At 39.4% G+C, this 143,719-nt stretch overlaps 11 protein-coding genes across 18 annotated transcripts in view; 6 read left to right on the top strand and 5 right to left on the bottom strand.

Moving 5' to 3' along the window:
* Positions 1-1,328, top strand: part of nxph4 (neurexophilin 4) — a 36,731-nt gene extending 35,403 nt beyond the window's left edge. The window contains exon 2 of the mRNA XM_079460814.1: positions 1-1,328. This exon is cut by the window's left edge and continues 960 nt beyond it. The gene's annotated coding sequence lies outside the window, so the exon portion shown is untranslated.
* A 1,356-nt stretch (positions 1,329-2,684) lies between these two features.
* shmt2 (serine hydroxymethyltransferase 2 (mitochondrial)) lies at positions 2,685-21,060 on the top strand. Of its 2 annotated transcripts, XM_079460812.1 has the most exons (12): positions 2,685-3,007; positions 9,184-9,378; positions 11,581-11,660; positions 12,499-12,699; positions 12,798-12,879; positions 14,540-14,662; positions 17,504-17,643; positions 17,804-17,966; positions 18,156-18,255; positions 19,612-19,767; positions 19,852-19,959; positions 20,147-21,060. In XM_079460812.1, the coding sequence occupies exons 1-12, from the start codon at positions 2,975-2,977 to the stop codon at positions 20,272-20,274; spliced, it is 1,509 nt and encodes a 502-aa protein (XP_079316938.1). In that variant the 5' UTR covers positions 2,685-2,974; the 3' UTR covers positions 20,275-21,060. The 2 variants fall into 2 exon arrangements, with proteins under 2 accessions (XP_079316938.1, XP_079316939.1); XM_079460813.1 differs by lacking the exons at positions 2,685-3,007; positions 9,184-9,378 and adding an exon at positions 11,263-11,465.
* A 3,129-nt stretch (positions 21,061-24,189) lies between these two features.
* Positions 24,190-31,947, bottom strand: LOC306895954 (cytochrome c oxidase subunit NDUFA4). Its single transcript, XM_079459553.1, has 4 exons — positions 31,844-31,947; positions 29,081-29,166; positions 27,853-27,913; positions 24,190-25,018 (listed from the first exon to the last, which is right to left on the bottom strand). The coding sequence occupies exons 1-4, from the start codon at positions 31,883-31,885 to the stop codon at positions 24,962-24,964; spliced, it is 246 nt and encodes an 81-aa protein (XP_079315679.1). The 5' UTR covers positions 31,886-31,947; the 3' UTR covers positions 24,190-24,961.
* Positions 31,948-41,290: 9,343 nt separating this feature from the next.
* Positions 41,291-46,270, bottom strand: fam210b (family with sequence similarity 210 member B). Its single transcript, XM_079460106.1, has 3 exons — positions 45,557-46,270; positions 42,257-42,423; positions 41,291-42,149 (listed from the first exon to the last, which is right to left on the bottom strand). The coding sequence occupies exons 1-3, from the start codon at positions 45,929-45,931 to the stop codon at positions 41,933-41,935; spliced, it is 759 nt and encodes a 252-aa protein (XP_079316232.1). The 5' UTR covers positions 45,932-46,270; the 3' UTR covers positions 41,291-41,932.
* A 2,604-nt stretch (positions 46,271-48,874) lies between these two features.
* Positions 48,875-73,152, bottom strand: ppp1r16b (protein phosphatase 1, regulatory subunit 16B). Of its 3 annotated transcripts, none has more exons than XM_079460103.1 (11): positions 72,958-73,152; positions 62,287-62,665; positions 54,763-54,833; positions 53,940-54,085; positions 53,634-53,737; positions 53,019-53,143; positions 52,305-52,430; positions 52,029-52,104; positions 51,781-51,910; positions 51,361-51,487; positions 48,875-51,207 (listed from the first exon to the last, which is right to left on the bottom strand). In XM_079460103.1, exons 2-11 carry the CDS (start codon positions 62,546-62,548, stop codon positions 50,791-50,793), a joined length of 1,584 nt encoding a protein of 527 aa, XP_079316229.1. In that variant the 5' UTR covers positions 62,549-62,665; positions 72,958-73,152; the 3' UTR covers positions 48,875-50,790. The 3 variants fall into 3 exon arrangements, with proteins under 3 accessions (XP_079316229.1, XP_079316230.1, XP_079316231.1); XM_079460104.1 differs by having other exon boundaries at positions 72,701-73,041; XM_079460105.1 differs by having other exon boundaries at positions 72,843-73,007.
* Positions 73,153-82,118: 8,966 nt separating this feature from the next.
* LOC306896788 (stonustoxin subunit beta-like) lies at positions 82,119-88,531 on the top strand (the record flags this gene model as incomplete). Its single annotated transcript, XM_079461059.1, is given in 5 exon segments — positions 82,119-82,209; positions 84,320-84,628; positions 85,874-86,475; positions 86,479-87,067; positions 87,184-88,531. Coding segments are annotated over 5 exon segments (2,133 nt in total). The 3' UTR covers positions 87,726-88,531.
* Positions 88,532-90,345: 1,814 nt separating this feature from the next.
* On the top strand, positions 90,346-105,525 carry arhgap40 (Rho GTPase activating protein 40). Of its 4 annotated transcripts, none has more exons than XM_079461375.1 (15): positions 90,346-90,532; positions 97,829-98,034; positions 98,121-98,341; positions 98,643-98,709; positions 99,540-99,691; positions 100,799-100,964; positions 101,046-101,137; positions 101,301-101,378; positions 101,486-101,645; positions 101,730-101,812; positions 101,960-102,169; positions 103,000-103,143; positions 103,621-103,766; positions 103,853-103,908; positions 104,081-105,525. In XM_079461375.1, exons 2-15 carry the CDS (start codon positions 97,848-97,850, stop codon positions 104,182-104,184), a joined length of 1,866 nt encoding a protein of 621 aa, XP_079317501.1. In that variant the 5' UTR covers positions 90,346-90,532; positions 97,829-97,847; the 3' UTR covers positions 104,185-105,525. The 4 variants fall into 4 exon arrangements, with proteins under 4 accessions (XP_079317501.1, XP_079317498.1, XP_079317500.1 ...); XM_079461372.1 differs by lacking the exon at positions 90,346-90,532 and adding an exon at positions 93,390-93,868; XM_079461374.1 differs by lacking the exon at positions 90,346-90,532 and adding an exon at positions 96,138-96,566.
* A 12,872-nt stretch (positions 105,526-118,397) lies between these two features.
* On the top strand, positions 118,398-124,059 carry slc32a1 (solute carrier family 32 member 1). The gene is made up of 2 exons (XM_079461219.1): positions 118,398-119,344; positions 121,657-124,059. Exons 1-2 carry the CDS (start codon positions 118,940-118,942, stop codon positions 122,842-122,844), a joined length of 1,593 nt encoding a protein of 530 aa, XP_079317345.1. The 5' UTR covers positions 118,398-118,939; the 3' UTR covers positions 122,845-124,059.
* A 1,460-nt stretch (positions 124,060-125,519) lies between these two features.
* Positions 125,520-128,626, bottom strand: aurka (aurora kinase A). The gene is made up of 9 exons (XM_079459673.1): positions 128,389-128,626; positions 128,210-128,278; positions 127,529-127,826; positions 127,401-127,434; positions 127,059-127,250; positions 126,764-126,902; positions 126,521-126,669; positions 126,255-126,429; positions 125,520-125,910 (listed from the first exon to the last, which is right to left on the bottom strand). The coding sequence occupies exons 2-9, from the start codon at positions 128,273-128,275 to the stop codon at positions 125,743-125,745; spliced, it is 1,221 nt and encodes a 406-aa protein (XP_079315799.1). The 5' UTR covers positions 128,276-128,278; positions 128,389-128,626; the 3' UTR covers positions 125,520-125,742.
* Positions 128,627-129,757: 1,131 nt separating this feature from the next.
* prelid3b (PRELI domain containing 3) lies at positions 129,758-135,643 on the bottom strand. Its single transcript, XM_079460149.1, has 6 exons — positions 135,436-135,643; positions 133,770-133,938; positions 132,404-132,493; positions 132,038-132,108; positions 131,754-131,856; positions 129,758-131,558 (listed from the first exon to the last, which is right to left on the bottom strand). Exons 1-6 carry the CDS (start codon positions 135,465-135,467, stop codon positions 131,442-131,444), a joined length of 582 nt encoding a protein of 193 aa, XP_079316275.1. The 5' UTR covers positions 135,468-135,643; the 3' UTR covers positions 129,758-131,441.
* A 6,552-nt stretch (positions 135,644-142,195) lies between these two features.
* Positions 142,196-143,719, top strand: part of pmepa1 (prostate transmembrane protein, androgen induced 1) — a 15,844-nt gene continuing 14,320 nt past the window's right edge. The window contains exon 1 of one of the 2 annotated variants that reach the window (XM_079460630.1): positions 142,196-142,603. In XM_079460630.1, the coding sequence (XP_079316756.1) occupies positions 142,498-142,603 (106 nt within the window). In that variant the 5' untranslated portion in view covers positions 142,196-142,497. The remainder of the gene's footprint in view (positions 142,604-143,719) is intronic. The other variant, XM_079460631.1, reaches the window with a different exon arrangement.

The following is a 143,719-nucleotide window of genomic DNA, read 5'->3' as shown; positions in this document are numbered from 1 at the left end:
CCCGAAAATGACTTCGGCCAAACATAAAAATTCTGTATCAGCATCATGCCATTTAAAGTCTCTGTGCTGAAAGATAGAAAGAGAAAAATCGTATATACAGTGCTAAAGCGCATCATGAAGTCGATTAAAACATCTTTGTGAGGCACACAGAACAGATTCTGTAGAATATAACAGTTTACAGGTTTAAGTTAAACATGATGCAAGCAAGAATCTTTATTTTTGGGTGAAATATACTTTAACTATCGATTTATTGCTTTGGTCCGTTAGGTGTCGTTTTTTCTACTGTTCACCCTCATGAACTCTGAAATACAGGAACTGTTTCTGACATTATCGACGATATAACGGAAAGATGCACTGAAAATACCGCCAGACCAGCTCAGTTGGTACTGAATCCAGATTTACTTTTCTATCACTTTATTCTCCAATATTTGTTTTTATGCCAAAATGCGTATAATAAACCTGATCAGGGCTTATATTCACATTTGCATATTGTTGTGAAGAATATGAAGCCCACTAGTTAACAGCCAGTGTTTTGAAGACATATCGACATACATGGAAGTACAGACCCAGCTGTTTGAACTGTTTGTGCGGCTGTTGCTGATGTTTGAGTCATTTTGAGGTAACCAAACCTTCAAAGCAGACGAGTAGCAAAAATCTTTTCCTTTTTTATCCTTAAACCTTAAACAAAAAATGTTCTTGACTTTTCTTTAAGAAATCTTCAAAAACCGATTTAAAGTTAAAAATCCCCGAAATACTATTTAGGAACTATATACATGTGAGGTTGACCTCTATGTTGGCATATCTATATTTCTTATTAAGAGAATAACAAATAGATCAAAATGAATGTTTTAAACAGAATGTTATTCATTGATATGAATAACCTTTATTTATAATGAAATTAAAGCTATTTACTCTAAAACTAAAGGGACACAAAGAGAACACGGATGTGTTTCTGACACAGAGATAATGATTTGCTTATATCCCATTCATATATCTTTACTTTACCTGTCTCGCTTTAAGTCTTTATTTTTGGAGCAGCATCTGTGAATGAGACAGAAGTATATTGTGTGATGAAGAAATCCTGTTCCAGTGGTTCTGTGAATAAAGTATTGCTTGATAATGTGTATAGTAAATATCGGGGCAAAATAATGTGTGTAAATAATGTATCACAAATAAATAATGAAATCTAACCCGTTGACCTACTGTTATTTACAAAGATGCAAGGCACCTTATATTCTGTACCGGTGCAGGTAAGTTTCTATTAAATCATGAGGTTTCTGTTTGACATGTCAGTCTGTTAACCCATTAAATTCAGATTATTCCCAGTTAAGTGAACTTGTGTTTTATTCCTGTTTATGTAAGTGGTGAGAAATCTCGGGGACAAAAAATATCAAGAAGAACCAATAAAATTCACTCTACACATATGGATTTGTATGTGCATTTCGTTTGCTTCATTTAATGTAATTCAAATCTACTATGATGATATTTCGTCAGTTTTCATCCTTACATGTGTACGTACAACTTTATTATAATAGCTTTCATAGCAATAACAGTGTATGGAAACATTAATTTTATTGTAAAATTTCGTTTCAGTTTATGGGGCACACTGTGTGGCACAAGGAGTTTGAATCCGACGGCACATACATGGGCTACTGATATATAACTTTAATTTAAATGCGTCAATTTAATTTAAACGCGCCACCTTGCTGTGGTGCTATATAAGATATCATTCAAATTTATTTAAATAACTTTTCCAATTTGTGGTCCTATATCAGTAAAGAAAACCGCTGATATATTTGGGGCCTGCTCAAATACCTGTGTCCGAAATAGCCCCCTATACCCTAACATGTGCACTATTTCAGGGGAAATCCATTTTGTAGCGGTGTCCGAAATTATAGTGGACATTGTTGAGTGAACTCATTCAATCCCATAATGCACCGCAATAACGAGTGTACAACCGATGTACACTCAACGGTTAGACCATACCCATAATGCACCTTGAGGCACGCGCTATTTTCCACCGTCATTAAAACGCAAGAGTAGGCTACTAAACTAAACGCATCATCAGAACAAAATGGCGGTTGCGTAATCATAAGATAATAATAAATAACTTAATTCGTTTCCGTGAGAGATTACATGTATGCATTTTTTACAAAAATAAAAAAAATGGTACAACATCTATTTTGGTTGTTAACACAAATAAATTATTTGTTATTTACACAAAACAATATCTGTTTATTTACACAATACAATATTTGTTGTGTGTCCATTACTTACACATAAAAATGACTGTTATATACGTAAAGAATGCTAAATAGTCTACTATATGTTGAAGAAGTGAACGAAAATGAGCGAACGATTTCGGACACTGACGTCATATCACATACGTATTCTTTCGCGGACATTCGTCATTAACGCTTATATTGATCCCCGCGTGGTTTAATGGATTGTTAATAAAATGCTTAAAAAAGTACATTTTTACTTTATTTGTCACGTTTTGTATTAGTTTTTAATAAAGAGAACAAAAAAACTGTTGCCACGTTTATTTTATTACATTTATTACGTTTAATAAAATGATTTAATATTTAAAATAATATTCCTTGAATCTGTTTATTCTAGAAAAACTGTCAACGAGAACAAAGTATAAACGTGTCATAACCTGATATCTGTCAGACGGTTGATTCGCGCTGTATCATGGGAAATAATGAGTGAAAAGTAGAAATCGAATGAAGGTAAACGAGTCGTTTACTCCGAATTACGGACAAAATGACGGACACGTGATATGGTGCACTATATAGGCGATAGGGAGAGACAACTTATATTTAGAGTTTAAAAATGAGACTTCGTTTCCCATGAGCGCTTTCGCGCGCGACTCGAACTTCATTTCCCATAACCACTCGCGCGACTCTTAAATCAGTTTCTGTCATCAGAGCGACGAAAACCTGCTGGAACCGGAGAATTACATCGTTATATCATGTTTACGCTGATGTTAAGACAGCTCGTTACGGTAAGTGAAAAAATGCATTACGCATTATAGCTCACAGTAAAGAGAACGATAACGGACAGTTTGTGATCGGTTGTGTTATTTGTGTAAACACGAGTTTTAAACGCTGTGTGGTCGCCACAATCCAACGTTGTGACGAAAACGGACAGAAAGAATAATAGATATGCATGCATAGATGAAAATCCCATAGAGATTGTGATGCATATATCATATAGGATGTGTACATGATGTGTAGTTTCATTGACGTGTGTCGCTGTCGCACACGTGGCATGTGTGTCAGGTCTATGTAAGGTTTCATTTCGGTTTTAGATCATGTATGCATGCAGTGCCAAGACTTTGCATGTCCTGTTAGCTAATGCCACATGGGATTTTAATGCAATTCAGTTAGTTTTGTTTTTGATAAGATGTTGGATAAGTAAACGGTTGCTATAGCTTTACTTGGTTTGAGACGTGATATGCACTGGTGGTTATAGATAATATGTAAACAACAAGTTCACTAGTCTGGTCGCATGAGATGATGCAACCACCCACGGTGTGTTTCAACTCGATCTCTGTTTAACAGTTGTGTCAGCACAAAACATTCATAGATCAATGTTTTTTTTCTGTCGAAATGTGACCCTTCGTGTGTTTTAGAGGTGAGCTGTCTGTGCAACATCTGTATACTGAGTTTAATCATCTAATAATATTGAATCACTGAATGAGGTCCAGCAAGTGTCAAAGAAATTGTAAATTCACACAATCCCTTATGGTTTGGTTTTATTATAGTCAGAGTGTAGCAAACACGTTTTGGTAGATTTACTCTTGTATAACTATAATACATTCCAGAGTTAAACTATTGTCACTGTGGTGCGAATAAAGTACATTTGGTTTTATTACTAATAAAACCCCAAAACTTTGGTTACTTTTTTGTAGCCTGAACATGTTACACTGACAGTTTGTTTAGTAATATAATAGCATTTTATACCTTTTCATAATGAGTAAAATCTTTGAATAAACGCACGGTTCTGTCTCTCTCGTTATGGCGTTTGTATGCTTTTCCTGTGTTTTTGACCTTAAAAACTTTCTTTCAACGTCTTGGTCATCTGCTTATTAACCCGAAGGATTTTTGCAGCTGCGCTTTTAAGTGTAGCATCGGTTGTCCAGTGAATACCGGCTGCGGGAGAGTTATTTCACATGACCCTGAGTTAGTATCTTTATAAACTTCCTTTATTCCATCATCATCAACATTTGCTAAAATATTCAGTCCACTTGTTCTAGTCAAATCTAAATGTTTGTTTGTTTTTGTTAAACATCAAGCTATTTTTACAATGTGTCAAATGAAACGATAATCTAGCTTGTTTTCAACCAAACACATTATTGATAGCCGACAGAATGTTTAAAGAAACCAATTATTTGGAGACGCTCCCCGGGCATCTCACTTTCAGTTTGAAGTTTTACTCTTGACCGGGTCTATCTTATCTGTAGTCTTTCATAACCAGACAGCGAACAAATAATTAACTTGTTTTTAATTTTTTATACTGTGAGTTTCAAAGATGCCAAAGCTCAAATTCTGAACAGCCAATCAGATTTGAGGTGCGTCTCACACCTCTTAGGTGGTGTTTACATGAAAACAGCGTTTAAAAACAAAAACAGCAGTTTCCACATGCGTTTTAGAAAAAAAACACTAGACTGCCGAAATCTTAATGGCTCACATGACAGGGGCTTCAGAAATCAGAGAAGCAAACGCAATATCTGTGATGTTCTGTTAGAAACACATCATCTTTTGTGATCTGCAGAATTGCATTTTGAAGGTTAACTACTCCTTTAATCCTGACACATATTAGCATTTCTCTGTGCACATAAAAGAAGGAATGTTTTCAGCCTGTGCTGCTATTAGCAGAACACGTCCTGCTTTTTCACCTCCTTGAACTCCGGTGCGTCCCATCATGCATTGGTGAACTCGTAGCGCGCTCCCGGACCGCTCCCCGTGGCCTCACTCTATCTCCCTGGATTAACACGATAATATCGCAGGCCTCAGTGGAAAATTGTCTTTCCACACTTCTGATTGTTCCGTGTCACTCCCTTCGGTCCGGCGGGGAAAAGAAGCAGACCTTCTCCTCACTCTCTCTCTCTCTTTCTCTCGGCCGCCCGTGTCATTCTCCAACGAATCTGCTGGTAATTTGTAACGGCCGCTCGCCCATTAATGGCTGACAGGTCCGAGTGTCATCCTGAGCGATCTTCCTGACACCTCTCCTCCGACCCATCCCTCCTTCCTGACTCTTTCCCTCTCTCACCCGCGTTACATGCTGATTGTCGTCTAGCCTGGCCGTGATGGACGGCAGTGATCTGTAAAATTGACTCGTTCCTCAGAAGAGAGGTATATAACAAAAATAATAAGTAAAATGAAATGTTTTTCTGTAGTTTTATTTCTGAAGCGCAGGAACAGATGTGAGCAGGCGACGCCTAAAATGACAAAACAACGCATCTGTCATGGTCATTCAGGTGTGTGTGCGCGGGAGAGAGAGACTTGCATAGCTTTGGTTTGGGGACACTGAATCTGACCGAAGCATTACTTTCGGGTCATCATCAGATGGGAATTGGTATCATAAATAAAGCAAGTAATATCTATGTCCTGCATAACGCATGTTATATTTGTGAGATCTGTAATCTCTTATTCTTTTATTTTTGTTCCCAGAATTATGCTGTGACAGATCAAGCCCCTGTGTTTAATCTCTTGTGGTTTTATCATCATCATCTCTCTCAGTATTATAATAATTATCTGCTAAATGTTTCCTCCGATCATGTGACATGCTGTAATTTTGATGATGGTCACAGACGGCAGAGATTAAATGCTGTTAAAATGAAATCGAGTGAACACATTATAAATAGATGTTCGCTTGCGATGAGTTAAACCCGGCTTGTGTCCACCTCAGTGAATTACAGGAGTTGCTTTTGTTATTGTTAAAGGGATGTTTCACCCAAAAGTGAAAATTCTGTAATTTACTCGTCATTTCGAACCTGTGTGTGATTTACTGTACTTTCTAACGCAAAACACGAACAAAGATATTTTGAAGAATGTCGGTAAGCGAGTAACGGTGGTGGTACCCATTCATTTCTATAGTATGAACACATCAAAACCAATGCCAAGTCAATGGAAAGCCTACTGCCGTTGGTCGGTTACAAACATTCTTTACAATTTTCCTTGGAAGAAAGAAACGAATAAAGGTTTGAAATGACAACAGCGTGAGTAAATAATAACAGAAGTTTCACCTTCAAGGCAGGTTATGTCCTTTGTTTACATTTATGTATTGAGAAATGTTTTTCTCAATTTCATTTTGTATTGTCCAATGTTGCTGCAGAAGTAATTCGAATCAGTAATGCAAATAAGTAATTTATATACACGGTTGAATATTTAATAAGTAATTAATTACTTTTTGAAGTAAACTTACCCAACACTAGTTGAGAGCACCCTTGAAGTTAACCAGAAAATGGGTACGTAGCCTTCCTTTAATAATTAAGAAGATTAATTTGCACAATGAAGTTAGTAAAAATAACATATTTCAACGATCAATTTGGGACATTTTTTCATTCACACAATGAACAGTCTAATGATGTGAGACTTGACCCCAACGGCGACTCCTGAAGCTCTACAGTGCTCCATAACTCGCTTAAATATTTATAGTTTGTGCCATTCAGGTTAGATGTTCAGAGATTTGTTTGAGACACCGAGCAGCATGTAATCTAGATATAAACAAGTATGTTTCATATATACGTTTATTTATATATATATATATATATATATATATATATATATAGAGAGAGATTATATATTTCACTTTTCTGTATACGGTCTTTGAGATATCAGCACTTATGTCCAACCCAGCGGCTTGTCATGCTGTTATTTCACTACGTTTTCACACGGTTCTTTTAATATATTAAAATCTGTTTCAGATAAAAACAAACCAAACTGTAAGCTTTGACACAAACCTCCATTTCTCTCTGAACTCGAGGGACACGTACGGTTGTACACACACAAACCTCACGGCGTCTCCGTGTCCCTGTAGAGCCGACAGCAAAGGACGCGCCCCCTCAAAGTGTAACGACCCATGTGATGTGGTGTGTGTGTGTTTATGTGGCCCTCAAGAGACGGGCGTCTGGTCTCAGCGTGCGATCTGACATCCGCGAGGGCTCCGGGTGTTAACTCTGACACAGCACTGGTGGACCCGTGCCACTCCACTGTCTGTCAGTGTGCCAGTGACCCACCCAGACCCCCTACTGGCACGGACGAAATTGGGTTGAAATGTAACAGCCTGGTACCGCATGTACATTTTTAACTACATGTTGGTACTACATATTTCAATTAAAAGCTTCATGTACGATTAAAATAGCTGATGGGTGCAGTCAGACATCCCTCCATTTGCATTGTTATCCAGAACGACTTTCAGGACAGTGAATCTAAGGGATATTTTATCACATACTGATAAAATAAACCTTATTATTTTATCAGTATGTGTTCGCTGGGAATCGAACCTGTGACCTTTGCACAGCTAATGCAAATATAAAAAAAATCAAGCAAATTTTCACCAAGATTAAAAAACTAATAATGCACACAAAACATGTGCAAATACACCAAACATTGCAATGAAAGATGCTCTATTTATCTTCACGCTGTAGCTGCTGGATGCAAGTTGATGGTTTCAAGGTGTACGTGTGTAATGAAGCGACACACACGAGTCCGTGTCGGTGAGCTAATTGTTTTTTAATAACAGATTTTAAATGGAGGGATACATCAGACTGCCGGACCCCCGTCGAGCTGAGCGCGTTAGTGATGGGGGGCACTTTTATATTTAATAGGGGTAATTATGGAGCTTTTTGGTGCATATTAAATCCTGTTTTATGTTTTTGGTGGGGAAACGTAATATTTGAATAGGGGTGTAACGATACGCTCAGCCCACGATTCAATACGATAATGGGATTTACGATTACGATTGCATCACGATATTAGTAAAAAACAAAAAAACTGAAAACTAAAAAAAATGTTGCATAAAGATTGCATATCTTAATAGCGCTACGATAATAATAGTAATGTTTTGTATTACGGTATATGATATTTAAATATATTGTTTCACCCTTATATTTTTACATAGTCAAATATGTGTGCGTGTCATTTCTGTATACGAGTTGGTGTGTGTCTGTTGTGTGTTTCATTTGTGCTTTGTGTGGGTGTGAATGAGTGTGTGTGTGTTTTTTCTATGTCAGTGTGTGTCTTGTGCATGGGGTGTGTGCGTGTGCGAGATTAGATAAGCAGTTATGCTGAATTTTCACTCGGCCTGCTGTAAAGTTTCAGCTGAGAACTGCTGATGGGAGCAGAATTCAACAGTCATGGTGATTATTGTATCTCGGCCGCCTCTCGTTCTCTCTTCAGCTGATCTTGAGAAGTCACACATTCCACCGGATGATTTACATGAACATCCTTGTGATGTTTAATTAAAAAATTATGTTTATGTGTCAGAGCAATGGCCGTGTCATCGATGCCTCTCCAGATATGTAGTGCAACAGTATTTCAGCCGACTTGAGTCCAAGTCCAGGCTTGTGGCCCTCCCCATCGATTCCTGTCTCCATCTACCATCCTTATAAAAAAAAGTCTATAACGCTTGATTTGATAAATCCACAGTTTAATGTTGACTAGGACTAGTGAGTTCTTGTCTAGATGCTCGTGCGGTATACAGAGTGTCTTTCATCGACCGCCGTGTGTCTCGACGGGAATGGGATGTTATTGCTGTGTAGTTTTAATCACGATGCTGTTTTCTGATTTGTAGGAGTCTGTGTGTAATCTCAGTAATGCTAACCTCACGACAGTAGAGATGTAATTGTATTGGCTCGTCACTCAAGGGGTTGCGTCCCCATATTTATTTTGTACTGATTTTCATCCGTTTATTTGTTTAATGAGTGTAACACAAACAGTTTGGTTTTAGGATGCATGAGCAATATACTACTGTCATAGGACTGAAAGAAGCTGTTTGTCTTCTTTAAACTAAAATAAGAGATGTAATAAGAGCAAAAGAAATTGAGACTGAACCCTCGGGGTCACCTGATGATGTCAGTCTGTGTTGGATGTATCCATTTGACCGAATAAATTGTGTTTGCAGATGTTAGTGGCACATTACTAACACACATTGTTCATTTTGTTTGTGTTGCAGCCGCTGTGTCAGCGCAGTCCGTCAGCCGCTCTCGCAGCCATGCGGTTTCAGCATTCTGCAGCGGCGCAGTATACAGACGAAGAGCGTCCGTGGACGGGTCAGGACAGCTTGGCGCAGGATGACCCGGAGATGTGGGACCTTCTGCAGAAAGAGAAGGACAGACAGTGTCGAGGACTGGAGCTCATCGCTTCAGAGGTGAAACTTTAACATACTCAAATTCGGGGAAAAGTATCGCCCATGTTGTCACCATGTCTTTATCTGTAAGTTTTGGTGTGGACTCTCAGAGCCATTTTTAAGCATTATCTGCCTTTAGAGAGAGTTTCTTTTGCATTTGAACCAATTTTCTTTATTGTCAATTAACCTTCAGTTACTTTGACTTTTTTACTTGGACCCTCGTTTAGGAGAAAATGTGCCTTAAAAGGTTTTAAAATGCATTTTACTGTTGTTCTAATTACGAGCATAATGACATTAACATAATAATCACAATGTTTGTTGACATGAGCTGCATTTGAAAGTGTTTCCTGCTAAAGTAAGAATATCACTTTTCTTAGCGATATAATAATTGATGCAACAACAAAAATATAGCTATAGAATTATTAATTTGTTTAGTTATATCATTCATAAATCGGACATTTATAAGAAAACTAACCGCAGGTATTCTTAAAAAGATTGATCGATTAACTTTATTAATCCCAATGGGGAAATTCACGTCACAGCAGAACTCGCCACACAATAATAAATTAAATAGGCTTGAGATAAAGGTGCTTACAGGTATAAATGACCCGCTTTTTAATCTTCCTTTTTTCAAAACAATTTTTACCAACAGTGGATTGTAAATAACACAATTTTGGTAAAAGTCATGACTTGGAGACTTTGATATTTTATTAGAAAATAAATTGTACCTGTGACGGATCTAGTGTTGATGATGTGTTTTGTCTGACAGCACATGGTCACGGCGTGCCTTCAGCCTACAGAACAGAACATTCAGATAAACTTTACTTTGTTCCTCAGAAGAACAAGTAACATGAGTTTGAAACGACACCATGACAGTTTCACTTTTTTAGTTTTGAGTGATGTAGCTTTGTAAAAAAGCTTCATAACAATGTTAAGGAAAGTGTGAGGAAGAGTTTAACAAGTCCATCATTCTCTTTAATCTGCATAGTGTCCCAACACTCGCTAATCTACAGACAAAAACACACTGAACACTGATGAACATCCGTGCGCACACTGATAAACATACACACAAGCACTGATAAACACTCACTAATCTACACACACTCACAGTGATCATCACGCACACGAACACTGATGAACACACACTCATTAACACACAAACACTGATGAACACACACACACACACACACACACACACTCATCAACACACGAACACCGATGAATAATCAATCTACAAACATACACTGATTAACATACAAACTGATAACGCACACACACACACTGATCAGCACACAAACCGAGCAAACATAACAGGTGCACACACGCACTGATCAACACACTCACACATTGAACAACATGCATGCATACAAGCACACATTGGTAAATACACATACAAGCGCATGCACACAAACACTGAAAGGCAAACGCAACAGACTGTTCAACACAAACAGATAAACACCTACCAACATTGATAAACAATTACACAGAACTGTGTAGACATTGCAAACCGTAGGTTTGAACATTTATCTGTGATTCTGGCATTGTAGTTGACTTTTAAATCGCATGCGTTAGGAAGTTTTCTTTGCATCTCACACACACACTGTTGTGTAAAAGCATACTATCACACTACTGAAGAACTGTACTAGTACATTTCTGTATGCATGGAATACTTGGATATCCCACAATGCATTGCACCTTTTACCTCATTCTGCTGTTTTAAAGGTTACTTGTTGCTTGATAGGTGAAGATACTATAAAGTGTTATCTGTGCAGTCTCTCTCTCTCTCTCTCTCTCTCTCTCTCTCTCTCTATGTGTGTTTAATCTGGTGACAGAGACAGCTGATATCTCACATGTTTCATCTGTTCCTCGGGTCTCTTTAAATCTCGATTTGTTTGTGAATTCCCCATTTCTCTCCACGTGTCAGCACGTCTGCGCGCAGAACTCCTCTATTGCATTTACAATTCTAATGCGCGTGTGTTTTATCAGCATGGCTGGCGTGTAGTAGAGCTGTTATCTGAACTCTGATCTGAGGTCAGGCATTAGCATAACGCCGTGCGAGCGGTCGACGGACAGACAGACGAGAGGGAGTCTGGATGGAGGTGTCCGCTGTCAGTCTGCTGGCGCTTGCTAGCTACTTTTCTCTCGACAAGACTGATCTACTCCTGTGCAAAATATGCTGCGGATTTTCACCCACTGTGTGTGTTTGTTTGTTTACTTTCACAGAATTTCTGCAGTCGAGCTGCTCTTGAGGCTCAGGGCTCTTGTCTCAATAACAAGTATTCAGAAGGCTACCCTGGAAAAAGGTGCGTGTGTGTGATATTACCGCTATACGGTCATTAATAGATTCAATTATTGCAAATAACAGTCTTTGCAGGTCCTTAATGTTCATAATTCACTGTTGTTAAAGGAACCGTTCACATTAATAAAAATGATCTCAGCATTTACTTACCCCAGATGTAAATGACTGAACACACCTTTTTTGGGGAATCAGGACAGGATAAGGCAGACTAGGACACAAGGTAGAAGTCAAAACGAAACAGCACAGGACTGAAAACAAAAGGGTCTTAAATGGTGAATACTAACAAGGGATAATCACACTGGGCGGGGCTAAGACAGGCGACAGGAGAGCAAAGCAACAACAAAGGCCATGTGCTTCCACACAGAACACAACAGGCACAAAAGACATGAGGCTGTCGCAATCCCATCCACTCAACTAGAAAGCTCTTGACAAGGAGGACAGGATCATAACAGACCTGTTCCACACTGGAACACACAACTGTTTATTTAATGCAATGAATGTACAATATAATACGAATTAAATATATAAATTGTTATACTACTAGCCGCTAGCCAAACCGATAAACAGACACAGACCGAAACTTCGGGCCATGTGCTTGCGTCCGATGAAAAAGTCCGATTAACATTTTATGTAATCTTAAAAGATTGTTTAAATAATATCGTCATTTTGCAATTTTTAAAAAACAACGAAATATTATAAAAATGTTATTAATGCACTGTTAGTGTTACGTTTGAAACATTCCGAAGAAAATGTTTCATAATTGAATGGCAATGTAGCAAAACGTTTACTTGTTAGCTGAGTAAGTCAAAAAGTTGAATTTCCAATGTGTGCATGTGTGGCAGGTATTACGGAGGCGCTGAGGTGGTAGATCAAATTGAGCTGTTGTGTCAGAAGAGAGCGCTGGAGGCTTTTGATTTGGACCCGGCGCTGTGGGGTGTTAACGTCCAGCCATACTCCGGATCTCCTGCTAACTTTGCTGCTTACACGGCCGTTCTCAGTCCTCACGAGCGCATCATGGGTCTGGATCTGCCTGATGGAGGACAGTGAGTTCCCCACATAATACAATAACAATTTACAATACAGTCACCATACGAGTCAATAATGCAGTATAGAATGAGATATTTTCAATGTCTCTCTCTAGTCTCACTCATGGCTATATGTCCGATGTCAAACGGATCTCAGCCACTTCCATCTACTTTGAGTCGATGCCTTACAAATTGAGCGTAAGTTTCCGTCACACAAACGTTTACCACCTAACCAAATTTTCCAGAGTGTGTGTATGGAGAGGTGTGTGGAAATGGTGTGCTATGTGCTGTTCATGTTTTTTAAGATAAGAGCATCAGTTTGTGTTTGTGTGATCAATGAACGTGTGTGTGTGTGTGTGTGTGTGTGATGGATGAGTGGTCAGTCCCCTCTCTATGGGAGAGATAATAGGAAATCGACAGGCGGCCCTGAGCATCACACACACACACACTGCAGTCTGACCCTCGGAATCCACATTAGTGTGATGGAGTGACCAGACAAACGGAGAGAGAGAGATTATCAACTGTCCTGTTCTCGTCTCAGGTGGAAAGAAAGAGACGCAAGAGGAGATAAGTGAGGCAAGAAGTCTGAGAAAGTGAGGCCGCGTGTGAGAGAGTGAGACAGTATGTTAAGAGAGTTAGTGTGAGAGCATGTAAGGGTAAAACGGCATTTGAGGGGGTAAGACTGTGGCGGAGAGTAAGACAGCAGATGAACAAGTGCGTCAGAGTGATATGGCATGTGAGAGTAAGACAGCACATCAGAGAATGAGATGCAAATGAGACGAGGGTGAAACGGGATGCAAGGTGTGTGGGGCAAGACAGCACTTGAGAGGAAAGCTGGATTCAGATTATAAGCGACTTTGTCGCTGCATGTCGTCAGGGGTGGCGGTTCAGGTCGCTAGTGTTAAATTGCTAACAACAAGGACTAGTCTCTCCTCCATTTTTACATCAGCTTTACCATCTTTTTATTGGCTGTCCCTTCCGAAAGTCGCTCTTCGTTTGCATAAGGTTGAAGATTTCTCAACTTTGTCGTGTCGCTGGACATGCCCCGTCCAGTCGCCAACGGTTCCGACTGCTGGTGTCACCAGCTCTCCATTGAAAGGAATGGGATCATGCCGCTTTGTCGTTTGTAATGTGAACAAGGCTTTAGCTAGCGCATGAGCAAGTCAGTGCTTAAGTGAGACCATGGGAGAGAAATGGAGGTGGCATGTGAGAGGGTGAGATAGCAAACCAGCGAGTGAGATTGTATGTGAAGGAGTGAGATGGAAAGTAAGTGAGACAGGTGGTTGTAGGTGCCGGCAGCCATAAATAACTACAGTTACACAATGTTTTGCCAGATGTGAGTACTGTGGCACGCAACAATTAATTATCTCCCATTATAATGAATGAAGCTTTCTGTCTGCGATGCAGGCGTGCGTTTGCGACAGTTTGGTGACTGGAGTGTAGTTTTCCAGCTGCTGTTAAAGCGGCGGTGTGGATATACCGCGGTATAAATGTAGTACAGCAGAATGTTTCCTGCCACACGTATCTGCTGTCACGCCGCCCCGGAGATCCACAGTGAGAGAGAGAGTTTGTGTATTACTCACGAGTCAGAAATCTCAAGGGATTGATAGCAGGACGTTCTGTACGTAAACGTCCGTGTACAAAAAACGTTCCATCTGTGCGGTTTACATGATTTGTCCTTGTATGTACGCGTGTGTTATGTGTGTTTGCTCAGGGCTTCATCTAGGTACTGTTTTTCAGACACAGGACAAAATTGTAGATTTCATTCAATTGCTATTTAATACGTTGTCAGTTGTAAAGAGATGGGCCAACCGAATGGAGCTGCTCATAACTATCTCTCTATTATTTTCTCTCTCAGCCTAAAACAGGTCTGATAGACTACGATCAATTGGAATTAACTGCCAGGCTCTTCCGACCCAAAGTCATCATCGCCGGCACCAGCGCATACGCCCGCCTCATCGATTACGCCCGTGTCAAAAAGGTGCCATACCCTTCACCTCACGCTCGCCCTCTTTGACCCATCTGTAGTAAGAGGTCTTTTCTCTCTCTTCTGGTGTTTGTGTAAAAAAAAGAGAGATTTGACTCTTTTCCAGGTTTTAAGTCAACATGCACGATAAGCAAAACAATGTATACTAGGGATGTAACGATTCACTCAGCTCATGATGCGATGCACGATACTGATCTCACGATACGATTTATTTTTACAAAATGAGACGAGACAAATTCTGCACTTGAAAAAATGCACTTATATTATTTCTTTGTAAAATAACAAATATATCTGATGTCAAATAACAAAACTAAACCGCAATTTTAAAACGAATACCAAATAAAAATGTTGTAAATGTTTTTTCAATATAAACAAACTTAAGACTTTTTACATTTTAGGAAATATCAGCATATCCACGTTTTCCAAGTTTGTAGTAAACACAGCGGCCCCTGCTGTTCAAAACATGTAATGCGATTCAAATAACATCTCAACCGGTTTGAGTCATTGATTTTCAACCGGCTCAGGGTGAATCATTACATCCCTGGTGTTAACATAGGGAAAAGGCCATGTTACTATTCAACCTGTCATATAGAGACGCTTTACCCTAACTAATCAATCAAAACAAGGTAAAAAAATTACTGTTTTGTTTCACTCGGGGATGCATCCCATAATGAAAGCAAAATGGGTTTTGAACAGAAAAGAGGAAGAAATTTCCGATTCCGAAACAATTCAGATTGTTTTTCCCCTTCAGTCGTTTCTTTGTTTTCTTGTCTTGCTCTCATGGACACGCACACACACAGTTGTGTGTATCTGTCTGTCTGTCTCTCTCTGTCTTTGACAAGTTTGTGTTTCACTGCTCATGCCTGACACCTCTGAAACTCCAAACAGATTCACTTTATTTCTTGCTTCTCACAGTCCACACACTGCATTGTTGTTGTCTTCCCTTACACATTCTCTTTCCTTACATACACACTGATAAACAATGACAAAAGTTAACAATGTGATACAATGGGTTTGGTTAACTGTCAAATACCCATAATGCAGTTCACCAGTTTATTGTATTTATTTATCCAGTTAAATCTGGTAACTCGGATAAGCGTCTCCAGTAACTCGGGTAAGACCCACGTGAGATCTGGATCTCGCTGGACAAAGGGCGTGGCGACTCTACAAAATTTCAGCCGCTATTAGATTATTAATGATAATCATAAATCAAATTTTTGTATTGTTTTGCCTTGTTGTGCGCGCACTGTCGAGCTTGTGCAGAGGCTGCAGCTTTTGCCAGAGGGGAACTGGAATCCCCTGCCTGGTTTCCCTCTGAGGTTTTTGGGTTTGCCTGGCCGGGGGGCTGCTAGACTTTTACAGTTTTATTTAATTAACACTGCATATAGGATTTTATAGTCTGTCTGATATTTGACCTGTGTTTTGGATTTGCATAACCTTTTATGTTTTTGCTCATAGTCAATGTTTTCTTGTACAGCTGCTTTGTAACAATGATAATTGTAAAAAGCGCTATATAAATAAAGCTGACTTGACTTGGCACTCGCTATAAGGTCATAGACAGTAAAACCGGATTGAGAGCAGGACTAATCTCATCTCCATCTCCTCTTGGATCCTGGAAGACTTTAAGATTTCCTTTCATCATATAGCGTGAGATGGGGCCCTGCTCCAGGGTTTCGGGGGTCTCTGTTTACCCCCGTATTCTGTTATCTGGTCCTCAGGGGGAGATTGTGTGTTTCATGTTTGTTGCTAGAATTCACTGTGGCCTGATTTAACGGCATGATAAATAAGGCCAGCAGTATTTACACACACACACACACACACACACACAGATGAAGTGTATCAGTGTGCATATAATTATCAGTGTATAATCAGCTTGAAAATGTATTTTTACCCCCTCAAACTGTGCTGTCATGCTCAGAAGGGTTTGAGAAGTGGAGAATCTGGGTCTCGTTCCCTGGAGTGGATCTCATCGGGTCATTCTCAGATGGGCTGATAACACAACGCTTTGATTGTAATATTTGCTGTGAGCGCAGCAGATTTGAGTCTCTTAAACGCTTTGATAATCTAGTGAAAAGCTCTCCATTATATCTTATTTCCCCTCACACCTCTCTTTCTGTCTTACTTTCACTCTTTCTCTCTCTGACTCAATCGTTATTTTGATCTCACTCTTTATCACTCTGTCTGTCTCGCTCTTTTTCTTGCTGGTTTTTCTCTCTTTCTGTTGGCTTTGTCTGTCTCACTCTGTCTGCCACATTTTTTTCTTGCTTTGTCTTTCTCACCCATTCTCTGCATTGTGCCTCTCTTTTGTTGTCTCCGTCTCAATTTCTGTCTTCCATACACTTTCTCTCTCTGCCTCACTCTTTCTCTGTTTGTCTAACTCATTTTCATCTCTCTCTCTGTCTCATTCTCTGTCTGTCTCAGTCTCACTCTTTCTCTCCGTTTGTCTTTCTTTCTGTTTGTCTCTCTCATTTTCTGTCTCGCTCTCTTTCTCACATTCTCCCTCTGTTGGCTTTTCCCCATCTCACTCCTGTCTGTCTCACCCCTTTTCTGTCCGTCTGCCTGGCTTTCTTTCTGTTCGTCTCTGTCTGTCTCACTTTTTCTCCTCCTGTCTACCTCTTTTTATTTTTGTATCCCACTTTGTGTCTGCGTCACTCTTTTTGTCTGTCTGTCTCACTCTTTCTCTCCCTGTCTTCCTTTCTTTCTGTTTGTCGCTTCCATTTTTTGTCTCCCTCTGTCTGCCTTACTCATTCTGTTTGTGTCCCTCTTACTCTGTCTGTCGAACACTTTTTCTCACTTACTGTCTCACTCACTATTTCTCTTTCTCTCTCTGTGCAGTTGTGTGGCGAGGTGGGTGCATATATGTTGGCCGATATGGCTCACATCAGCGGGCTGGTGGCCGGTAAAGCCATTCCTTCTCCGTTTGAACACGCTGACCTCGTCACGACCACCACACACAAATCGCTGCGAGGATCCAGGTACGCTTAAGCGCCTCAATTCCTTACTTTCAATACTAACATACTATAATGTATAAACTGCCTATCAGTTCTGAATGTTTCAAATAGCAGTGTGCTCTACCTTAAAACATTACATTGAATAATTAATTCCTCTTGTCTATTATTTTGTCTCATCCTTCAGGGCGGGGCTTATATTCTACCGTAAGGGCGTGCGCTCCGTGGATAAGAAAGGCAAGGAAGTCTTGTACAACCTGGAGGACAAGGTGAACTTCTCGGTGTTTCCTTCCCTTCAGGGCGGACCGCACAATCACGCCATCGCTGGGGTCGCTGTGGCTCTCAGACAGGTACATCTGCATCTACTTCTGACTTTAGATTTATTTTAAATCACTCCGTTTATAAACTGAAATTACACATTATCGTCTCATTTCTGCTGCATCTCTCGTTCTCTTTCATGCTCTTCTGAACAATAGCTCTGGCACTTGGGACCTCATTTATAGTGTTTAATAATGGATCATTTCTCCTCTCGACTTCAGGCCACGACACCCATGTTTCGGGAGTACATCGCTCAGGTTCTGAAGAACTCCAAGGCCATGGCAGACGCTCTGCTGAAGAAAGGTTACACGCTCGTGTCAGGTGAGTTTTCGTCTCTCGATATTAACAATGTTTCTTGTTCAGGTGCTCCGAACACGTAGGCTAGGTTCTTTATTCATGTTTGTATTTGAAACAGAGAGGTTGGCACAGGGTTTCCAGAAACCTTCACCCTTCTGGCAGTTAGATAAAGTCGGTGCTTTATATGGACCGATTTGGTAAGTTGGTGTGACACCAATATGAGGTCCCTTAACAGTGTGATTATTACAGTAGAGAGTGACGAGTACTTACAACTGTAAAAATAAAGGTTTACTAAACATTTTATGAATAATTTAATTGGTTAATAATTTTGTTTGACTTTGTGTGATCATAACATACTGACACGCAAAATAGGAAGTCTTCCATTTGAGGGTTATTATAGTTTTTTATAAGAGTAAGCTTTAATTTTGACGTTTTCATGTTAATTTTAGTTCAGTTTTGATATGTTATTTTTTAAGTCGCTACATACGTAAATCTTTTATTTATTTACAACAAATAACTTAAGTGCCTCATTTTATTTACATTTATTTAAGTTTTTTGCCTCATGCAGCATTTCTATTACGTTTTTCAAAAAATATATTTGCATTATTTTTTTACTTCAATTATTAGAAATATTTTAAAAGTTAATATAACTTAAAAAACATATTGTTGGGATTATTTCTTAAAGCTGATGAACGATAAAGCATTGTATTTGTCACAATTAGTTAGACGTTATGGCCCGTTGGTGTGGACGTTAATCCATCTATCATTGTTGTTTTTGGTGTTTCCCTATTTTTGGTTTCTATCTGTTCCTCGTTTTATTATTATAAACCGCAGACCGCTGTAAATCACTTGTTCATTAAATAAAGCTGAACAATGTTTCTACTGCCCTTGTTTGCTGGAGAGTTTAGCTTTGAAGTCCCAATGAAGTCAAATCTACCCCATTTACTTTGTTAGTGCGCATTATTAGTTTTCTGGTGTACTTTTATAGATCCAATCAGTGCGCAGTGGGGAAAATACAAGGCCTTTATGTTACTTATTCGATGTTGTGTTTCACTCCGAAAGTGGATCACGATACACAAGTAAAGTTAATTGCGACTTCGAGATCCAGACGGGGTTTAAGTGGATGTTTGTGAAATAAAACCATGAGTTTCTGCCACATGTTGCCTCGGTAACCATTCCAGGGACGACATATGCAAAACTAATTGAACGTCTGCCTGCCGCAAATCCACACGGCCGCAGATCCCACAGAACACACATGCTGTTGTTGTTTTGCCTTCATCCCGTTCAGCTGCCAAAAATCACTTTTGTAACACGTTGTGATTCCAAACACAAACTTGTTTCTTCAGACAAACTGAAGACTGGTATCACTGTTGCCTTCAGGTGGAACCGATAATCATTTGGTGCTGGTGGACCTGAGACCTCAAGGGATGGACGGGTCGCGTGCAGAACGGGTTCTGGAATTGGTTTCCATCACGGCCAACAAGAACACTTGCCCAGGAGACAAAAGTGCGCTTACACCCGGAGGTCTGAGACTGGGTTAGTAACACATTTACATTTTGTGTGGTCTCTTCACGTCAGTTCTTCATTCAGAGAGCTTGATCTGGTCCACTCGTGTCACAGGAACTCCTGCCCTCACATCTCGCCAGTTTAAGGAAGCGGATTTCGAAAAGGTGGTGGATTTCATCGATGAAGGCATCAAGATTGCGCTGAATGTCAAGACAAAGACCAGTGAGTATAGTGTGTAGAAGTCACCAGAGCGACCAGTTCGGTCTGCCATTGGACCAATGTTTTAGTAAGAAAATACAATCTTGAAATTCAAGGCTCCTGTAAATCGATGAAACGAACCGACTGTCTGTTGCGTTTTTGATCTCTCGCACATTAGACCCGTTTACTTTTCTCTTCCTGTTCTCTTTAGAAAAACTGGCAGACTTCAAGAGCTTCCTGCTTGAAGATGCAGAGACGGTGAAACAAATCTCTGATCTGCGTACCCGCGTGGAGGTTTTCGCCCGTCCGTTCCCCATGCCTGGATTCTCAGACCATTAACCTGGGATTGCCGGGTAACCAGGGATAGATCGATGATTATACCTGTGTACACATCTGTGAGATTTCCCCAGGACCACGTTGATGTACGAGGGTGTTTTTTTTATTAAAATCTGTTGATGACTTCGTAATCCAACACTACATTATTCATTATTTTCATAAAACTAACAGTCTTAAAATAACAGGAAGTGAATACACCTGTTAATGAGCGCAGCTCTGCAATATAACCGCAGGTTTGAACAAAATCTACATCGATTCACTTAAGGAAAGAAATAGCTTGGACGGTGTTTAACAGATAGATTCGTAACATCGGTTTCGCCTCTGGGTTTAGGAGGATGTTTAACAAACGATCAACATCTTTGTCATGGGAACAAAGTCGACTAATGATGCAAGCACACGTTTACAGAACATCTTCATCAGTTTCTTCTACAAACTGGAATACAATTTTTTACTCGACACTTAACACAACATGTTCTTTGTTAATTAAAGATCATTTTATTTTTAAAGCTATATACTATATGTAAAGCGAAGTCGAACACATCTTTCTAACAGTATTTGTAGTGTGGAGAATTAAAGTGTTTTTTTTCTGCCTCCCACCTCACGGACTGTACACAGATTCGTGGATATTGATAAATATTTTGAAGCCGTTTTATCACACGTCTGCATTCTCCTGGATTCTGCCCAACAAAATGCCTTCTTATCAAGGAATGATTATTTTTAAATGGACAGATCTTTACAAAGGATTTTCTAAGAGCCTCTAATCCCAATAAATGTATGTAGGAGACATGGCTTTTCAGTGGTTCTTTTCTGTGTGTGTGTTGTGGTTGAAGGTTATTGATCACTCTCCTGATCGCAGTTCTTCTGTTATCTTCAGCAGAATAATGTGCTTTAAATCAGAGGATTATTTAACTGTAGTATGGGTTTTTTGTAGTATACCTATAGCCACTCATCGGATGCACGCTTGGCCCAAAGTCAACTTCCGGGTCTGTGTTTGGTTATCAGTCCAGGCTAGTGGCCTTTAGTATTTATATTTTGTTTTATGTTAACTGTATTAAATTAAATAAATAATAAATGTTCAGAGGTCTGCCATAAGTTAAGTTTGGGCCACATAACGTTTGTTTCTGCTTAAACCATCTATACATTTATGGTCCCTTACCACAATAACCATAGTTTTATCTTGTTATTTGTTGTGAAAATATGGTTACTACACTTTTAGACACATACTACAGTATTTATAGTGAACTGGAGGAAAATGTAGTGTATGTAGTATTCTATAGTCACAATTATTTGAAACTAGAATGAAAGTTAAACTGAAGAACTCTTCGCAAAATGTAAAAACTGGTCCGGGAGCGCTTTGGCCTTGCATTTTTATTTTAGTTTTTTTTTATCTTACATAGATAATTAAATCTTTTAAGATATAACCCTAACGTTTGTATTTGGTTACAATGTTTTTTTTCATTGTATTTTCTGTCAAACATTTGTTTAGTGTTAAAGAATAAAATGGGCAGGTTTGTCTGGGCCATTGTTTTCTGAAATGGTCTATAAAAAGGTTTAAAAAACACTTATATCTATGAATTTATTGCGTTTTCTATAGAAAATACTAAAATTGTGTTTTCCTTCCTGTGAAAATGCCATCATTTATGGTTGTTTAACCGCCATTAAAACGACATGCTTATTGGTCAATTTTCGTGAGCGACGTAAAATTGAAAAACGGTATCACATGAGAATATCGATTAACAGATGGCAATTTAAAATACTTTAATTTCTCGTGTGTGTGGATTGGAAACTGTAGAAGCAAAAATACCACACAAAACCTGAAAGACAAACTTTGAGAAAGTCTCACCTGTCCAGGCCACCGACTCCAGCAGCTTCAGTCAGTCGGTTGGTTTGACATGAAGAGATTCCCGCCTTTCCTCCTCATGCAGAGACGGCCGTTAATTTGAAAATAAATCAGCGCGCGACGGATAAACGACAGCGGACGCGATTAATTGCGCTCGTTTATTTGGAGCGGCGCGACGCTGTTTGAACGCGTGTCATAATTAAAGCCCCGCAGGACCGTGACGCGAGTCGATGGGCTTAAGTGGCGCTTTCGAGTGTTATTTAAACTCCAAACGACGGTTAATGCCGCGTAATTATCTCATAATAAAGTGTAACTGTCTCTTATAGAGCAATAACATTCCCATCATAGGAGAGAGAGAGAGAGAGAGAGAGAGAGAGAGAGAGAGAGTGTGTGTGTACATCTGTATGAGGACAAAGAGAGAGACAAGGAGTAATTAAAAATGAAAGTTGTCTTTTTACAATTTGTTTATTCAAAACAATTTTATAAATAAATATTTCCCATAGCTTTTCATTTAAATGTCATGTTTTTAATTCATTAAAATTGAATGTAGACCAAAGCTGTACGTTCAAAATCAGATGGCTGTAAACTCGTCCACAGGTGAAATGACCATGTTAAGCCTTTAGTGTTTCCTTCAATGTCTGCATTTACATCTGCAAGACATCTTTTGATTGTTTTCTCGATCTTCCCCAATTCACCTCCGGGACGATTCCTTTTAGATGTCATATAGACACCTGGAAGATGTCTGAAAGATGTTTAGAATTCACAAAGTATGTAAAACTGCCTTTCTAAAACGTTTAGCAGATGTTTTTAGCCAGCAGATGTATTCCAGACCTTAAGCAGACACCTTACAGACGAACCTAACCTCTCCTATCTGGTGTAGCTTTAAACATAGTTTAGAAAGATGTCTATAAAAACATCTACAGCTTATAAAACGGTGCATTTTTGTTAAATATAAAATATTTTTACAGGCAAGTGTCTCAGTGACTTACTTGATATTTTCTCTGTACTTTTCACACGCACGCAGCACAGTCACACATTTTTTTCACATGTATCTGAGAGGCTGTACTGATTGTGTGTGTGAGAGAGAAAACACACACACATTTGTATGGTAAACATATTTTCACACTTAACTTGTGGCTGTGACCAACAGCTCGGTGTTGTTCTCACCTAAAACACACTCCAGTGATTCAGACGTTACAGTGAAGTGAGCTGCGGGGCCAAAACTGCACCATACCTACTGTACGTTTACGCTATAGCGTTTAAAACTGTAGGGAACAATGTATCCCTTGACCTTACAAGCCTTTTGATATGCGGGTGTATGCTAAAATATCTGAAATTAGTTTTGCAAACAAAACTAGAATTGTGCAAACTTTAGTCATTATAAAACGAAAATGTTAATTATTTAAATTAAATTGATGACGTACAAAACTTTTCGGGACGCTTTATGTTCTTTGTTAACATGTAAATCCCTGTGTGTGTGTACGCGCAGCCTGAAGATACACAGTGACAAAGACAAACTAAAGGGGGCAATGCATCCATGATGGGTCACCATGCCTTTCGTTTAGGTAATGTTGGCCGTGCATGCGTGTGTGTTTATGCCTGATGCGTTTCGTCAGTCTGGCTGATTGCCTGTCACAGTATGTGCTGGAACCCTTACAGAAGCTTTGCAACACGTACACGCATCCCAGGTGTGTGTGTGTGTTAGTGTGGCTGGTGTGGCGTTGTGCAAAGTCTCGGATACGTAAGATGTTTGGAATGTATCCTTTATTGATGCACTGAATGGTTTGCCGCGTGCGTGTGCGCGTGTGTGAAGATTTCTCTGCAGGTACCCAGCTGTGCAGAGGACAGTGTTGATTGCTCTCAGATAACATGCATTATTCTCGCTATGCACACGCTGGCCAGCAATTCTTCTCGCCTAATGTCCCACAAATATGGCGACAACAAACTTCGAGACGTTTCGTAAAGGGCCACGAGAATTTGGCTTTCCACAGGAGAACAAAGGCCGTGGGCTGACGCGTGTTCCCAAACTAATACATCTACTCAGACATTAAAACAGAGAGACGTATGAGAAAGACTTGAAGGCATTATTCTGAGCTTTTTGTACTCGTTTATGGGATGTGTGATACAACTTTACACAGTTAGTATAAGTCTTTCTCATGAGTTATCATGAGGCTTTAGAAAACGTGACCCTGCCTGTGAAAACCCAACTTCATTTTTCGGTGATTTGCTGTTTTCTACATAAAATCATCCTACATATAGTGCAACGAACATTCTAAAATCATTTATTTGCATAAAATAAAAACGGGAGAGACACGTTAAAATAGCAGAAAAGATTCTCTGTTGTGTTTCAGAACTCAAATACGGCAAAGAAAACAAGTTCATGTTCACTTTTAAGCAATACAACAGTTACATTTCTACATGTATTTAGGATAAGATATACATTTTTTATGATAACCTTAATTTTAATCACAGTTTTCATGCTGTCAGTCTTTCATATTGCTGTTGGATGACTTTATTTCCTAAGGTTTGAATTCAACAGACACTGGACTGGATTGAAAACTATACATCTAGAAATAATGATTACATGCTGCTCTCTTATTTATCCTCAATATATTCTATACTGTTTCTCTACCGTTTCTTATTTCTATACTGTGCTCGCACTAAAAATGTATTATCTTTGAAGCTGCTTTGCAACAATGCAAAAGTGTGAACAGTGCTGTAGAACTATACATTAATTGAATTGAAAAATTCTGTGTTGTATAAAACTTTTTCTTTCTCGCACTTTTCTTACAGCCATTAACTGATTTCATTTGTTTTCTTTGTGTGTCCCTGTAGTTCTGTTAAGGTCTTTTAAAAGTCAGGTCCTTCCTTCTTCAAACGCTTGTAGTCAGTGGTGACGGCCACCAGCTGTGTGTAGAGAGAGGGAGAGAGAGAATACATTTAAATGTAGTTAGCGTAAATTAAGATCATCAGAATCTCATAAAAATAAAACAACCTGCATACAAAAGAGAACACAAACACACACACACACAGTGTTTAATAGTTTGTGCTCCTCTGCAGGACGTGATCTGGTTTACATTCTCCATCAGTTAAATCTATTTTATATGAGAGAACGTGTAAATGTGTGACCGTGTGTTTGTTCGATATCACGTGTTAAATAGGCCTACTTGATGACGTTTCTTTAATATCCTCTTCGACCGTTCAAAACCAAAGTCACTTAATATTGTTGTCTACATACGCAGATCAAATATTTAAGTCCGTAAAAAAAATTCAGATTCAGTCAAGTAGTAATACATCCCCTACTCTTAAGAAAAGAGTCATTTCCCTGGCACGTTCCCTAACCCTGGAAAACATCCAAGGTTTTAGTGAAAAGGTCTCCCAGCGTCACGTCATAAAGATTGTGTTTCTTTCATCAGTCTTGACAGTGGACACGCTTTCCTGTCCCTGTTCGTTACTTCATTTTCATATTCTCATTGATTCTTCCATCTCTCCTTTTCTTTTCCTCTCTGTGTAATTATGATTATTGTCGAGATGCCAGTAGAACGTTGATGTTTGACCTTTGGGCTGCTGTTTAGAAATAAACATGTTGAGTCGTGACCTTTCCTGCATGAACCCTCACTTTCGACAAACCCACACACACACACGGTCGCTCTGCTCGGAGGAGTCTCTTATTCTCCCTGTCTGGCTCCGATAATACTTTCAAAACTCGTTTGAGGTGATCAAGATGTTCCGGACTCCAAGAACAAAATATTCACCCGCTGAGACATCAATTATTCCTTCTTAGATGAACAAAAGTTTGTATTTTATACGCAGTAGCTTATCTAGAAAACCTTTTCTTAAAGGAATCGTTCAGCCCAAAATCCTGTCATGTACTCTCGCTCATTCTGAACTTTAACGTTTCACAAGGACGAGATCTTTCATGTGACCTGTGCGCTGTATTCCAGTACGGTTTTTATTTGAGTCATTTTATTCAGTCTGTGTCTCACAAGCTATCGCAGAACTACAGATGATTTAGAATACAGCACACGAGTAGACTTTAAAGTCTCCATGAAATCAAATGTATAGATGGCTTTTAGAAAATAGGAAATTCATAAACCGGTGTGCTCCAAAACAGACCAAATTCACATTTTTGAGATCTAAGCAGTGTTGGGAAAGTTAGTCTAAAAAAAAGTAATGAATCACTAGTTACTTATTACATATTCAATAGTGTAATTAGATTGCTGAACAAATGACTCTCTCTAAAAGGTCCTATATCAACCTTGACAAGTTAAGTGATTCAAGGATAGACATGAAACGGCTCTTTTAATTCATTCAAATAAATAACATAAAACTATATAAAGTAGTATTATTAACTGACCAAAGTATTACAAAGGTTAGGTATGTTATTGAATTACATCAGAGGTTACTGTGATTAAATTACAGACAAATGAGAGTAATCCCTTACTTTACTTGTTCAAGGGAAAAGTAATGAAATTACAGTCATTTATTACATAGTAACTAGTTACACCCAACACTGGAAATAAGCATCCAAATTTTACAATCTCTATTCTTCCTTCAGTATAAATCAATGATGCTCAGCTTCTCATCAGATTCCAGACTATGAGGTGAACAAAACGTTGTTGGCTATTTTAAAAGAAAAGAATTGTGTTGTTAGCGTCATTTTTAAATGAAACGTAAGAATTCAGTCTAGTTTTAATGTAAATCTCGGAAATATTTTTTTACCTATGCTATCAGATATAAAGTGTATTTGATTTATGTTGATAGAAACGTACTTAAATGTTTGATCAAGACATACTCAAAGTAACTTTTTTAACTTAGTGGTTAGAGCATGGCGCTAGGAATACCAAGGTCACGGGTTCGATCTCAGGGATTGCGCATACTATATACTTAAAGATATAGTATCATGCAATGCAAGTCGCTTTGGATGAAAGTGTCTGCCAAATGCATAAATGTAAATGGTAGTACAGTCAAATTTACAATTTAGGTATACAAAATTTGGCATTTTGGTATACTTGATATGCAAAACTTATATAGTATGTTACAAATATTTTAACTGTATTGTGAACTACTGCTACCCTTAAAGTGTTCTTAAAAGTCTACTTTTATTAAGTAATAACTGGGCCAAATTAGTCCCAAGTAGTACACTGATATAGTACACGTGTACTTGTACATCGATAATATTATATTTGATACAAAAAGTATACTTAAAAATAAACTTGTCTACTTAAGAATAGTTAATGAATTGAAGTCTAATTTTTGAAGGATCAACACTGTTTCAGTGGATATAACATCAACACATTGATCTAATCTGCATGTTTCAATGCATGTCAAGGTACTTTGGGTGACTGTTGTGTTTATTTTTACAAACTTGGTCATTATAAACCAGTGGTTCTGCAGCCCAACGCTGTATAGTTACTGTATGTTAAAATGTGGAACACAACTGCTCCTTCAAAACGTTTGTAACGTTCATAGCATTTGAAAGAACATGAGCGTGAGTCAATAATGACAGAATTTGTGCTTTTGGGTAGAAACTGTTCCTTTAAATCGTCGGCCTGTCGACCATCTTTGAAATGCTCAATTTCCAGTCGTCCTCTGAATTTCTGAAAGCTTTGCACTCCAGCAGCGAGATAGAACTCTGCTGTGCCGGATGTGTGTCGGCTGATCTGGGAACAGCGGGGGTGACACGTCTGTCTGTGCTGTCAGTCTAGAGCTGATCAGAGAGCAGTCGCTGGGCTGTTTACCTTGTACTGATGGGTCGGGCCGAGTTTGTTCCATGGCTCAGGGTTATTTCTGCTGTCCCAGCTGACAGAATGAGAGTAAGACGAGACCAGAAAGAGAATCCAGAGCAGGAGAGAGAGAAAAGGTGTGATTCAAACACAGGTGGAGGGTGACAAAGGGAGCGTAAAAGAAGGGTAAAAATGGGAGGGGGGTAATGGAGGGCAGTTTATTTGGCAGTCTGATGTTCTTCATTTGTTAGTGTCAGAACTGAAATACACAACATGAACATGAACACTCCACACAGGTCTCACGGTTCTAATTCCCACTGCACACGATGAAGGAAAGAGTTTCAGTATCTGTAAGTAATTCTATAAAACTGTTGTCTACTTAAAATTTATTTTTAAAGGAATAGTTCATTTGAAAATTAATACTCTGTAATAATGGAGAGACCATTTCAAATGTTTTAGGTCATTTTAGTCCAATGTCTGTTGAATTTTAACGAAATCAAACCTTCAACAAAGTCATCTAACAGCAATGTGAAAGACTGACAGCTGTGATCAAAATCCAGGTTATCGCATCAGTTTTTTAACATTTCCTAAATACATGTAGAATATTTGTATTGCTTAAAAGTGATTATGCACTTGTTTTCTTTGCGGTATTTGAAGGCTTGAAAAAAATACAGGGCATCTCTAGTTTTAATTTTCTGCAAATAAATGCAACGTTTTTATTTGAAATATTGGAGAAACATTGTTAGTAGTCGAAGAATGAAATAAAAATGTTGATTTGACCTAAACGCATCCTATAAATAGTAAATTCAGAAAAAGTTTAATCATTTTTAAAATGGTCTCTTAATTTTTTTCATGGCTGTATGAAAATTTCTTTAATTTTTGCTTAAAAACATTCATCACTTTATGTATGGGTCCAAACTTGTTAAAGCTTAGACAAATTATACTACAGTATCTATAGTAAAAGCCATCAGAAATCCAGTCTCATTGGTTAATAAATGAAATCTCAATGGTTCCCGCAAGTGTTGTGACAAAATGTATTACATCTGGGATGGCATGAGAAAGATTTTGGGTTGAACTATTCCTTTTAAGTATATTTCCATCAGACACATCATTGGGTTAAATGGTTTAATTATTTTTTTGTGGTTCTATTATTTTTTAAGATATGCCTAGAAGTGATTTACAGTCTGACACACGTGAAGCTCATTTTCTCATGTGCTGTTGGTTCGTGTTGTTTTCAGCCCACCTGACATGAGGTCCACGAGCCAATCGGAGCAGATAGAGAGACGCTCCGCCGATGCCCAGAAACATGAAGAAGAACTGAGGAATCAGCTGAAAGATACAGAGCCAAAGATCAGTGTGAGAATTTCTGACAGGACATTGCATTAGCAACACAAAGGTCATGGGGTTGATACCAGGTAATATACAATTCACACTAAAGATTTGTAGGCCGTGTCTACCGTGTAATAGTATCCTGCAAAAACGCCCAAAACATGCATATTCAAAAAACGTTTACATGTATATGCTTTATAAACACGAATGCTCGCTTTGCTCTGTTCTGTGAGGTTGACCTTAAACCTTTACGTTGAAAAGGTCACGCTTGACGTAGGCGGATTCCAGGATACGCAAACAAAATGACCATTCTAAGCAAAAAACGGACACAAAGACAATTGAATACGTGTCATTGAACATTCAACAACTTTAGAACAGTTCTCCTCCAAAATTGTAAACTCTGACTCTGGTACTGCCAACGTCAAGCGTGACCTTTTCAATGTTATTACGTATTGCGTGAAGTCGTGAACGTGCATCGCAGAACAGAGCAAGGCGAGCATTTGTGTTAATAAAGCATATACATTTGTATTTTTTTTAGAAAATGTACGATCGTTTCGCTAGATGAGACCCTTATTCATCGTCTGGTATCGTTTAAAGCCCTTTGAAGCTGCACTGAAACTGTAATTTTGACCTCCAACCGTTTGGAGTCCATTGAAGTCCATTATATGCAGAACAATCCTGGAATGTTTTCATCAAAAACCTAAGTTTCTTTTTGACTAAAGAAAAAAATACAAAAACATCTTTGATGACAACAGGGGTGAGTAAATTATCATGAAAATGTATGTTGAAAATGAACAATTCCTTTAACTTCACACACTCTTTAAATGCGTGTGTGCGCCGATCAGAATGAGTGACAGGATCACACACATCTTACCGGGGGACCTCAGTGTGTATGCCTGCGTGTCTTAGTGTGTGTAAATGATGACAGGGATTAGAATATAAAAACATATTAAAAGAGGGAATGGTGAGGCGTCAGTTCGGGTGCCAGAATAGCCGCGTTTTTCCCTCTCTTTTGAGAAAGTGAGATATACGCAGACAGAGAATTAGTCTCAGGCTGTCTCATGGGCTGTCAAACGCTTCCTGCTGTAACGTTTATTTGCATAATCCCCTGAGGTTACGGCGTGATATTCAAATGAATTTATCAAATACGTTTGAGCATCTTTTCTAATGCAACATGTGTTGTTTTGGGTCCTGACGACCGTTCTGTGGTCATCTGAAGTTGATGTTGTTTATCGTGGATAAGTGGCTTTATCGCCTGAGAAACACAGCCGTGTGCAAACATGTCAACACGTATAATGTGGCACTTTGCTCTTTATCGTGTGTCATATTCAGTGATCGCACATTCGAGTGAGGAATCGTCAACATTTTTAAATGTTTTTTTATTTTGTTATTCACGGTAACACCTGTGCGTTGGCCATAAGGGAGAGAGAGAGAACAACTTCACCAACATCTGTTGTAACATCTGCTCCTGACCTGCGACAACTCTAAAAAGTCGACTTTATTTGGAGACTGTCTCACACGGTTTCATTTCCAATTCTTTGAGAACATTAAAGTGTCTTACTAGAAAGTGTAGTGTAGAAGTGTCTTACTAGCTGTCGGTTCGCAACAATTTAAACGTTTTCTTACAAAACACATCGTTCTCACTTGGTGAAAAATCCCCTTAGTGCTAACCGGCTGAGATTCTGGTGTAAGTACGCCATCGTCCCGTGTCCATATACCCTATTGTAGATCGTCTTTTACAAGTCACATAAGGCCATTAACAGCCATGTGTTTTACCGTCAAAATCCAACCAGGCGTCAGTGTCCTGACTCGCACTGTTTAAATCAAATTTAAGAGCCTCTTTTAAAAACATATTTTGGGAAATTAGAAATGTAATTTTTGGACTTGACACGTTCAGTCTCCATTATGACAAAGAGCTGCGAGAATCATCTGCTGAGCATCATCTTTTGTGTCAGTCAGATTAAAGTCATGCGGGTTTGGAACGACATGACGCCGACTTGATGACAGAACTGTCATTTATTTTACAGAAGCTTTTACATTTTTGGGTAAATCTGTACAAAAGCTTGAAGATGTTGCGTTTGCATGTATTTGACTGTAGATCACTGTTATGTTTTACCATAAAAAGTAATGTTCCCAAAAGGATCCTTGTTGGGCTGTAGGGTTTCATAGAAGAAGTTTTCCTTCACAGAACCTTTCTGTTGCACATAGTGTATTTTTCAATGAAAAAATTCAATGAAATAAAGTAATGGACATTTGGGGATTTTGTAGCACCTTTATTTTTAAGAGTTTATTGTCCTTTTTAACCACATTTATCCATTTTACTAACACTTTTATCCAAAGCGACTAAGAGTGCATTCAACAAAGCATTGTGCTAAAGCCCCTGGCGTTTACCGCTGCCCTGTGCCATTTACACAACAGTCATTCATGTTGATTTGGTGACCCGCCAAAAAATACAAGAATTTGGGTCAGTTCACATTGTTTGAACAAAGATCTTTTAGAAACATCATTTAAGAAAATAACACGGGAAGTCAATAAATATTCTCTGAATAAAAGATTAACTTTACATTACATGGATGTGTCTTTTTATTCAAACAGGTTGACGTTTCTTAAAGAAGCAGGGGACTCCAAAAGCAGTGAAATAAATGTTTTCTAATGACTCGAGTATAAAGGAACTCACCCCGGGATGTTTCTTTGCTTGCTGGAACATTGTTCTGATCATGTTGACTTCGAGCTCTTAAAACACGGATGGATGAGAAGTGAGATGTGAGGACTGATTGTTCTGTAGGAGGGTCCTGCCTCGTGTCCACCAATCAGCTTCAAGCTTTGGGGATGTTTGCACAGATGGATTGACAGTTAGTTACGAACATCAGCGGCTGTAAATGAAACTCTGATGACACTGAAACATTGTGATGTGATAAGCGGAGATGTAATGTCATTTAAATATGCATGTAGTACAGACTTCATTAACTCTCTCATACTGACACTTTTAATTATAGATGTTCACAACACAGGTGACTGTCTGATGATAGCACCAATGATATAATCCGTGCTGAATCATCATTTCTGATAAAATCCAAGATGCAAATTATCCACACGAATCAACACACACATACATAGAATGAATATACCAATACTTATGTTACTAAAACCCAACATCACAGTCGTGAAAGAGTAAACGTATCCTAACTCAAAATCACAATCATTTCATAGACTAATAGCTAATGTGTTCATCTGTGTGTCTCTCAAATCTCTCATCCAGGCTGGGAGGTCTGTGGGGCAGGTGGAGGTCTCTGGGCTCATGTGATGTTTCTTCAGCGTTTAACTGATGTGGCACCTTCCTCTCCTTGAGCCGTCTACCTGTGAACACAGTCAGGTTCCCAAGATGCTCGGTGTCAACAGCAAAGAGGTCAGCGGTACCCAAAGAGGACTGACAGCATTTCCAATCAGCTCGACTGTGTAGCCTTGGCATCCACGTGACCGAGATGCTGACCGGGGTAACCTTGAGATCACAGAGAAGGTGGAAATGGATTTCGAAGACATGAGAGAGAGTAAGTGATAACAAAAATCTCATTTTAGGTAGGAATTATCGCTTTAACACTCCACATATTACTACTGCATATATTATACGTGTGAAATTGAAAAATTAAAGAGGAACAACAACTGTCAGCTGAGCTCAAGGCCTGCACCACGTGCGAATAATAAAGAGAGTGTTTCCATTGAAAATAGAAATGGAAAAGAAGACCCGGGTGCTGTGATGTGGGAATGATGAGAGAATGGCATTTCTGAGGAATTGATTGTCATTTACACGAACGGTGGAAAAGAAGCAGCTGAATTTTTGCGTCTCCAGTGAAAAAGCATCTTCTTTTTTGGAGTTTTAAACTGATTCGACAGGAAAGTTTTATTTCTGTAAAGAACACTTTCAGACCAAAATTAAGAATCACAAGAATCACAATTCTCTGAAATCTCAAGTAATTCTCATAGAAATCATGATGTCAAATGTAGAGCAAATTGGAACTTCTGCTCAAGTTTGCTTATATTTCTCCTGAGGAAAGAGTAAGAAATCTCACAAATGTCTCTGTCATTAAGGTCATCAGAAGAGATGTCAGCAATGTCTCAAACTGAGCTGAGATTGGTCAAGTCTCCAATCAAAAGTCAATTTCTCATCAAATCTACCCAAATCCAGATGTTTTACCTCTACAATGTCATTTGTTTCTGTTTTTATTTCTTCTTAAGCAATTTTAGGAGAAACAGCAGAGACTTTGTTGATACTTGAATGCAGAGTCGATCTTTCCTATAGGCAGACTATGCAGGTTACGTAGGGCCCCTGCCCCACCAGGGGCCCCCTTGAGTACCGAATAAAAAATACTATTGAAAACAAGATGCTATTTTTATTACTTGCGGATTCAACTTCAGAGGAATCATTTGGAAATGTCCTTTTTAATACTTCATTTATTTAATTACTGTGACATACTCATGTAGAGATCATGCAGTTGGCGGCAGGTATGACATGCGTATGATGTGTTGATATACATATTTACGTATGACCATCTGGAGCGAAAAAAAATGTCAACAACACAAACCAAGAGAACAAGAAGGCATGTGTTTTGTACTATTAAATATTTTGCCAAATTATGCAATGCATCAGCCTACTTACAAAACAATTCTTCAGTACAGATTTGCAGATTTGTCTACTATATTTGTTTTGCCTATATGTAATTTTTAGTTTGTGAAATCACATTTAGAGAATAATTGATTAGCTTTATTTATATCATGCTTTATTTTTGTTAGTAAATCACTCATTTGGTAGTAAAAATGCAGCGTTTGCGTAGTGGTTCCACAGTAAATTTGAATTGAATTTTATACTTAATCGTTTAAGTATAAAATTAACCCCCAGTTTAATGTGTGTGTTTGGGCTATATCTATCTATCTATAAATTAAATTATTTGTACAAGGGCCCCTCAAAGGTTTGCTTTGGGCCCCCAGACGTCTATGATCGGCACTTGAATGAAACACAACTGTGAACTCCATCGAATCTCCTGAGCTACAAAAGAGCAACGCTATTTTTCAATCCTTCCTAAGATTGTGCTGTGATTTTTCAACCGATGGATATGAGGTGTGTGTTGGAACGGCGCGTCTTACAAACCGGTGTGATGTTGAACATTGCATTCGCAGGACGTTGACCTCACACAGATCACCTCCATAAATGTTACATGAGCGTCTGTGTGTTAACATTGGACTTCACACGATACCTTTATAGATGTTTGAACAGACACTGGACGAGACGCGCAAGTGTGTGGAGAGCTTGTTCAACTGATGAAACAGAGATTCATTCGTCAAGTAAGCAAGAGGAAAATGAAAAGAGACAGAAACTTTGTTCCGAACTCAGCCTGTGTGACAACATCAAACCGCAGAGCAGCTGAACTCACAGTTTTCAAGACAAACATTCACGGAACACGACATCTGATCCTATTTGCATAAAAGATGTTTCCTTAAGAATGAAGTTGTTAATGAATTGCTATAAACTCAGAGTGTGGCCAGACAGACGGAGAAGCGGATTGTGACGCAGCGGGCAGCGCCACCGCAGCTGTCAACACTTCAATGTAAAAATGAAAACCATCTGCGAGTGATCAAATGTTACACGTGCCAATCGCTCACGGTCACAAGCGCTCATTTACTTGTTTGTGAACGGAAAGAATCAACATGTTACTGAAAGCGTTTAATCACTTTCAACTGTCTACATGTGTTTGCATTTGTGTTGCGTGTAATGGATTACTAAATAACAAATTAAGTAAATTACTTTTTTGGGGTTCCTCTTTATTTTTAAGTACAGTGTTCTTGTGAGTTCTTTATATTTGATACCGAGGAACATTTGCATTGCTCAGATGTTGCTCTTTCATAGCTCAGCAGATTCGAAGATTTTGGCTGTGTTTCATTTAACTTATTTTTCAAGAAATTGCTTAGGAGAAATCAAAATTAAATGGCAACAAGTGAGACAATTGTTGATATCTATGAAGAGTATGGAGGTGTGAAATGAATGTAGATCGTAGATGTAAAAGATTTGAGTCAATTTGATGAGAAATGTTTGAGTTCATATCGAGATCTTCAATAATATTGAGATTTGATCGCAGTCTTGACAAATCTGAGCTCAGTTTGACACGTTGTTGACGTCTCTTCTACACATTCTGACATTGTTGACATCAGATTTCTGACTCTTTTTTTTTCAAGAGAAATATTTGAGACGTAGGAGACATAAGCATTTGCTCTTTAATCTCACTCATGTCCACAAAAAACAATTGAGATTTCTTACAGTATATCTTTGACTTTTCTTTCTTATAGGTATTGTTAACAGTGCTATATAAACAATATTGAAATCAAAACCTAAATTTAGGTGAATCTGCTTTAAAATGAGTTTGAAATATCATTTGTTTTCAAATAAAAATGTTATTAACTACTTTAATGGAAATGTAAAGATCAAGAATGTAAAGAATGTGAAAAATGCGTTTCTGTTGTCCACATGGTCAAGATTGACCCAGATCTATTAAACCTATTACAATTTAGAGTGATTATTCATTTAAATACAATGTAAGTAACATTTTATGAAGTAACTTACCCAACACTGCATAGAAAGACGTGTCACACATTTAAAAGCAGAAACGGCACAAACACTTTTCGAGCAAAATATTTGAAGTGGCTCCAAACATTGTTGTTGTCTACAGTTATAGATTCCCAGCGAAATAATACAGTTTGGCATGTAAAATGACGTGCGGTTGAGCAATATTCAATATTTCACCTGCGCAGAACAAGATTCAGAATCTTCAAACCTGTCAGAGAGCAATTAAAAAATCTGCCTGTTATCCTTCTGACATTTGTGACTTCTTTTCTTTTTCACACTTGTGAATTCCAGTCTAACAAAAACTTTTCAAAGGATGATGAGAAAAAGCTTGCGGTTCTGAATTCACACGGAGAACCGAAGTGACGCCGACGGTAATTCAGTTTTGAATCCTGTTCCATCACAGACGGGAAGCATGAATGAAAGATGGGAGGAGAGAGATGATCTCGGCGAGTAAAGCCGAGAAATAATGTCGCATATTACAGGATGTTATTGCTGCTCTTTACTGTCCACCGGGATAATGAATTTATCACTTTATGGCAAAATCCATAATGGAATTATCTCAAGGTGTCGTGCAGAGAATCATTACAAACTGAATTATTTTTCTTTTCCCTGCTTTTGTGTTTGTGTGTTCGCTGCAGAAAAACGGCCTGCAGGAATCATTACGATCTGTCTGAAAATTAAAAATATATCTCCGCTCATCTCCTGCACCCTCTTCTTCATTGGATTTTTAATGTTCTGCTCGTGTTTTAATCAAATCGCCTCTCTTGCCGTTGCATGAACCGAGAACTTCAGTCGGTGGGTCCGAGCCGAGATCTTTGGGTTTGTTTTGAAGGACAGCAGGTCCTTTACATGTTGCATCTGTCTAGACGGACGCAAAACTGCTTCAGGTATTTATATTCATGGTTCATCTGAAAGAAAATGCGCTGCTGTTAAATTCATGAAAGCTCACAGAGATGCTAAATGAAAGACAAAAGTGAGGCTGGGTGGAGGAACGGTGAGTCTCTCTTCCGAGGTTTTGAGGGCATGTCTGTGCAGTTTCCATCCAACGCTTTGTCTTCCAAGGCGTCAATTAATCACATTTCCGTATGTCGAGGGCCCTTAAACTAGAGAGTCCCTTTTTAATGGAACGCCCTGGCAAATTGCAGTGTTCTGCCTCTCCGTATTTTTCTTTGATAGACTTCCATATTGCAAAATCGATTCTCAGCCTCTTTCTCGCAGTAGTAAAATATATCTCTCAGGTGCGTGAATGAGAGTGGTTCTCGTGTAGGGGACTCAGTGTGGGCTATAGTCTGCCCTCCAGCGTAGTGATTTGTGCGCTAGTCTGGCTTTTATTATTTTCTGAAGTTAATGCTATTGATATTAGGTTCATCTGGAGAGGGAAGAACCTCAATGCATGACATATGTCCTTCATTTCAAGAGAGACACTCGATATTTTCTATCATTATGTAGACCTCAGGCAGAGATGTATGAGACGCTTTCTTCGATTCCTCTCCTCTCGAATTGTTTTACCTATTCTCCGCTAATCTCTTCTCATTTCATCTTTCTTATTTCGCTTATGTGATGTTTTCTTATCTGCCCTCAACTGTTCTCCTCTCCTACTTTCTCATCTCCTCTTGTCTCTTTTGCGTCTCCCCTGACCTTATCTTTCTTCATCTCCTCCCTTTTTCTTGTCTCCTCCCCATCTCTTATTTTCACTGATCTCATCTTTTCTCGTGTCTCATCTTCTCCCACCTCATATTTCTTCCTCTCCTGATTTTCCTTGTCTCCTCTTATCTCCTCTGATCTTATCTCAGTTTTTCCATCTCATCTTTTTTCATCTATTTTCTAATCTTTTCTCGTCTTATCTCTTTTCATCTCTGTTTTTTAACTCCTCTTTTCATTTTCTTTTGTCTCCTCTCATCTCCTCTCTTCTTATCTCCTCTGATCTCATTTTTCTCATCCCGGTTGGGGTTATAAACACGATGCACACCAGCTCATGGGGACTTGTCACTTTTGGTCCCCACGGGCAGAAAAGCGAAAGAATCATACAGAACGCTATTTTTGGGAAAATGCAAAAAGTTTTCTATGATCTTGAGGTTTAGGGGTAGGCCATGAAATACACAGTTTGTACAGTATAAAAATCATTACGCCTATGGACTATCCCCACAGAGATAATAAACCAGGCGCGTGTGTGTGTGTGTGTGTGTGTGTGTGTGTGTACTGACAGTGCTGAGTTTCTGGTTAGCGGTGTAAAGCTGTAGTGCTCAGCAGCTCGACCTCATTCTCACATTATTCTTCATTTACAGTGAGTCGAAGTACAGCGGTCTCACGTCTCTCACGACAAACTCAAATTTATTGAGCTGCCCGAATCCTGCTAATTGAAAGAAATTGTGTGTCTGTTTGTGTTCCAGACTGTTTGAGAAGCATGTGAGGTGGCATGTTAAAGTATGAAGCGGCCTGCGAGTAGCTCGTGAGCGCCGCCCGGAGGAAGAGGACGACGGCTGTCTGAGGTGACAGGTGAGTCATGTCATGATGGTTTACAGTAATGTTACACCGGAAATGGTCAATAATGACAGATGGGATGAAGATGTGATATGTGTGCATGCACGGCGATGGACCAGATACTCAGTCATATTAGCTTCATTCTTATTACAGACATCAAACCACTATATCATCTGTGCAATTCACGTATCTGAATGTTTTTCTAGGGCTTCTTTAAGACTTGTTGATTTCAGAACGCAGAGATTCTCTGGTGTTTCATGAGATCGTGTGGCCGCGTGAAAGGTGTTCGCCGCAGGTCTCGCACGCCGCAGCTCGCTGTCTCCATGAGACGACCATTTGTGTGCAGTGTGAAGTTTAAGACAGAAATACACAAACCCAGAGCTGTCAGGAAACATTGACACAGCAGCACATTTCTCCTCTCTCTCTCTCTTTTCCTCTGTCAGGACTGGAACACCTTGTATCTCCAGCACAGAAATCTCCCAATAATTGCCTGATTCAATATTCGCAACAGAAATCTGGAAGAAAAATATGTTGAAAAAGACCTCGTGGAAAATAATTCTGCCAAGAGTGGCGCATTCAAATGTAAAATAATGTGAGGTTTTTGTGTGTGCGTGTACCAGACGCATCCGTTGCATGTACACACAAAACTTTTGAATGATCGGAAGAGGAGAAGGAAGATGATGTGAAGATCTCCAGATCCTCAATACATCTTTTGATCTTGGAAGGGTGTAGTTTAGAAGAATCACACGCACTTTAATCCATTTAATTCCTTTCGCAGGGTCCCTCCACATTTTAACATTCTTCCGATCTCACTTACATTAAGTTCACATCACCGATCAGGTACCTGCTTCGGCTGGCTATTTCCGGTCCAGATTTACACTCTGACCATCTGCGTTAGATTCAGCGCGGTCATAGCAATCCAACAGAAGTTGTTCATGCTGTTGTTTTACTCTGCAAAACTCCCTCCATGTTGTCACATTGTGGCTCGCGAGACAGTCATTCCCACGAGGCCGTTCGCTGTTGTCGCCCGCTTCTCTGTAGGTATTGAGAAGCTCTTTCTGACAGCGGCTGGGGAGAACAGCCTCTGCGATGGCCTTTCACTGTCACCAATTTGTACATAGCCATGAGGGCCATGGAGGGGACAGACAATCAGCTCGACCCACAGAGCGATAATGAGCCTCACCGGATGCCCACCTGTCCACAAGTGCCACATTCGCCACATGTTATGTATCTACAGAGAAATGTAAACTCTGTGCGAGATATTTCAGAAAAAAAGATGTGAACTATGTAAACATACTCGAAGTACAGTAGGCCGATACTATAGCAGTATAGTGATGGTACTGTGTAGGCCCTGTTGTTTTGTATAGCATGATAATACAGATACGTTTTTGGAAGAATGTACTTAATAAATTAAGCATAGAATACATTTATGAGTGTGAACTTCAATTTTAACAAATAACTAAAAATATAGACTATTATATAACTTTACTGTATTGCCTTTATATATAATTGTTATTTAAAGATCTTAATTCTAATGTCATATTTGAGATCTTTTAAAAGCACTTTTTACACGTTCAGGATAGTTTTGAACGAACACTGACACCTGCTGGCAGCTGATGGGACTGCGAGTCAAAACCAACCAAAAGGATTTATTAGCCTAGTTAGTACATATTAGTCACATACCAAAACTCTTTATGGGCCAAAACCTACATGATTTTTATCTGAACATCTGCTCCATGAAAATATGTTAAAACGATCATGGACATAATCAAATGACTGACCTGACACGTTTTATATTTTAGTTAAATCAGAAATAAAGATAGTCGCAAATAAAACATCCCGTTTGACTTTATCTTCTGTGTTTATAACACCAAAAAAGTATCATGTGAACACAACGCAGATTGTTTTTGGGTTGGTTTTGAGTCGCAGTACCGGTAGCTGCCACCAGGTGCCATTGTTTGACTATAACGCGTCTGTGAAATAAATCCTGCAAGTGGTAGATGTGTTCTGACATTAGAAAGATTGCAGGCATTACATGACGAGCTACGAGTCCTTGCTGGGCAGTTTTCATGTTCTTTTGTGGGTTACTAGTTTCCCCAAAGACAAACTCAATTCAGAGAACTCTGCAATCACACGTAAAATATATCCAAATCAAAAAAGTTACATTGTCATATTTGTTTAAACTATTAAGGTTGGAATACAATACACGACTTTTAAAATCTGAACAGATTTTTAAACAAAACTAGACATCAGACTTTTTGAAAGTTTGCAGAGGAAAACAGGGCATCACACACTAGGTGGTAAAATCTGCCGACTAGATCAGACTTTAAGTTAGATAAAGGTTACCAAACCTGCAAACATAAACCTTCAATTCACTTTTCATCATTGCACTTTTCTATGATGTGTCTACATCAAAACATGTCAAAACATGAAAAGCTCGTTCGTGTGACCTAACAATAAAAATGTGATGTGCTTTTTGAAGCTTCAACAAAATGGGACTAACTCACGGACAGTAAGTGACGGATCATTTTAAACAGTGTAAGTATTCAAGAGGCTTTGTGATGAAGACCCTTCCCGGAAATTCTGGATCACAAAAGCTTTTCAGATGTTTATCTTGAGAAACTGCCAAGCTTATGTTGGCATGAGTTTTTTAGATACACCCCAGAATCCAATGCCAAACTCTTGTAAAAAAAATATTATTCTGTAATTCATAAGGTTCACTTTCAATAAGCAGAATATGTGCACACGAACAACAGAACATTTTACATTCAACCTGCTCCTACGGTAAATGAGCTTCAATCTAGTGGAATTTATATAAAGGTTGAGAAGACAATAGAAAGTTTTACATTTAGTTCTGCACATGAAGATATATTTTCATCACTATGGTATTGTGTTATACACACGTCAGTGTGCAGATAAACTGGTTTCAAGACTCGATGTTTTCTAATAATAAGAAACAGTAAATATAATTCTTACACAGTCAAAGCAACACCAGAATGTTTCAATGTTCATAAAAAATACAAGCCAGTTGACAGGGCACGTATTTTATTGTATAATTACATTTCAAATATAATATTGTTACAATATTTAGTATTTTATATAACAGTCAATACAATGCATTGCTGCCATCAAATATTCAGAAAGTCATGTCTTACAATAAGACAAACGCATCAAAACTCTTCATTACCGGTTTAATTTACAAAATATAACAGTTAATTGATCAAATATTTCAACTTGAAATCAATCTTGCGAGATGTGATCAATCCAGAGAAAAACAGAAAAGGCACATCTCAATATTTACTCCCACGTGGGTTCCCTGCAGCAGTTGCTCATGTAAATAGGTACACATATATATCTATATATGTATGTTTGTATGTATGTATTCACAGCTCAGAAAAAGGTTAAGCAAACACAATTGATAGATTACTATAGTGAACCACCCCCTTTCTGATCTGTATCCAAATGGTTCTTGAGAATTTGAGTTATCTGGACAGTTGACAAATGGACTGATGGAAAATAAGTATAGTGAATAAAATTATAAAACAAATCAAATATTTAAATAAATGTACACGATTTTAGCTTATGAATGTGTCATTCATTACATTGTGCATTCTCTGACCCACACGTCTCGCGAGAGAAGCTTATACGTTTCTGGAGTCTTTAGCTGTGCGTTTACGGAGCTGATGTTCGGGGCTTGAAGAGACCCGTTCTCCTGAGGTGTCGCACGATCAGAGGTACAGACACCAGAGTGATGCTGATGCGAACCGGAGCAAACAGTTTGTGGACGGCATACGCCAAAACAAACGTGCTGGTGCCTGCGGCCATCTTGGACTGAACCAGGGATTCACTGAAGCCCAGCTTACACAACACAGAGGTCATGTCTATCCCGCTGAAGAGAGACACAACAACAAAGATCTCAAGATAAAAACATAAGACATAATCAAATCACGACTATTGAACTGATGAACGTGTAGACTTCTATAGCAGAAATCTCACCTGGATACAGCACTGTAAAATATTCCCAGAGACATAAGAGAGATTCCGATGTGGAATGAGACCCCGACCGCTCCATATTCCTTAAACACTTTCCTGAGCCGTTGCGCCTTGCTGGGCTTTTCATCAGACCCAGGGTCTTGAGCACTGGACCCCAAAGAAAGACGCTCCTGTCAAGAGGGGGAAAACAAATAATAGAATTACTATATAATATAATCATACAAAATAAAACAAAGATAACATGGTGGATCTTACAACTAATTTACGAGTGTCTAAGGTAAAAAAAAGGACAAAAAGTGAAACTCGGGATCAGTAAATACTTTCATCATAAAACAGCAAATAATTCATGACAAAAGGAAACTGTGTTATTTGGGAATTCCTATATAAGAGAAAACTTTTCCTCACTGGGAGGGACTTAGCGGCACAATCTAAACCAATCACGAGCCAGCAGAGATTGGACTTGTGCTATTGTAAACCACATAAACATAAGATTTTATGTATGGAGTCACTTAAGGGTTGAACGAACTTTATGCTTTGGAACTATAAACAACTCGAATGAAATCTGTCGCTGCATTAGAAATCAGCCAATGATTTTAAATAACCACAAAGAAACCTACATAGTCAAGTTTGTACACACTTTGATGTTCACTCTTTAACAAAAAGTTCTTCACGGCGATGCCATAGAAGAACCATTCACTCAAAGAAACCATTTCCTTCCCTTTTATATTATTTGTTTATTACACTCCGAAAAATAAAGATTTTTCATAGCGATGCCACAGAAGAACCATTTTTGGTTCCACAAAGAACCATTCAGTCAAAGGTTCTTTCACAAAAACGCCTCGCAGCTAATGAACTGGGACGGATGCGTATTCGGCGTGCTGATCCAGGGCGAGGGCTCTTGATAATCCTCCCCGATGTCGGAGCACCTGCCCCTTGACCAGGAAGAGCCACGTGATCCTCCCGAACCTTGTAAATGAAACATAATTTAAAGAGCCATTTCTTTTGTACCTTTTAATAATCTGAAGGATCTTCTTTCGCCACAAATAAACTGTTGTGAAACAGAAAGGTTCTTCAGATGTTAAAGTTTCTTTTAGGAACCATTTTTAAGAGTGTAAATTAAGTTATTTCTTATTTTTTATGTTGTTTTTGAGGAATAACTGACTTTGCAATGCCGCGATTAGCCAAATTCAATTATTCAAGACCGCTGCGTAATGTCTTCTCATTGCAATCTCATGAAAAATGATGACACCCATCCGGGTCGTAAGTGTTTCGCCATATCACAATATTGATGCAAGTTTCAAACTGTGAGTTGAAAATAGCACAAAGAAGCTAAAAATTCGTTTGAAATCAAAGAATAGTAAAGTAGCTTTCTAAAGCCAACAAGTCTCAAGCCAACAAATCAAACTTGGCCTGTTTGTGATAAACATTCCGGTGTTCATTGTAGACTATAGTTCAGGTTTGCAAGAAGAAGAAAAATCTATATCTCAGCTGAATTATTCTATAAAATAAAGTAAAGTGCAATGTATAATGTATAAAACATACATACATTATCAAGTATGAGCAGAATGTAATGTAATATTCGATCAATCAATTCTGTATATTTCACAGTTTTTGTCTGTCATCATGTGATGCCAAAACACAGGAAAATTGTTTTATCCTATGAGCCTGAACACAATGCACAAACAACACAAGCTTTTCTCTCTCACAGTCAGGCATGAGGCCGGTCATGTGAGTTCAACGCTCTGTGCGTGCGTGTGTGCGCTGGAATCAATGAATGTGCCAAAATGCAAACAGACAGTAACGTGTTGTTCGAGATAAAGAGCCTGTTAGGGCACGAGACAGCAGACAGATGCACAACACATCGCAATCAACACAAACACATGTGGAGGAGAAGTGGCACATTTACAGTCGAGCCCACATGAGCAGAAGATGCTGGAATCAAAGACACTCTCTACAAAAACATCCCAAAACACAGCTGGAGTCACAAGGTCAGCGAGGTGGAGGTCAATGTCCAGAAAGATGTTTGTCCACCTCATAAAGATATTATTTAGTTTGACTTCATATTTATTCACTATCAGGTAAATGCAATTCATAAAATCTCAAAATAAACAATATTGAGGAAAAAGTGTTGTATATTTAGTCCGTGTTGTCAATAAGGACTGGTGAATTTGGGATCAAAGGTATATATATTTTTTTTTAAAGCCTCACCATATATTAAAACACCCATATTATGATAATTGTCTTAAGAATAAACCAGTCCCACTACAATACATTTCTATGCCACGTCATGTCTCTATTGTTAATACGTGCGAGTCGACATAGCAAAACTGTAGAACTAGATTTGAACTGGATAAGAATTTTGAAACTTCGATAACAGGCTTGACAAATAAACAAAATATATTCTTTTGCACGTCTTCCTGTTACGCCACTAGCATGTCACGCTGTTGCTGTTCCAAACGATACAATGTTGACACTGTTGTTGCAAAGTCAGCAAGACTCACGACTTCAAAGCTCAAATGACCTTGGGTGTGGACGGGGGGGGGGGTCGGGGGTTATTAAAACAGGATATGGGATGATGGGGCAACTGTGCTGAGCAGAGCAGATATCTCCTCAAACCCACGTCTTGACCCTTACACAGGAAACAAACAATGAGTCACAAAACCTGTGGCCTCATCTAGCAATAGAAATAGCGCTGGATTTGCAATTGTACAAATGGCAAGATAATTTAACTACAATTCATTTAAGTAAGGAACTGCTGTTAAGACGGCTTAAAGCTCAGTGCACGCGCAACCTGCATGTATGATGAGGCATGACAACACAAACAAAACAGTATCGCGGTAACGGTTTACCGTAATAACATAACCATATGTTTTGAAGTGTCACGTAAACACCACGGTGTGTTCAAGCTCATATATACATAATGTGTAAATACATTAAAGTGCATGAACTCTAGTGACATTTGCACATTAATAGTGAAAACATCACGATAACTTTTGGTAACTTTAAGGAAGATGTGAAAGAAAACATTTAAAACTGTATTTTAAGTAAAGAAAAGTATTTCAAAGCGCGCTAAAACCAATGAGAAAAACACACAGCAGTGTGTGTGTGTGTGTGTGTGTGTGTGTGTACCGTTCTGCATAATAGACACTGAACAAAGACTCGCGCGGTAATTGAACAAATAGCACGCGCGTGGTGCGTTAACCAGTATAACCAGTTGAAACCATTACGCATTGCTTTGCATCATACGCGCAGATGTTTTAGATCATAAACAAACAACATTAAACGCATGTTGCACCGACTTACCACGTCAACGCGTCCCTGCGTTTTCTCAGGCGTCGTGGACGCGCCTCGCATTTGTCGAACAGATGAAAACGGTTCGCAGACGCGCCGGTGGTCTCTGTGCGTCCAGTCACCGTACTCGCGTTTCTGCGTCGCGTTCAAAGCATATGGCGTGTCGAAAAGCGACGTGCGCGGAATCCAACCGGTGGGCGCGATGAAACCGGACCGGTACGAGACAGCGGCTTTGCAGTCAGGTAATCTCCGGTAAACAGAGGAGCGGCACACCGCGCGGTGATGACGCAGCGCCCGCGTCGTGCCGCCGGCTCCGGTCGAGTTAACGGCGAAGTTGACGCGCAACAACGACGCCGCGGAAACGCTCGAGGTCCGACAGCGAAACATCGTGGCGACGTCAAATGCAGTCACGGTGACAATTCGTGACCGCTGTTTAGCGCGCACGCTGTGATCTGATCCGAGACCAGTCCACGGGAGTCACGCCTCCGCCAATGACATTCAAGAGCTATTCAAAACAATATCATACACGTGACGCGCGGCTTTACTCTTGATATTTTCAATGCCACGCAGGATTGGTTTATATAAAACCATGAGACCATTACATAATGATGTGTCTACTACCACCCAACACATTACCAGTAGAGACCATTATAGTTTCTACTAAACCCACTGGGATTTCTAAAGAGGCACAGTGGGAACCCAAGCAGATGTTATCTGCTCTGATCTCCAAGGTTTAATTCTGATAGTCTAGCCTATGAGTGTCTCATGGAGTCAATATGTTTTGCAATATTTGCGTCTCACTATTCAGCTTGATTTAGCCAAGCACGTGCGGTGCACTGACATGTTACTTACAGGATGTGGTTAAACTTCACTATCCTCACGCTTTGCTGTTTTAAAAAAGGCCTTCACGCCCCTGACATTTCACCCACAGACGGCCGAGCCGTATCTGTGAAGCAGCCGGATGACACCGAGTCACACAAACAAGCAGCTGCAATGGATCTGCAGCACCGGGACTTGGAATTCACAGGCACTTTGAAGGGAAAGCTGGAAGGGTGCCACACCAAACAGCCTCTGACCTGCCGCAGTGTGCATGTCTTCGTGAGTTCATTAAACTCTATGAACTTTTAAACAGATGCTTGTAAATGCAAGGGGGGATGACAATGCATAATTCATTTTCTTTTGAAAGGTGAGACTTTAGAAACATGTTGCTCAGTAGTGAAGTAAATGTTCCAGGATGCATTATAATCCATACGCATCATGTGCATTTATTGCATTGAATTATTCATCTCATTTTAATCACAAAAGTAGCCGCATTAAAAACACTCAGCAAAGCTGCTTCGGTAAAACAGCAGGCAGAACCACAAACACCACAACACTTTCAGCATTCCAGCCATTAATGGTATCCTGCAGTACAATTCAAGCACTATTATTATAAATGGGATGGCAAGTCATGACAACTAGATACATTACAAAGCAAAGTGGCCTTGAAGTCGATAGTTCACCCAAAAAAGTGGATCATGTCATCCGCATGTGGTTGAAAACATGTATCTGTCTCTAGAGCACAAAAGAAGATACTTTGAGAAATGTCTCCGCGGTTTTGTGTCCATTTAATGCAAGTCAATGGGCTCCAATGTTGTTTGGTTATTGACATTCTTCAAAATATCTTCGTATGTGCTGTGCAGACGAAATAAAGTCATACAGGTTTTAGATTACATGAGGATTGAGTAAATGATTAAAGAATATTCAATTTTGGGTGAACTTTCCATCTAAAGACCACGGAAAAAACGAACCCTCTCTCTTCTCTCAGCAGGTATTGGTCTTGCTTTAGTTAAACTAGTAACTTTGTATTAGCACCTACTGTATTATTGCCGCTGAAAGACATATCGCTTATTGCTCCCTGTACTCTCTGAAAAAGCGTCTGCTAAATGACTAAATGTAAACAACAAAAAAGGAATTGAAGGATCAGCTGAGGAGTTCCTGACAGCCGCAGTCACCATTTACTTTCATTATGTGAAATAAAAAATCAGCATTTCTTGTGCTTCGTCAGACAGGCTTGGATGAACTTGAATGTGAGGATGACAGAATTTAATTTTCTGGGTTATTTAAACGGTTGTCTTTTGTTGAAGTTTAAATAGCAAGTGCACGACACACTTGAAACGTTTCTTGAAGAGATTCGTCTGTTCGGGTGGAGTTTAAAAGATTATTTCATTATCATCACAGAGATTAACTAACAGGAAACAGGCTGATGATTTTAGACCCCGTTCTTAAAGGGACAGTTCACTCATAAAAGTATATTTTTTCTTTTATTAACTTTGTTGTTCAAAACCTATGTACATTCTATTCATCTGTAAAAAAACTAAAGAAGATATTTTGAGAAATGTCTCATTGGTTTTGTGTCCACCCGAGTCAATGACTATGTGAACACACCAGATGCTAAACATATACCGTCCTCCAAAAATAATCAGATTTAATCTGTTACCACAACTGGATATTTACAGAGTCCCGTAGCGATCTGTGCCAATATAAACAGAGTTGCAGGATTAACAATCCAAACAATGAATAGTCCTGTTATGCAAGAGTTGCTCAGTTCAGGCTTTGTTTAGGGTTTTGTGCTGTAAAGTGAAGCAAAGCAGTTGGACAAACCAAATACTGAGATGTCACGTTTTGAGTCACAATTTCTTTTTCTGTGTGTTATATATTGATGTTATGCAGTAAGCGCTTGTCATTTGGTTTCTTCATTGTTTCCTGACCTGCTGAGTGCTGACTCATTGCAGTTGGATGTTTCCCAAAGACAATCATTGGGTAGATGGCTGAATACTTCCTGAAAGATCAGACTGTGGTCTATACATGCAATAATCTGACCTGAGGCAACTCTTATAAAGCAGAACTGTGCTGAAGACGTGTGGCATTTGCAGTAAATTGGAGATGGACAGCAAACACTGCAAAAATATGATTTTGTCTTGTTTTCCAAAACAATCATCTACACATCCATAAAACAAGGCATGTTTAAAATGCAAAATAGGAATTAGTTAAGTCTTGCTTTCAACAAAATGTAATAAACGTTTATGTTTTAGCTTGAAAAAATATATATACTGCAGCCAATAAAGAAAGAAAAAAATGCAATGTTTTTCTTTCGAATGTTTTACTCTATTGGCAAACTTCATGTTTCAGGCTAAAAACTGAAAGCAAGACAAACAATATTGTAAAGATGTTTACACAGTTTAGAATTTACTTTGGTGTTCTTAAATTGTGCATGTACTGTATTTATCATTTCACACGTGTGCTTGTCTGTCCAAACAGATCAAGAAACAAGACCGCTTTAGAAACTGATCAAAATATACAATTTATTGAAAATACATGAATACAGTGATCAGTGTACTCCAGTAACTATAAAATCAGTAGTTATTTTTCCTTTTATCGTGGCAGGAAAACTTCAGCTGACTGTAACACAGAAGCACGATTCTCTCTGTCTCTAGTCATATTTCTACTTCAATGTCCAAAATCACGAGCTACAAGAATACTGTATGCTACAGCTGTATGACACCGGTGCGTTTGTCTATGTTCAGTCACGGGCTCCTTCATACACGTGATGCATCAGGCCCGTTTCTGTCATACAGCATTGTGTGTTTGTAAAGCAGTTTAATGTCAGTGTTTTTGGCCTCTGATGTGAACAGTGTTAAGCATTTTCAGTCATATTGCATTTCGGCAACTTTCCATAAAAAGGAAACAAATTCCAAAGATTATTTACATAAGTGATGCATGAATGAAGTTACTGTTGATAAGAAGGCGGGACTACAAGAATATCACTGGACCTAATTGGCTGTTTCTGACATTCTGAACTTCTGGAAGACTTTGGCACCCGACATGAGAGACATATTCCAGTTTGAACGAGTTATTACTGCATTAACTAAATCATGTATGATTTACATGCACAATACGTAATTCTGTCTGGATATGTTTCTCATTCTCCTCCCGTGGTGTTCATCCCTGATGTATGCATTAAAGGGAAAGTTCACCCAAAATGAAAATTCTGTCATCATTACTCAACCTCAGGTTGTTCTAACCCTCTATAAATGTCTTCTTTTACAGAGATTTGGGACAATCTGAGCGTGAGTAAATGATAACAGAATGTACATTTTTGGGTAAACTATCCCTTTAAATGACGGCTACAATGTTCATTTTATTTTCCTCTCAGCAGCTAAACCCGTCTCACCTCTAAAGCACATGTAGAGCAGTCACAACGCTGACAGACGGGTGAATCTCACAATACACAGCCAGGTCACATTTCACCCCAAAATTCTAATGAAATAAAGAAATTAGCTTATTAATACATATGTAATAAATCTAGAATTCTGTACATAATTAAAAAAAATTCTGGGAGCATTACTTGCATTGTAGCAATTTACTGACACAGATTTTGTCCCCTCTCAAATTTACAATTTCATTAATCTTCATTAAACAAAATCCATTACAGTCCACTTATACTGTATTACTTGTGATGTTATTTTCTTTAACCACATTTCAAGTATATATAAAAAAAGTCATATTTTTGGTGGTGAGATGCAAGCTGGACGTGTCCATTTAACACTGACATACAAAAATACTGACGTATGTGGGACGTTTCTTTAATTCATCCTTTCTATAAATCGCTTCATCTCTCTGCAGTACAATAAATAAGAATCTTATAGTACAGTGGCTTCTATGCACATATATGAATAAATACTGTACACAATACTTTTGGGCCCTGTTGCCTCTCACATACAGTACAGTAGATCATCACAGGCAACAGAACGCTGCAAACGTTTCATTCTGGGCTGAATTCTAAACTGCACAACAGCTCAACAATTCCTCAGCTTGAGCATCCACAAACAGTAAACCTTTGATTTCTCTTGAAGTCAGTTTAATGAGTCGGTGTATAAATCATGAATCGGGTGACGGACGGAAGCTGTGCAACATTTTCTTCCTATCGAACAACCCGTCTTTCCTGTGCCGGGATCAGACAGAGTAAGACTGTTTTCGGATCCTCATCATCGGTTTATAGTACCACACTTAACTCTACATCTGTTTACTTTGTTTACCCCACATGCCTCTTCCTGCATTTCTTCATCAGAACACCTCCAGGTTTGGACTGGAATAAGCAGTAAAATACGGGGATCTACAAGTTGTGGACACATGCTGTTCTGTTACTAGTTAAATTTGGCCTCCATCATTGTGTCCGTTCAATCAGACACATGGGGTCCTGGAAACTATGAGACACAGCAGCAGCTGTGAGTTTTGGGGTTCTCGTCTTCTATTGGCTGCTTGAATTTCAGAAGGGGCGGGTCTCCGCTGGCCGGCGTGAAGTAAACCGCGCTGCCGTTGGACGACACCAGCGGCATACGAGGATATTCCGGATCGGATTTGGTCTCTGTGGCTAGCGTGGAGCCATTGCCCAGGTGACCGTTGAGGACGGGATGGTTGAGGAGTTTTGCTGCGGCCCGCTGCTTTTTGAGTTCTGACAGCGTCTGAGGGCATCTGGGATTAGATTCCTCGGTGGGTGGGGAAGGGGTATGGTCGTGAGGCTCGGGGCTCACCGGGTCACCGTTAGGAGCGGAGAGGCGACCGTTGTGTCTTGTTTCCTCTTTCAGTATTCCAGGAACTCGTGGTGGATCCTCAGGCTGCTTCTACAAAACAAAAAAAAAGTAACATTGCAACTTGAAATGCATGTCAGGGTGTGAAATGCATCAGACTGTGGGCATGTCTTTAAGTAATTGAGAAGCACATGTAAGAGTTTAATGTGCTCCAAATCATGTGTATTCGTGCTGGTTTCTCCGCACCGTGTTTTGGCTGTTCTCTTGCTCAGATTCTTGTTCTTCTCGTCCTCTCCACACGATGGCTTCTGTCTGATACTCTTTCCGACAGAGGTTATGTCTGTCCGACAGACTCGCCCGCCGCACCACTTTACTGCACACACATAAAACCAAAAAAATTATTATTATATAAATTCATATACACAATAAATTAAATTGCACTGTAATAGTTCTTAGATAAAGATTTTTGTGTGTAATGCATGTGAACGTCCAGCAGGTGTCAGTATTGTCTTTGTTATGCGTGTAGCATGTTATTCGTGTGAATATCTAGCAGTTGTCAGTATTGTCTTTGTGTGTAGCATATGATTCGGATGAATATCCAGCAGGTGTCAGTATTGCAAGCGTGTTTGTGCAGCCTGTAAATGTCCAGCAGGTGTCAGTTTGTACCCGCGGCTTCCTGTGCTACTGGTGCGGCGACACAGAGATGTCTTGTGCTTCAGTTGCGACTTCATGATGATGTCGTGCTTGTGCTTTAACTCCAATAGATGATTCCTGAACTCCTCATCTTCACACAGATCTGAAATCACACAGCAGTAACAAAAGCTAAGTTGTTGATTGATTGACTTGTGCTTTGAATCATGTGTTTTCTCAGCTCAGTCTGGTACATCAACAGTATATCAGAAAGGAGTCTGTACCTATGGGCGTCTCCTCCATAGAAGTCTTGGCGTTTAGATTGGCACCATGTGAGACGAGCAGCTCGGCCACATGGACCTGAAGAGGTGAAATGTGATAAAACAAATGAGCCACTATAAAATGATCCATATCAGATGACATTTAATAATTTACTGAGGACTCCACCTGCTGCATGACTTAACTTGTCAGTGCATACAAAACAACTTGTTAGCCTGTGAGTGTTCTCGTGTGTGAGTAGGTGCGTTTGTGCATAAGTATGTGTGGGTTTGAGCGTGTACCTGTCCCCAACACGCAGCAGCGTGCAGTGGTTGCCACCCATCAGAATCTCTCTTATCTGTTCTAGCTCCACCCTCTAATAGCAGTTCTGTAGCCTGCGCAAAACCGTTAGCTGCTGCGATGTGAAGCTGTAAAACACAGACACATGTCAACACTACACACAAAACAGTTTATAACTTTTTATATTTAACAATTAAAACAAGCGATCAAACTTAACATGAGGGCTGACGCTTAAAAGTTCTAACATGTTAATAAGAACACTGATAAATAATCAAAGAAGCTGTGTGTGTGAGAGAGAGAGAGAGAGAGAGAGAGTAACAGGACTTGATTTGATATATCGTAAATGTCTTGTGAACATACATATGTCTAATAAGCTGTGGATAGATAACAGCTGTTCAACAGTCTAACATCATCTCCACACACTTTGTGCTGTAACACATACTAAGTGCTGGATGAAAGCTGATCTGACAGCAGAGCTGTGGCTCTTATTACAATGTTTGTTTGGCTGGAGAAGAAAAGATCGTCACAGTTGATAGTTAGTGTACCTTGAGCTCAAATGGCAAAGCATTGCAATAGCAGTGCAAAGGTTGGTGCACCGCAAGTTGCTCTGGATAAAAATGTCTGCCAGTTGCACAAAGATAAATGTAGATGACGAGAAACCCTAATGCTATGAACTCATATAGGGCTGTTATATGCCCTAGCCTGTGTGTGTGTACCAGCGTGGCCCCCTGCGATTCTTGCTGGTTAACATCAGCTCCATCCTGCAACAGGGTCTGAATATCTCTCAGCATCCTCCTCTCCACGGCTGCTCTTGTCTCATCGATCATCTCCTGAGTGATGCCTGTCATACACACATGGATTGGATAGTACAGCCATCAATCGAATAGTAATTGGGAGGAGCAGCTTTCATTTAAATCCTGATTGGTGGTTGTAGGTGTCACGTTTGAGAGCATTTGAGAGAAATTTGCTATTAGACACTGACCGTGACCAAAACAGATAAAAAAAAGACAATTCATCCCTAGTAAATGATTTATTCAGTTAGAAGCAAAATGTTTAAAATGATCTTTGATACTATAAAAACCATGTAAGAGAGATAGCGGTCAGTGCCTGTACTTTGGTACAGTGTTGGAGACAGTTTGATTGGACAAAATGTACAACTTTAGAGTAATTAGCTAAAGAGTCTCTCTCAGGGTCAAAGTTTAATGTCTCTGAACAAACTCATAAATAAAGTAATGGCGCAACAGGAGGACATTGTTTGTCAGGGTGTGAAATACTAATAACCTTTAAGATGAAGTTGATAACAGTGAGACAGGATCTGCTGTGGGACTCACCGCGGTTTGCCATGGCAGTCTCGATGATGTCCAGAGTGGGGTCGTCTTCACAAAGGTCATAGGGCATATTACCATCAGAGTTCACAGCCAAGAGGTCAGCGCCTCTGCACAGAGACATACTGATCTATTATACTGAGCTTATACCCCCTAATTCCCCTAAACTCCACCCCAAAACACAAACAAGTGTTTCAGAATTCTGTACTTTGTATGTCTTTCTATATATGAGGATACATCTTCAAGTTGTAATACCCATGTTGTTATAAACCACATTCAAACACACACACGCGAAAAGACACACACACTCACTGTTGGATGAGGATCTTGACGAGACCCGTGTGTCCACAGGTAGCAGCAGCATGCAGTGGAGTCCACAGCTCGTTGTCCTGAGCGTTAACAGTCGCTCCATGAGCCAACAAGATCCGGACCATGTCTTCATAATTATCAATGCAACACTGAGAGAGAGATTTACATTTGTATTATGATTTAAAATGTTTCTTCTCGGTTTCACACTGTATTTCATATTCTTTTGCATCTTCAAGTATTTGCATTAGAGTTATTGTAAACTAGATCACACACATTTGACATGGCCTTGCTGCAAATTCTTTGTCAGAATAGTTTTTAAGTAAAGCCAGCCGTAACTAAAAATGAACTGAGAGAGAAACATATCTGTAAAATCTAGATGTTTTATGATCTTGTAACATGAGTTAAATGTATGACTCTGCAAATTTGTGAACAAACCCTTTAATCCAATGTTTGACTTTCTCAGATGACATGTGACAGACAAACTGCAACATCGTCACATACATGTAAAACTAGAGCAACCCATAACCACACACATTCAGACCAAACAGTTACGCAAAAGAAAATGAGTTTACAAGCAAAAAGACATTGAAGCTCTGACAAACACACACAGAGGGAGAGAAGTCATCTGTTTGTCTTGAGTTTAATCCTGTCCATCGGCCCTGGAGAAAGTGTGAGGGAGTTTGGGCGAGAGACTGAACACAAAGCCTGTCTTTCATGAGTGCTGCAGGTCTACAGCATTACTCAACACCCACACAGACAGACAGACAGACAGACAGACAGGAAGAAAGACAGACATTCAGCAGATGGACAGAGAGACCGACATTACCTGGTGCAAGGCCGTCAAACCGTCTTCATTACAAAGATCCGGAGGTATGTTGTTCTTTAGCAGATATCTCACTGTGAGGGAGAGACAGAAAGAAAAAAACATGAGCTTTCTAATAATTCTCTTTAAGTTTAGACATTCAAACACCGACTGTTTCACTACACAGTACACACAAAACATATTTTAAAAAAAATATTTTCGAAAGTTCAACATAATTTTTCCACTTTTTGCATCATTCATCAGTAAAACAATGTTGTCACTTAAATTAGATCGTTGAGGGTTTGTAAAACATTATCTGAGGTTGACACCAGTGGATAAAATCTGATTGTACACCGGTGTAAATACAGTTTCAATTCTTACCGCAGATCACATTATTGAGAAATGTCTCGAACAGTTGTACGATAGTATGATAACCGGACCAGACAAGTTATGAATTATGAAGCACAATAAGTGCTTTCAAAACCAGAACGAGACATCTTCAAGATATCTAAGACATTCTATTCAGGAGCGTTAAAAAAAACTTGACTAAAAATGATGAGCGTCATCAACACAACACTTGAACGAAATACCCTTCACTCAAAAACACCACAAACTTCATAACTAACAAGTGCTGATCATTTCCCAAACAAGCGTTAATGAATCTAATCACATCTGATCTCAGTCGGTAATACTTGTGAGGTGCAAAATGTATTTTCATAGATTAAAAAAATCTGTTTAACGGATAGAAAGTTCTGTAAATTCTGTAACCTTGTTTGACATTATTGTACTTCCTCAAGTACACTTCCTAGAAAACATTCCTCTTTTTACCAGCGTACTGTCACTTTAATCTGGCTCTCACAGACAGCTTATGCTCCTTACTATTAATGGACGTCTATATTTGACACCAAAAGACCAGAAGCTTCACATTTCCCATGAAACAGGGACAGAAGAGAGAGTGTGTCTATAACACGGTGTGTATAGATGTGTGTTGTGTGTGTGCACGTGTAAACTCTACAGCTAACAAATGTGCCCACACAGAGTGTAATACCAGTAGTTTTTGGTCCCGTGAGGAAAACAGTTTATAGATAGAATTTAATGGTGTTTATTTAAAAATGCAGAAATATACATGCTATATACAGTTTGTATAGTCTAAAAATCCTTATGTATATGGGAAATCCTCATAAAACATGAAAACCCAACATGTGTGTTTGTGAAAGAGTATTCGTGAGCGTGTCCACTCTGGCTTTGGTCCAGTCATCTTTAGTATGTCATTTTATAAAGTCTCACAAGGTCTCTTGTGGCTCAACTCATTTAACTGTGTCAGACAGCTATTTCAATTGTTCTCAAAGTTACTATTTCTATAGCTAACAGTCTATTATCATCAGATCACACCAAACACGAATGGAGAAATGGAGTCGCCGCAACAGGCTGTGTATTTATCAGAGGTTTATTATTCATTTCTATTATTTATTATTATTATTTTTCTCTGGTCATGTTACTGTTGCCGAAATGTATACACATGCCCGCCGACAGACGGCCAAACAGACAGATTCCCAACCCACTTCACTATTGTGGAAACAGAGGCAGAAGATGTGCCTGCATTCCAGCACAGGGAGGACCTGCAGATAAAACGCACAGCAATAAACAAGAGCACTGGAAGAGAAGAACCACACCCGCCTGCTGCATCTTATCAGCGCGTGGAGATGTAGCGGCGCTCGCAGCTCTGATTCGGGAGGGGGATTTGTGTCAGAAATCATGGTGAGATTAAATGAGCGAGCGAGACTTGCATATTCATGCACAAATCACACACACAAACATTCTTTATTTTTACTCATTAACGGATGTCTATACAAGCTTATACTCTATCTAGTTCCCCTAGTAGTAAAACTACAGGGCACTACCAAACCAAGCGAAAACAAAAACGTACAGTGTAGACTCAGGCCAGACGCAACATAAATATTGTTTTGCCCATTACAATAATTACAGTAATTTTCAGACTAGGCACAAAAAGCATCTGAAGGCTACAGTCCGCCGTAAAATAACAGCTTCATAATGAGCAACGTTATACAGAAGAGGTGAAATAAGTAATAAGGTAAGCAAGCACCGGCAGCCACAGGGGTTACACAACGACGTTGTCTCATCATTCTCTCATAATGTCAGATATCGACTCTGAAATACTCTCAACATTACAGATGAGATTAAAGTTTGACCCAGGCTGGCAGCCGACATGAATTAATGGATTAGTGATTAACTGTAAGGACATTAGATCTTCATATTTAGCATTGTAATAACGCTGTGACTGTGAGATTGACACGTTGGAGAGTTAATGTGTCACTCCAAACCACTGGCCTACATTCACCACAGGTCTGGTGCGTGCACATCGTGCATAGTGCCGATTTACACTCTTTAAAACACAAATAACACGCGCAATGACATACTTGAATTATCCTGCTAAACATCTCAAGAGGCTTTGCGAGTTTTCCGATTGAGTAAACGCAACGGATTAAAGGAATAAATATTCCCTGCATCGTCTGCAGCAAATTAAAATGAATGACAAACATGTTTTCTGTGTATTTGGGGTTTGGGTGGAATTCATAAAGTCTATTAAGAGCTGTAGAAGCAAGAACTTTCCCCTCTTCGCTCTCTCACTGTTCTGCTAGTAGCGGATGAATGAAATGAATGGGACACGTAGGTAAAACAGACAAATTGAGAGATATTAACTTAAATATCTTTTATGTTTACATTACTGTCATAGGCTAAATACAAATAAATATAAACATGGTTTTCAGATGACACTGTTATTTTAGGTACACATTAGGGCTGTCAAACGATCGCGATTAATTGCATCTGGAATAAAAAATTTGTGTTTACATAATATATCTGTCTGTGGACTGTGTATGTTCATTTTGTATTTTTGTATTGTACATGCTTATTTTTAAGAAACATAAAAAAATAAACGTTTGTATATCATTTAAATGATTGCTAAATATATATAAATTCATGTAAATATTTCAATATGTATACAGTATCTGTATTTTTATTCTGTATGCGATTAATCGAGATTCATCGTTTGACAGCCTCAGCTCACATAAGATCAAATGTTCTTTCAAACATTATTTACTAAAACCAATTACAAAATCTATACATATTTATTTATACATATCTAATTATAAAAAATCTTAAATACATACCGAGGCATAAAAAGAAACATCTGTGATCATGCTTTCATAACAGTGTCCGGTTGATCACATCACATAATGTGATAAACCCCAAACAAACTTACACAGCTGCCTCCTAATAAGTCTTTTATCATGTGATCTCTTCTGGCGTCTGAACTAGAGCCATTACACAACAATCCCAAACATTAAATGCCACTCCTAAAATCCACATCCCTAATCACACAAACAGACACAGGCGGAGGATGTGAGGATATTATGGGTGAGTATAGTGTTGCTGAATAGGCAACGTGTTTTTCGCTTAGCAGACTGCAAGTACCTTAAATGTACACACACACAGATCTGCAGCAAACAAAAAGCCTGAAGGCATTGAGATGTTTACAAAACCCAAAGATTTAACACCATGAAATCGTGTAAACCATCATAACCTGCTGCAATCCTCACATGAAAAGAGATTTAGTGAATTCACACCGATGTGAGCGTCTTCCGCTGTGACCTTCAGTACATCATTAGTGATGTTTGCCCCTCCACAATGATACAAACACACAGCAGTACATTTCAGTGTTTAGATGGGGGGGCTCTTTTGATGTGGGTCAGTAAGCAAACATCTAGCAAAGCCCTGGCAACTGCTTAGCAGGGGGGCGCTGCGAAGACTCATGCAGACACTTCTTTCATAAAAATTTAAAGACGAGACATGCATTATTTCTGAACTAAATTTTTAGTTGATCTCTTAAAAGTGAACGACAGCCTCTGTAATTCTCTCTGAATCAGTGTCCTATATACACCATTAAGCCTGTGCAGTAGTTCTATGCGTCACAATTCACATACTTACCATCCTAAATAATATTCAAACTTAAAATTAGTGTTTCCCAACCTGTAGTGTGTTAAATGGAGTAACTGGATGGTTCCTTCCTTTGAAAACACAAAGTGCAGATCTATGCACACTCATCTTAAGAAGCTACACGTTAACAATGGCCATGCAATCAAATGTTTACACTTTCCATTCTGTACAAAAACTGTACATCATTTTGGGGTATTCTATAAGCAGGTGAATTGGGACAAGCAACAGTCGACTGCACACTAAACCTGAGCTGATTGAAGGAACTGGTGGAGGACGGCAGTAATAAAAGCATACAGCGGGATGTTCTAGACTGCCGTGGAATGTTAATGTGGACTTCTGGGACAGACAGTGGGCCTCTGGATAACCAATGAGGAGACACACACACACAAACAGTGCTAGACTGGGAAATGATTGACAGTAAAACACTTCCTGTTTCTCATTTTTCTAAACAAACAAACAAATATCAAAAACACAAGTGACAGTCACCAAGCAAAGCACTATGATGAGCTCTATTAATTCAAATAGATCAATAAAAAGCTTGTCACCTCTTCCTGTGTATAATCAACACATTTACATCGTACGTGTCAGGTCTGAAACAGCCTGTTATAGCCAAGTCTATCACCTAGTTCACATGTTCAGAGATGGTGTGTGTTAAACGCATATGTTGGGTGGGAGGATGTTGCTCGGAACAGATAGAGAAGATCAGAAATACTGAATCTGAAACGAGCAAGACTTGTGTGGACCTGGAGAAAACAAACTCTGTCCTCCGCTGACCTTACATGAGTCACATCAGGATGAGTGAAACATCTATTTTCTTTTTAATTTGAAGTTAAAATGTTATGTATATAAAACATTATAAAACTAAATTAAATAAAACTTAAAGCAATCAGTATGACTTGTGTAATTAGGCACAAGCGAACTGAATGTATAATGCAAGCAATTTAGTTTTGTGATGTGCCGCACGCAGACACAGGCTGCACCATTATTAGGTGTTATCATAAAACAGAAAGACTCTACAAAAAGACAGCTGGACTTCCTCTTTTTACATCCATTATAACCCGTGTTCCCAAAAGTGCTCAATATATTAACCAGATAACAAAAACAGGAAGTGAGGTCAGTCAATCAGATTAGAGCTAGTCAGAGCAAGAAAGCACTTTCCAGCTTTGTGATCAATAAACATCAGGCGGTGACCGCAGGCAGCTTGTCCGAGCATGACACGTTTACCCTCAACCAGACAACACCGTCAACATACATAGCTGAAACTCGGGATATAAAACTGGCCTGATTCTGGTAAACAGGCCAAACCCCGGCTGCCTGTAACCACATCCAATTAGGTGCCATAAATAAATGTTTACTACCAGACTCAACTATGCTTTTACTAAAATCCTTTTATAAGTCAATTTCTACCTTATTAAGTTATCCAGAGATTTATTTTGATAACACAAATCAATACAAATATAAACACTGTCCATTAGCCAAAGCTTTATAATTCACAGCGTTCCCCTGATGGTGTCATTGACCTCTGTCGAGTCGTTTGTCATCGAACGCTCGTCAAACCTTGAGCCAAAGAAAAGCAATCCGTCTTCACGCAGACGCCCTGCAGTTACAGAGTTGGCCAATATAGCAACCATTATAGAAAGTGACACCGGGGGTGACCGCAGATGCAGAGTAATCGCCTCTGAGGGACAGATTCAATGTGAAAAACCAAGGCAGTAACCTACAGCACTAAACCAGAGATGGAGGACAGAAAACCAGGCCGGGTAAAACAAAACTACAGAAAAACACATGGTAAGGATCTGGTTACCTTTATGGTTAACTGCATGTAAAGATCTGCTGAACATCTTTTGTGTCCTACTGAAGAAAGACTCACAGGATTTTAACTAGTAAATGATGAAAGAATTGATGAAATGCCCCTTAAAAAATCCACAGACTACCTTGAGGTCACATTGCTGTCATGGTTCAATCAGCTGTGATTGGATGATTAAACTCGTGTTTACAGGTGTGTTTGGATGATTTAACCACAGCTCTGGTTGTGACAGAATGAGGCTTTTGCACATCCTGAACACACAACATTATTTGGGTTTTAAATATTTAAATGCATGTCTATGCCCCCAGAGCAAACGAGTTATATAAAACTGTATTTGTCTATATCGTGTATTCGTCTCGGCGGTCTATAAATAAATATGTATCTGTTCTCGGTGATATGCTGATAACGTCCTCCGCTCATTACGGTTTCATAAGACGCCTTGACCCTCTTTCATCATCATCCTCGCCCCCCGCCATCGCCTACATCCCTCTCCAGATGAGCACAATCCAGTTCTCATTTTATCTAAAGTTCATGTAATGAATTACAGCTGAATAAAAAACACTGCAGATGAATTGATGTCCTTTATAAGATCACGCTCGACCAATCACATCTGGAGGTAACGCAATAAATATTTTCCATTCAATGACTCACACTTCATTATGTTCATTAAGTTTCCAGAAAGAAAACCGTTGTAACTACTACACCAATTAAACTTCTCTCTGACTTTGATGTCACCACTTGGTCTTTATCTTGGTCTTCATATACAAATACAAGTTCAGTAAAGAAATACGACACACAACTATATGAGTCAAGAATAAAAATCCAGGGTTAGATTCATACATCTGGACCAGCCTGACACTGTAACACTGACCGCAACACACAGTATTAAAATGTATTTATCGCAAAAACAGCCTGAGCCGTGTCATTATATAAAGAATGAGCACAAATGAGTTTAAATCAGACAAACCAAATGTGGTATCATTACAACGGTTTCAATTGTAGACTTAACGACATATTTAGTCAAAATAATTTGAAGTATCACAGATTAGTCTTGGCAAAAAACAGCTCTATCAAACCGAGTGTAATCTCAACTGAGATTACGCTTCATTGATAATCTGATGGGATTAAAGCACAAACCAATCCAGCCTGAATCGCCCTGCTGGCGCATTTCTCATGCAGGGCAATGCTGCGTGTGTGTGCTGCATATGGGAGGTTTCTCTTGGGAGTGTTGGGCAGGGATTCCATCAAGCGGTATCATATTTTGATGGTGTTTTTCAAACAGTAACAGTACAGCCAGACATCTCAGGCTTTTAGACTGGAAACAGAAAAGCATTTGACCGCAGCTGTCAGCCCCTCACTTACTCTCAGGGTGCCAGGGAGGCATTAGAGCCCCCGGCCGCAGACAAGCTATTTAGTCGCATCTGCGGTCACCGGCACTTTTACATGACCATCAGAGCATCGCTTCAATTCTTTGCTTCTCATTAAATCGTATGATAAGGAGACGAGATTTCAGGTGACAATTTTCAACTTGTGGATACACAAACACATTTTATAAGGTCACTCGCCTTTCAGAAAATCTTGCAAAACACACCCTTTGCATTAATTACTTATTTTACAATAACCAATCGAAAGACAGCGAATTGCTCACTTCAAAGTTTCCAGACCGTTCAGTCGCATAACATGCAATGAGCACAGTGTACACATCTTTCCGGACACAGCCTTACCTTCATCAGTATCGTTCCTCGCCGATGCCTCCAGCAAAGCCACGTTCGCATAAAACGAAACCCTTCTTCTGTTTTCCACCATGTTCCCATGGGCCCCACGGCGTTTGTCGGCCTTGCGCTTTTTGTTTTGCATTTCCTTTTCGTAGACAGCCCATCGTTTAAGCTGCTGCGTGCGACGCTTCTGAGCCACTCGGAGGCGCTCTAAGCTAGACACTTTATCTAGCTGCTGAAGCTCCGTCAGCAACTCCAGGTGATTGGCCATGCTGGGCTACAGGTGGATGGTGCGAGCAGAAGAGCGGAGAAGTGGATGATGGTGGCGAGGTGGGGTCTTTAGCAGGGGCTGCATCTTCCTGCCAAACTTCCAGCCTTCATCCTCAACCTGGAGAAACAAACAGAGAAATGCAGGTCAGTCTCTGTATTTAATCCAGGACACAACACTCACCTGCCTGCGGATTAGTTCATTAAAAAGAACTGCCAAATGAGCTACATGAACATTCTACAGATGTAAAATGCTGCAGGTAAATACATTTAGTATAAATATATATTAAGGAATATTATACATAATAAAATATCCATTTTATCAGCAATGGGCTCCAGAAAACGTCCAGTGACGTTCATTCATGCAAGAATCACTGCAGCATCCAGTATTTTATGTTCCACTGGAGAGAGAATATAAATGACTGTGTAAAGATCAACCGTCTCTCCACAGAGCATCGCTCTGTCTGAAGCTGTGAGTCTCTGTGATGTTTCCTCATATGTAAAATGTCAAAATAAAATAGACAGAACTACAAAACACCTATAGTATCTCACTGAAACTGAGCGTTGAGCAATCTGATGTTCTTTACCTGTAGCCGGAAGATAAAACGAGGGATTGAAGTAAGAAACTGAGCCGTAGAGAGCAGAATCTCAGAAAATTCAGGAGTGGGCTCTTCAGATTTGGGCCAGTAAGCAAAAAACATAGAAAGCTTCCCAGAAAATTGAATGTTTTATGCCTTGTGCTTAATAAGATACTGAAAAAATAGACATCCAAACGAATCTACCCCAGAAATACTTACTTTAGCAAGCACCAGGACCACAAAACACACATACACCCGAGCACTACACACCAGGCTTCATCTTGTTTTCTTGTTGAGATTCTCCTATACAAACCTATCAGCAGAGCCCAATTTAACACCGTGTTCGCTGCCAGTATGGCAGAGGATTAAAGGACCCCAGTGACTCACTGTAATTTATCAGAAGATGCAGAACGGGCCAAAGGCACTGATGGTCTGAACAACGTGGGCTCTTGCACAAGAGCAGACGAAGTTTCCAGCTTCATCTGTACTGCTGTGAAATTTTCCGTGAAGTGGGCAAAGCACACACACACACACAACTGTCACATCCTGCCACTAGCAAACGACATCTACACACGACGCAAACAAGCCTAACCACTTCCTGTGCATATCGCCAAGACATCTCATACACAAGCTTACATCCTCCAGAGGATGACACAGAGATTCATCGGAGTACAGATCATCGAGAGGGGGAGTGTGTTCGGCCCCCGACTGATACTACAACAAGAGACAGATTGTTGACACGTGGTGAAATGGCTACTTGAAATGTTTGTTAGCGTGGATGCCATCTGCATTCGAATGTACTCAAACACATACAAAATTCTCTTTTGAACGATAATATACATTTTTTAAAAATATCTCTAAAGTCTCTATCTTTACGTCATGACACAACTTCCTATAAATGTGTATGTGTCCACTTTTACCACATCAACAACAGTAGACTAATAGTACCATAACAGACTAATACCCGAGACTGCAGAAGGACAAGAGAGAGAGATAGTGTGTGTGTGTGTGTGTGTGTGTGTGTGTGTGTGTGTGTGTGTGTGTGTGTGTGTGTGTGTGTGTGTGTGAGCGTTTTCTATGCACTTCAGTTATAGTGCATGTGTGCTAAAGCATCAAAGGCCTCATACACACTCACACTCAGAGTCACACACAAGTCCACTGCAGATGGACCACACAAACCCCAGATACTAGAACATGTGGCCAATTTAAACGAGGCCTGAAATAACTCTGAAAAGAAAAAGATGAAAGAACCCCACAAAATAATTTGTTACATTTTTCATGTTCTTCTCGCTGTTTGAGACACAACATCCTTGGGGGTGCCACGGGGTTTCATGCAAGCGAATTGAAAAAGTTGCCGATAAACAGTCAGCGTCGAGGGTTATTCTACATGCCTTCAAATTTCCTGAAGGCCTAAAACATTTACAAGCCTTTCACGCCAGTAATCTGAATATGGAACATTTGCATCTTGACATGTTAAGTCAATCTTATTATCTTGTATATGTCCAGCAATCAATTTGCATTAACAGCCATGCTTTTTCATCCAATAACTGATACTCACCTTCAGAGGCTGGACTTCTTTTTGGAATTAAATCTCACCAATCTTACAACTCCACATGCAAAAATCAAATGACCATCAGCTGATAAACCAAACCATTATCCAGTCCCTTCCTCAGTCAAAGTTTCTGGATTTACAACACAACAGTTTCACGTGTGACTAGTAACGCCTGATTCGCGACTGGGCCATCAGAAAAATAAAAATTATGCTTTACTTGCGACACTTTACCTTATATCAATTTCAGTTGCAAATACACAGATATGGGCGGTATTGAATAAGGGGTTCATATCTGATCGGCATCCTTCTCGGATGAGCACCAAAGATCTTCGGCCTATAGTACCGTGTGAGCTGCCATCACTTTAATACAGAGACTGTCGTACAGAGGCCAGTTGAGGTAAAGGTCAAGTATTGGGTAAACACAGGTTAACTAACAGCTACACGCGCCTCTGAAGTCGTGTAAACACGAGTGTTGTTGTTTAGAAACAACACATACTGTATTTTTTCCCAGCACATAACTAGATTAAAGATCCACACGGCCTCACTGATCAAATACGACCAGAATCAATTAAATTACCTGAAGCAAGCGAACACACAGACCAGTGTCACCTGAAACAAGCTAATAAAGAAATGTTACATCCCGCCCGGGTCAGGCCGCTGTCAGTGGAGAACTTGCCCCGGGGAAACTAAAGAAGCAGGACAGACTTTATTAACACTCGATTAGAACAGGGCTAATGGAACTGACTGAACAACATCTCTAAACAAGCACAGCTCACTTCAATAGCGCTGTGTGCATTTTCTGTTCTATTTAGCGCCTCCATGCCAAGCTGGAAAAATACAGCACAGAAATCCTGATATAAACGTAGCAGAATTAGATCCGAAATATGTCCAAATGTGCAAAATATATGTATGATTTTCAATTAGCATTAAAAAGTAAACACAAGAACCTTTAGATTAACATTTAAATACATAACATACCATAAAAGTATTCCCTGGAATATACTGAAATTGTTGAAACCAGTGTAACTTGTTTAAGACGACTCTATGATTCCAGTCTAAACAATCAGGTCGTAGAAATGTTTACGAGGCATAAACACACATGTACATGATTAACAAGTGTATGATGCAGTGACATCACACCCCCAAAGGGGCAAATGACCATTCCATCACCTGACACAGAACCCTCTCGCCCTGCGTTCTCATCAATAATGTTGTTTGCTTTATGTATGTGAAGGCAAAGCTGCTGTGAAAATCATATATATATATATATATATATATATATATATATATATATATATATATATATATATATATATATATATATATATATATATATATATATATATATATATATATATATATATATATACACAAGTAAACTATTTTTAACAACTGTTTTACTTCACTCCGAATAGCACTTAAATTCTGGTAAGAGGCCGCTATGCATACCATAGCTGAAGAAAATAAGTCAAGATTTAAACTTAGATTTCACCCCTGACCCCTTGGCACACATTGTGACCTCTTCACAGGCTGCCGAACTCAAAGCAGCATATCAGTAAAAACTAAACAGCTTACAGCCAGTTATCCCCCTAAAAAATGTGCTACGTGATAATGATTGTATGTAGATACTGAATTGAGGTTTTTTTTCTAAACTAAAGCTAAAACGTCTCATGTTCTTAGAACAAGTACATACCTTAAAAGTCGGTTTAGTAATCCTCCTCACATAAAGACTAGCAGGGTAGGTACAAACTTTAGGCCTTCTTGAAAGGGTTAAAAATGTACGCAACCAATTCAGCCATTAAACTTAATGTGCCCACTGCCCATTTTAGCATCCACTATGTGACCATATATAAAGATACATAGTTTCTTAACAGCGCTATGAATCTAACAGTCTAATTATTTTTACACTAATGGTCATATATTACATTAGGTCTAATAATGCCATGTATTCTATATATTATCTCCAATTTATTTTTTTATTCTGTACTATTTTCATTATTTGTACTAAAATGTACTGTCAAGCTGCTTTGCAAGAAAGTAAAACTGTAAAAAAATTAATAAACTCAATTCAGTTTTCAGCGTACATTGCAGAAGTGATGGATGGGTATTTCAAAAGAACTAAAGAAAGCTTTGAGTTAGCATTTAATGACACGTTTGGTTCAATCTCCACTTCCAAGAGCGGAGCAAGTAGGACAAGAGATCCAGCCTGGAAACAAGAATGTTCAAGGACATCACAGACAGAGAAGGAGAGAGAGAAAAAAAGCGTTATTGAAAATATTAGTTTAAGCTCTTTTTGGGTCAGGTCTCCCCAGCTAGTGGCCCAAATCAGGCCAGCTATAGAAAGCACACGTGCCTCACATGAACGAACACATGCATGTTTCTGCACAACAAAGATGGAGTGAGTTCTGCCGTCACCTTTATCGCTTTATCTCTCCATCAACAGCGGTTACAAGTAATGTAACTTTAATGAAATAAGGTAAATGGTTAAAAATGATTCAAAAAATGATGATCACAAAAAAAGTATAATCTGTAAACGTTTAAATCCATCAGGATTGAGGGAACACAGGAAAGGGCTGTGTGTTTGTTTTGTCTATTTTGGGCCATTCTGATGACCGCCCACCACAACTGTACATCACGTGCTGTGTTGTGACATCACTAAACCCGTTCATTTCGGAAAAAGATTGTGCGTTTACTTTTGAAAGATGTGACCACACCTTCACAGCTAGACTATTTTTTCTACTGTGACCGGTCACCTGACCAACTTTTGCCGCACAAAACAGCCAACAAACCACCAAGTCTTCTATGTGTCTATAATGCTTTGTTATAAGTAAAGCTGCACTTTATATTAGAATGTGACCATGAACATTAGGAAATGAATGACACGTTGAATATTAATATTGAATACTAGTATAAAGACACATCTGATCTGACTGTGGTAAGCAACATTAGCCCTGTGGGTTTAAAACTGAACCTGTTAATGCACTAAAAGCCATTTCGACGGAGGACTGCTTCAAAACTTTTCTAAAAGTTTCAAATGTGGTTTTGTCAATGTTTTACCACGCATAATGTTGATGGCTGACCGCAGATCAACGCATCCAATCTCTGTCAGACTCAGACATTTACTTATTGCTGTCGAAGTCACATTTCCTGCCAACTCACTGGTCCTGTCTGCACATGTGATTAGTCGAACCCTGGCAATGATTCTGTCACTTTCAGCACAACTTCATTCTCCATAACAATTTCCCACAAACCCCTACCTCACCGTAACAGTGCTGTTATCTCTGGCAATCGTCTTCTTAATGTCAAATTAAATTGAAGACACGGCTAGCGATTCCCTCTCTAGATTTAAAGCTAATTAAAGAACGCGGGCGAGAGCGGTCGCTCTCTCTCTCGTCTGATCCTGAAGCAAAGGAGCGAATTGTTCTTTTTTTGGCTGCATTTACAGCACAAGCTTTTAGAGTAATGATGGCTTCTCATCAATATTTCACATTGGACAAACGTCTCAACAAAGCATCAGATCCTGCAGATGAAACGCAGAGGCCATAAATGAATGTAAAATATCATATTGAACTGCGTGTTAATTATGCATGCAAGCTGGTTGCTGAGAAGCTGCATCTGCTGGCGGCTTTGAATAATGAGGGCACTCTGCAACTGTGAAGTGACATTAGAGTCGAAAACATGAGCATGCAAGCATACCCTCACACGTTTGTGCGTAACTACTGGCGTGCAAGCTGCTCGGGCAGCAAGGGATGCTAAGTTTCCTGCACTGTTGAAGATAAACAGACAAATACACACTCCCCCGGCTGAGCTGCAGCAGGACTGGTACAGGGAGGTACAAGAGAAGCATGTGCCTGATAGAGACAAAACAGCAGCACTCAAAACATATCACATTCCAAACCCAATTCAGCAAAAGGGCAAAAGGAAACATACAGGTAGATCAAAAGTAAACAATCCTACACCGATGGGATCTTGGTAGGAGGAAGGTTACTATCTATTTCATGTATTTGAAGATCAACAAGATTACGGAAAGAGATCTTGTTTTAGTTTGATGACTGATAACGAAACCTCTCTCAGTACACAGCTCTCTCATCACTTTTTACTTGATATCACTGTAAAAACAACACAAGTACTCTTAACCTGATTAAGGCCCGATGCACATTTCGTGCCTAAAACCATACAGAAAACACGAGCCACACTGCATTCTCCTATTTTTCCAAAGCGCCTGGACTTTGCGCTCTCCCGGCGTCCCTAAGCAACCTTGGGCCACGATAGCTGTTGATAGGAGGAGGTATAAACAAAGGATATATGAAATATATGTCGATATATAACTCTGCTACTAGATTTAGTTATGCTGTGATCATCGGTGTCCATCTTCATTTTTTGTTTGTCTATATTGGCTGGTTGTTTCTTGTCACATGACCTAAGGGTGCGCTTGCTGCTTTCTGAAGGTGTGCCTGAAGGTACGCCGATTTTGCCCCCTATTTCCGCACGCCTGCAGCGTGTCTACATTTTTTTAAACGAATATGCGCATGGAAAAGACGCGAAATATGAATCGGGCCTAAGGCTAGGGATGTCAAAAAACTATTTTCTTGACACAATTATCAAGGCCAAAAGAATTCACAATATCGAATCGTTACAGGTATAAATCTTTAGAGATAAATTAACGCTATAAAAATATAAAGTTATTTGAGCGTTTCATCTTTTTCAATAAACCACACTCAAAATATAAGAAAATAATTTATGCATTGCCACCACCTACTTTGTTTGAGTGTCAATACTTTCAGCATCAAAGGAAGATGCATGATATCTCTAATAACCTACTCGTCATAACCACTCCCACACAATTTAAGCCCAATAATAACAGAGAACATCATGGAGCTGGAGTGTTTACATTTTTTAGGGAACTCAAACTTAACAACGATTCCATTGATTTTATCTACACTCCAGCTTCAAAAGGACTGTCATAAAAGTCAATTACAAACCCTCAAAACTTTATGACTATTGTCAATTCACTGTGTGTAACACTGTAAATGAAGAAAATGTTAAATATGTCTCACAAATCACTTCAAGCCAACAATACCAGTGTGAGTGGCATCTGTTTAAGATTAGTCAAATTCTAACTTTCAAAATAAACGTTTAATGCAGCAACAAAAATTAAAGCACAAAGCTCATGTATGCAACATCTGGTCTTACAAGCATTTGTGTTTATTGGCCCATGTTCACCTAACAACAATGCAAGGAAAGGTCCTCTAGCAAATCACTGCGGCAGCAGAAGCTTCCTACTAGCCCTTTCTGCGATGTCACTTCCTGTACCGGATGTAACGCTGTATCGGATTGGCCAAGAGTGCTCCTAACCAAACAAAATCTCACATGGAGAACCAATGTATGCAAACCAACGCAAGCATATCCATACAGACAACGACTGCACAGGAGTGTTGTGTGGGGTGTAGTGAGAGAACAGAAGGAGATATCTGTCTTGTCCTCCAACAAACAGGCCCTCGGTGGTGCACACTATCCCAGCATGAGTTAACAAATATGTGGCACCCTGCTAGGGGATCAGCAGACCGAGAGCGAAACCGGCGCTGACAGACACATACAACAACAATCATCTTTCTACTGTATTTCCGTGAAGTTGAGTAATCTGCATAATGTTTGCTCTTTTTTTGTCCTTTATAATAGATTCTTACTCTAATAGCATCTAGTGCAAATGCAGACTGAAATGGTCTTATAGAATTTAAACGTGCTCCAATTGGTGGTTCTTTAAATGGCTGTCATGAAGAACAGCCATAAATTATTAGACACTGGCAAAACATAAAATCTGAGGCTTTTATAGATTCATCACAAACGCAATTAATGGCCCACTGGTGAGGATAGTGCATCAAAGACTGCCCCTTCATTTCCTATGGTGATCAATCAATTTATCATAATCCTCTAATTTAGTGTCACAAGAACCATGGTGATCACCCCCCCCCACAAAAAAGTGCTTCTTTAAACATACACTAGACTAGACACTTAAATGAATCACACACACACACAGCGTCTCTTAATCCAATTCACCCACAGTTAAGTAAGCTGTAAACCATGGTGTAAATAGGTCTGGCCCCAGATTAACGAAGAACATTGTAATCTCGGGCCACTATTAAACCGAACACCTCCGCAGACAAATGCCACTTATGGATTTTACAGCAACAGGTGTCCTGAAATGTCTGAGATTAATAAAGGACATCTGTCTTACCCATCACCTCTCAGACCTCCTACTGTCAATATTACTTAAATACCAATCTCGTTTCTAATAAGGAATAATTTAATAATTCTCGAACACAAACGTCTTATTCAGCACAAGACACAGTTCAGAGTCAGACGCAGAAAATAAACAACTCCTCAAGAACATAATCGTGGCATAACAGAAAGTATAAATATTTATACCTGCTGACTATTTATTTTACATAAAGCAAAGTAATGACAGAGTGAGACACTAACAATAAAAATGAGGGTGATGTCTGTCTGCAGCAGAGGGAAGGGGAAGTGTTTCGTCTGCTGTAGTGCAGGTAGACACGCAACGACAGCGTGTCAGACAGAAACAGAGTTTCCTTCTCCAGCAGCAAAAGGTGTGCACGCATCTCAATTCCCACAAGTGTGTGGATAAACACTCAGGTCCGTGAATACTTCATAAAACGGTTAAAGGTCACAAAACAACGGTTCATATTATCAGGGTAGAATTCGAATCGATCCCCTCCATTTACACTGATATTCGTCTCTAATAGTGTGTTCAATCCAGGCGAACAAACTTACCATTAAGAACGACAGAACAAGACCCTCACATGTGTTTAAATGGGGATCAATGTAGGAATTACTACAGTATTTTTAGCTTTATAAACCACATAAAGATGAAAGTTTATTACACATAAGTACCTTCCAACTGAATGCTACATCGTTTCCTTTTAATGTTTTATCTAAACTATAAAAACATTCCGGTGGTTGAAATATTTTGTATGGAAGCCTGTTTCCGCCAGGGTTGGGAATATTTTTTTAAATTAGTAAATCGACTTAGTATCTCATAATAATGACTTAGTTTCTGATTATTAGGAGACACTAAGTTGAAATTTCGTTTTAGTTTCTCATTATTTTGAGATACTAATTCATTATTGTGAGTTACTAAGTCATTAGTAAGTCGAAATTTCGACTTAGTTTCTCATTATTTTGAGATACTTAAGTCATCATTATGAGATACTTTGTCATTATTATGAGATACTAAGTCATTATTGTGAGTTACTAAGTCATTTGTAAGTCGAAATTTCGACTTAGTTTCTATTTTGAGATACTAAGTCATTATTATGAGAAACTAAGTCATTATTATGAGATACTAAGTCATTATTATGATATACAAGTCATTATTATGATATACAAGTCATTATTATGATATACGAAGTCATCATTATGGGATACTAAGTCATCATTATGAGATACTAAGTCATCATTATGAGATACTAAGTCATTATGATTTACTAATTTGAAAAATAACCCACCCTGGCGGAAACGGGCTTCCACAATTTTGTGTAGTACACTGGAGTATGATTTAAATAACGTTCCCTCAACATATGAATGGAAAATACTGATTCATCTAATAGCACTAGATTATGGCAGCCAAAGTACTTTAAGGGAAGTTTAAAAGCGATACGTTGTACCTCTAGGCATATTTCATAGAAATTAAATATAAAAACAGCTGAAAATATCGCGTCAGGTCCAATTTAAAGCACAACTTTCATGAAAAATGAATGCAAACGTATACTTAATGGACGTAGTCCCGCACAACTCAAAATATACCGCACTAATAACAACTTATTCGACTTAAACAAAAAGCAAAATAAAACGTGACCCGCGTGGAGATTTGAAAATAACGGTGAAATTCCTCAGACTCAACGAGCTCGCGCTGACTGACAGCGGTTCCCTCACACAAACAAACACACGGAGATCATCTCTCTAACAGATGCACACATGCGGATCAAAGGAGCCACATCATACTCACCGCGACCAGAAACTCAGCAGAACCGGAGACACTCTGTGTGGAAATACCGCATTTACTCGAAACGAGCCGTTTAACGGAAACACGCGTTCAGAAAGTTACTGAGGAGCGAGAAGAAGAGGAGGCGACCGAAGAACCTCCTCACCTCCTCTGACTCCGCCGGACGCCGCGCTGTCTCCTCTCCGACACTTTACGCAGAAATCCCTGTTCAAAAGAGCTCCGACCGCGGAACATCTAGAGGCGTGTAAATGCAAACTCACCGCGCGCTCGCCGCCGTTATATCCAGACGTTAATCGCGGAAAAGTGCCGTGATGCGTCGCGCGCTTCCCTGCTGCATGAAGTGAAATGCTCGAGCTCCGGCGCGAAGCCACGCCTCAGAGGCGGGGCCACAGCAGCTCTGCAGGAAATCATCTTTGTGCATTCATGACACACATGCTGTCTGAGAGCTTGGCCGCTTGTTGCACATCCCTTTCATCCTGTTAAATACTCAAATATCAGATCAATAATTGTTACTAACACAGGAAAATAAACTGTTGATTTATTATAATAGAAGTAAAATAGAGTTTTAATGAGTGGTTAAAAGTATCTCTCTAGACAAATATTTTAAACGGCTGCTAAATAATTTATTTTAATAAATGGTAGTATTAACACTGTATTTGATAATCATGTTTTAAACATATTTAAAAATATCTTATTGTCAATACTTGTGTACTTTGTAGATACATTTTGACCTAAATTGGAACAAACAGAGGCTCTCTTGTATCATCACTTAGTGTATTATGGTATGTTTTTCCAAGGGCAGAATTATATTTTTATACATACATTTTTGGTGGGTATCAGTAAACGGATCCAAATTCCAAATTTATCTCAAATTCCACGTTCCGAAGCTCAAGAAGCTGGTTTGTTTACAGTTTGGGATTTACGGTTAGTCGTGTGTATCCAAATGAAAATGGTGCAGGGGAGAAAACGGCACTTAATATTCAAGTAGTCTCGTCACTTTATGCTCTAAAAAGTAGGCCAGCAATGTGTTTGACTGAGCTTTCAGTGTGTGTGTGTGTGTGTGTGTGTGTGTGTGTGTGTGTGTGTGTGTCTGTGTGCCATCGTCTCAATGTGTCGTTCTCTTCCAGTGTAAACCCTGCATGTTTCATAAGCACCATCATCTTCATCATCTGCTGCATAATGCGTGTCACAGACAGACAGTTTCCCTGCAGAGACACGGCTTGGGGGTTCATTGGAGATAAAAAATTACTGATACACGATTTAAACAAAAACGAAGTGGTCCAAACAGAAAACAAAAAAAACACAACACAAAATTAGAAAATAATTCAATAGGCCTATTTGTTTTCAACTGTTTTCTTACACTTTGGTTTTTGTTAAATGATGTGTTAGCTTTGGTTCATCTGTTAGAATCAGGGCTCAGGATTTGGCTCATCTGCTGGAAGGGGCAGTAACAAGTGTCTTACTCTATTGATGGCCAATCTTTGATGATTATTTTGCCCATATGGTAATAAAAAGAAGAACTTCAGTTATTTTTGATCAGCATCGAACTTGTTGCAAACTCCAACTGAAGCTACACAAATCTGGTCCAGTCAAATTGTCTGGAATTTTTGTCATATGTTGTCATTTCTGCGGGATCAGCTTATTCTTTGTCCATAAAGTTGCCTGTATATCATCATGTCAGCCTGCATTACTCAGTTTCTTTTGGCCATATTGATTTGTTCTGCGGACAGAACAGCCCGGAGGGTCCCAATGTGCACTTCATCAAAGCGTCCCGTTGAGACATTTAACATATCAGCGTGCTTTAAATCATGCTCATCTCCTTAGGAACCCTTCAGACGATCCATTACATATCGATTAGAGCAGTATAGATTGCAATTATGTGCATGCTCGTATTGTGATGACGCATACAGTAAATTCAGTTATGTCTGCACAGAAGCATTGTGGGATGGATGAGATATACAGTACATACGATATAAACTATTAAAAGCTTCATCAATCACAGCTAGATTCCTGGAATTCAGATTTAACATTGCTAATCTTTCACGTTTCTGCCTTGATTTATTAATTGTTTAATTGAAGACTTTCTAGAAAAAGAATCTAGCCCTGATTATGGTGGAAAATAGAAATAGGTTTATTAGACTTCCAGTAGTTTATGACAGAGTAACTTTGCTGTTGTACAGTCTGTGCGTTTGTAATAAGTGTGAAAAGTTGACTTGATGTAGACGCAAAGAGAGAGAGAAAGAGAATAAAAATGGAGCTTTAAGTTTTAAAAATCTTCTCACAGCTGTGCTGAACTCCTCTGAGATTCACTTAGTTACTGGTTGTCAGACTTCACGCAACTCTAAACTTGTTTTAAATGTTTTTGTAAACTCAAACCCACCGCAAGAGTGTCATGAATACAATTAATTTGAGTCAAATCCAAATGCAAATATACTGCAGCAACACAACATTATACAACAATAAATAAGCATGCGAATAATATATTTATGATGAAATATACATATTTGCAAGTTTAGTTAATGTTGTTGTTTATTTATATATATACTTACTTACTGTAACATACATGTATATATATAAAATAGTACAGTGAAGATAGGGACAGTACATCAGAGCTGCTACTTTAGATCAAAACAAAATGTAGTTGATCTACGTTACATCATGTTACCTTCGGGTACAATCGAAAACATGCACACAAACACACGCCTGAACACAAATGTATACACACATTAGCAAATCTGTCAAAGCTGATGGGGTTATAAAGAAAAACACAGATGCAGTGTGTGGTCTTCTGCAGTACTTTTACATAAACATTATTCTGTCATATTTACTTTAATATTACTACAGCAGCAGATGATTCATGCTCACTGGTTCATTGAAGTTATTATTATTATAAATGAATCCTAAACCAAAGACTGCAATTAATTTACTTATGAACATGTTTAATGAATATGTAACAATGATTAGAAATGACCTGGAATATTTAGAAAAATATTTTTTATGCATTTGGCAGATGCTTTTTTCTAAAGCAACTGATATTGCATAATACTATTCCTATATATTTGAGTGTGTGCAATCTCTGGGACCTTATCGTTGCTGGCACCATGCTCTAACCACTGAGCTACAGGAAAGCTGATTCAAGAATCTAAAACCAGTCAGATGAGATCAGATTTAAATGAAATTCAGTTCTCAACAATAGGAGGAATACACGAAAACCACTTACCCTCATACAAATGTGCTTGGACTTAAAGCAAAAGGTTGTGTGCAACCCTGAATTTAAAAGCAGCAGCGCTACTCAGTGTTCATTTTAACAACTGCAAGACATTTATTTGAAAGCATTTCTCCAATTCTCCAATACTGCTTTGGTCAAATAACACTTTGTAACGTGATTGTCTGATAATTATGTTAGTTACTGCCCCAAATTTAAAGAGAGCATATGTAAGATACGATGTACGGTAATGTCAATTACTGACAACGATGTGAAACATGATCTGTACAAGCCACAACGACCGAATCACTACTTAAGACACTACGATTGCTAGCTTTACTGCTTTACCACAACACGTATATTGTTGAAGAGAAAAGCTAGTGTATGTCGTTTAAGGTCAAGAGCACAACTAAAGCAAACACTGACCACCATAATGGGACATCAATGTTTTTGTTGATGTTTTATTGGTCAAAATATGGAGTAAGTTAAGCTGTTAATCATGTCTTTTGTTTACTCTTGGGAAATGATATGTCTTCTATCTTTAGTTGACGCCATCTTATGTTGTGATTGGATATCAGGTGTAGTTCTTGTGTTAACAGCAGGTGTTTGTCTTTAATACTTAATCATCTCTTAATTAATCACTTAATTAATCACTTAATTCCCTCATTATCTTCAACACTACATCAGTGTTATTTTAACACTCGGGGACCTCCCACCAAACCTCCCAGACGGGCATCAGTGTATTGAGAAGTCTGCATATGCCAAGATTGGGGCACTTACAAGAGCAGTCTTCAAAGAATCGAGCCATCTGGTAGTCTGGGGTCCAGTTGATGGCAGCATTCCCTCTACGCATACTAGCAGAACCTACTAGGAGAGCATTCAGGGGTGCTGCTATTTAAGAGAAACCTTTCACAAATCTTCTGTAGTACCCCACAAACCCAAGGAAGGAGCGTACCTCCTTAATAGTGGAGGGGATGGGCCAGTTTTCTCAACGACAACTGTCTTTTTTAAGGATCCGTGGATATTCCTTCACCAGAGATAACATGGCCAAGGACTTTCCTCTGGAACAGGCTGCATTTATGGGGCTGCAACTTTAAGTCATGGGCTGCCAGCTTCTCAAAAACCTGCTCCAGGTGATTAATGTGGGTGTCAAATCTGGGGAGTATACAACAACATCATCCAAGTTGATAAGGAGTGAGTCGTGGACTTGCCCGCCCAGGCACCACTGCATCAGGCATGAAATGTTGCAGGTGCATTGCAGAGACCAAAGGGCATCCTCTGGAACTCATACAAGCCCAGAGGTGTAGTAAATGCAGACTTCTCTTGGTCCTTTGGGTCCACATCTACTTGCCAATATCCACTGGCCAGGTCAAGGGTAGAATACCAAGCAGCTTGCATGAGGCTGGTGAGGGATTCTTCTATCCTTGGTTAGGGATAGGCATCTTTGTTGGTAAGACCATTCAGCGCCTTGTAACCCACGCAAAAGCGCCAGGATCCATCCTTTTCTTCACAAGGACATATTTTGCAGAAGTTACCTCAATTTAGGATAAAGGCTTGGTGGAACTGGCATGTAGCGCTCCCTGCTGGGCGGTGCAGGACCTGTAGGAATGGAGTGGAGGACTGCACTGGTCTGGCCAAAGTCCTCATCGCCTGCTGCAAAGATGTCTCTCCATCGCTGTAACAGCAAGTCCATCTTCTGTTGCTGGTCTGTTGTTAAACTGGGTGCTGGTCTTTGGTGCTGATGTGGTTAGTCTGGACCTCCACTTCCACCACCCCTGGATCTAAGGTCTTCAACACAAGGTCCCTTTCCCCTCGAATCTGCCTTGGATCAACCTGGAAGACATTAGCAAGGGGGCGGGGTTGAGGTATCAATAAGGGGTAAGGATTGAGGCTACGTACCCTTAAAGGGAGGCGTCCTTTCATCACAGTAGTAACAGTCCTAGCCACCTGCCACTCGTCATCTCTTTCTGTGCCCTCCACGAAAGCACAAATATCCAACCTGGTTTCTGCGCTATAAAGGTGTGTCCACAGCACCACCTCAATGTTAGGAGGCAAATAGACTGGGTCTTGGCGGGTTAACCTGGCCACTCCAATCTGTCCATCAGAGGATTCATCCTGTGAAACCTTTTGACAGAAAGCAAACGCACGCTCCCACTCCCCCTTTGTTTCACGTGACAGTTATACCAAAAACAGCCCATTCCAGCAATATGAAATCACATTCATCCCTAGGATACCTCTTTCAGCACTCAGGGGAAGCAGTATATCAGTCTTTCCGAACAACCCCTCTAAGGGATAAGGGCGGGTCTCTATGTACCATAGTCTGAGGAGAGAGTTGGCGTTTACTCTCATCCGTTAAAGTTTCTTTAAGAGCAGAAAGTTGGTCTGTAATTTATTTTCTGACTTTGGCTCTTACCGTCTCCCTCCACTCTTCTAGGCTCAGCTTCCAATGCTCTCACTTCGCTTCACACGTCAGAAAAGGACAATGTAGGTTTTCTACGCACCAACCTCTGGAGTTCCTGTTGCACCACACCAGGCCTCAAACCCAGGACAAGCTGGTCCCTAATCTTCATCTCGTCCTGGGCAGAGCCTGTTGGTTCCATCTCGTTCCAAGTTGGTTCCTCTTCCTGTTGGTAAAATTGAAAGAATTGTGCCCGGAGCTGAGCGACTGATGTTACATGCCCATACAGCCTCTTTAACTCGCTCAGCATGTCTACACTTGTTAATCATCTTGCTGGATTCAGTAGCCTCATCTCTCTTTTTGCCTCACCCTCTAGTGCCCCATATATGAAGTACATTTTCTGTTCCTCGTTTAACCCTTGTGCCCTCACCATAGCCTGTACCTGCCCGCTCCATTCAGAAAAACTAATTTTGCTTGAGTCACCATTAAACCTTGAGATCCATGGGACCCCCATAAACCTAGGCATCATCATTGCATTTATCACAGGCTGACTAAGTGGAACATTTTCCCACCTGGCCCCAGTACCTCGCGACACACTCACTCTTCAGGCTGTCCTTCATTCATCTGCCATATTATTTTTATAAGTTAGTTTTAAAATGACAATATTAAAGTGACATCTCCTCAAAGACCCGGGGAAACAATAAAACCATGGACCGTCCAATGTTCTGTCCCAGGGTGAAAAATACTTAAATCCAGTCAAGCCTGGATTTAGCTCTGTGCCCCTGTCGGCAGCACAGAATGTCTTGCTTCAGCGGGGCTTCGAATAGATCACATGGTGCTGCGCTGCTACTATCAGTGGAGAAATCAGGAAATCAATGGGCATGCTGTTCATAGATCTGCAACTTCAAAAACAGTTTCGGATGACTAGTTACAACTTTCCTTTCCTGCACTTCATGTGGGCTCATCAACAATAGTGCCGTATCTGCTACTCCACCGCCGGCCCCCGGATCTGGAAACTTCACAAAAATAAGCAACTACTAGAACGGCTCCTTCAGCTCAATGCTAAACATAAACAAGCATCTGTGTGGAAGAAAAGGACCACTTCCCTTTAATCTGAGTTTTTGTGAGCGTTGACACCGCGGAATCTATGAGTCGACTCCACCAAAGCACTGGCGATCCAGTCAGCTTAAGCTAACCAGATACGCTTACGTCTACTGCAGCACTCCACTTTTCAACATTGTTTTATTGGTCAAAATATGACGTCCCATTATGGTTTGCTTTAGTTGTGCTCTTGACCTTAAACTACATACACTAGCTTTTCTCTGCAACAATACACGTGTTGTGGTAAAGCAGTAAAGCTAGCAATTGTTAGTGTCTTAAATAGTGATTCGGTCATTGTGGCTTGTACAGATCATGTTTCACATCGTTGTAAGTCGGTAATTTACATTACCGTATATCGTCTCTTACATATGCTCTCTTGAAATTTGGGGCAGTAACTAACATAATTATCAGACAATCACGTTACAAAGTGTTATATGACCAAAGCAGTATTGGAGAATTGGAGAAATGCTTTCAAATAAATGTCTTGCAGTTGTTAAAATGAACACTGAGTAGCGCTGCTGCTTTTAAATTCAGGGTTGCACACAACCTTTTGCTTCAAGTCCAAGCACATTTGAATGAGGGTAATGGAATGTGGTTTTCCTGTATTCCTCCTATTGTTGAGAACTGAATTTCATTTAAATCTGATCTCATCTGACTGGATTTAGATTCTTAAACCAGCTTTCCTGTAGCTCAGTGGTTAGAGCATGATACCAGCAACGCTGAGGTCATTGCTTCGATCCCAGAGATTGCACATACTCAAATAAATAGGTATAGTATTATGCAATGTGAGTTGCTTTGGAAAAAAGCATCTGCCAAATGCATAAAAATTATTTTTCTAAATATTCCAGGTGATTGCGTTTCTTTACCTATGCGTAAGTGTTTATCATAAAACACCACTACAATTGATTATAACGTTAATGGTGTAGTTCATGTGTTTCTCATTCCTTCAGTGATTCTGCTTGTTAACAGCAGATGTTTGTCTTTAATGCTTAATCATCTCTTAATTAATCACTTAATTGCCTCATTATCTTCAACTCTACCTCAGTGTTACTTTAACACTCGTGGGACCATATACACTCTGAGCAGTGTTGATTTGGCTCGCACCCTCTTTATACTTTCACAATGTGGTGTACTCTATTAAACGCTGATTTAAAATCCACATAAAGAAGTCTGACATAAGCATTTGTTTTGTCTAAATGGTACTGGACTTCATGTAGGCTTCAACTGGGCGTGAGTCTAGAGTGTCCATAATTTGTTCTAGCAATTTCTTACACAAAGCTTTGAGAGCTCTAGCTTGTGATATTTCTGGTACTTCTGGAACTGGGATAACAGCCGTTTTTCCATGGAACAAAGTCGTTTCTAAAAAGACCTGAAACAATCTAGTAGATACATGCCCAATATGTTTTTCATATTCTTTAGAACAGTGTCTTAAGCCATCAGGACCTGTGACCTTATTTGATATAACTCTACAGAGCGCTCTGGTCGCTCACCTGCCTCTATTTTCATAGGTTTAAAATCAGTGAAAGCGTTATCATTGTCCCAAAACATTAAAGTTATTTTCCCTTTCCAAAATGTGTTTGAGATCTTTGTTAATCCAAGGTTTGTTATTTGTAAACATTTTCACATCTTTTGTTTGTTCAACAGCCTCTGCACAGAAATGAATATAATCAGTAATTGTATCGTTTAACAATTCATGATCACTGCAGCAATTGGAATCATTAAAAAAACGAATCCCAATCGGTACTCTCAAAGCAGTCTCTGAGGCAATCCAGTGAGTCTTTAGTCCACGACTGTACATGCTGGACAACAGATTTAGTCCTTTTTTCAGTGCCAAGTGCTGTATTTACAGCTTTCCTGTAGCTCAGTGGTAAGAGCATTGCGTTAACAATACAAGGTTATGGGTTTGATCCCAGGCGATTGCAGTTACCTGTGTATAGGATAATGCAATGTACGTTGTTTTGGATAAAAGCGTCTGCCAAATGTATAAATGTAATGTTTTTTTATCTCTTAGGGCTGCTGGATGAATGTAATCAGTTCTAATAATCATTGCTCATAATAATGTATTCAATTTTTGCATTGTTTAGCTTAAATGCAGGATTTCAAATAGCATAAAATTCAACTTCAGGTCAGGTTTGAAGTGTGCCGTTTGTTACATTGGCAAAAGTAACAAAATGAGGCAAAATAACCAGATTCTGTCTGGTCTGGTGGCTATTTTTGTCCACGGCAAATTTCCTCTCAAAAGAATGAATTAATTAAGCTTCTTTCATTACATATTAGACATTAGATGCTTTCATAGAGTACAACTCATAAACATTACACTGTACGTCTTGCAAGTTAACTTTCCCTTTGATTAATATAAAGTACATGAAACATATCTCAAAAGCCACAACATTTTTGAAAACACTGAAGGTGTGCCAGGCTAGGGTGGAGGGTGGAGGGTGGGAGGAGGTTTTCGTATATAAGTACATGTGCAACAACGCAGAACACAAGCTCCAGCTAGAACTGAAAAAGACTCATCCACAACTCTGCTGATCTACACTACTTGACCAGGTGAGAACAGAAATAATTGATGTTCTTGTGATTTTTCTTAAGTTGGTCTGTTAAATGTAAAGTCAATTGTAAGCAGCACACAGAAATTATAGTGCAGCTTCAACGTGTGATCAGAGAAGATGTGGTGTCGGTTTGACATGTTGGATGTTTTCCCTCAGGTTGAAGATATGGCCTCAGATCAAATTTCGGTGGCTGCCCTTGGCCGACCTTTCACCCTTGGGATGCTTTATGATGCTCGCAAAGATGAACTGCTCACAGGTGTGGAACTTAAGCATTTAGTCATTCATGAAAACTTTTTTACACTTGAAGATTATACATCAACAAACAAGAAATATTTTTTGTACTTTTGCCTAGATGACATTATGAAATAATTAAAACACATTATTAATATTATTGTACAAGAAGTCCAAAATCATCACATTGAACCATCAGCAATTATTCATTTAACAAGCAGAGCGCATGTTTGACTTTACTAATATAAAACTGTGAATCCAAATGCTGCAGCATAATGTATTGTGTGTGTGTATTTTACTTAGAACTATTACAGGACATAGAGAACAGACTCGCGGCATGCAAAAGATCTTCATCAACATCTGTTGCATTACCACACAGTAGCAAATCCTACTCATTCATTTATCACATAATATAGTAACATATGGCTTTCTGAACTTGTTCTCATACAATTACAAGATTATCAGTCTATGCAGCCTCCCTAGTCTCTCCACATAACAGTAAAAAGCAAAGAATTAACAGAGTCGAGCAATATTTGTGAGTATATCATGTTCCAGTAATGGGTCTAACAAATATAATTTTCTTGGTGGAGCTTTACAAGTCACACATCACACGTTGTGTCTGTCCTGTCCTCTAAAAGGCTTTATGTGTGTTGCCATTTTCATATGATATTTTCCTTTATTGTCCCAAAGGGCTGTGAAAGGTTTGTGTTGAGGGGTGATTCTATGATTTTTTTTCACTAGGGTCACAAGTGGGGCCGCAATTAAAACACAAATCAATGCTTCACAACTACTGCCAGTAGACCATAAGACGAGTTTTACGGAACAAAAAAATACTGTATGACCTGTGTGTATGGCTGAGTTGTCCCAGACGTGTAGCTGCGTTTCTCGGCGGTGTCTGACCGATACAGCACACCGTAGCGCAGTGATGGGAATGTTCAAGTCATGCCCAGATGCTGTGCCAATTTGATGATTTACGTGTGTGAAGCATTTGGACCAAATTTAATTTATCCAGATTACTTAAACCTGGACCTCATTTATAAACTAAGCGCACATATTTGATCGTAGAGTGTGCACAATATGACAACATTCTTAATTTAAAACAGACTTTGATGTGGAAAAGTGCTTAGCGCCACGTCAGGGTCTGAGCAGAAGGGGAGGCTCCCAGATTCCAATAGTTTTTAACTGTACATCCAACTGTATAGTTTTAGTAGTCAACTACTCTTGAATATTGGCAAAATAGACGCTACTTTTGCAGTGTATATGCAATTTCTTCTTCATTTTACAGATCATAATGTGAAGAGTTTGGTTCCTAAATGAGAAAAATCAAAATGTTTTTCTTATGTTTTCATGTTTTTCTTGTGTTTTCTTTTGTAACTTAGCTGTATTTTTTTGTTTTATGGCTAAAATCGAAATATACCAACTGCAGTTGGAATTAAATTTATTGGAAAGCACAATAACAAAACATAAAAAAACGTATTTATCTCATTTTTGGAAGCAAACTCTTCATGTTTGGTGTGTATAAATCCCAAATCTTCCTGATTGTTTTCAGGTTCACATAAAGATATAATATTTGTGGTCTTTTTCAGTATCAAATTAAGTAATTAGTTACTGTAATTTAATTACTTTCCCTTGAACAAGTAAAGTAAGGGATATTCTTATTTTTCTGTAATTTAATTTCAGTTACTTCCGAAGTTATTAAACTAAATACTGTATGTATCACATGTGTGTGCGATAGTGGAATTGATGATTCTTAGTCTAACTTTAAAATCTGTGCTTTTATGTATAATTCTCAAATTTGTAATACCTGGTCAGGTAAAAACACTACTTTATGAAGCTTTATATTACTTATTTAAATGAATTTACATTTATTCATTTGGAAGACGCTTTTATCCAAAGCGACTTACAAGTAGTTTTTTTACAGTGACCCATTACTGCAGAGCAATCAGGGGTAAGGTGCCTTGCTCAAGGGCACTTCAGTCATGACCTGCTGGCACTGAGGTTTGAACCTGCAACCTTCTGATCACAAGCCCAACCCTCTAACCACTAGGCCTATTATATAATATATATAATATATATTTTTTTAGAGTATCTTGCCCAACACTGCTTACAGGTTGATATTACTTGTTTTTTCACAGGCTTCTCACTGTGGGATAAAGAATCACTCAAGGAAAACAGTTCTGTGCACTCTCAACGCAGCAGTTCATTTGAAGTTACTACATCTGATTCAATTGAATCCAAGTCATCTTTGCTTGATGTTGAGGCATCTCTGAAGGCCAGTTTCCTCTGTGGATTGATTCAAGTGGAAGGTTCTGCAAAGTATCTGAATGATCAGAAACAATTCAAGAATCAGAGCAGAGTGACACTTCAGTACAAAGCTACCAGCACCTTCAAACAGGTGTTAATGACTCAACAAGAAGCCAAGCAGGGGCGTTTCCTCCGAGGAGGCAAGGGAGGCAGTGTCTCCCCTCCCCCTCGAAAATAATCGAATGAGAATATTACTAACAGTTCAGATATAGAATAGGACAGCGGATATAACGTATTGAGCTAAATATGAGATAAATCAGCGTGTAGAACAGTGTGAAACAGCGCCCCCGCTCGAATGAAATCCAAAGGGAGACAGCGTTTCTCTTGCCTCCTCTAAGCTCATTGACTTTACATATACCCGCTAAAGCGTGCCGTGAGTTTGAGTGGGGGTAATTGAAAAGAATGGAGAAAAGTCACGTGAGAGGAGGCAATGCCTCCAACGGGCTATGATTGGATTAACTCATCAGCGAGATCCCGCCTTCCTGCTCGTCTTCGTCATTCATTTTAAACTGCGGGCGCTAAATTAGATTGAACGTTAATTAAATTGTTTTATTAGTTGTATTAATCGGAGTTTAGGATTCGTGTCGGAGATAGCGGAGGCAGAGGAGTTATCGATTGTTGACAGAATTACGTGGTTCAGATTTGTTCAAAAACTTTTGCTTGTGATCAGGCTGCTCAGGATAGTAGCAAGGCTAAAGTAAGTCACATCCAGCGCCGCCGCTCCCACCACGCGAATCACTTGCAGGTAAGTGCATGTTTAATCAAAATTAACATACGAACCAGCAGAGACGCTTTAGCCTCTTCGTTAGAGCGCTCGTCTCCCATTCGGATCGATGTAGGTTCGAAGCCCGGGGCGAGCAATATTAATTTCGGTGCAGCTTGCGATCTGAATTGAGATTTTACGGTTAAACATTGATAGTTTTTTGTTTTGCTATTCTTTTTACTGAAGAAAAGTTTGCACCTTTAAGGGGGGGGTGATCATAATGGAATTATGCTTAGGGCACCAAAATGGCTAGCAGCGGCCCTGGTCATTTCTATTTGATTTGATCTCTTAAATGCTTTGAGTATTTCTGGGACTGCTAATAATTAAATTGATGGTATTGGTAATGATGTTATTCTTATATAGGAAATCCCAAATGTTCCAGAATAAGATGAAGGTGGTGTTGATGTACCTTTTCCCAAAGCAGGGAAAATAAAAAACTAAAAAAATTAGAAGTACATACTGTAATGAACTTGTAGTAATTAAAAGGAATTTTTCACACATAAACACTGAAATGACACTGGTTTTCTGACAATCGCACTTGTTAATAGTGCAGAGATGAACAAAAATGACATGGGTAGAAATCTGCCTCCTCATTTTTTAAGTCCACCGCACACCACTGAAGCCAAGGATGTGCTAAATCCTACCATTTTGGATAAGGAATCTGCAACTCATTTCGTCACTGCCATCCTTTATGGGGCCCAAGCTTTCTTTGTGTTTGACAGTCAGAAATTAGATTCTAGCAAGGTTCGGGACATCCAGGGTAGCATGCAAGCTGTGATAAAGAAGATTCCTTCATTGGATGTTGAGGGCAAAATTAGCATCAAGTTGACTGATGAGGAAAAAGCCTTGACTAACCAATTCTCCTGCAAATTCTATGGGGACTTCATTCTTCAAAGCAACCCTGCAACATTTGAAGATGCAGTAAAGACCTACATACAACTTCCAAACCTCCTTGGACAGAATCAAGAGTTTGCTGTTCCACTAAAAGTCTGGATGACACCACTAAAGAAATTTAATTCCACAGTTGTTGAGCTTAAGAGCGAGATCTGCATTGGACTAGTGAGGAAAGCACAGAATGCTCTAGAAGATGTAGGGCAAGCAGAAATGAGATGCAATGAGTCTCTGGAAGAACCAGTGGTGGGGAAAGTGCCTCAGATTAACCACAAATTGAGGAATTTCCAAAGACTATGTAAAGATTACAAATCTAAGCTCCAAATGACCATGTAGAAGAAATTTCCTTTGATTCGTGCAGGTGAAGAAGATGACGTTGCACTGGAGAAGCTATTTGAGGACAAGGAGAAGTCACCATTCAGTTATGACAACTTAAACAACTGGATGAAAAGCAGAGAAAGAGAAATCACTGCCATCAGATCCTGTGTAGAGATCATGGAAGGACCAAAGGTAAAAATGGTCCGAAATCAGTCAGAGTTGGACAGAGAGATTCTGGCTCCAGGTGTAGATCATGCTCTGTGCTTTGTTTTTACCTCTGTTGAACGTGATGACCCCTACCTTGACCATATGACCAAGTACTTATGTTCAGAAGGATCACACAATGATGAAAGTGTCCCTCTAACAGAAGAAGACCAATGGTACATCTCAGAGGGAGTTTCTATCAGAGAAAAAGCCAAAGCTTTCCTGGATATCACCAGCACTCCGAGAAACAACAGCAGGTTCGCCTGCCTGATAGTAGTTGCACCAAATAAGAAATACAAAGGTGCCACTATCTACCATTACAAGGATGGCAATCTGATCACTGATGATTTCTCACAGCCTCCCATCCCTAATGTGATAACAGACCGAAGAGATTTGATCTGGTGTAAGTATTAACCTTCCACAGACAGCTGAACTAAATCTAACTTGTTTATCTAATAAATGTGTTTATACTGCATGCTTATGTTGATGCCTAGTAACACTGTTTGGTCTCTCTTTCAGATGCCTGTGATCTCAACCTGGATCCCAGAACTACAGGCCTCTTGCTCATTCTATCTGAAAGTAACAAGAAGGCAACATATGGACCGTGGCAGACGTATCCTGATCTCCCAGAGAGGTTTAATTCACGTCCACAGGTCCTTTGCACAGAGGGCCTGACTGGGCGTCATTACTGGGAGGTAGAGTGGAGTAAATGTTATAAGAATCAAGTCGGTGTGGGAGTTACATACAAAAGTATTGAGAGGAAAGGAGAATACAACAATAGTGGGCTTGGAAACAATGACATATCATGGTATTTTGGTGAAAACCAAGGGTCTCTTCAGGCATGGCATAATGATAAGATGTGGAGCGGATCATTTCTTCCTACTGGAAGTCAGAAAGTTGGGGTGTACCTGGACTGGCCTAACACTTTGTCCTTCTACAGCGTCACCTCTAACAAACTAGAACACCTCTACACCTTCCCTAACGCCAACTTCACTGAGCCCGTTTACCCAGGTTTCAATATTAATAGACATTCCAGCTACGTTTCACTGTGTCCAATGTAGTAAAAGTATTTTGCACAGTTTGTATTCTCTGCTTCAAATATTTGTTTTCCATGGTTATGGCCTGCAAAAATCTACAGCTTTTTCACCAATGTTTCAATTTTTTCATCAATTTTTATTCCTACATTCAATACAGATTCATGTATGACCATAGGAGGGTGGCAAATGTACACACAATAGTTTTAACTCGAACTGTGTGGGAGAAGATAATATGGACTTTTTAAAAATTTAATTTAGCATATTACTGGTGTGAATAATTGCCTTTTATTAAATGGGATAAAGTGGTGCTTTGGGTTAACTTTTTTTTCTTTTTAAATGTTCATTACTTTTCATTTGTTCTTTAAAGTTATGCCAGAAACAGAAATGGGAGTGGGTCTTTATATTTAAACATGACTCTGTGTAATGTTGCCTGCATCATGTTGAGTTAAGAATAGGTTTTTATGTAGAGTTTCAGAATGTTTGTGAAATTTTAACATTGCTTGCACATTAACAGGATTAGCGGTACTCTAACAATGTTCAGTTCAGTTTGTAACCTTCCCATCTTTGTATTGATGTTAACTGGCTACAGGTTATCAGGGAAGCCGAATCAAACATCATTACATTCTTGCAAAGGTGAACTTAACCTTTTGTTGGTTTTAAACTTCAAATACAAGTGAAAGGTTTGTCTTGTTCAAAAAATGTGTAATGCCCTTAAAAGATTCATATTACCAATATGTCCCACTCTGGAACTCTATGGTATGGAAGTATTTTAATGACATTAGTCTTTGGAGCAAAAAGCATGTTGAATTACTAATAAAAAATAAACCTGTTGCATTACCAGTTCTTGCATGTTTAGAGTCTGCAATTCAAAATGGTTGTACAATAAAGATGTAAACATTTCAAATTGAAACAGTTTCACCTTTTAAAAATTCAATAATCGAAATTCACCTTTTTAATTTCATTAAAAAAATCAAGTTGTTTTAATATACAACCTCTAATATTCAACAGAAAATTTACAGTTCATATTACTTCGGTTAAAAAATTTGTTTCCACAAAATCAGGGGTTCAAATTCGGCTTGAAATTCAAAGTTTCACATCCTGGAATCCCAGGAGAAGCAACAGAGCACCGATTCCGCCAATGCATCTATGCTTGCTGCCTGACCGCTTCACCAGCAGATGGTGCAAGTCGGTTCTGACGAAGATCAAAGCAAGAAATGCAGATAGCTTTTTACATGTTTGCCAAACATTCCTCTCACCTGCTCCATTAAGTGAATTAAGTTGTTCTCATAGATAGCTTCTTATGCATCATCAAGAAAAAATTATTGATGCTTGTACTGGCAGCTTAGCTCACCACTATCAGCCCTGGAACGGACATGGAGCACGGGGACAGTTCCAGGTGGCCAGGGGAATCAGTGGACTAGTAATACATTTAAAATATTAATTTAAAAATTTACATATCCTACCCGATCTCCTAGTACTCCCTATCTATAGTACAAGTTTATATTTGTATTTGGTTCGGAGCCAAATGTGCAGGTGACAGATGCATTGGATGGCATCATGCGCGCTGGAGAATCGAGTTAGATGACAAGCTTACAAAACACATGCCAACTGCGGTTAGTGCACATTAAACTTAAGTCTCTGCTGCTTGAAGGAACATGGAACATTTTAAGCAACATTGAAGGGAAATTGGGGTCAGGTGAAAAAAAAACGTATAATCTATTGTCACAAAAGGTCAGTGCATGTTAAAGTGTATTAAGCTATATATGGTAAGATTTTACAATGGAACAGCCTCTCCTATTCATCAGAATGTAAACAATAAAAAAACAAGAAACACAAGGAGGAAACAATAAAGGGCACTTCCTGTAATTCAGTCTATTAGCATCACCAAGGTCATGGGTTCAAATCCCAGGCTGTGCAAATAAGTCCGTATAATATCGATTTAATGTACTTATAAGTACAAGTTTGTGTAATATACCACAGAACAGATGAATGTAAGATTTTGCATTAATAATATTGGGATAACCAGAAATCTAATCACTGTGATATTGACACACAATCTGTCTTCATTGCCGAAGAAAACATTTATGTTCTTGCACCCCAAATAACCATTACTGTCCAGTGTGTGTGAGAAGGGTATCCATGGAAACCACGTTGTAAGCAGCAGTGTGTGTTGGTGGGAGTGGGTGTGGCCAGAAACCTTCATCAAGGTCGAGTCTGAACAATAGAAGGAAATGGACACACACACACACACACACACACAAACACACACCTTTAGCTGAAGACACTTATGTGAGAAAGAAAACAATAACAGGATGAAATTCCTCCAGCCACAATAACAGATATATACACTTTACACTATAAATGACAGAATGCACAGAAATGTTTAAGAAATGGTTATTAATATGACCCCTTAAATGTTCACCTTAAAACCAATTCAATTCCCATTATAACCATTAAATCCATTAGAATGTGTATGATGGTTTATATTGTTGTTTATGATGTAAATGTTATTCTTAGATTTGGAAACGTGCTAACGAATAGATATCCTATTAAATAAATAATATATACCATTAACGATTTATATTTGGAAAGTAAAACATTGTATAAATGCTTTGTTGAGGTCAGTGTAAAAATGAACTGGCGCGTACAACGAGCGCAATCGTGCAGGCGCGCTCCCGGACCTGTCCGTGACGTCACACCATGGCAGGCTCAGGAACAGCAGCATCCGTGTGTCGCGCGGGAGCGGCTTCTGCTCGTGTGTCTCCGCCGCTTCAGCATCATTAAAGACGCGCGTCGATCGCGGAGGCGAAGCGTCGAGGCTCCTCTCACAGGTGAGATCCGCACTGTCGTCGAATCTATCGAGGCAAATAAAGCCGATCTTTATATTCCAGTCGTTATCTGCGGGATTGTGTGGCTGTGTTGTTCAGCGTTGCAGGTTGCCATGCGCCGGAGACCTGTTGCTATGGGCGCGTTTGTGCCGCGGGAGCGCGCGCTCTCTTTGTCCTGCAGCCGGAGACAATGGAAGGCAAATATCTGCATTCTGCACGTGCGCTTTATTGCGGGTCTGTTAAATGAGATTATATTGAGAATAAAGTCCGAGTATCTACCGGGTTCATGGCACGAAATGTGTTTGTTGAATGTGGTGCTTAAAAGATAAAGTTTGTGGGAATAAAATGAATACACCTGCACAATATAAATGCTTAGGGTTATTTATATATCTATTACAGATGCTATTATGAGCAATTTGCCATTGAAACCATTTCATTATTCCTGTCTAGTGTGTTTTGGGTATTGTTCCTGTAGGATGTATTGGTGTTTTGGTCACAGATAACTAGAACATAATACATTACCATTGCAATTGCAATTATAACCATTTAATTCATTTGAATTTGTTCCATGGTTTCTGTTTTTTTTCTGTGAGGACAAATGGTAAAATTCGGCATGAGTGATATGGATGGCATAACTCAGATCTTTGCGTATGGAAACATTTTTTGTGAGAGACTTTTGATTCCGGGTACAATTTAATGTTAGACGTATATCTGAAGCTCTGTTAGGGATGTATGTGTTGAGTATGTGTGTGTTGTCCGTGTATTTGACCTCCACACTGAATAGCGTGGGATCTGTCTTTAGCATATTTGTGGTACATAATGCTCATGTGGGCAGTACAGTATAGAGTTCTGAACATGATTACACAATCATATTGGATTTGTACTCTTTTAAGAACACTTCAACAGAATGTCTTGTCCTCTAAAGAAATGACAAGGCACTTGATTCTATTGAAGATTGTTTCATTGCTCATCTAAAATGGCCATGTGTCTTAGTTTGTGCACATTCTAAGTACATAGAAATGATTGAACGTCTTCGTATCTTGTGGAGAATAAACTGTTCTTTATTGTTTGCATATAATAAAGCAAATTACAACCTTTAATTAAATTTGTATTCCAAAAGTCTCAAACTGTGCCAAGATCTGTAAGGATAACAAAGTATGTCAAATATCTCGATTCAAAGTCCAACATTTCTCATTACAGTTTTTCAAGACTAAATGATCTCACCTATGCTATCCACATTTGTTAGATTAAAAGCTCATTCTCCTAATGAAATCAGTCGCTAAATTGAATGTTGTGTTTATACTGTGAGAGTCCAGATTTCATGGCATCATCCAGGATTATTAACCAGGGGTTGTATGTTAATGTTGATGTCGTGAGCGAGGGATGTGCGTCAGTAAATCATGTATGTCATGATCTACAGGACGATACCAGCGATCAACTGCTGTGTACTTTGTGATTCCGATAAAACAACAGACGTCCAATAAGCTGAACATATTAGATGAAAAATTATTTAAGAATTAGGTAAACAACCTTTTTGTACTGCTGAAATGAGGTTCACACAATTCTGAGAGCTTACGACACAAATAATCACACGTTATGATCATTTTTTTGTTTATTTTTTGTTTATTGATCGTGTTTCCGGCTAATTCCTCCAGTGCAGTAACCGAACGCAGGTACCATTGGGATCTGTTTATGAGTTTAGCTCCATCAAAGTCGTTTCGTCTATTGTGTGCCATCTGTGAGCTGTTTGTTTGTTTGTTTCTTCATCACTGGCTAACAAACCAGGCATCCGTCCACAGTCTCTTCCACATGAGAGAGAGATCTGAACTGTGATGAAACCAGCCAAACCATATCATCACAGTCTAAAAACCATGAGCAGGTGCTGTCGCGCTCTGTCTCTCTCTGTCTCTGTCTGTATTTCTCTCTCCCGTGCAGGCCGGTGGTGATTAACGGTTGTAGTTTCTTTTCTGGCAGATCTGATATCGAATTGATGAGCTTTTCACTTAAAGAAAACCAGAAGGAATAAAGTTCTGTGGAGTGAAATCTTTTTTACACTTTATAAATGTCTCAGAAAGAGCGGATAACGTCCTAATTTATTAAAGACAAGAACTAATTGAACCAATAACTTTAAAAACATATTCTGTGCTTTCTATTGTCGTGGCAGCAGCTGCAGAGTTTACATTAAGATCTCTTTGATGACTTTGCAAATATAAGAACAGTTTGACATCTTATCAGACCGGCCCAGATCATTTACATTTATGCATTTGGGCGAGACTTATCCAAAGTAATTTCGTATTGAACCCACAACCTCTGAACTACTTATGCAATACTTTACAAACTGAGATTCATGAACACTTTTTCTCTGTAGTAGCATCTCCAGAAGTGTTGAGACGTCCTTTCATCGTTTTCCCTCTTATTTGGTGTTATTTTATCTACACTTTTCAAAGAAAGGTGCTTAACAAGGTTATTCGATGCCATTGAAGAACCTTTTGGTTCCATAAAGAACCTTTAACATCCGACGAACCTTTCTGTTTCACAAAAGGTTCTTCGTGGCAAAGAGGTTTCTTCGGATTATAAAAAAGTAAGAAGGAGATGGTTTGACTGAATTGTTCTTTGTGGAACCAAGAGTGGTTCTTCTACGACATCGCTGTGAAGAACCTTTCAAGCACTTCTGTTTTTAATAGTGTATCAGAGGAGAAAACTTCTGCGTGGTCCGCCTGATCAGGTGACATGAGTGTGTGTCACAAGTTTATTAATCCTCAAACTATTACAGGCTTTGCACACATTTACAAAACGGGCAAATCCAGGCGATGAGGATTATGACGCTGAGCTCAAGAGTGTTCACACGCTTTCATTCATTGTATTTGCGCTATTGTGAGTCTACAGAACAGCAACGTAGTCAAAGAAAGGAGGATTTGATTTTGAATTCTTGGTTATATAGGTTAAACAGGAGGCTTAATAGTCAGTTTAAGGCATACTGCAGTTCTCTAATAGTAGATGACGGTCATCTCAGGTGCCGGAGAATCTGTATATTATGGAGTATCCCCACAGCGTCCGCCCCCCTCCGCTTCCTTTGTTGTTTGTCAGTGGTGGCAGCTGCCCAGCCGTGCTGCCCTCCTCCGGCCCATCTTCCTGCGGCAGGATGCTGGGCTGCGCTGACGTTCCTGTGCGGAGCGTTCTGGCTCTCATGTGTCTGCATGCCGACGAGATTACAGGCGCGCCGCTAGCTCGAAACGGCCAGCTGCCGCTTCCTGTCCTCCGCGCTCCGAGGAACCAGAGCAGGATGCCGTGGGGACGACCGCTGGGCTCGGGTAAAGCCGTTGGACGTGCCTTGGCCAGGTAGGACCTTTTGGGCCACCGGACTGCTATCTCAAAGCATTTTGAGAGCTAAGGATTTGGTAAACATCTGGACAGTTTAATATAAGAGTTTTGGTGTGTTTAACAGTTCTGGAGAGCTTTAGAAACTAAAGTTTAAGTGGCATTGTTTTCTTGTACAGTAGTTGAACTTGGTTATCTGGTTGGCGGTTCACATCACTTAGTTGTTGAACTCTGCAAGAAGCTTTTTAGATGTAATCTGGATTAAGACTGAAATCAAAACACCGTCGCTGTGTGTGAAGCGGATTACATAATCTCGGTCTCAGCCTGAGATAACACTGTGTGCATTCTCTCCGAAAATGCCTTTATTTTCTGATTGAGAATTATACTTTATTAATCTGAAGGCTGGAATACACTACAAGACTTTTGCCCAGATTTCAGTCTGGACTTGTTACAGAAAGTCTGCGCTAGTCGGCAGATTTTCTCACGTAGTGTGTGATGCCTTGTTTTTCTCTGCAAACTTTCAAAAAGTCTGGAAGCGTGTGATGTCTAGTTTTTCAAAAATAAGTGAACAAGTGAAGTGTATTCCAGCATTTACATGTGTCTCCTTTTTAAAAGTAGAACTTTTAAGCAAACCTTTTTTTGGGCCAACTTTAACTGTAAAAACAATGTAATGCATTAAGTTTGTTATGGTAGTTAAAAAAAGTACAAGGTACATTTCTGTTGTACTTGTGTGTATATATGTAATAGTTACCTGCATGTCAAATTATAGCACTGAATATATTTGTATTATATACTGTATATACATATATGAAGAGTTTGGTTACAAAGAGAGAACTCAAATTTCAAAAATCATGTTTTTATTATATTAACACTTTTTTATTGTGTTAGTTAGCTGTTTTTTGTGTGTTATTATGGCTCAAATCAAAACAAACCAGTTTGATTGATATTAGTTGGACTTATATACACACAATAAAAACATGATTTTTGAAATTTTGTGAGTGTTTCTTTTTTTATGTAAACGCATTACAAAACACATTGTGGTATGCAACAACAATGAATGTCACGTGGAGATCGGGGGGGATTTCAGGTTTAAAAATTCTCTGACGGCTCTTACGTCTTGAGGGATAAAAACAACCTTGAATTTCTTCATTCCATCATGTGCTGGAACAGAGCCGCAGGATTGCACGAGCATGCACGACTGTAAACATATGAGCTGAAATATCTGTGGTTTACATTTGAGTGTTTGTAACACTTTATGAAAGTAGGCCTACTACAAGAGCAGCAGAACTGAGATTGAATAGAACAATGAAATGTGGTTCTGCGTCACAACTTCCTGTTCACGTTCGCTAGGAGACATTTCAGCTGTGACAGATTTAATGAGGACGCCTCTGTGTTCATTACTGGGAGGAAGACATATCTGCGTAAACATGACGACAGCGAAGGTTATGATCATAATTATATATATGTTTCTGTACTACAAAACCTAAAATTGATATGGAGGTTCACGTCAAACACACACGCATTATAATAACCAGATCGAGCACAAAAGTTCCATCAATATTCATGAATGTGTATTCATTCAAAGCTGCATGCATAATTAAACAAAAATCATTTTTAATCTCTGTTGATTTTCAAGAGTAAAATGTGTGTTTGTTCCATAATACCGTATCTCTGGAGATTTGGTGGAGTTCCCAGTAGTGTTTCTTTTAAAATTGCTTGGGAAAATAAAACTAGAAACAAATGAGACAATTGTTAAAATCCATGAAGTATGTTTAAACTTAGATTATAGAGGAAAAATGTGGATTTGGGTCAATTTGAGGAGAGTTCATATTGAGATCTTCAATAATATTGACTTTGGATTGTACTTGACAAATCTGAGCTAAGTTTGTGGCATTGTTGACATCTCTTCTGATCTCCAAAGGACACATTTCTGGCATTTTGTCTCACAAGAAATATCCGAGACAAACAGGAGACTTAAGTAGACCAGCGTTGTTCTGAGAAACAAACATGTCAGTCATTTCCTTGTAGAGAAATTTCCATGTCGAAATTCGACATTTAGTCCCCAAGTCCAAAAACCCTGAAGATCTCTGTGATGATGATGATTTTATTAAAATTATTGTGTTGAATTATAAAGTCTGGTCAGAAGTCGAGGCATTCTATTTTTAACGCGTCTATTGTGTTTATTTGTTTTTGTTGTGTGTTAAGTAAGGAATGGCATCTATTGTGTGTGGGTGTGCTCCAGATGGGCGGGTCTGGATGTTAATGTGGTAGTGCTGGTTTTATGCCTTCCAGCACACACACGTAGCGACCACAGAGACACCAGCGAGCAGCAGATGAGAAGAAAACTGAGACGGTGTTGGATTTTCTGTAATTATGGGATTTATTTGACCTTTGTGGAGATCTGCAGGATATATCCGCCTAAAGCTAAGACCTTGGACTTGCAGCGCAGCGATAAGTGACCACGTGTGTGTTCGAGGAACAGTGTAAATAATCAAAGCGAAAAATGAGAAATGTATGCACTTCTTTCATCTGAAGCGTCTCACCCACTCTGTGAGAATGTATTTTATGAATATGGCACCCGGAGAGGAGACAGCGTGCAGCGTTTGGTGCGTTCTAAACCCGTCCTGCGCTGTAAACAAGGTCCACAGAGGATGTGTGTCTTTCGCCAACATCATGACCCGTGCTCGACTAGACAAACTCAAAGTCATCCCATAACCAGGTACAAATCTGGACTGAAAACCAGATTGATGAGTCTTTCAGTTATACAGTAATGATTGTGTTGCTTGATTTGGATTGTGGTGTAAGTGAAGAGGTGAAAAGTTAACAGCATTTAAGATGTTTCCCGTATGTTTTTAGATGTTTTCCAGACGTTTGTGCATGGTAGCTTTAGGAGATGGACATCTCATGTAGGTTTTTGTCCAGGTGGCTTCATTCATGCAGCTTCATAGAAACTTGATTTTCCTGACTGTTGTTCCCAGTGAAACTCATCGGCTCATGAAAGGGTCATTTGGCTTGTAAACTCCAGGTGTTAACAGGAGTTCTAATGTTGCTTCATCATCACTTTATAGACCTTCATCCATGAATGCTGAAGTAACCCAGCTCTTTAAAATGAAGCCGATCATTTGACCAAACGTGATCAGATTTATCAGCAAAAAGCATGTTTATTGCAGCAGTCCACTAGCTTTCAGTTGTGAGCTGATGCTCCATGATATATTGAATGATACTGCATTATACAAATCAACACATTTTATTAAGTGCAATAAAAGGCTACTTTACATTTAGTCATTTAGGAGATTCTTTTATCCAAAGCGAGTCACTTGAAGACAGCTCAAATGCATATGTGATGGCAACCGTTGAGGTTAAGGCCCGTTCACACCAACGATAACTACAAAGGTTTAGCTATAACAACTATAAAAATAACAATACAGTTGATAAATAACAAAACATTGACAGCCAATCAAAATCCTTTTAAGATTTGTAGGACTCGCATTTAAAATGTGAAACATAACGTTATCGTCTGTTGGTGTGGACGATTGTCTTAATATAATCTTTGTAGGTCTTAGACCCGCCTTTATTGATAGACATTCACCAATCAGATAAATGAATATCAGCTATGACATCATATGATAATTAAACCTGTTTATGAAATGAAGGTGTGTAAATCGTTAATGATCTCATGTGATGATCACATCTGCATTTACAGCATTGTTTATGCTCGCTTTGGCTACCAGTAGACACACAAACAACCACAATACTTACAGTAATATTTCCATTTTGCCCGTAAACCCTTCATTTTTATATAGTGTCGGGTAGTGGAATGTCTTTACGAAATCAGCCAAGAATATTTCAAATGCATCCTCATACCACAGAATTCACGCATACTGAACTCACGACCCGGGCTGTCGATTCATTTTTCTGTTGAAGCACTTCCTCATATCTTCATGATTTATCTCACGAATGTCATCCGTGTGTTTGTTTCAGGGACTCCAGCCTTACCGCGATGAATGTTGAGTCCTGGGCGGAGCCTCTGGACCCGCAGCCGAACTCAGCAGACGCGCAGACAACGCAGCCGCAGCAGCCCGACAAATTATGTCTGGAGTCTTTCTGGAGTGAGGTGGAGAACGTACAGCAACACATCAGCGACTCGGGGACGGAAAGCAACAGACGAGACTCGCGACAGTCTGAGGGTGAGACGCAACTGCCATTTCATTCAATTGTAAATGAAACAATTGAGAACTCCATTAAATCTCTGGAGGATGTATGTGTGTGTCAGAGGGTGAACAGGAGGAGCTGTGGCTGCAGGATGCTGGTCTGTCTCCGCTGGAAACAGGTGAAAGAGAAGAAGTGGATAAAGTCGTGTTGATGTCCACACTGACCAGGACACAAGCCGCAGCGGTTCAGAGACGTATCGATTCGTACACCTGCTCACTACGCAAGAGAAACAAGACGCCACCTCGACACGTCAAAGACATCTTTGATTCACCTTTGACTCAGGTAATATCACCTGCGTTTCTGTTCACATATGGACAGAATGTTTCGCTCAATCATTTTATAGTCAAACCGACGCGCTTGTTTCCCATGGCTGGGCAGTTTAAGATCAGATTTGCAGATAAACTACAGAACGAGTGGATAGATGTCACAGTATTTGTGTTACGAGTTAAAGCTGAAAAAGTCACCCGTGTCATTTTGGAAAGCGGAGATTACAGCACGCACCAAACAGATGATATCAGTGATGTGACATCTCTGAATGAAGCTTTAAATAACAGCGTGTGTGTTCGTGTGTGTTTCTACTCAGTCAGCAATGCCTGAAACAAACAACAGTGACACAAACATGGAGAGCGTCACAAAGACCCAGAGATCAGGTACACACGCACGTTTTCATATACTGTATATAGACACAGTGACTGTACAAACTGTATATTCTATTCCCTAAACCTGACACCACACAAACACTTTTTTACATTTTCCAACATCATTTAGTAAGCTTAATAATCAGTTCACATTGGAAATATGACATTTGGTCCCCACATTGAAAAAAACTCTACACTCTGTCTCAAACTCAAACTCTATTTTTTATTAACTGTATGAAATAAAATAGAAATGCCCAGTCGAATAAATCTGGGGTTAGGACAGAAAACCACCACCAGCATCCGCCTATCAACCACTCAGCATCTCCATAGCAACACAACATCCACAACACTTTTCAGCATCACGTTTCACACAGAAAAACATCTTGCCTTAGAAAATCCTTAAAATATTGAACATATGTGTACGTTATGAAAATATGAATACAGATTAATACGGATTATTATGTTATAAATAACATCTGTGATCGTAATTATACTATGCTTGAATATTTTGGAAACGGAAACATGTTCATGTCATGTGTAATATAAGCTGCATATCCTGACCATTCATGATAAATAATAATATAAGAACATGTGTGTTTAATAACATCAAAGATCCGCAAATTCAGAAAAATCTTCTCAAGATCTGTAGGAAACCTTAATTATCGGTGAACTCTGTTATGCTGCTGAGAAATAAATGCAGTGTGTCCCTTTGAACACAAGATGCAATTTCCTGCCTTTTCATATGGAAATGACATTCAAACGGATCAGAGCCTTGACTGCCTCCCGCTGTCCGTAGAGACATTAACACTGCATGTGTGTGTGTGTGTGTGTGTGTGTTGTAGCTGTCAGTGTTCAGGAGTGTTCAGCCCAACAGAAGGATGAGATATTTATCACAGATGTGGCGTATTGTGAGCAGGCGGCCATCTTACTGAAACAAGCCAAACTACCACAACACAACAGCATCCAATGGAAGAGAGATGATGGAATTCTGCCGGTAACTGACTCACTCTCTGTCTCCTTACATTTTCAGTTTAAAGCTTCGTTTTTGGCATTAAAGTGTGTAGTTTCAATAATGCCAAAGTGTTTTACATGTACATGTTCAACAAGTAATGAAAAGAGAGATGCAATATCACAGTGAAAACAAAAATAAGGTGCTTTGTAAAGGATAAAAAATTGTAATAATCAAATATAAAAAGCATGTTTAACCTCACATTTTGAACAGAAAGAGAAAATAAAAATACTGTAGATGGATTCTCTCGCTCGCTCACTTTCTCTCAGTCTTTCTCGGACCCCCCTCACCTCACCTCACCTCACCTCAAGTATCTCTTCCTCTCTCGCTCTCTCTCTGTACCTTTTTTATTTATAAAATCATATTACACTTTATCTACTTAAAATGTTGCAAGTAACATTATATCTAACACAAGAGACATACAATAACACAAAAACATAAACAAAATTAAGTGGAATTTAAAACATTTACCAAAAATGAAATAAAAATGTAAATATCGCTGCTGTCCTTCTGAGACCTTGTATCTTCAACTTGGTGATTTCATTTAATAAATCATTATTGTATGTTCGTAATATATTGGAAATATCTAATCAATAAAAAGTGTTATCAAGTGTGTAACACGGTTCAATAAAAGGAAGGAGGCGGAAACCGGTGAACATAACACAACGTTTAATAACACAAACAAACAACAAAACGAAAGTAAATTGCCGACAGCTCCCACATGGTCGACTGCCGGCCACACAAACATAATAGCAGAACATAATGTCCAGGCCTGGTCCTCTCTCGTCCTTCCCTGTTGTCGCTCCTCTCTTATGCTCCCGGAGCTCCTCCGTGAGAGATGCGAGACCGGTGCACGTGCAGCTGACGCTCTTTATCACTCGCGTCACCGGCCTCGCGCCGTTCCCTCACGGCTCTCGTCCCGCCCTGCTCGCCGCAAAGTGCTTTACAACTTTGACGACGAAGTATTGAATCATTTCATAAGTAAAACAAATTTTCATCCCCTGAAAAACTGCGAATTTGGAAATCAATGGTTTTGGAATGACAGCGACGATATAAAAAATGATGCATGTGAAATGTCTCTCTCTCTTTTAGAGGGTGATCTGTCCACAGTGTCGTTTGGGCGTGACGCGGGTCGTGGATTTGTCCCCGCAGGACATGAAAAAGGTGCGTCAGTTGGCTCTGATTGACATGACGGCTCTGTGTGACCTGCTGGAACTCGAGGTCAAACGACACAAAACGTGTAAAAGGAAAATCGCCGGTGAGTTTCCTGTGTTTACATCAACGATGTGTTTTCGGTCACCTGCAGTAAATAGTCCTCACACAATTCTTCTTTGGTCAGAGAGCTGTTTGTTTGGTGTCCCTCTCGCCTCATTGGTGGAGAACGATCAGAAGATCAAACCCAACACTCCGATCCCTCTGTTCCTCCAAGCGGTAAGGACTTTTATATTATTTGTAAATAGCAGTAGGCACATGCAGTGCATAATATAAACAATTTGTTAGTTTGCTTATATTTCATTTGTAAAATCACAGTCTTTATTTGTCATTTACGCTCTCGTGTCTGATGTGTGTTGTTTGTTTTGTTCATCTGTTGTAGCTTCTGTCTTTTCTGGAGAAGAACGGTCTTGATTCTGAGGGGATTCTGAGGGTTCCAGGATCTCAGGCCCGAATCAAAGTCAGTTCATCATCACTTCAGCTTTATGTTTGTTTTCTGATGTGATATGTGCAATGTGTTTGGTAAGCTCGATGAAGCTCATGGGGTTGGTGGTCTGTTTGATTTAGGTTCTTCAGCAGAAGTTGGAGAAGTCGTTTTATGGAGGTTCGTTCTGTTGGGATGAGGTCAGTCCGAATGACGCCGCGGCTCTGCTGAAGAAATTCATCCGCGAGCTGCCGGCTCCACTGCTGACCCCCGAACATCTGAACACCTTCAGCGCCGTCAGGGGTGTGTGGGCGCATGTGTGTTTTTGCATGGAGCATCTGGATGCATGGGGAATCAGATTGATTTTTGCTGTGTCTTTTCTTTCAGATATTGGAGAACTGAGGCAGAAGTTGCATGTGTTGAATCTGCTTGTGCTGCTGCTGCCAGAACCCAACAGAAGCACACTCAAGGTACAAAATACACACACACACACACAATATGGCATTGTGATTAAGATGGAGCTAACTTTTTCATTTTGATAAAAGAATAAGACTAGACAGTTTACATAAAACACACAACAACAATCTGACCGGCGATTGGGATGTGTTTGTCTTCAGGCACTGCTGGAGTTTCTCAATAAGGTGGTTTCTCATGAACGCAGAAACCGGATGAATCTGTGGGCCGTCTCCACCATCTTGGCTCCAAACCTCTTCCTTCATAAAGCAGTGCCCAGTAAACTGCCAGTAGATGGTCAGGAGAAAGGTCAGGCCGAGCGGGCAGCGGACATCATGAGACTGCTCATACGATACCAGGACCTGCTGTGGACGGTAAGAACTGTTTTCCTCCACCTCAAACATCTCTCAACAGGATCTCTCCCAGATAGCACAGGCACATCTGTAAGATGTCAGCTAAAAATCCGGAGGTCTGTAAAACATCTGCCGTGTAAAAACTTCTGGTAAACATCTTAAGAAAAGCAATTTTACATACATTAAAAATCATATACATCTTACAGACATCGTCTAGATGTTTATCTGACAGCCGGCGTCTCAGAGACGTATTGCAGATGAGCAAACTATCTAAAAAAATAGGTCGTAAATGCATGGAATAGACGTCTGCCAGATGTGTGTGTGCTATCAGGGAATGTGATCGCTCAATTATTTCTCATAGTCAGAATTGAGATCTTTTTAAAGTCTTGTTTTCAAATGTTTTCCGTATGTCTGAAGATATTTGATCAATTTCTCAAGACAATATTTACTATACTGTATACTCCTACTATACTCTATAAGCTTACTGTACTCTGCTTTATAGTCTATACTCTTAGTGTACTCTGTAGTGTTAGTATGATCTATAGTCTTACTATAGATTGTACTATTTGGTGTACCAAAGTGTACTCTCGCTGTAATCTATACTCTTATTGTTTTATTACTTTACTTGTTAGTCTGTACCCCACTGTACTCTTTATTCGATTACCCTACTAAACTCTATAGTCTCACTGTACTCTGTAGTATGAGTGAACAGTATAGTATGACTATAAGAAACGTAAACATTCAACTCCATCAGGTCTCCCGAGCTATAAATGAAAAAACCTCTGAGCAATGAAAGTTTCCTTTGGGTTTGTTGGGGAGCGTTTGGATCTGAAGTGTCTCGTCTTCCGTAGGTGCCAAACTTCCTGATGAGTCAGGTGAGAAAACTGAACGAGAACAGCAGTCGTCGCTATCAGTTCTACGACAGACGCATCAAGAACCTGCTCAAGAAGATCCACACGGACACCAAAGACAAACCGGACAAAAACTCACCCGAGGTGAGCGAGACCGAAAGAGACGGAGGGAATTAGAAACTCTCGTCTCGTGCTGACAGATTGTGAGCGTGAGAGGATTAAGAGATAGAACTGATCCCTTTATTGGGTTTATCTCAGAGCGTCACCTCACCTGAGAAAGTCACGATCGTGTTGAACTCCTGCGTTAATGTCAGTGTCCTCGGCTGTTTTTTGTCCACATGCTTATTTTGATAGAAGACAGAATGTGGTCAGGATATTTTTTGCTAATAGGTGAATATATTAAAGCTATTAAAAGACGAGATAAGACATGATGTTGTGCTCCAAAAAGATTTATTTTGCATCGGGTCATAGAAATAGGCTTTAAATATAAATTCTTCATCATCTTGTCTTGATTTTCAGTGAAATGGGATCTGGATATTTTTGACATTTTTGTGAGATGTGTCCTTATAGATAAATTCAATGTGTGTGTGTGTGTGTGTGTGTGTGTGTGTGTGTTTCTAGCCCCGTCGTACAGTAAAGGTCCAGCTGGGAGATGTGAGTTTTGCAATGGAGTTTCGTCTCACCATACATTCTCGCGCCTCAGACCTGATGTCACAGTTTTATAAAGAACTGAACACTTCTGAGAACGGCAAGGGTTTATTAAAACGGTATGAACACAAATAAGGATTCTCATACTATAGTCAATTAATAATAATTTAGTATAAAAATAATGTTTTACCTGTTTTTCTCATAGAAATGGTTCAACAATTTATCCAGATTGTGCCATCTATGAAGTAGGTGGAAATATTGGTAAGTTGGTGGAGATACAGAATCCGTTATTAGTCAATATTCAAATATATATAATTAGATTTGTAAAAAAAGGCATTTAACGTACTTGACGAACATAGTATTGACCAATCAGCATCCAGAGCCAAAATAACATTTGATCATCTTTTATCCTAAATGTTGTTTTTTGGTCCAGGTGAGCTCTGTGTGGATTCAGAGACACATTTATTTGACCTGTACAACAACAACCCCAGTGGAGAATGGATTATTAAAGTGAGATCTGCCAGCAGAGGGCAGTAGAGACACAGAGGAGATGAAGATGAGACACAAACTCCTTCCTCTAAAGCCTTCATGTCTTCTGGACCACAATGTGAAAAATACATTTTCAAACATGACTTGATTGTGAGATCGAACTTTTGACCAAGCTGTGAGATTTTGAGAAGTATGAATCGGACGCACAGGAAGTGATGTCATAAGCTCTACACCATTTATGATGTAATGAAGCTGGACTTCTGCATTTGAATAGGACTTTTTCTCTGTGTTTTGATGCCGACCTCGGATTGTATCCGTTAATGTTGTTTATTTATTTTCCGCTAGTGCACAGTTGTGTTTGTTGTGCGATGAATGTATTGCTGAGGTGTTTTTTTGTACAGATTTGGTGCCTGACAGTATTAAATATTTAAATGGATAGAATGTGACTGTAGCTCTTTCCGGCTACGAGACGTCTGTTGTCATGTAAAGCTAAACAGATTTAAATGACTGTTATTGTACAATTTTGATGTGTGTTTTGTGTTCTTTTTGATACACAAGTCTCAACACAAACACATTGAGAGACGGTATTGTGTTTCCCCTCCAATGAATATGTGAATGTCAGTGTAATGATGTATAACATCAGTCACATGCTGTCATGATTCTTCCCGCTCGACAAACACACTGATACACACACTTTTAGAGAACACAACGCACGTTTGTTGTCTTATTTGTAAGCATACTGGTTTGTGTTCTGTCCTAATGAAACGTCACATCTCAGCAAGTCACGTAATCTGAGTTTAATATTTAGGGTTCGGTTGACATGACCGACCCCGAGCAAGCACTTCATGACTTTGGATAAACCCCAGCAGAAACAGCACTCGAGCAGCATGTGTCCTGTCTGCGACGCGTTTGACATTTCTACACAATACACGGGCTGTGTCGTTCTGCCATGTCTGCATGTCACAGCTGGTTGGTCAGGGACAAAGACGCTGGAAAGATCTTCTGTCTCCAGGAATAATCAGATGTAGGTCACCTCTGCGGCCTGCAGAGCCCGGGGTCCGCCCGGGGCGAGAAGATGGACCCCTTTACACCCACTTGCATACTGTATGTGTAATAAACACATTCGTGTGCGGCCATCTTGCGCTGGAATATGTCCTGCCAAGCTTTTGTACAAATGTGAATGTAGCTTTTCAGCCACATGAACTCAGTGTTACTCTTCTTGAAACGTTCAGTGTTTGATCCTTTATCTATTTGTTCATCAGAATGTGTTTGGTTTGTAAATGAAAGCTCTTTTGGTGTGAGATATTAGGCTTGTGTGCGATCTCTGTGGCTTTTGTGAAGGCATTTATGTGGACGTGATGTAATAAATTTGACTTTGATTTGATATGAGTTCTTGTAGGGGATTGAGGTCTTTTGTGTGTGTTTGCGTGGGGGCAGATGGACAGCCGGGCTGTGTGCATTATCTCTGTCAAATGTGCTGTAAAATGACAACAGCACCACATCAATACTATCAGTGTCACCCAGACAGGGACAAAGCAACATGTTCACACAGTGATTCCTCTCAACGGGACCGTTCTGCTGTAGCCGTGTATTGATGGATGATGCTGGTGGAGCAGAAGAACTTTTCTCACTCTCCATTCATCTCACAATTAACTTCTGCTCATCTAGTGAAGACACAATAAGAGTTGCATATGAATTACAGTGTTTCAGAATGTTCTTTATAAATACATTTGACCCATCCTTAAACCCTCTCTTATGTTTATATAGCCTGGCATGAGACCACATCAACAGACTATATATATTTAAAATATTTATGTCAACATATATATTTCTATTTTTTTATTTAATAAAATATTAAATCATATTTTCGTCTTCGGATTAGATACTTAAGTTACTGTATATAATACCAAATTTTCTTTAGTTAATTTTTTTATTTAATATTTTCAATATTTGGTTTAATCCCCCCCCCCCCCATGGTTCAATTAAACCAATTTGGAATATGGTACAAAGTGGAGAAAACGTTTTTACAGTAAAAGAAAGGGCAAACTACAGCATATGAGGGAATATGGGTTTCATTCTAATATACAAAGCTGAGCTTCTGTTTACACTCCAAGAACAACTATGCAAAATTCATGGGTAACTGAAAATGTCAACGGTATAATTTTTTTACCAAAGGTTTTTACTAAAATAACAGCACAGATATAACCATTTGGTGGTTCAAATGAGGTCTCCAAGCATTTGTTTTATTGTATGACGTTAGTGCCATTTTCAAGATTGTCACATCCATAACGGTACATTTCCTCAAAAATGGCCACATGGGAAAGAAAATAAACAAACTATTTTATGTGTCCCTTCTGCATTTGTTGGGTATAATGGCTTCAGGTTTGTGCATTATAATTCACAGAAATTGTTGCTTCCCAAAAACCTTTTGTGTCACATCCATAACGCATGTGTATTTGCATTTTTTCGAATAGAAAAACTCTATCAACAAGGGTTCAATAACATCTCTAACATGTAAATGCATTTGTTTTAATGATCCATTTAAGAAACTCCATTAGTGAACGTCATTAGTGTGTGTGTGCGTGCATGTGTGTGTGTGTAATGGTGTGTGGAGAACTCTCACTGCATGTGTCTCACTGCAGCTGTGAGGAGACATAATGGAGAAGGACCGGGAGACAGGAGGCGGTGAGACATGAATGGACAGGCCAGCGTTTCTGGCCTGATTCGTGTGTCATTTCGTGAATACTGTAATTGTGGGTGATTAGCAATCAGTGGCTTTGTGCGACAGCCAATCGTTGCAGAGTCTGCACGAGCCCGTCATGTGACCTGCACTTGCGTTTGATCCGTTCTAGCACAATTTTACTACAGTTGTGCTTTTGAAATAAGCTTCTGTTGCCATATCTGGCAGATGACCATCTATTTAACAGACACACATAAGACGTAGTGAGAATATTTGTGGAGAATTAATATGCGCACGTTTGTGTAAGTGTTGATGTGTACACCATCACAGCAATGAAGGATTTGGATTGACAGTCATGTGTGTTTGAACTGTTGTAGAATTGCTTGAAAGGTGGAAGAGAGAGAGAGAGAGAGAGAGAGGGAGAGAGAGAGAGCTGTGAAACATAAAGAGGACACTTAGGAAAATGTTCATCCATCAGTCCTGCAGCTGCCAGCAAGAGTCAAACTCCTACCTTTATCAGCAAAAAACAGACCTTGGGTTGCTTAGCAACGTGCCAGGGTTCATTTGGTCATGAGCTTTATCTCTTGCTTGTGACATGTCAGCATGTTGTTTGTATCTGTATAGTTTTAAAAGCCAAAATATGAAAAACACATGTACATGTCATATTTCATTTCAAAATACAGAATTATATTTTAGTTTCTTACAATAATAGGAAATTGAAGGGAAATATCTGCTTGAATGTCATTTCAATAATATGAATTCAAATGATGAAAAATTAAGAGTAATGTCACCATGGATTTAAATTAAGAATATTTTTTATAAGAAAATAGTTTGCATATTTATTTATTTATTAAGATTTTGGAACGAAATATAAACTGAACATATTGAGATTCAACATTCACCCAATAATACACGTGAGAAGAGTAACAAAACATCTTACCAAAAACTAAAACTGTTGAGAAGTAAATTCATATTCTCTCTTTTTTACACACACACACACACACACACACAGTAAACGCAGCCGGGTGAAAGGCCCAATAGAGAATCAATTAGCATTTAAATGAATGATGCCAATAAGGTCCAGAACGCTATCTGACATGAAGCAGGAGCAGAAATGTGGCGTTCCCATGAAAGACCTTCAAAGATATTCAAATCATAGTTTAATCCGACGGAGGAAATGAGGTAAAATAAAGACCCTCCGCTTCCCTTCCACATGCAAATAGAAAACATCACATTGGAACCCTTTACAACAAAATCCACTTCGAAATCCCTGAGTTAAATAAACCAAAATGAAAGATTTAGAGATGAAAAACAAACCGTATAAGCGTGTAAGTGCATCCATGTTTGAAAATACAAGAAGGATTTGCAGAGAAAGAGCAAAGGCCAAGCTGTTATTGAGGCTATTGTCAAGCAGCCATTGAAAAGCAACATGAAACAAGCAGACGCTTTGATTCTCTGCTGCCCAATCACAAGCAGATCACTTAGAGATGTTTGCCCAACTCAAGTACACCTGCCTGATGAATGCATGAGCCATCAGCGTGTGTGTGTGTGTGTGTGTGTGTGTGTGTGTGTGTGTGTGTGCCATGCTCATGTTTTATAAAAGACATCTGTATTTAAACCGCCTGAGAAATCAGGTGAAATGGAAACTTGTTTCAATGCAGAGTTTAGCTATTATATTTGTTTCACAGAATACAAAGACATTTATTTACAGCTGCATTCTGGGTAAATCTAAGTGTTCCCGAAGGACATCCCAGAATTCCTCTCATACGTCCCTGCAAATCTGAGAAGTTGTGTTGTCAGGACACTCAAACGATCAACGTCACCGCAGACGAACATGCATGCACGGCACGAGACTCTTTTGTTCTCAAACACACACTTTCTCCCTCTCTTACACACACACACACACACCCTGTGGATTCAGAGTGAACAGAGTGATATAATTGCACATGTCACTGTGACCTAGAATAGATCTGTGTCTCTCTCTCTCTCTCTACAATAAAAACACCTCCAGCTTCTTATATCTCTCCTCTCTGTTATATGATCTTAATATAACATATATGACAATAAACACTACATTTTTACTTGCATTAAAATATAATCTATACAGAAGATTAATTCGGATTATTATATTGTCAAATTGTATTTTTTGTTAAATATCAAATTAGATTTTCTGTTTTTCAAAACAATTGTTTTATTGAAAAAGGTTTATTACTGTAAAATAGCTATTTGCCTGCTTATTTCTGTACATTAATGTAAACAAACAATATCATGTAACGTTAAACAAAACGCATGTATTATTTCTAAACCATATTTTTCATGTCCATTGATTTATTAGTTCATTTAGTCATTCCAGTATTTTTATTTGCAATGACACAAACTGTTAAAGGTGCAAGTGTTAATTTTATAGTATATTTTCATCCAAAATCTACAGTAGAATTGTAAATAAAATAATATTTTGGGTAATTTGAATAAAAAAAGTCAAGTGATGTTGCCTGGTCCTATTTTTCATGAGAAAAATTCAACCTTTCGATATGTTTTATTTTTGCGGCACAAAACATTACCATTAAATTCCTCATACTCTGACACACGTGCCATATGAGGAATGGCTTTCTCTCTTTCCCTCTCTCTCTCTCTGAATCTGTGTCGATCTCTCAGTCTGTCTTCTGCCCTTATTTCTGCCACCCAATTACCGTGTCCATGGCAACTATCTTGGAATATGGCCCACAGACGCTTTGAGCATTACCCGTTTACGGGTCTAAAATCACCACTGTCTCCCTCTCCCGCTCGCTCCCTCTCTCTCTTTCACAAAAGTCATTCTCCATTGAGGTTCAAAGCTAAATAGATAACCATGGCAACCAATTTGCAGTAATAGCATGTATTAGAAGCCACTGAAATTATCTGTGTTTTGCCTTTTCATGCTCAGACAGATGCAGCGGACACTCTCGGCTGCTGAAACGTGTGCGCATGTGTTCATCTTTCTGTCTGTCTGCGTGAGAGTGAGACAGCTGCATGACTAAACACAGAGACATGCAGATTAAACATTCTTACAGTTTACTCACGCTACCCCAAAGTCATTCAAAGAGGTATTCGGATTTAATGCGAAAGAGAAACTGTGTGTGTGTGTCATTTTTAAACACTGCTGTGTTTATTCATTTTGGCTTAAAGAAGAGTGTTTTTATGGAGGTGGGAGAAAAATAATAGAGCAGAGATGCTCACACAAACACACTTTTTATGTGTGGGAGCACAAAGATCCAACAAAAGATAATAAACAAGCCAAACCAATCATGAGCAGATCATTTATCACACCAAAAGAAAAGGGAAATAAGGAAATAATACATACATAAAAAATTTTAATATTTTACGAGGGATTCTGCAATCATGCCACCATTTAAAACATTTAATGTAATTAGATTTTTTATAATGTAGTAGTTTGGAATATATGTTTTTTTGGTGTATCTGCTGATTTCTGTTATACAGTAATATTTGTATTTACATTAAAAAAAGATAAAGAATATGTGACCCATTCTGTGAAAACCAGGCTTAGGCTCGAATTCTAATTCTGAGATAATGAACATCAAAGTTTTATTTCAACCATTCATTTCAATATGATTTCAGGTCTTACTCGGTCAATATTAAAGATATCAAGATTATATTTTGTGTTATTTATATGTTCTGGGATGATTTTAGATAGAAAACAGTAAATCACCAAAAAATGACTTTAGCTGGGTTCCTTTTAGGATTTTTTTCCTTTAGAAATTTGGGTTATACATGACAGACGTGTTTTGTGAGATTATTTTATATAGTGAAATCAGTGATTCTCTCTCTCTCTCTCTCTCTCTCTCTCTCTCTCTCTGTCTCTCTCTCTCTCTCTCTCTCTCTCTCTCTCTCTCTCTCTCTCTCTCTCTCTCTCTCTCTGTCTCTCGTACACAGTTTCTGCTGTTGATTTGGTCTCACACTGAGCTGTTTCGCTTCAGCTGGGCGACAGAATTCTAGCAAAAGTCTGTCTCTATAGGGGGTGACATCTGAACCAGATGAACATTCCTTCACATGATTCACAGCATGCTACCATCACAATATGTACTGTGTTCTTTAGAGACGACGTTTATTTCATATTTCCACCAAAGTCATGTTTATTTTTACTGTTGGATGTTATTATGTTCTCACAAAAAATACAATAAGGGTTCATTTGATGTATTCAAAGAGGACTAGATGTAGGTCACCTCTGTGGACAATGATGTCACCAAGGTAGAGCTAAGCAATCTCCACCACGCACACTCGTCTCACGGCAAATATCATTGCCTGTTGTCACTGGCTCATCCCGGATCCTCCTGGAGGATCATTTTTCTGATCTCAGCTTTGTTTAACCTGTCTGGCATTTACCTGCATTAAACTAGAACCCCGAACCATCACACACACATTCACACACTGTTCATGTGTCTAGAGACCCAGAGATGGAGGTCATTATAAAATCAATATTTCATCCTGCAGCAAACAGTAAAAACACAAATTAAACGCAACAAACGTCCAACACATATGTGAATAATCATAAATCATATGGACTGAAAGTGTGTTCTTTGAGTTTTTAAATATTGGCCAGCAGCTCACGAGTGCTTGTGAATCACAAGCGTTTGCAAAGGAAGAGAAGCTTTCACCTCACCACAACATTATGTCTGTGAGAGAGAGAAGGAGAAGACAAAACACTATAACTGTTGCTTCGTTCTTTGACCGAATCACAGCTGCAGAAAAAAGATTGAAGATTATCAGGTGTGAAGAGCGGCAGCCACGATAACAAGAGAGAGAGAGAGAGAGAGAGAGAGAGAGAGAGAGAGAGAGAGAGAGAGAGAGAGAGAGAGAGAGAGAGAGAGAGAGAGAGAGAGAGAGAGAGTAAATTACCCCCTCTTGACACAGATATAGAGCCCTTTTACATTTCTCAAAGTTGCTCTTTCATAGCTCAGGAGATTTGATGGAGTTCTCTGTTGTTTCTCCCAAAATTTCTGATGAAACAATGTTTGAGTTCATATTGAGATTTTCAATAATATTGAGTTTTGATTGGAGACTTGACAAATCTGAGCTCAGTTTGAGACATTCTGAAACTTTAATAACAGAGAAATTTGGAACATTTATGACTCTTTTTCTTACGAGAAATATCTGAGACGCAAGAGACTGAAGCAAACGTGTCTGTTTGCTCTCCGTTGAGGACATTAAAGATCTCATCATATTTTCTTTCGTATGGGAAGTAAGCACATTCTGTTACCAACACAAACAAATTCTTGTACAAAAATACAAAAAAGCAAAACTGTAAACCCATCAAAAACCATTTCAATTTACCTCGCAATAAAGCATCTCATTTACAATACAGCACAGATGATTTTCTCTTCTCATGTGATTGAGAGACCTGTCCACGCTGTCAGATAATGTCCAAAGACAAATGGTCCATATCCACACCAAACAAAACAAATCGTCTGTGATTTTATTCTCTCTCACTGTGAGGAAGCCACATAATGGAAGATACTGAACAAACCTAGAGACGACACTGAATGAAACGTGAATCAGTGTGTGCAGTTACGGGAACGTGGCATTGTATTACCCTGTATGCTTTGTTATGCAGAAAGCATGTGTTTCAAAGAGGGAATGTTTGGCTTGTCAAACATCTATTGTATCTGAGGAAGGTATAGGGAGGGATATTACAGACGACGTGGTGACATTCAGCACAATGATGCCCTCGTGACATCATCACTCCAGGTCAAACGCGGCTGGCAGGAACGTCGAACCTGTGTCGTACCCTCCGCGCTTCCTGCTGGACGTTCAGGACACACACTTGACCTCAGAGCGAGACGTGTGAGAGAAAGCGTGTGTTTTAAAGAGCACGGCGATGAACCGCCGTCAGATGCGCTGAGAGATGCTCCTCCTGCTGAGAGCCGCTGATGTCTGCGCGATCTACACGCTTCTGGACGATTCTCTCAGTCATGGATAAAGGCCTCATATCATGAGCAATCAAGCGTTGCTTGAGAGCTTAAAAGATCCAGGAGAACATGTATTCTTAAACAAATGTCTGACACCATCACAGACAAACTCAAGGAACAACTAAGAGAAAAACATCACATGCAAAATAATATCTTGCTTATATCTCCTAGATATCAATCAATAAAGAGCCAATAGAAATAGGAATCTCACAAATGTCCCCATTGGTGTTTCAGTAGAGAACTCAACAATGTCACAAACTGAGCTCAGATTTGTCAAGTCTGTCATCAAAAGTAAAAATACTGAATGTTACAAATTTCTCATCAAATTTCTCACCTACACTGTACGTCTACACACTCTCATCACAGACGTGGTGTTGAAAAACTGCTATAATGCTCAAGAAGGTTTTTCTTGGGTTGTGTTTGTGCCCAAGGCTGAAATGTGTCATTCAGTCGATACGAAACAAAAGCAATCGTTGAGAGATCTCTGTTGCCTCTGGGCTCAAACACACCCGCTGAGTCCAACACATGTGTGATGTTTATTGATGGCTTTGGTTTACTGGTGCCCCTGTATCGCCTCTCCGTGGGTACGGTTATAGAAAAGGGCCCCTGAGACAAACACAAGAGTCTCACATTGACCTCAGACTTTGCACTTCATCACACAAGCCTCTAACATTATAACAGCACTTTATGTTAAAAAAGTCAGTCATGTGGTGTATCTGCATATTAGAAATATGTGTCTTCAAATAAATGCTGTTTACTTGAGGTTTGAATCTGTATTAAAGACATTTATATGAATAGGTTAGGGATTGTTTATTTCCTAAAAAGATTTCATTTTGTGTACGTCTGTTCTTAAAATCGAGAGCACTTAAGAGAATTATGTAAAATACTTTTTGGATCGTCGGGTGTCAGTCGTGATCAGGAAAGTCAGGAACGGGCTTTTTCTCCATGAGAATTTTTAAAATCTATTTAACCTTTAGAGATTAAAGAGATTTTTTTCATCTAAAACTTTGTGGTGCAAATGTATTTGTCATTATATAGCACACCAGTTAATGATGAAAACTCATTTCCATGTCATTGGAGAAAGAGCTGTGAACTGTTATTAAAGACAGGTGCTGATCATCTTGTAATGACTGTAATTATTGCTGTTTCAATAAGACCTGAACAACGAACTGTGCAACATTAAATCAAATGTAAAAGAAAGATAAAATGAACAAAACTAAAACAATTGCTAAACAAGAGTGAACAGAAGTCCATGTGGATTAGGCTACACATCCCCAGACAGGCAGAACCGTGTACCATTGATTTGTAAAACTATATCATTGTGTTAAACAGGACTCAAAACTGTCCCATGCGAGAAACGTTTTGTTTTTCTTTATTTATTCATGAACTCAAGAAGCGAGGAATGTGCCAGCGAAAGCGCACAAGAGCGCGCTTCATTCATCACACACAACTGACAGTCTATTAAAATTCACATTTTATGTAAAAAAAACATATGCAACCTAAACTATTAATAATATATATTGTATATAGCAACATCATGAGGACACACACCGTGTATGTGTGAGTCTATAAAGGCTGCCTATAAAGTGCATATAATGGAAACAGATTGCCGTGTTGATTGTGTAGGCCCGGGGCTCTCGGTCCCAGATGACCACGGCCAGTTTACAGTGTGTTCAAAGGAGAGGGCTAAAAGGCAATTACAATGTTAATGTGTCCTGGCGGGGGAGAAAAACCTCAAGGTGATGAAGTCAGCCAACAATGTTGTGCCAAAAGAAAAGCAAAATGCCAATCGACAAGCAAAGACACAGGTATGATATATGCAGGTCACAGTGTAAAAGAAAGGGGACAAGATCTGCTCCTTTTCTACACTAGAACAGCAAAAGACAGAGAGAGATTGACATTGAGTTGGCTATGTGGCACTAGCAGGGTTAATATAACCCGCATCTCTCCCGGGAGCTCATAATAGGCCATTAAACAGGCGCATTAGGATAAATGAAAAGCCTTTTAAGTGGTTACCACAGGACCACCTGGACTTCACTCTGCCTTATTGTGTGTGTGTGTGTGTGTGTGTGTGTGTGTGTGTGTGTGTGTGTGTGTGTGTGTAGAAAGGCGTATGGCTAAAAGGGACGATTTTATTCGAGAGCATTTGAGTAGTGGGATGCGATTTTTTTTCAGTCTTGCTTTGTGTCGTGTGCATCATCATTATTATGCAGGTTCTCTTCAACAATATTTCAAATCATATGGGAAACCTAGACATATTGCAAATGTAAACGTTCATTTCGTTTTCAGATCAGTCGGATGCAATAAAGATTCATTTGCAAGTGTAATTTAACCCAGAATCACCAGGAAACGCACTGCCACATAAAGGCGATAAGAAACAATGGAGAGCTGATTTTGGGAAACTCGGCATCCACTCAGCTCATAAAAAGGCAGCAGATATCTGTTTCGATAGACTCTAATCAGCGCAATAATGTACTTGGGATTGTGATGCTAATCGTAATGGATTCGGAGAGGGGCCAGTGTGCGCTATTGGCTAATTCCAGCGCGCCGCGGTCCCCGCGGGGGCCCCGCGTCATTTCACTTCTGCGCTTTAATTGAAGTGTGTTATGTGTTATTTTCCGCCTCGCTGAGTAGCAGAAGAGGTCGCCCGATGCTTATATGGGAAAGAGGATATACGTGTCTGAAAGAGAAAGAAAACGAGGGAAAGCTGCGTTAAAAAATATTTATTATCTTATTTTAAATGCAGCGCAGAGCATGTTCTTTATAATTCGACTATATGGACCGAAGACACAAGAGTATTTATTTACAGGAAAATACAAAGGGACGGTATATTCGCAATATACAATGTGATAAATATAAATATAGACACAAATGTACATTTGATACAATGAGAATTGTGAAAAAAAATAGATTGTAAGCATCACACCAGATCTGTTTCTGCGCAGCATCGCGGTTTTGTATTTAGCTAATTTATGATCTGTCTAGAAGAGAGGGAATTTCTCTGCAAGAGTAGTTCAGAGCAGGGCAGCGCAGTGAAGTGTGTAATGGGAAAAAGGACAAAGCAGAGAGGCTGAGAGAGGGAGACTGGGTTATATATGTTTGATCATTTGGTTTGACGAAATCCTCGTTTTGCTTCTGGAAACCACCGTGACAAGACACGAAAATGATACGACACACACACACACAGAGCGCAGAATAAATCACGAGAACGCTGCTTCTCGAACAATGCGTTGAGATCAACCTGTGAAAAAAAGATAACGTTGAATCCCACATGGGGGACTGAACACACCTGTGTGACAAAGACAGTAGCGTAATACACCTGATCGGAGAGAGACTGATCCCAGACCAGTGTCCCCGGGGAGAGATGTAGTGTTATGCGCTTTCAAAAGACTCCTAGGGGAAGGATTCTGACCTCCTGTTGGCCTCTATGATTTTTCTGAAGGGTAATAAAACGAATGAGAAGAGATGACATCCTAACCCCAGTGAACTGTCCGATCTGAGAGTCGCATCCACAAACACGAGCGTCATTCACAACTGTCCGTTCATTGACAAAACTATGCTTTTGAAAACGCGCAAATGAATGTTTGACCAGTTAATCCGTGATAAATAACACCAGATCCAGTCATAGTGATGGCAAACGTTAATGAGGATATTTTACACGAAAAAATGTACAACAGTTAAATTCCTCCATAATACCCAAAAGTGCATGTGTGTGAGGACATAATGAGAAAATGATTCATATACAAAAGCGAAAATAAAATAGTCTCCATTAGAATACAATGCAAAAGAATAAACAGCATGACATTATTATATAAGGAGACTAGATAAATCACTCCTAATATTATTGTAATATTTTTTGTTGTTGATTTTATTGCGCTCTTGCAACGTGCAGATGTAGACACGCTCAAAGAAACTGTTGAAAAGGAGGTGTCGTCTCGCGATTGTATTTTTACAGCCCTGTGAATCGGTCAGATATCACACGAGGTCTGTGCGCGACTGATAACGCCGGTGCGATTAACCCGTTCCGCTCCCACCGGGGGCCGCCGACAGCCCGAGGGATGAACAAAATCAATCTCCGGGGGAAAGACAATCACAGATGAACACGATTAGATATTAAGTGTACAGCAAAACACAAACCATAGAAAGTAAAAAGTAAATTTAAATGATGTGTTTTAACGTTCAATGAAAGGACCTCACCAAAGCTCGTAAAATCCCTGTGTCAATACGCATAAATCACACATATTCGGCTTCACTAAAATATTCGGTGACAAATACAGCATGTACAACATTGATATTGTATCTTTAAATGACAAAAATAATGCTGGAAGATTTAGAGTCAGAGTTTATGTGGTCGCTGTCCGTTCTCTCGGTGCTGAAATGAAGTTCAACAAAACCTCTCTTTGCTTCCCAGACCGAAAACACCTTAAAAATGTTAATACGTTTCCTATTGACTTTAATACTCACCTTTGACTACAGTATAATAAATGTCATTTTAATTGAAGCTATTTGCATTTGGTGTGTATGTGTGAGAGGAAACAGAATCAAGAGGGAAAATGAAATTCTGACTATTTATTTATGTCTTCGCGTGTTAGACTTTTACAATACCGCACAGGTCACGAAATCCATAACATGAGCAATCAGGGCTCCTTTATAAAACAATATTTAGTAAGCAGACTCGCATAATTCTATGCCATCTAAATGCACGCGTATTTTATTTTAAATAAATGTAGGCTTTCTAACGGAATTCGTATATGTTATCATTGGAAGAACCTGGAATTGTGAAAGATTTGAATATTAGACTACATCATTTTGATCTAAACGTGCACGAATGAAACGAGCTCTGAGGCCTATGGTGATTTTATGAAGTGTCCCCTTCAGTGTTTATAGGAATCCACAGGGAAGCTCGTGTACAAAACGCACTCATTCAATTACAATATAAAAGAATCAAAGAAGTGCTACATGCCAGGTGCAAATAAATGAAATGTCTCTTAGACTGAAGAAACAACTTATATTGCTTCGTGTATTTGTCAAAGCCCCAATCCCCCCCCCCAAAAAAACAATGCAGATTAATTTAAAAACAGCACGAATTCCGCATCATCCATGATAAACATTTCTGCCAATTTTATGAATAGCAAACTGTATAAAACACTTGGGATCATTTAACTCTTGAACCATGACTATTAGAAGACAGAATCATAACTGCGACGTTTTTCATTGCTTGTTCATTCCAGTGACGACCGAAAAAAGATTTAAATCCAATATAACGCGTATTCCAAAACGAGCTCTATGCAGTGAGGTTGCCATGTCTCTTCTTGTTGAAAATGAGCCAAAATTATTTCCTGTACTACAAACCTTCAGCTGAAGTTTTTAAAAACCTGGCAGGCTGAAAAAAGAAAGGGAAAAGTCAAAAACTAAAGAACTTTTAGTGTGTCCATGTGAGACCTTGTCCGATGTGTGGAGATGGTTTATATATACGTAAAGTTATGCAACACACCGAGACCCCGGATGCCATTGGGTGCTCAAACCAAGTATTGGGCATAATGAGAGTGGAGGATGGGGCAATGCAAGCACCTCCCCTAGAAATGCAGCAAATCTTTACCCCGTTTTTTTTCGTCGGTGAGGAGTAGCGCGCATTGGGAGCCGGAGACGCGCGGTGCGCGCGAGACTCTTGGCATTGGCAGGCTGACGGTGACACGTGCCTCTCCTCAACACCCCCGAGCTCCAGTGTACCGCATTGGCACCAACGACTGCCACTGTAACACAGGAGTCGAGCTGTCCCACGGATACAGACAGCCGACAGCTCGATCAAAACGAAACGCGAGCATTCCCCTTTACGCACCGGACATTAAATCTGCTCTCACCTTGGAAGCGCGTTTCAGCGTTCGGACAGAAAAAAAGAGAGGAGGGGCGAACAGGATGCGGGCGCCAGGTATAATCTACGCCTGAAAGTGACATGATCCACGGGCATACCAAAAACACCAGGCGTGATTTCAGTCAGAACTGGAGATAACGAATACGCGTCAATACGAGAGTCCGTTCTCTTCTCGCTTGGTTGATGCGCAGACAAAGCAATCGTTCGCACACTAGAACTAGTTTAATCTAAACCAAAATTGCAGTCGTTTTTAACATATTGAATTGGTCCTCGTGAAGAAAATTCATCATGGCCACGTTAATTAGAAGCAAGATCTCGAACAAGCTGACCAACGCGGCCCACACGGTCACCAATAAGTCGCAGGCGAAGGTGAGTGGGATGTTCGCCAGAATGGGCTTCCAGGCCGCCACCGATGAAGAGGGTTTGGGCTTCGCCGCCTGTGATGACCTGGACTATGACCACAGGCAGGGACTTCAGATGGACATACTTAAAAACGATGAAATAGGTGGAGAGGGCGTTGGGGAAACTGGTGGAGAAGGGTTGGCTGAAGGGGACAGCCATTACCAGAGGGAAGGAACGGGTCCACCGCCCTCGGCGCCAAAAGACAGCGGATTTAGCTCCGAATTCGGCAGTCCAGACAAGCCAAAAATTACTGCTTGGGAGGCTGGATGGAACGTGACCAATGCGATCCAGGTAAAAAGTCATTGTGCGTAAAGGAACAGAGTGTCCAACTGTGAATGCGCATTACCTGAACGCAGTCTGCTGTTAATATATATTATTAAATGCCAATATGTTACGAAATGTGCAGCGAAAAAAATATTGAAATAGTCTAATGCAGCACTGTAATGAAGGGAAAAGCTTTGGTGGCGAGGGTTTATCGTGATGTCGTGTCTAGAGAGATTTGGAGGAGAACGCATGTTGTTCGCTTCAAGCAGGTTTAGCAAAGAGCTGAGCTTTTGTTTTACTAAATTTCGATACTGCTTACCTTTTGTTTTTACAGTCAAAGAATAGGGGTTGCGTGAGTTGTTTCTTCTCTTTTCGACGTGCGTAAATTGGAGACATAATGTCCTCTTCGTGTTGAGGTCAAAGGAAAAGGATAGAAAATATTTAAAATAAAATTGTTTAGTTCTTTTGGTTCTATCGTCAGGGATGAAAATACCATGTTATTTATTTTAGACATTTGCAAATAACCAATAAAACCCCGCACATATTCAATCATGCGCAGTTAAAGCTCTTTACATCAAACTGACACCCGTGACGTGACTTCATGCCTGTTCAATTCATGCTGATGACGACACAATGAGGAGAGCGTGACTTTGCTCAGAGCAAATGGAATGTCCTCACTGAATTCAACTGCATTTCTAAAGCTCCACTGCAACATCTGCAGGGAATACCGAACTGATGGCGCACAAAACCTGCCTAAGTTAGACCTTAAACAACAGAAGTTTAAATAATGAAATTAAACGCTCGTTGTTTGTAGTGACACTAGAATATAAAAGTTAAAAAATTATTTAAAATGTAGAAAGGTTCTTTGCGCCAATGCCAATGCATAACCATTGTAATTTCCCAAAGAACCCCATTAAAAGGTCATAAAAAATACAATTGTATATTTTCTACGTTTTTGTTGTTTGTGGAGCCCATTTTCACCACAAATTTCCGTTTGTGCAGCAGAATGGTTCAGTGGATCTTAATGGTTCTAAATGGAACTGTACAGCCCGAAAAAGAGCCTTTTGGAAATCTATATTTTAAAGAATTCAAATCAGCCCCACACAGCCCCGGATTGGCTAATCGGGAGCACCGGGAGAATTCCCGGTGGGCTGGTCAGTTTTTTTGGCCGCGAGGGCCGGTATTGTCATGGCACGGTTGAAATGTGGCTTTCCCTGGGCTGCCTTCACTCACAGCAGCCCTAATCTTTTTATTTATTATTTTATCGCAGCCCCACTCTTTTTTATTTCATATTTTTTCGCAGCCCAACTCAGAGCGCAGCCTGCAGGTTAATGATGACGTGATTATCTTTTGACTCCCTGGCCCCGCCCCCGACAGCGCCACTGCAAGTTGCTCAAAATAAAAAACCGTCAGAAATAAAAATGGATGACAGAAAGCGCAAAGGCGGCGCTGAAAAGTCCAGAATAAAAAGCAAGAAAGCTCTGGAAACGGACGCGGCCAAATGTTCTAAGAAGACCACATTTTTTCTCAAAACAAATGAAGACGACGAGACGGCCGGTAAGCTAACGTTAAGGTATTTAGGAATAGGAGATATTGTCTCAATAGGTGCAAGCTAGCTCATTGTTAGAGCCCCCGTCTCCCATTCGGACTGACGTCGGTTCGAAGCCCGCGTTAATGAATGTTTTAGGGTTGTCCATGTTTCCTTGAAGCTACACTTATGCAGAGGAATAAGAGATGAAACAATCATTAGAAATCATTGTGAAAGAAAAGTCAGATAACAGTCCAATAGTTTTATTATTTAACTAATGTTCTCATATTTGTAAAAAAATATTTGAAGTTGTAAAGCAGATGTTTAATTAAAATAAATTATAGTGTCATTAGACAGTGCAATACATTTTATTTTAATCTTTTGTAATTTATATTTTTTTCCTTATTTCAATGTTTGGATATTTATGAACACTAATTCTTAAAGAAAATAGATTCTGATACTGTCCTGTTCTAATAAATCTTCACTGTGAAGCAAAACTTAGGCTACTGTATTTTCACTGAATGACAATGAATTCAAGGCTGTAAAGAACAGTGCGCTATTGCAGACTTAGGTTTTAATTATCATTATTTTAATATAGTCAGTCGTAAACTAAAGTGGGCCGGTCTAAGGCATGAAACTCCAGGGCTGAAAATGAGTCCCAATCCGGCCCTGGCCCCACATAACTGTGACACTTAAAATTGACAATATATGTACAATCTGTATGCATAGAATAGAATGCATTTCATTTAGACATGCGGAACACCTTCGCCTTCTGTTGTATAACGGCCCACCTGTGCTTGTTTTTTGTCAGGGCATGTTCGTTCTGGGGTTGCCGTACGCCATCCTCCACGGCGGATATCTCGGACTGTTCCTCATTATATTTGCTGCTGTCGTGTGCTGCTACACGGGAAAGATCCTCATCGCTTGCCTCTACGAAGAAAACGAAGACGGGCAGTTGGTACGAGTGAGAGAATCGTATGTGGATATCGCCAACGCGTGTTGCGCGCCACGGTTCCCCTCGCTGGGCGGCCACGTCGTCAACGTTGCGCAAATAATTGAGCTCGTGATGACCTGCATTTTGTACGTGGTGGTGAGCGGCAATCTGATGTACAACAGCTTTCCGAACCTCCCGGTGTCTCAGAGGTCGTGGTCCATCATCGCTACCGCCGCACTTCTGCCTTGCGCCTTCCTCAAGAACCTCAAGGCCGTGTCCAAGTTCAGCTTGCTCTGCACCATCGCGCACTTTATCATCAACATACTAGTGATAGCCTACTGCCTTTCCAGGGCACGTGATTGGGCGTGGGACAAGGTGAAGTTTTACATTGACGTCAAGAAGTTCCCCATCTCCATCGGCATCATCGTGTTCAGCTACACCTCGCAGATATTCCTGCCCTCCATGGAAGGGAACATGCAGAAACCCAGCGAGTTCCACTGCATGATGAACTGGACTCACATCGCTGCCTGCATCCTCAAAGGTCTCTTCGCCCTGGTGGCCTACTTGACGTGGGCCGACGACACCAAGGAAGTCATCACGGACAACCTGCCGTCGAGCATCAGGGCCGTCGTGAACCTCTTCTTGGTGGCCAAGGCGCTTCTCTCCTACCCGCTGCCGTTTTTCGCTGCTGTCGAGGTCCTGGAAAAGTCTTTCTTCCAAGAAGGAGGCCGGGCGTTCTTCCCGGATTGCTACGGGGGCGATGGGCGTCTCAAGTCCTGGGGCCTCTCTCTCCGCTGTGCCCTCGTTGTGTTCACGATGTTCATGGCGATCTACGTGCCGCATTTTGCGCTTCTCATGGGTCTGACGGGCAGCCTGACGGGCGCGGGCCTGTGCTTTCTCCTCCCCAGCCTGTTTCATCTCAAGTTGCTGTGGAGAAAGCTCTTGTGGCATCAAGTGTTCTTCGACGTCGCTATATTTGTCATCGGGGGTATATGCAGTATTTCGGGCTTCATTCATTCCGTCGAGGGTCTCATCGAAGCGTACACATACAACATTCCGGATTAGTTTGGTGATCATTTGGTGATAAGTGTTAAACGCATCCTACATAACGACAACCAGACCGACAATTTCCCGTCCCCCTAAAATACACCAGACCTCGGCTTTAACCTCGAAAGTGTCTGCAAATCTGACTTCCCTACACGAAAAGTAAATGAATGAATTCGCAATCCGAAAACGCATCTTTACGTTTACGCAGTGGTCGTGTATTAAATAAACATCAGCACAAAACACGTTTCTTTTTAAGAGAGTTATACCTGGTTATTTAATTCCGAGAAGAAACGACAAGATATGGCTCGATTACGAGAGCATTTAACTGCTGAAAGAAACAAAATGACATTTAGAAAACGCGTCTTTATGGCCTGCAATAAATATTGTTCAAATACACAGCTCATTATTTACAGGGGACCAACATCGTGGCAATAAAACGAACAAGAGTATGTAGAGAAATATCGAACAAATTTGGGGATAATGAACAATTAGATCCGAATACGCATTTGTTTACATCACTGTAACCAAAATTAGGGCAAAGTAGATTTTACAGGTGATTAAATACTTAAACTATGCATTCTGAACGTATGATGTCCACGCAGCGTTGAAGAGATTCCGGTGAATAAGAAAACCAAGGGATTTACATACACGGGAAAAAATATCCGCTGCATTGCAGTTCAGATCTCAACACACAAATTAAATCGTATTTTTATGACCATTTGATAATAACGAAAATACGACGAGGATAAAGAAGAAGACCAAGAAACACCCAAGAGGAAAGAAAATACGTCTGACGGATGGAACATGTAAATTAACCACATTTAATCTCAAATCACTAAATTTAAACTGTTTAATCGGATATCAAATAACGATTTATGATAAGGCACAAAAGGAGCTTCATGTCCCCCTGTGCACGATTTGTTTCAATCGAAATAAAGCTGTCTGATGCATTAGCCGACTCCAAATCGAGGGACTTGCATAAGACATTTTTCATTTTGTGCAATCCAATGGGTGCTGTGGAAATGTTATAAAACCGTGTGTGTTGTGTTATTGTGGTTTAAAAGATGGAATGTATATCACAAAATCGTTATCATATATCGTGAAATGAATATATTGCAGAATAAAGAAACGCGTGAAATTATATTGTACAATTGTTTTTGGTTTGATGTGTTATAAAAAGACCCACTGAACACGTGCATTTGTTCCTCCAAAACACAATAAATCTGCAAAACCATCCACGAACACGCTCTCGCATTCATTCCGAATGATCATGTCAAGAGACTCGAATAACCTTCAGTCGTATATGATGTCTTTCTTTTTTTGGGGGTGGCAAAGTTTTATTTCAAAACGAAATTACGTGAAAATAAATTGAGTATTTTTGTATTTGTCAAATTAAATATAACGCTGATTTAACATTCATTATAACGCTACTGCGCAAATATGAAATGTTAGAAACAATAAGAGGTTTATTCTAATATATTAAATATAAAAATAATTCAACCGGTCACCACATGTGGAGGGAGCCCATGAGCGCGTGGACAGATGTTTGCCTCGAAGTCTGCGGGTCAAACCGGTAAACAAACATCTGGACGAATCGTTTGACTCATTGCTGTTAAAATGAAAAGAATAAAACACGGCTTTTGATCTTTCTTTCTGGCAGAAAATAAAAAGCGACGGACACATTTCAAGATTTTAAAACGCTTTCCATGATTTAACATTTATACGTATGCAAATGGCTTCAGTTAATAGATGAATAAAACAATTAATTTCACCTGTGCATTTGACCAGGGAACAAATAAAGACGACTAATAAATCCGTTATTTTTTATTCGATTTAACTAGTTTGCATCGAAGCGAAACGTTTAATGGCCAATTAATAATATTCCATAATGTTTCAAGTCTTTCGGTTCGCGTTGAATTATGGGAATTTGAGTTCAGATGAAGGAGCCATTTTCTTAGTATCAAGCGCCGCCTATAGGGAAGACCAGACACTCGCAAACATAAGACAACAGCGCCGTCTTGAGATCAGACAAGCTGTTATGCAATTTACAATACGAATTTTAATCCAAATGCCCGCCTGAAGAAATACTGCAACATACTTTTTAGTATTTAGAAATTCTCCTGCAGCACAAACCAGTATTTTATTAAACATATAGTAAATATTGCTCAAACTAAATTTCAGTAGCCCCATTTAGGTTCTCAAAAAAACCCTGCTTGATCTTTAACTGCGAACCAGAGAAAAAACTGAAGTGAGGTTTCACCATCATGCAGCTTGAAGCATCTGACACACGAGTAAATCTTCAATTTATAATAGTGAATTAAATTTCTCAGACACCTCAAGCTTCATATGACAAAAAAAAGCAACACCTGATGCATCGTTAAAATATTCTGCTAAAATAAAGAGATAATTTAAAGCCGACAAAGATTAAAGACCACTACATGGGCTACTGATGTTGAACAGCAAAAACTGTCATAAACTTTGGGGACAACATACAGAGAAAAGTGCAAGAATTTTTATAGTAATTATTGACAACCACAGTAGTACACTCCATCTGGCTTAAGTCTATTTGACGTCTGCAATACATTTCGGAGACGATTTTGCTCATGTAAATGCAGACGTCAAATAGACGCAAGCCAGATGTATGTGTGCCATCAAGATTTACATTACAACCAAAGAAGGTTATCAAGTCAGGACAGAATAATAAAATTTATTGTTTCAAATAACTGTTAAAACTTTACAATGCATGTCTTATTAAACAATTAAATATTTACAAATGACATGGAAATTGCAGCATGTGAACAACACGTAAAAAAACATACAGGATAAAGTTTTCAAAGGGTGACAGGAAAGAAAGAAATTGCTGCCAGAAAGAAATCGTTCTGACCAAAGAGTTTCACATCATGACTGCAGCATTGCTCACTTGTCGCCTGTGTGGGTGGTAGGCTTTTTGACGGAATTCTCCACAACCCAGGGATGAACCAGGACTTGCTGGATGGGAAGTCTGTGCATTGGGTTGTGCTTTAGTAGTCTATTGATCAGATCTCTGGTGCCTTCGCTCACATGAGCTGGATATGTAAATTCCACCTGTAGGAGGAGGAGAGCGAATACAGAAATCCAATTAATATAATGTCAAAGACAGCTAAATGGACGGAAAGTTATTCAAGTTATTCCAGACTGAATCGAACCTTTACAGCCAAAAACAAAAACCTAAATTGATGATTACGGATCATGTATGTGGACAGAAAAGGCTGATATTTAAAAGTAAACAGCCAATCATGTGTAACGGAAAAAATGTGCAGAGACAAAAATTTGTTTCTCTTAAACTGAAAACCCTGGGCCATGCATATCAACGCATTAATTGTCTGGAAGGAGAGTCACAGACTGAGCTCAAAATGACAGAATCTGTCCTGATCAGGTACTTCACCTACCCTGGAAATCTTGCGATATGTCTCTTCGTGGCTCTTCGTTTCAAAAGGAGGCCGGCCAACCAGAAACTCGTAGCAAAGAACCCCCAGACTCCACAGATCCACTTTTTCATCATGGGTTTTGCCTTCGATCATCTCTGGAGGAAGATAATCCAGCGTCCCACAGAGTGTCGACCTCCTGTTAAACCGTACACAACATGCATGCAGTTAAACACGAGAACTTGATGCACCAAAAACACCACAAGACTGCAAGACAATTTGCCAGTCACCTTGAGGACGGCGTGTGGACAGACCAACCAAAGTCTGCAATCTTCAGCTCCCCATTGGCTCCCAGCAGCAGGTTCTCCGGTTTAATGTCTCTGTGGATGACGTTCTTTGAGTGGCAGTAGTTCAGAGCATCAGCGAGCTCCATTATATACTGCCAATAGACAACAGATAGACCAATGCACAATGAAAAACTGCTGTCAGCTGGAATCGAGTGCAGATGACACGCATCAAACGGAAACAGTTACCGTGGCACTGCGCTGATCATCAAAAGTCCCGCAGCGCTGGAGCTCACCATATAGCTCTCCTTTTGGGGCAAACTCCAAGATGAGATAGACACGAGCAGTGTCGTGAAAGTAACCATAGAGACGCAGGATGTTGGGATGTCTGAAAACCAAATGAAACTCTGAATGAAATTCTGAACAAATTATGTGTATAACAAAAAGTTCCTCAGTCAACATTATGAAGCACATTTCATTATGAGGTAAAAACAGTAACCGCAATAGGAACTCTGAAACTTTAAAGCGTTAAAAAGCATCACACCTGAGATGAGACTGGATCTCCACCTCCCTCCGGAGCTGATGCTCCACGCCTGCTTTCTCCAGCTGCTTTTTAAACAGAACCTTCAGAGCCAGAATGAACTTGGTCTGACGTTCCCTGGCCAGATACACGCTCCCAAACTTGCCTTTGCCGAGAGCTCGTCCAATATCGAAGTTCTCTAAACTCCAGGCTTTTCTGAAGAACCGACAGAGCACCATTACACACCTCTAACAATAATGTAAAATTGCCATTTCCCCTTTTTTTAAAACAAATTACAGATTTCTATCCTATGTGGAAGATAAACAAATGAACATCATCTCTGCAGAGTTTAAACCAAAATCTTACTTTGCACTACTGGATGTTCCATTGGTAGGCATTTCTGAAGAAAAAAAAAAGGAGCCAGTAAGATCTTTACTTCTGTCACGATGAGGAACATTAGACATTCAAGGAACATGGTAAGGTTCAGTTCTTACGTTGAGGTTTCTCCTGTTTGCCGAGTTCGGCTGCAGGAACGCTGTTGGAGTTTGGCTTGGGTTGGCTCTGCATAGATTTATGTTGCGTCTGTGTTTTATGCGGATCAGGGTTGATGTTCTGGTCTCCGGAGCACGAGGATTTCACAGGGACCGATGGACCAGCAGGTTTCTGCTGACTTGCAGGTCGCTGAACCCGCTGCGGGCCCTGCGTTGTGCCCAAAACACGCGTGTGAGGAGTGTGCACAGGCTTCTGACTGCTCTGGGCCACTGGAACTCTTTTAGGCCCACTGGCACAGATCTGCATAACAAACATTTTGAATGAAACCAATGCCTTTGCTAAATGATGATGTTTACAACTACATACAGGTTGTGACAGGGGGTCCTAGTTAAATTTTAGTCTTATTGAACAATGTTTATATTTTGAATGCACTGAAATTCAATTCGGGGGAAAAAAACATTACTTATATTTGTTATGTTGTAAGTTTATGCATTTAGCAGACAAAGAGGCCTCCAAATACGCATCAACATGGGTGAATATAAAACGTATAACACGTGCCAAATGATGACAGATTAAGAGCATACGCGCACACAAAGACAACAAATATAAACACGAATAAAAGTCTTTATGGTTGTGAATTAGTCAAGTACAACATAACGTTACATGCAACAATCGTCAAGTACCTTTCCATTTTCAGGTCGCTGAATCTTTAGATCTCTGCTTGAATTAGTTCTTGGAGTAGAGTCCATATCCTGAAATAAAACAACAAAACGAATAAGAAAAATACATAATGTCAGTACACGCGGATTTACATTTGCGTCAAGGCCAATGTTCAAACCGAGACTGAAGGCCAGTAAGTTACCTCCAGTTAGCCGCTACCACCGACAGAACTTCCTCAAAACCAGATATTGCACGATAATCTCTATTCCTTCGTGATATAAACCCGTCACTACCAACAAAACGGGACGTATTTTACATTAAATAACGAGAAGAACCATAAACGCGAATATTTTTTATCAAAATGTCGAGGCGCTTCCCGTCTGCGTCCGTACTTCTGGCCTGTTTAATTTCAAATGTCCCACTTTTAAATACCTTTAAAAGTCCTCTGATCTGTGATTGGCTAGAATGTACTGCCCGCTGGATCCTATTGGCTGCGGGGATTTCGTCATGTGACGTATTGTCGCGCAAGTGAAGCTGGGAAAAATGCAGAGCCGTCATTCTTCTTTTTAACAGGAGATGGCGCATCCGATCGAACACAGGCATCAATCTGCCAAGGTTTTATTTCAAATATAATGTCAAACATTCCCTGTACAGCAATAACACGCAGAAAAAAGCAAAAAGTATGAAGTTATTAGAGACACAATGTACTCAAAATTACCCCGAAGCAACAAAAACAGCCACATGAATGAAATAATACAAAATCCAATTGAATTTATTCAATTATTCACATAATTGCCCATTATTTTGTTGTAGGCCTACTTTAGTATGTATAGTCTATTTATAGATGCACGCATGCATAATATTTCTTTATAAATATTTATGTATAATGTAGCCTATAGTAAAACGATTTATTTATTTTGTATTTATATGAAACATTTGTCAAAATCATGTTCTATATTATGTTGTTTTTCTTGTCGTGTTTTAGTTATTATTACTTATTCAAAACAACCCAACTGTAGTTTGATTAAGAAATAATAACTAAAAAAAGACAATAAAAAACATAACATAATAAAAATCGGATTTTTGAAGATGTTTAATATAAATAAAAATAAGTATTCTGTTTTTATTTTGTATATATATATATATATATATATATATATATATATACATACATACATAGTTTAAAATATTATACATACAAAATTATGCAGGATTATAAAATACAGTTTAATAATCTACATATAGTTTTGGGCATAGGGCTAATGCATTCGTAAATTTAGAATGTTACAATGAACAACTTGACAGTGGTAACACTTTCATCTCAAGAAGAAATAACATTTTGTGCCTGGGATATGGTCTGGCAGATGCATTTCTTAATCAAATATTTTTACAGTTATTCATTTTTACGAAATCTCAAACACAACATATTGCTCTTATTTATTTCTGCTTATATTTTCCAACTACTTATAAGTTAAAATGAATTAGTATACTTTAGTTTTTAATAATCAGTATCTTAATTCAGTGGGGGGAGCAAAAGCATGGTGTATGCACAAAAGACAAAACAGACACATGAAGTATTAATGTTAGTTTATTTCAATATATGTAAACGGCTGAGGATGCATTAGATCATCATTACCATTTCGTAGACAATTTGTTAGATCCAGTACCATACATCTCTAGGCCACAGAGATTCAAATAATTACAAAAATACTTTTGCCTTTTCACCAATGTGTTTTCGCAATGCAGTTCGATTAAAACCTAAATGAACATGTGACACATTCAATATCAATATGTTTTAAATGCAATCAAGCCGTTTTATTATTTTAATAACGCATATTGACTCCGAACTACACAAAAAACAGCCAGTGGCTCTTTAATACATTCGAGAAGAAGTTTCAGTGATGCAGTTAAACATCCACAAACATACTATAACGTCTTTCTGTTTCTTATACGGTTTAGATATAGCCATACTAACATTTACTAAATTCATAACCGTAAACACATCCACAGTTCTAAAGATGTTCTTCATTTATATCAATTTGCATATTGGCAACTTTCCATCACAGACATTAAAGATGCTGAAGTTGTAATTTGTGGCTGCATGTCACCAAGGCAAAGACGACATCAACCCACAAAAATAAATAAATAAATAGATTGTATTATCAACCCTAATCAAACACGTCTGCAATAAGTGCCTGCACGTGTTTAAATGTTTCCCAGTCACCCTGTTCATATTTGGCCTGTAAGAGTAAAGAATGCCCTGGGTTGAAACCCAGTGTGCGAGCTGGTCTCTTTCAATCTATTGATCAGTCTTGAAATATATGGACCGTTCTTGTAGAAATTCTTAACCAGTGACGAAACTCTTACGAATCTCTCGAAAACTTGCGGTGCAACAAGAGCTTGACATAGTACTGTATGTTAGCTACTCTATTGTATTGTCTTATTTGTGGATAATTTAATTTCTAAGGAAGCACAGCTACCCATCCCATGTTTTTAAGATTCCAACAGAGATCTACTGAGCAGCCTCACTATCAGCAGTTAAATTTCAACCTTCTCTGAACTCAATAGCACAAAAACATCTCACACAGATAAACACACACTTCAGATCGGAGATACTGCGGACATGGTCCTCCAAAATCTTTCAGATTAAAACTACTAGTCTGGATCAGTTTGTTCCCTTCCTGCTGTTTAAGTGTTCCTAGTATTATAATAATGATCATAAAAATAAATACAATAATAATATTAATAGCAATTTCAAGTGTACAAGTGCTGATGAAGCAGCTGACTCAGTTTCTCTGCCTTCTGATGCTCAATTGCATGTAACAGCTACGCTTGGTGGTGTTTGGCATACAGGTCACACGACATCCCTTACAGCCTGTGCAAATCCTTTTTAACACTTCTAACCAGGTCTTCTCTTCCATTCACTCGTTATATGCAGTTCATCAAACCACACTCGTATAACCCTGATGGTGTCGAGCCGTGAAACTGTTTCAGTGAAGTAATTTATAAAAACTAAACCTAATGAATGTTCGGCGGTTCTTCTTCATGTTCTTCAGGTTGTGTGGGGACAGCACAATTAGTCCAGAGTCTTTAGGGGTCGACTTAATAACCCCAGTCCCAGTCTTTTATGCTTAAATTCCCCCATTAGCCTCTAATATAGACGCTTGAATGTGAGGGGGCAGACAGCATGAACTTCCGGGATCGGAAAATGGACATTGAGAAGACAGAGGAAACCGCTTAGTGACACACGAACGTTCATTTCTCTGCGACCGCAGCGGCCATAGGTGTGCGAATGGTTCCCCTCGCAGTGATTGCAAACTCCTCGATTTCTGTGTTCAACCGTCTGATCACCCATTCCATTGCCTCCCGACCCTGGGGACAGAAAACAGTAAACAATAAGACTAATACAAAAATTTTACATTTAGCCGTTATGCAAAACTAAGGGACATGAACAACACTGCAAACACTTTCGGCAAGTCTTTCTATATGCAAGTTTCAACTGTAATATAAGGCTAAACAGAATCCTTTAAGGATTAAAAGTACTTTTAAATGTAGTAGTTGGCCCACCTTTCCTGCATTGGCTGAGATAGTGGAAGCCATGAGTCCCTCCAGATAGCTGCTGAGACTGACACCCTTAACAGATATGATGGCCTCCTGTGTAAGCATTGTCCTGCAAGTAAACAAGAGCAACAACGTACAATAAAATGCAACTACCAATTTAGCATTCAGATACTCAAAATGACTTTGCAAGTATAATAGCAAATTAATTCTACTGTGGTTGCAATATTGCTTGTGTCAGTGTATTTGAAGTATTCAGAAAAAATGTTTGAAAGACATGATCGATTTCTTACTTTTCTGGGTCCTCTGGGTGCGGTCTGTATATGAGCCTTTCATCCACAGACACCATGTTAGTGAAGGTGATCTTTAATTTGAAAAGATATCAGATGATTATAGACAACACCCATCACACCTGTTGCTACAACATACACAAACTGGCAAGGCCTCATTCCGAGTACTTTCCCACACAATGTATAAAATAAAGACTAAAAAATGTGACTAAAACCTGAATAACTGTCCACCCACAGAAACCTGGCTCTTCAAAATTATGAATCAAATCTTTCATGTAATACAACAGTCGTGTTTTAAAACAAGTGTGCTAACATTAATAAACTGCAAGTGTGTAATAGAACTCCTTGGATCACTGTTGGGCTGCTTACATTAGTTGACTGAAGTTCAAAGGTTTTCTCTGTGGGGTCCACTACGGAGTGCTCTTGGATGTATGTACATGTTCGTGCATTACCAATTATCTGTGGGAAACAAACAATGGGTTGATCTGTAAATCATTCATTGATAACAGCAGACAGACGGCATATACATATTAACTTAGTCAAAATACAGGAAATACAATTTTACTTAGTATATAATTAGTCTAAGGGTCAACAAGTGGAAACAGGCTTAAATCAACCACTCCACTTCCCAGATTTATAAATTAATTTGTTATTAACCCACAAACTTCGCTTGGCATTATATTAAGTCAGTAGTTTCACACTAACTATCCTACAGCTGCAATTACACGTTTCCACAACAAACTAAATAAAGGTCATGGACTCATGGTTCAAGCTTCAACAATCCAGATGGAAATGTGATCTTTCCAAGAGCAAGAATATTCTATATAATGAGCGAGTCTACAGTAAATATAGCCACACCTTTCCAATTTTTTTAAACACAATTCATTCCTGTTTTAGTCCAAAAAGTCCAGTTTTAGACTATGGAAAGTTTGTGTTAAAGATTCAGGCCCAGGTTCACAGACACAGCCTATTTTAAGCCTATGCCCTAGTTAAATAAAGATAGTATTTACTAAAAATGCATTACTGGTGTGCACCTCAAGCCAACAAAATGGCACTAATATATTTTGAGATATTTCCAGGCAAGTTATATTCAGTTAAGACGGGTCACACATTCATTTTAGCCTGGGACTAGCCTTAAGCCTTGTCTATGAAACCGGGCCTTAGTCCAACAAAAGCAAAAAAAATACATTTTGAACAGAATGACCCTTTGTCCTTCAGCTGATGTGCAAACAATGTACAACAAATATGGATTTAAAATGTCAAACTATGAATGCCAGCGGTCACATTCTGACCCCTGTATTAAATTACATGGTTACACGCGCAGTCAAGTCTTACCTGTACAGTTCACGGACTTAAGTCACTAAAGTCATGCAATGACAAATGCTTAACACAGCTCCATTCTGGGAATAGAATCGCTGGCACACTCCACTCACATATTGTTTAAGGCCAAATAAGAACAAATAACCTAATGATCTTCTATGAACACCTGCCTGATTCATGAATTCATCAACACAGACACTTTCACAATTTAAAATATGAAATCTGTTTTCTTCTAAATGTGACGAGAGTGACGGGACTCTGAAGCAGGTAGTATAGTAGTGCAATTTTTCCTGGCTCATGACCTTTGGCAATGGTGATTTATTATACATTCAGAGGATAAATTCTCTCCTGAATGACTGATATAAAGTCTTCTGAATTATACTACACATTGAAAAGAACAAGAAGAGAATCGTACCGATCTAACTAAAGAGGGTAAGCCCCATTCTGTGCTGAGCAGTCTCTTGCTGTGCAGACGTCCCTGCTGGTCCACGTTACGGTCCAAAACATCCACTCCAAACACACTAGGGTTCATGGGGTTTGGGTACTTCTGCATAGCAGCTTTGGTCACCGTCTCCCATGGATGACTAGAAGTGAGAGAGAGATACAGAGAGAGATGCGAGACATGAGACTATATATCTTTCAAACTCATTATTTGTAATAACTCCCTTTCACATTTTAATATAATACTTGTCGGTTTCATTGCACATACAGTACAGACTTTAAAAACATTCAAAGTGTAGCTAAGATTAATGCGGCTTTCCTGTAGCTCAGCGGTAAGAGCATTGCGTACACAACGCAAGGTTGTGGGTTCGATTGCAGATACTTATGTAAAATGTATAGGATAATGCAATGTAAGTCGCTTTGGATAAAGGCGTCTGCCAAATGCCTACATGTAAATGTAGTGTGATATAATGAACAGAGAAACCACAGAAGTGTGACTTCGGTTAAGGGCTTCAGCGTGACCCACCGCAGGACATTGTGCTCAGACTATTTGTGGACCCCTCCATCAACATAACAATCAATTAAAGACTAAATGCAGTTTTTTATTAGGTGTTCCTGTGGCGCAATGGCATTGGTACACATTCTTACAAAATGCAAACTTGAATGCACTATATATATATATAATATATAGATATAAAATGTAAAAACAAATGTACACCTCTGACTTTAATATAATTACATTTATATTAAAACAATATAAACTATAACGCTGATATAAAGCTTCCGGTCATATGAATGGTTGCCGGGAGAAGGTAAGAAGTCACATGACGTGTGACGTCGCGTGGAGGGCCCATGTAGGGGAAAGGTCGCCTGTTCACGCTGCCAAGGAGAGTTGCGCAACATGGCTGCACAAGACTGCACAAGACTGCAACCTGATACACATTACACGAGGGTGCATAGGTTAAAATTCAACCGGCACACTGTCCTCACGCCATTCACACCGTTACTCTTATCTAATCTGAACGTTTTAAAATAAGCATGCATCTGTGATTCACCTCATTTAAAAGCCCGTGGCCACATCAAACAAGATGCATTCACGTATAATGAATGGTCTACCGACAACACAAATTAATCCTATGCCCTGCAGACCCAAAAGAAAAGAGCAAAGTTGATGTTAAAGTGGACCAACGTTCAAGTTCATGTACCTCAATCATTCACACGCCAGTCTTTTTTTAAAGGGGCAGTCAAGGGCAAGCCGGTACAATTGTGTAACAGACGAGTGTGGCACATGCGCGAGCTTTGTAGGTCTCACTTATTCGTGTAGAAAACAGCTAATCGCTTTAGTTATGCTCTAGCTAAGCTATGCTCTTTAAATTACACCTATGCTAAATAATATTTGTAACCGAGTTATATACATTTACACACCAAATATTTTGTAAAAGACAAATTCACATATTGATTATAAAACATTGTCTGTAAAACTGAACTTTTGACTGACTGGCTCGCCTCGTGCCCTCAAAAGATGCGCTAACTTAGCCGGCTAACCGCGGCGGGCTTGACGACGGGACGGTGTAAAAACGACACCAGCGCTCAGATAATGACCAAATCGCATCCAAAGTAGAAATACAACATTCACTCACTTGAAGACGTGTTCTGACGTCCAGATTTTCATGTTTCTTGATCTGTTAGGACTGTTTAATGAGTGAAGGCTGTTCTGCAACAGCGCGACGCTTCCGCCGTTTGTTCGAGAAAACTGACAGGGTGGCTCCGCCCATCTCTTATGCAAGTACTGGCGTAACAGTGCCGTCCGCCAATCAGATGGCGGGATTTCTGAACGGAAAATCCTCCCGTCCCGAGAATGTGCGCGAGTATGTGGGATCTATTAAGGTTGACTATGGGAACATTGCGTGTGTACTAACATCGCGTGAGTGTACTTTATGGAAAGGTTAGGGCATAATGTTTTTTTAACCGTAGAGGTCACGAACTAACTTTGCAAAGAAGTACCATAAAACTTCCGTTTTTCAATGTGTAATGTACTGTGTGGTACATAAATACACGGATAATTCAGAACTATGGTCTACATCAAAGTACAGGTAATTGCAGTTTATAATACAGGGAATAGGAGTGAAAAGTTTATACACGATATATATTCATGTTTTTTAGATTCTAGATCATTTTTGGGTTATGGATATCATACTTTGACTAATTAAAACTATTTTTGAATATCTTTAAAGTGGCCACATTTCTCTGGATTTCAAGAGTTTTATGTGAAAACATTAAAAGTTTCAATGTTTCATGTATTTATCTTCACTACGGTGAAACGTATTATTCTTTTATTCTAATAAACGATATTGTTTTATAAAAACATTCATATACACATACATTTGTTAACAGAATGTTAAGCATTTATACAGACTCCAGATCAAGAGGTCCTTAAGATCAAACATGCAGTACATTCAGTCAAAGGTCTACCTTCCTCTGGGACATAAATACAGCACTTGACATATACACATGACAGACTGCCAGGCCTTGACTGACCATCAGGAGCACTGACAAAATTCCTAGTAATGAAGTTTTGTGTTCATCTCTCCTCTGTATTTAAGGTACTTCTGTGAGTGAGAAGTAGATCACTCGTGGCGTTCAATAAAAACAGTGTTGTCAGTGGTTGTGGGTTTATGGGTGGCCTGGAAAAAAGTTTTCTTTAAATGTGACTTTTTAAAAATATTGTTTTTTGTATTCATTTATAAGGGTGATCATACTTCAATATTTAATATTTCTACAAGGGAGTGCAGATAAAACATTCACTCCATGCTCTTATTATTAGCCATATTAACAGTAATTTAGATCATTCAAGTTAGTGTTAATATTTTACATTTTAAATTAATATTATTTTCCAGAATATATCTTCAAACGTGCAAGGGGTAAACATTTTCCCACAAGCTTTCGGTGGGTTACAGGCGCCCTCTACTGCTGGAGGATGTTAATACGTTTAAGGATTGAGATGTGTCTCTAATCATGCCTGCAGGTTTGAGATAGATAGATTAGACAGACAGACAGACAGACAGATAGACAGGTAGACATGTAAACATGATAATGTACCTGTTGCAAATTAAGCTTAATTGTATTAAAAAAATAAATTGTATTTTTAATTAGGGTTAGGGTTTTTCCTTTTACGCTAATTTTAAAACAAATCATTTTACATATATTCTCCTTCTCTATTAATAAGTCATTGCTTATTTCAGTTATTTACATCAGTATAAGAGTTTAATGCTGCTTTTATCCAACAGGTTTTTGTATCCCTCTTTATATCTGTATGTGTCCGGGTGTGTGACGTGGATGTGTGTGTTTTAAGTGTGTGACGTAGGTGTGTGGGTTCAGGGCATTAGGATGAAAGCCCTCTGACATTATCAGCCTGCATCGGCTGAAGGATGAATATCGACCTCACAACCTTCAGAGGGATTTGAGGCATTCACCCAGAGCAGAAGTGTTTAATGTGAATGAATGAATCATCAAGAAACCAAACTTAGATCCAAATGAACTTGGAAACTATAGACCGATTTCAAATCACCCACACCTGTCTAAAATACTAGAAAAAGTAGTGTGCACTCTTGTGTGCAGTTGTGTTCTTTCTTACAAAATAACAACATGCACGAAAAATTTCAGTCAGGCTTTAGATCGCATCATAGCACTGAAACTGCGCTCGTTAAAATTACAGACGACCTGCTTATAGCATCAGATAAAGGTAACATCTCACTCCTGGTCCAGCTTGACCTTAGTGCTGCGTTCGATACCGTAGACCATAACATACTTCTAGATCGCTTACACAATTATACCGGTATTGAGGGACAGGCACTACAGTGGTTTAGATCTTACTTTTCAGACAGACATCAATTTGTCCATTTAAATGGGGAATCATCCAATCTAACGCAAGTAAATTATGGGTTACCTCAGGGATCGGTTCTGGGACCCGTGCTGTTCTCCATATACATGCTTCCCCTCGGAAACATTATTAAAAAACATGGAATTAGCTTCAGAGTGCATTGAAGATATACAACATTGGATGACCTGTAATTTCCTTCTTTTAAATTGTAATAAAACAGAAATATTACTTATCGGACCAAAGACACGCAAACCAAATATTTCTGATTATAAACTGCAAGTTGAAGGATGTACTGTTACTCCAACAAATACAGTAAAAGATCTAGGCGTTATATTAGACAGCAACCTGTCATTTCGAAATCACATCTCACAAAAACAGCCTTTTTCCACCTAAGAAATGTTGCCAAGTTACGAAATATTCTGTGTGTTGCTGACGCGGAGAAGCTTATTCATGCATTTATGACCTCAAGACTTGACTACTGTAATGCGCTACCAAGTGTTTGTCCTGCATCATCAATAAACAAACTACAGTTAGTTCAGAACGCAGCTGCCAGAGTTCTAACCAGGTCCAGAAAATAGGATCACATAACCCCAATTTTATCAACCCTTCACTGGCTACCCATTAAGTATCGTATTGACTTTAAAGTTCTTTTAATCACTTATAAAGCCTTAAAGGGTTTAGCCCCTACCTACCTAACAGAGCTTCTATCACACTACAACCCATCACGCTCTCTAAGATCTCAAAACGCAGGACTTTTGATAATACCTAGAATAACTAAATCCACCAAAGGGGGTCGAGCTTTCTCATACGTAGCACCTAAACTCTGGAATAGCCTTCCTGATATTATTCGAGGATCAGACACACTCGCCCAATTTAAATCTAGATTAAAAACGCATTCACCTAATGCAAAATATGCTAAATAAACCACCAGGAGATGCTGACATTAGATATTATTTACCAGAATAATTGGATTTATTATATAAAACACCATGTAGTGTGTTTTACCCTTTCTTGGGTTTTTCGTTTTTCCCCTGTAAAGCTGCTTTGGAACAATGCAAATTGTGAAAAGCGCTATATAAATAAATTAATTGAATTGAATAATCACAAAAACATATCGATATATAAAGAGGTTAAAAGGAAACAGAGATGTCAGACAACCCACACTCAATATAGGGGTGCCTCAGGGTTCGGTGCTTGGGACATGACATCCCTTTGTCATTCAGAAACATGGTTTTTGCAATCACTGCTATGCGGATGATACACAACTCCACCTGTCATTTCAACCTGACGGTCCGATTGTTTCTGCACGCATTTCAGGAACATGCCTTAGTGACATTTCAGGACCATCAACTGCAGCTGAACCTTTCAAAAGCAGAACTGCTTGTAATCCTATAGGCAACCCAAAGATTCATCACAACCTCTCCATTCAACTAGGGTCATCAACCATCATACCTTCCAGAATGGCCAGAAACCTGGGAGTGGTAATCGATGATCAGCTAAACTTCACGGATCATGTTGCCAGCACCATACGGTCCTGTAGATCTTTCCTCTACAACATTAGGAAAATTAGACCTTTCCTGTCCGAGAATTTTACAAAAGTCCTAGTCCAGGCTGTTGTCCTGTCCAGACTGGACTATTGCAATGCGCTACTGGGCTGGCTGGACTTCCAGCTTGCACAACCAAATCGCTACAGATGATCAAGAATGTAGCAGCAAGAGTACTCTTCAATGAACCAAAGAGAGCAAACATCACTCCTTTCTTCATTAAGTTACACCGGCTCCTTTAAATCGCTTGCGTCTAATTCAAAGCTCTGCTCTTGTTCGGCACCCCATATCTTCACTCGCTAATACAGACTTATGTTCCCACCATATCCCTATGCTCTGCGAATGAACAATGGCTTGTAGTGCCATCCCAAAAAGAGTAAATATCTTTTCTACTCTTATACTAGGCTTTATGAGACCATTTTTACTACACTTATGCTTTGTGTTGCCTTTATGTTGTTCCAATTGCTTCCAATGTTTACCTCACTTGTAAGTCTGCTAAATGACTAAATGTAAATCATCCTCACATCGTGTGGTGACGTGTTTTACTGAAGTCAGAAACATTAAATTCATCTCTTCTTCTCTTGCAGTCTAGACAATGTTTATCCTGCGATGCGTTTGCTCAGTCAGTAGCACTCAATCGCATGGGCCGCTGCATTGTTATTGCTGTCTGAACACTTCATTTGGGTCAGATGACAGCAAGACCAGACCCCGTGTGTGTGTCTGCTACTTCTCATTATCACAGTTCGCTGTCTCTCCTGCAGTTCAAAATGGACAGATGTCTCAGTGCATGTGCCCTTTTCTCTTTTATATCTCTGTATTTTCACATCTACTACGAGTTCTCATCCACTGACGCATTTGGGATGTTTTTTGTGTGTCATGAGCTCATCAGCTCTCTGCATTTCTCCCTTCATGCTGTTTCTCTCTCAGTGTGTGTCCTGCATCAAACACAGGCCCTCACAGACACACAGGTTTGTTTAGGTGTCTTTGTGGGGAAAATATTGTTTTTATAGTGACCCAATTTTCTATTCTATTCCCTAACCACACCGCTAAACCTTACAATAACAGAAATCATTTAGCAATTTTGTATGTTAATTCTACAATTTCCCTCTTGTAGACCGCTGGCTTGTCCCACAAGGTATAGGTGGATCTCAGGTTTTACTATCCTTGAAGGGAAATTTGCTTCCTACAATTGAGGCATCACCTGTACACACATACAGTAGATTTGCTTTTCATTCATGGTGGGGACTTTCCATTGACTTCCATCACTGTTATACTGAAATTAATGGTACAGGATGATCTGTTTATTCAACCTTTTCCTCCTCACTCTATACAGCTAATGCCAGCTTTACTATCTATGAGCAATCCTGACACACATACAAAGAGAGTGTAGTTGCAAGAAGAAGTGTTTTAATGCAACTATAGAAAACATTGAAAAGGAGTGAAAGAGTCATTGTGTGTCTATTGAAGGTTTCTGAGAGGATGTGAAGATGTTACTGTCTAGACAGCTGCTGATTATAACAGATGAGCAGCAAAGGGGCACAATAACACCATATGAGCAAAGAGAGAGAGAGAAAGATGGAAATGTAGAGAGAGAGAGAGAGAGAGAGAGAGAGAGAGAGAGAGAGAGAGAGAGAGAGAGAGAGAGAGAGAGAGAGAGAGAGAGAGAGAGAGAGAGAGAGAGAGAGAGAGAGAGAGAGAGAGAGATGAGTCAATTGCCATGTCTGTGATGAAATCAGAAGCTCTGGTTTTGACCTTGTGACTCATTCTAATATTAAAGATCACATCATTATTACTCATGCTATTTGACCCCCCCACACACAAAACATTACATTTTTATCTATTCTTCGTAATACTGACTCTGTATTTTACATGTTTCAGCTGTAAACATTTATCTGATTTATTTCTCACTTTACAACCAGAAATCTCAAATAAGCTTCATCCAAACATAATAGAAGATCCAATTCTTTAACTACATTTTTTATTTCCAGATAATTATGAAAGGCATGACCATGTGTTGCTTAACACATTTGCTTTAACATCACATGAGCATCCAGACCTTTGAATCATCAGACGTTTCTAAAGGTTCAAGATCATGACTTTGCGGCTCTTTTGAGAGATCCAAAGCTCCTCTGGGCTTTTAAAATAACATATTGCACCGAATAAAACATTTTTTATGCCATAAGGTGACCAGATGTGTTTAATGAAAACCGGGGACATTTTCTAGTTAAATGGTCAAAATATCATTGAAATCTCATTTGTTATAATCAATCAATTAAAAAAGGGGGACAACAATTTTGTATTATCCAGTATTAGATTGTAGTATTAATTGTTCTAAAATTAAAATGTATTTACTATGCAGCTGACACCAGATCATTTTAAATAAACCGAAAGCAATCAGCCTATTTATTAGCATGCACATCTGCTTTTGAACAGACGGAGGCGTTTCTCTGCTTTGTGGGTTAATATCTTACAATAATTTTCAAGCATATAACACGTTAATAGTGTTCAGGGCAGATGGCATGTAAAAGAGTTCGGTCTCTAATTTTTGTGTCTCTACTTTTTTCACCACGTGAGAACATAAAAACAATGGCATTTATGACGCAATTCATTTTCACGGCTTATTGCTCAGCAAGCAGAGCACACAGAATTATTTGAAATAGGCCTATACACATACATACATACATACATACATACATATATACATGCATTTATGTTTATGTTATATGCAAATATGTTAATAAACTTTGTTGAACAAAATAAAGTATAGTTACACTTCTTTATGTCTAACCAAACCACACATTTCCCTAAAGCAGAGACAAATCTTGTTCAATATTCTCAATAAACGCACCATATAGTCTCTGTTTACTGAAGGAACAATCTGTATCAATATCTCTGTCTCGTGCGCTCCGTGAAAGGCCAAGTCTGGCAGTGACGTCAGGCTGTCTGCTCTCCGCCCCGTGCGTCGAAGCCCCGCCCACAGCAAATTCCCAGCCGACTTGGACTTGAATGAGGTAAAGTCCGTCCGTCCGTCGCGCCAGACGGCTGGGAAAAACGCCGGGAATACTGGAGCACAGAGCCCGGACGACGGGACGGGGGTGGGGGGACGTCGGCTACAGGCAAGCCGCAACGAAAGCCCCTGAAAACCGCCTGTAAAACAAAAGCGTTACTGAAGAAAGCGGAAAAGCCTGCGTCAGTGTTTTTATTCGCCCGCGCGCGGTGGAGCGACGAGCGAGCGCGCGCGCCTGCCTCGTCCACGTCGATCCGCGAGATCGATTTGAATGTACGGCTTCATGGGTCTGATGAACGGAACCACGGACACTCACACCAATGTCTCCTGTACATGTAACTGCAAACGGTCCACCTCGTTCCAGAGTATGGCCATCAGTAAGTATCCGTTTCATATCGGTTTCGGCTGCGTTTTTCTGACGTAACGTCGAATCAATGCTGCTTTTACATTGTGAGGAAAATACCTCGGTTTAGTTCGATTTACCTCATAAAAGTGAAGCAGTTTTGCGTTTCAGAGGAAACAATCGTTAGTTGTCGTGAGGTAAAACTTTTCTCGCGTGCTAACGTTAATTTAGAACCGGTTTAGTAAAGCTGACAGACTATAACCGTTACCTCTAATATTTGTGTTTGAATATATATATATATAAGTTGTATACACACACTCCTGTCAGTTCTTATCTTCCGAATAGTTAAAAAGTTGATTTGGGTTGTCATTTGCAAAAAAAAACACACATGTTAGCATGGTTTAACTATAGTAACCATATTTCTTTGGATTTAATGGTAGTAAACCTATAATAGTAGAAAGCCACGTATTCACCATTATCTTATTACAGAGTAACCACAGTTTAACCATGGTATTTGTGGTTAATACTTCTACTATAATAAAACCATGCTTGATTTCCTTAAGAGATCAGATTTATGTACTCCTCAGCTATATGCAAATGAGGATGACAGGTCATCAAAATGGACATTAGATGCTTTCTAAAACATTGTATTATTGACTGCTTTCATTATCCGTGTGTTGATAAAAGCCTTGCATTCGGTTGTCAATACACGATCGGATCATATGCCCTCGGATCGGGTTGTTTGTCAGGTGTCTGGGGTAAGTCTGATGTTGCCTCTCAGATCCTCATGTGGGAGTTGCCAGACTACATTTTTTGTGTGTGTGTGACTAACTTATTGTATCATTCATTCGATTAACCGTCTTGCCAAATCTGTCTGGCGTTTATAAATAATCTCTTGTAAAGGAAAAGCCGAACAAATAATAATTTGATATGTGTGTCTGTTGGTAAGACGAGATGATGATATCTGTATAATGGGAAGTGATCTTAAATTCCAAAGAGGAACTTGCAGTCCAGTCATGGCGTCTAGCTTCGTGATCGCTCCTTGAAAAAAAATATGATTCCTCGTTAATCACGGATCGCAAGAGGAAACGTTGATGTGCTCGAGAAGTGAGGCTGTACTGGAGCTCTCTGTGTTAAAGGGTTTTGTTAG

Source organism: Barbatula barbatula, assembly GCF_947034865.1.
Source record: "Barbatula barbatula genome assembly, chromosome: 7".
Taxonomy (NCBI): Eukaryota; Metazoa; Chordata; class Actinopteri; order Cypriniformes; family Nemacheilidae; genus Barbatula; species Barbatula barbatula.
Note: the sequence above shows the minus strand (reverse complement) of the source record. Positions and strands in the feature narration are given on the sequence as shown.

What these genes read in the sequence shown, in the direction of transcription:
- arhgap40 (XM_079461372.1), top strand. Translation starts at nt 93,564, where the DNA reads ATGGAGTATCCCCACAGCGTCCGCCCCCCTCCGCTTCCTTTGTTGTTT. An exon ending in GATCTCAGGCCCGAATCAAA is followed by an intron (nt 101,379 to 101,485) that starts GTCAGTTCATCA and finishes TGTTTGATTTAG; the next exon opens with GTTCTTCAGCAGAAGTTGGA. An exon ending in ACCAGGACCTGCTGTGGACG is followed by an intron (nt 102,170 to 102,999) that starts GTAAGAACTGTT and finishes CGTCTTCCGTAG; the next exon opens with GTGCCAAACTTCCTGATGAG.
- slc32a1 (XM_079461219.1), top strand. Translation starts at nt 118,940, where the DNA reads ATGGCCACGTTAATTAGAAGCAAGATCTCGAACAAGCTGACCAACGCG. An exon ending in ACGTGACCAATGCGATCCAG is followed by an intron (nt 119,345 to 121,656) that starts GTAAAAAGTCAT and finishes GTTTTTTGTCAG; the next exon opens with GGCATGTTCGTTCTGGGGTT.
- prelid3b (XM_079460149.1), bottom strand. Translation starts at nt 135,467, where the DNA reads ATGAAAATCTGGACGTCAGAACACGTCTTCAA. An exon ending in ACGTCAGAACACGTCTTCAA is followed by an intron (nt 133,939 to 135,435) that starts GTGAGTGAATGT and finishes TCTCACTTCTAG; the next exon opens with TCATCCATGGGAGACGGTGA. An exon ending in TCTCAGCCAATGCAGGAAAG is followed by an intron (nt 131,559 to 131,753) that starts GTGGGCCAACTA and finishes TTCTGTCCCCAG; the next exon opens with GGTCGGGAGGCAATGGAATG.
- fam210b (XM_079460106.1), bottom strand. Translation starts at nt 45,931, where the DNA reads ATGTTTCGCTGTCGGACCTCGAGCGTTTCCGCGGCGTCGTTGTTGCGC. An exon ending in CGCAGGGACGCGTTGACGTG is followed by an intron (nt 42,424 to 45,556) that starts GTAAGTCGGTGC and finishes CCCTCTTGACAG; the next exon opens with GAGCGTCTTTCTTTGGGGTC. An exon ending in TTTTACAGTGCTGTATCCAG is followed by an intron (nt 42,150 to 42,256) that starts GTGAGATTTCTG and finishes GTCTCTCTTCAG; the next exon opens with CGGGATAGACATGACCTCTG.
- ppp1r16b (XM_079460103.1), bottom strand. Translation starts at nt 62,548, where the DNA reads ATGGCCAATCACCTGGAGTTGCTGACGGAGCTTCAGCAGCTAGATAAA. An exon ending in GAGGAACGATACTGATGAAG is followed by an intron (nt 54,834 to 62,286) that starts GTAAGGCTGTGT and finishes TCTCCCTCACAG; the next exon opens with TGAGATATCTGCTAAAGAAC. An exon ending in AGTAGCACAGGAAGCCGCGG is followed by an intron (nt 51,488 to 51,780) that starts GTACAAACTGAC and finishes ATGTGTGTGCAG; the next exon opens with TAAAGTGGTGCGGCGGGCGA.
- aurka (XM_079459673.1), bottom strand. Translation starts at nt 128,275, where the DNA reads ATGGACTCTACTCCAAGAACTAATTCAAGCAGAGATCTAAAGATTCAG. An exon ending in ATGATCAGCGCAGTGCCACG is followed by an intron (nt 126,670 to 126,763) that starts GTAACTGTTTCC and finishes GTCTATTGGCAG; the next exon opens with TATATAATGGAGCTCGCTGA. An exon ending in CATATCGCAAGATTTCCAGG is followed by an intron (nt 125,911 to 126,254) that starts GTAGGTGAAGTA and finishes CTCCTCCTACAG; the next exon opens with GTGGAATTTACATATCCAGC.
- LOC306895954 (XM_079459553.1), bottom strand. Translation starts at nt 31,885, where the DNA reads ATGATCAGAACAATGTTCCAGCAAGCAAAGAAACATCCCGGG. An exon ending in GCTCGTGGACCTCATGTCAG is followed by an intron (nt 27,914 to 29,080) that starts GTGGGCTGAAAA and finishes TCATTCTGTCAG; the next exon opens with CTGGGACAGCAGAAATAACC. An exon ending in GCCCGACCCATCAGTACAAG is followed by an intron (nt 25,019 to 27,852) that starts GTAAACAGCCCA and finishes CTCTACACACAG; the next exon opens with CTGGTGGCCGTCACCACTGA.
- shmt2 (XM_079460812.1), top strand. Translation starts at nt 2,975, where the DNA reads ATGTTTACGCTGATGTTAAGACAGCTCGTTACG. An exon ending in GAAGGCTACCCTGGAAAAAG is followed by an intron (nt 11,661 to 12,498) that starts GTGCGTGTGTGT and finishes CATGTGTGGCAG; the next exon opens with GTATTACGGAGGCGCTGAGG. An exon ending in GAATGTCAAGACAAAGACCA is followed by an intron (nt 19,960 to 20,146) that starts GTGAGTATAGTG and finishes TGTTCTCTTTAG; the next exon opens with AAAAACTGGCAGACTTCAAG.